Source organism: Pipistrellus kuhlii, unplaced genomic scaffold (genome assembly GCF_014108245.1).
Source record: "Pipistrellus kuhlii isolate mPipKuh1 unplaced genomic scaffold, mPipKuh1.p scaffold_m20_p_135, whole genome shotgun sequence".
NCBI lineage: Eukaryota > Metazoa > Chordata > Mammalia > Chiroptera > Vespertilionidae > Pipistrellus > Pipistrellus kuhlii.
Window position 1 is genome coordinate 1 of NW_023425444.1, and position 128,806 is coordinate 128,806.

Consider the following 128,806-nt stretch of genomic DNA (forward strand, 5'->3'; position numbering starts at 1 on the left):
AGATCGAACGGGAGGCGGCGGTCCCCTAAAAATCGCCGCCAGCCGCCCGGAGCAGGAGCCGGATCAGCCCCCTTTCCTCTCCTCTCCTTTCCGGTTAGGCCCGCAGCGTCCGGACGACGAGCGGCAGGGAGGGGGCTGCAGCCTGAAAACCCGATTTCCCAAGCCCGGGTCCGAGGGCAGCGGTGTGGAGACCCACGTACACACGTCCCTGCGCCGGCACATCCGTGTGCGGGCAGCACAGCTCCCCGGGGTGCGCGGGCCCGGGCGTGCTGGGCCGGGGCAGGCGGCTGGGCTGGCGAGGGGGAGAGGGCCCACCTGCCAGCGATTCCTAGCTTCGGCACAGAAACCTCCGAGACAGTTTTCTTCTGAACTCAGAGGGGAGTTTTCTTTAAAAAACGCCCGTTAGCCGAAACCGGTGTGGCTCAGTGGATGGAGCGTTGGCCTGCGGACTGAAGGGTCCCGGGTTCGATTCCGGTCAAGGGCATGGACCTTGGTGGCGGGCACATCCCCAGTGGGGGCTGTGCAAGAGGCAGCTGATGGATGTTTCTCTCTCGTCGATGTTTCTGGCTCTCTGTCCCTCTCCCTTCCTCTCTGTAAAAAATCAACAAAATATATTTTTAAAAAAGAAGAAGAAATAGATGAGATGAAGTTTCTTTTTAAAAAAAATAAAAATTTATAAAATAGATTTTTAAAAGATATAACAACTCGCCCTTCTCTCGGAACACGGGGCCAGCCCAGCAGAGGCGTGCGGGGGGCGAGCTGAGCCCAGGAGCCTGTGAACTTGGACTGTCGTCTGCTGGCGGGCGAGGCTGTGTCCAGACGGGGCCGCGGTCATCTGGATCGGTTTAGGGTAAAACTCAAGTTGGAGAGGGTTTTTTTTTTGTTTGTTTTTTTAAGAACAGATGGGAACAGAACACAAAGGCGTGCAGTGTGCAAACACCAGCAGAATTTCAAACGGTCCTGGGCAAAGGATGGAAAATAAACACACGCCTAGGACGTCGCTGAAACTGGGGCCTCGGAAGGCGGGTTCCCGGGAGGGAGGGAGGGGTCCCCTGTCCTGGTTTCCGCCAACAAATCTGACTCGGGGTCTGCTTGGGGCGCCGGCAGCGGGGGGCTGGGCCAGCTAGAGGGGGAGCCTCAGTCCAGAGGGGGACTCGTGGGAGCCCTCCAGACAGACAGACACTGAAGGGGTCCCGGCTGGTGGCTCAGTGGTTACACATCGACCCAGGAACCAGGAGGTCCCGGTTCGATTCCCGGCCGGGGCACAGGCCCGGGGTGCAGGCTCCGTCCCCAGTGTGGGGCGTGCGGGAGGCAGCCGATCCGTGATTCTCTCTCATCAGGGATGTTCCACTCTCGGTGTGTCTCCCTTCCTCTCTGGAATCAATTCCCAGCCGGGGTACAGGCCGGGTTGCAGGCTCCGTCCCCAGTGTGAGGCGTGCAGGAGGCAGCCGGTCCATGATGCTCTCTCCCCATGGATGCTTCTCTCTTTCCCTCTCCCGTCCTCTCTGACATCAATTTAAAAAATGTTTTTTAAAGGACAGTGTCCTTGTGTTAAGGCAGCCACAGGGCTCTCCCTGTGCCCGGCTCACCCGTGGGTAACCCCCACAGAGGCCTGCGATGCACGTCCCTGAACAAGCAGCAGAGACGGGAGATCCGTTCCGCCCCGGACACAGCACCAGCCACGCGGCGGGAGAGCAGAAGTGCTGACGGCGGGAACGGGGAACATCTGCCGGCGCTGCCTCCCTCCCTCCAGCTCCAGGAGGAGGCCTCCTGCCCGCACCTCCTGCCGCCCCCGCCCCCGGGCATGGCGGGCAGCCGGCTAATTAAAAGCGTCTCTAGCCTGACGCCGCACTCAGCTCCTCCGGGCCCCTCGGAGCACCTGGGCACCCGCAGCGGGACCGCCCGGTAATTACTCCTCCCCCCCTGCCAGGCGGCGCTCTGCTGCCCCCCGCAGGCGCCACGGAGCCTGCCCGGAGCAGCCCCGGCTCATCCCCGCTGCCTCCTTCCTCCCCTCCGAAGCAGAAGAGGGTTATTCCGGGAATAGACCTGTACTTAAAGCACACACATAGACAGACATATAAATAGATAGATATATAGAGATAGAGATAGAGATAGAGATAGAGATAGAGATAGAGATAGAGATAGAGATAGAGATAGAGATAGATAGAGATAGAGATAGAGATAGAGATAGAGATAGAGATAGAGATAGACATAGACATATAGAGATAGAGATAGAGATAGAGATAGAGATAGATATGGATATGGATATGGATATGGATATGGATATAGATATAGATATAGATATAGAGATGGAGATGGAGATGGAGATGGAGATGGAGATGGAGATGGAGATGGAGATGGAGATGGAGATGGAGATGGATATAGATATAGATATAGATATAGAGATAGAGATAGATATAGAGATAGAGATAGAGATAGAGATAGAGATAGAGATAGATATAGAGATGGATATGGATATAGATATAGATATAGATATAGATATAGATATAGATTAGATATAGATATAGATATAGATATAGGTATAGGTATAGATATAGATATAGATATAGATATAGATATAGATATAGATATAGATTAGATATAGATATAGATATAGATATAGGTATAGGTATAGGTATAGGTATAGATATAGATATAGATATAGATATAGATATAGATATAGAGATAGATATAGAGATAGAGATAGATATGGATATAGATATAGATATAGATATAGATATGCATATGGATATATAGACATAGACAGATATAGAGATAGAGATAGACATAGATATATAAACATAGATAGATATAGATATAGACATAGACATATAGACATAGAGAGATATAGATATAGATATAGATGTAGACATAGAGATATAGATATAGAGATAGATATATAGAGATAGATATATAGACATAGACATGACATAGACAGATACAGATATAGATAGATGTAGACATAGAGATATAGACATAGACATATAGACATAGACAGACATAGATATATAGATATAAACAGAGACATATAGACATAGATAGATGTAGATATATAGATATAGACATAGACATATAGACATAGACATAGATATAGATATAGACATAGACATAGACATAGACAGATTTAGGTATAGATATAGATATATAGATATAGATATAGCTATAGATATAGAGATAGAGATAGATATAGAGATAGAGATAGATATAGAGATAGATATATAGACATAGACAGACATAGATATAGATATAGATATAGACAGAGACATAGACATAGATAGATATAGATATATAGATATAGACATAGACATATAGACATAGATATAGATATACATATAGACATAAACAGATATAGATGTATATATATATTTACATATAGATTTACATATAGGTATACATATAGATATATCTAGATATACATATAGATATACATATAGATATAGATAGATATATTATCCAGTAGGGGATGTGCAAGAAGCAGCCAATTCATGATTCTCTCTCATCATGGATGTTTCTCTCTCCCTCTCCCTCTCCCTCTCCCTCTCCCTCTCCCTCTAAAATCAATCGAAAACCTCAGAAGTCAAACGCACCCCACACGAGGGTGTCTCGGCGGGAGGGCTCTCTCGGTGGGAAACATGTGGCGGCTTCAAAGAGGAGGAAGTCCGGGGGGGGGGGGGGGGGCGGCAGGAAGCCATGGCTCACGGCCGTGCCCTCGGGGAAAACACGCCGATCCTGACGGAATTAATCACCAGCCAGGCTGACGGCGGCCGGAGGGCACGGTGGTCCCCTCCGGGGAGAGGACGCTGCAGAGCCGCCCAGAACTGGACTCCGTTCCTAAACACCCATCGGCGTTCTTCCAAGCCCTAAATGTCAGAATATTTTATTTTATTTAAAAATATATAGTTTATTGATTTTTTTTTATTTGATTTTTTTTACAGAGAGGAAGGGAGAGGGATAGAGAGCTAGAAACATCGATGAGAGAGAAACATCCATCAGCTGCCTCCTGCACACCCCCCACTGGGGATGTGCCGACAACCAAGGTACAGGCCCTTGACCGGAATCAAACCTGGGGCCCTTCAGTCCGCAGGCCGACACTCTGTCCACTGAGCCACACCGGTTAGGGCTAGCCCAGTGGTCGGCAAACTCATCAGTCCTCAGAGCCAAATATCAAGAGAACGGCTGAAATGTCTTTGGAGAGCCACATTTTTTAAACATAAACTTCTTCTAACGCCACTTCTTCCGGGACAGATTTACCAGCATCGCTCGCGGAGATTTTAAATCTGAATCTGCTTCCTAGGATCCTGATCTGCCTGTTAGAAACGGGATCATCGCACACGCTTTCCTTGTTTTTTTCCTTGAAGAGGTGAGATTGTTACTTCACCCACTTGGACCGAACTGGAGTCCCCCGAGACCGTCCCTCGGGGAGCCGACCCCAAGGTGACCTCGGCCAGGCTCCGCCAGGGGCCTGGGAAAGGAGCCCAAACGCTAACTCCTCGCGGGGGCCTCTCGTTACCAGCCAGCAGCCATCCGCCATCATCGAGCCAGAAACCAGAGCCGTCCAACGGGCACACTCTCAGGCCGCGGGCCAGGAGGCCGCTGGCTCTCCATCACCCGTGACCGGTCCTCCCTCCCTCCCTCCCCTGATGGACGTTCGTAAACCCCGCCGGCGGCCGGACATTCCTGAGCTCTGAACCGCCCACCAGCACCTGCCAGACACCCTGAGCCCCGATTCCTAAGTCCCTGGGTCCCTCGTCACCCATCAGCGTGTGCTGAGTGCCCCAGGCCCCGTCCCCTCGCTTTCCTCCCCGTAAAAAGGGCATGGACCCCGGCCCTCGACAGCAAAAGGGAGGACCACATAGAACCACAGAGCAAAAGCTGCCAAGTCCCTCTTCCCCGTCCGCCCAGGCTCCTGGCCAGCACTCCTCCCGGGAGGTGTGTGTGTGTGTGTGTGTGTGTGTGTGTATGACTGTGTGGTGTATGTACGTGTGTGTGTGTGTGTGTACGTGTGTGTGTGAGTGTGTGGTGCATGTACGTGTGTGTGTGTGTGTGTGTGTGTGGTGTATGTACGTGTGTGTGTACGTGTGTGTGGTGTATGTACGTGTGTGTGTGAGTGTGTGGTGTATGTACATGTGTGTGTGAGTGTGTGTGTGTACGTGTGTGTGGTGTGTGTACGTGTGTGTGTGTGAGTGTGGTGTGTGTACGTGTGTACGTGTGTGTGTGTGGTGTATGTACGTGTGTGTGTACGTGTGTGTGGTGTATGTACGTGTGTGTGTGTGTACGTGTGTGTGTGTGTGTGTGTGTGAGATCCAGGCCACGCTTCGGGGACCTCCCCTGGGCGCCCGGCCCGGCCTGCCTGGCCCGGGGACACGGTCGAGCTCGGGGGTATCTCACGGCGACGGCGGAGGCGCTTACCGTGCGCAGCCTCCTGCGGCCCAGCTCCCGCTGCAGCCGGCGCCGCCCGCGAGGCGAGGGCCCGGGCGCCCCCCAGCCCTCCCCCTGCCAGGCCAGCCCCCGGGCCAGGCGCCCCCCAGCCCTCCCGCCGCTCCCAGTGCCACCCCCGGGCCAGGCGCCCCCCAGCCCTCCCCCTGCCAGGCCAGCCCTCGGCCAGGCGCCCCCCAGCCCTCCCGCCGCCCCCGGGCCAGGCGCCCCCCAGCCCTCCCCCTGCCAGGCCAGCCCCCGGGCCAGGCGCCCCCCAGCCCTCCCGCTGCCAGGCCAGCCCCCCGGCCAGGCGCCCCCCAGCCCTCCCGCTGCCAGGCCAGCCCCCAGGCCAGGCGCCCCCCAGCCCTCCCGCTGCCAGGCCAGCCCCCGGGCCAGGCGCCCCCCAGCCCTCCCGCTGCCAGGCCAGCCCCCCCAGCCCTCCCCCTGCCAGGCCAGCCCCCGGGCCAGGCGCCCCCCAGCCCTCCCGCCGCTCCCAGTGCCACCCCGGGCCAGGCGCCCCCCAGCCCCCCCCCCGCCAGGCCAGCCCCCGGCCAGGCGCCCCCCAGCCCTCCCGCCGCCCCCGGGCCAGGCGCCCCCCAGCCCTCCCCCTGCCAGGCCAGCCCCCGGGCCAGGCGCCCCCCAGCCCTCCCCCTGCCAGGCCAGTGCCCCCCAGCCCTCCCCCTGCCAGGCCAGCCCCCGGGCCAGGCGCCCCCCAGCCCTCCCCCTGCCAGGCCAGCCCCCGGCCAGGCGCCCCCCAGCCCTCCCGCCGCCCCCGGGCCAGGCGCCCCCCAGCCCTCCCGCTGCCAGGCCAGCCCCCAGGCCAGGCGCCCCCCAGCCCTCCCCCTGCCAGGCCAGCCCCCGGGCCAGGCGCCCCCCAGCCCTCCCGCCGCTCCCAGTGCCACCCCCGGGCCAGGCGCCCCCCAGCCCTCCCCCTACCAGGCCAGCCCCCGGCCAGGCGCCCCCCCAGCCCTCCCGCCGCCCCCGGGCCAGGCGCCCCCCAGCCCTCCCCCTGCCAGGCCAGCCCCCGGGCCAGGCGCCCCCCAGCCCTCCCCCTGCCAGGCCAGCCCCCGGGCCAGGCGCCCCCCAGCCCTCCCGCTGCCAGGCCAGCCCCCAGGCCAGGCGCCCCCCAGCCCTCCCCCTGCCAGGCCAGCCCCCGGGCCAGGCGCCCCCCAGCCCTCCCGCTGCCAGGCCAGCCCCCGGGCCAGGCGCCCCCCAGCCCTCCCCCTGCCAGGCCAGCCCCCGGCCAGGCGCCCCCCAGCCCTCCCGCCGCCCCCCGGCCAGGCGCCCCCCAGCCCTCCCGCCTCGGCCAGCGCCTTGGCCGCCCGGGAGCGGTTTGCTGCAGCGGGGCATGGAGAGACGGGGACGTCAGCCTCCCGCATCCCCAGCGGGAAGGAGCTGTTGCTGTTTTTGTTTTTGTGTTTTCCCTTTTAAAAAAAATATATTTTATTGATTTTTTTTTTTACAGAGAGGAAGGGAGAGGGATAGAGAGTTAGAAACGTCGATGAGAGAGAATCGTCGACCAGCTGCCTCCTGCACGCCCCCCACCGGGGATGTGCCCGCCACCAAGGTCCATGCCCTTGACCGGAATCGAACCCGGGACCCCTCAGTCTGCAGGCCGACGCTCTATCCACTGAGCCAAACCGGTTTCAGCAGTTTTGTGGGGGTTTTTTAATATATTTTTTTTAGTGATGTCAGAGAGGAAGGGAGAGGGAGAGAGAGAAACCGGGGCTTGTGCCCTTGGCCGGAATCTAACCCGACTCTCTACCCACTGGGCCACACCAGCCGGGGCTCAGGTGGTTTTTTTTTTTTTTAAGCCCCTGTCCAGACAGGGGGTCCGTCACCGGTGCCCCCGGCCGCCTCGCCGAGCCCCTACGGGCACCTCACGCGGCAGAACCCTCGGCCAGAAGGACACCGAGCCCGTGGTGCCCTCGACTCTTAAAGCAACGGCGACCGCGGTCCCCGGAGCCGGTTACCTGCCACAGCGAGCGCCTTGGCCTCCAGCAGCGCCGGGAGCGGGGCCTCGATCTCCCGCAGGCTCCTGCGCAGGGAGCCGCACAGCCTCTGGGAGCCGCACACCTGGGGGGGGGGGGGGAGACACACACTGAGGCCCCGTCGGGGACGGCGGGAGGGCAGCCCAGCGCGGTCTCTTTGGGAAGCGGGCATCGGGGGGCCTCACCTTGGCACTGAGCTCCTTCAGGGACCGGCTGAGGGCTTCCAGCTTTCCCTGGAGGCTGGGAGAGAGCGAGAGAGAGCGAGAGAGAGCGAGAGAGAGAGAGAGGGAGGGAGTTTGGTGGGGATATGCACTGCACCGTGCTTAACGGCGCCTCATTCTATGTTCTCATGAGCACGAGGGAGACTCGGCGTCACGGAAATTATAGAAGGGGGACACGTATGCCAGAAGTTTGGGAAACACTGCCTCCCTCGGAGACGCGGGAGAGCAGGGAGGCGGCGGGGCGAATAATTGACGGCGGTGTTTTCCGTGTGACCTGATTTGTGTCTAATTTATGTAATTTATGCCGCATTACGTCTCGCGGTAGATTTACCTGCCTAATTATGTCTTGCTCCGGCTAATGCTCACATTCGCAGCATCCCTGGGGTAGGCACAGAACGAGCCCGGGGGGGTGGGGGGGGGGGCAGGCGGCGGGCAGGGGAACCAGAATCATCCGTGCCCCCTGCCAGGGGCTCGCAGGCTATTTTTAGCAGAACGCTATTCAACAGAATGTACTAAACAGCCGAAACTGGTGTGGCTCAGTGGCGGAGCGTCGGTTTGCAGACTGAGGGGTCCCAGGTTCGATTCCGGTCAAGGGCATGGACCTTGGTTGTGGGCACATCCCCGGTGGGGGCTGTGCAGGAGGCAGCTGATGGATGTTTCTCTCTCATCGATGTTTCTAACTCTCTATCCCTCTCCCTTCCTCTCTGTAAAAAAAAAAAAAAAAAAAAAAATCAATAAGATATATTTTTAAAAACAATAAAATAAATAAATATATACTTTTACAAAACTAAGACCTTCAGCTCCGTTTGGAAAATACTGTACAATACACAAGGAGTACAGCAGACAAAGCCCACACACACACACGGGCTCAGGGGAGCGATGGAAGTGTCGGGGCGTCACTGTACCTCCTTGTGGTCTCAGGAGGCCCTGCAGGGAGGGGGGTCTGCCCGGCCGGGGCCAGCGCGTCCCTGGCCGCCTGGCGGACCTCCTGCAGCTCGCCCGGGGTCAGCCCGTCCAGCAGGGGCCGCAGGTCACAGTCCGGCCACCGGAGGCGCTGCTGCTGCTGCTGCTGCAGGGCCAGCTCCCTGCTCAGCTGCCGGTCCCTCGCTGCCAGCATGGACATCCGGGCCTGCAGGGCCGCCATCTCCTCCTGCGGGGGACGAGGGGGCGTTCGCGGTGAGCCTGTGCGTGCTTCGGACGGAGCTGGGTGCTCAGTCCAAGGCTCCTGCCCACAGCTGCCCACAGTCCCGCCCGAGAGGAATCTCCTAAGCGGTTTCCTCCGGCCTGGGAGGACACAGCGGCCCGGCAGGCGGGGAGGCGCTGGCCAAGGTGACAAGCGCCATCGGACACGCTCCTGCCGGCCCAGCCATCACCTCCCCCGTGTCTGCCCTTTGCTCTCTCGGGAACAGCCGATTGCCAATCACCACCCACGCCGAGAACCGCTCTCTGCCTTCAGCCTAAACGGGTAAGGAAAAGCCTTCCTAGTTCTTTTGTTAAAGTATATTTTTCTTGCCGAGACCGGTGTGGCTCAGTGGATAGAGCGTCGGCTTGGGGACTGAAGGGTCCCGGGTTCGATTCCGGTCAAGGGCATGTACCTTGGTTGCGGGCACATCCCCGGTAGGGGGTGTGCAAGAGGCAGCTGATCGATGACTCTCTCTCATCGATGTTTCTAGCTCTCTCCCTTCTTCTCTGCACAAAATCAATAAAAATATATTTTAAAATATATATATATTTTTAATTTCTTTCTTGATTTCAGAGAGGAAGGGGATGGGAGAGGGATGGAAACATCCATGATGAGAGAGACTCATGAACCGGCCGCCTCCTGCACGCCCCCCACTGGGGATGGAGCCCGCCACCCGGGCCTGTGCCCTGACCGGGAATCGAACCCTGACCTCCTGGTTCCTAGGTCGACGCTCCATCACGGAGCCACGCCGCCGCCAGGCAGGCCTGCCTCCCATTTCTGGAACATTCTTCACCTGCTTACCTGCAGCTGCTGCTTCTCTTGAAGAAGCCGGTCTCGTCTGGCGACGGACACATCCGGGAGGTCCTCGGCGGGGGGCTCCTCGCAAAGGGGGTTGTGGGGGTCCTGGCCGCCCGGCCTTAAAAATTAAACGGGCGTGTCGGCACGGGTATGGGGAAGCTGGGACGCTCAGGTCGACAAGCGTGTGAGGAGCCTCCTAACCGGTGTGGCTCAGTGGGGAGAGCGTCGGCCTGCGGACTCAAGGGTCTCAGGTTCAATTCCGGTCAAGGGTGTGGACCTGGGTTGTGGGCTCGGTGGTCCCCAGTGGGGGGCATGCAGGAGGCAGCCGGTCCATGATTCTCTCTCATCATGGATGTTTCTCTCTCTCCTTCTCCCTTCCTCTCTGACATCAATAAAAATTTATTTTTAAAATATATTTCATTGATTTTTTTTTTTACAGGGAGGAAGGGAGAGGGATAGCGAGTTAGAAACGTCGATGAGAGAGAAGCATCGATCACCTGCCTCCTGCACACCCCCCACTGGGGATGTGCCTGCAACCAAGTCCATACCCTTGACCGGGAATCGAACCTGGGACCCTTTGGTCCACAGGCCGGCGCTCTATCCACTGAGCCACACCGGCCAGCAGGTCTCCCCAGCTCACCCCCCTCCCAGCGCCTCCCTCCCTGGGCTGAGAGAAGGAGATGAGGGGGCGAGGAGAGGTGGTGCCCCCCCCACACACACTTACTGCTGAGCCGCCCGGTGCAGGGCGGCCTCGGCCTGGGCTCCCAGGTGGACCAGGAGGCTGCGGAGGGCCGGCTGCCTGGAGGGGAGCTGGAAGGGCAGACTGAGCTCCTCCTCCTCCTCCTCCTCCTCCTCCTCCTCCTCCTCCTCCTCCAGGGCCTCCAATCTGTGCTGGAGCACCTCCACTAGAAACACAAAAACGATGAGAGAGCAGCGAAGGTCCACGCCACTCAGCGCAGCCAACCCGGGGCCTCCCAGCTGCACGCCCAGGGTCTGTCCTCCGGGCCAGGGGTGGGCAAACTCATCCGTCCACAGAGCCCGCTATCCACAGCACCACGATGGACATGTCTTTGGCGAGCCACGTTTTTTAAACTTGAACTTCTCCTAACGCCACTTCTTCCACACACACTCGCCCAGGCCGTGGTGTTTTGTGGAAGAGCCGCCCTCCAGGGGCCAGAGAGCCGCGGTTTGCCGACCAGGGCCTTAGCAGGAAGCGGGGCCTGGGTGTTTGCGGCCGCAGGCATGGCGGCGCCAGAGCAATGGGTCCCGGAGCAGCTCCTGGTGGGACGGACGGACACAGGAGAGCCTTGACCGTGAAGCGCGCTGCTGTTGGCGCTGGAAAACCCACGGGGAGCACCTGGGCCGTGTGGAGGGGGGGAAGGAGGGCTCAGCAGAAAGGAGAACAGCCGAAACAGCTGGTCAATGTTCCTCTCTCATCGATGTTTCTGACTCTCTATCCCTCTCCCTTCCTCTCTGTAAAAAAAAATCAATAAAATATATTTTTCTTAAAAAAGGAGCCCATGGTCCCTGGCCAGTTTGGCTCAGTGGATAGAGCGTCGGCCTGCAGACTGAAGGGTCCCGGGTTCCATTCCAGTCAAGGCCATGCACCTTGGTTGGGGGCACCTCCCCAGTAGGGGGTGTGCAGGAGGCAGCTGGTCGGTGTTTCTGACTCTCTATCCCTCTCCTTTCCTCTCTGTAAAAAAATCAATAAAATATTTTTTTAAGTATATTTTTTATTGATTTTGAACAGAGAGGAAGGGAGAGAGATAGAGAGTTAGAAACATCGATGAGAGAGAAACATCGACCAGCTGCCTCTTGCACACTCCCCACTGGGGATGTACCCACAACCAAGGTATCATACATGCCCTTGACCGGAGTCAAACCCGGGACCCGCAGTCCCCAAGCCGACGCCCTATCCATTGAGCCAAACCGGTTTCGGCAATAAAATATTTTTTTTTAAAAAAAGAAAAGAAAAACATCCTTGGGTGAGGATGAACAAAACAAAACAAAAAAAGGACAAGCCCCCGGGAAACGAATTCTGCACGTGAGCCGGCAGCGATGGACGGGGCAGTGGCCATTCCCAAGCCGCCCTGGGGATGGGACAGCCGCCTCCTTCCGGAGCCCAGGGGCGGCTCGGTCCCCCCCAAACCGCTCGGCGGTCACTCACTTCCCTGGGAGACAGGAGGACGCACGCTGAAAAGGTCAAGCGGAAAACGGTCCCTCCGCTCCCTCCCTGTCGCAGCCGGGAAAGGTCACGGAGCCCCACAGGCCGCCCGCCGTGTCTGCGGGGGGATGTCACCGCATCCCTCTGCCCGGGGCCCGCCCGTCCCTGTCGCCTCTCCCGGGCGTCAGGCGAGGCGCTCGGGGGGTGCCAGCTGCTGCTGGGAGCCCGGGGACCTGATGTTATCGCCCTGTCACCCCCACACGTTTTTGTTTTTTATTGATTTTTGCTGATGTCAGAGGGGAAGGCAGAGGGAGGGAGAGAGAGAGACATGCATGAAGAGGGAGAATCCTGGATGGGCTGCCTCCTGCACACACACACACACACACACACCCCCCACTGGGGATGTGCCCACAACCAAGGTCCATGCCCTTGACTGGAGTTGAACCTGGGACCTTTCAGTCTGCAGGCCGACGCTCTATCCTCTGAGCCAATCCAGTCTCGGCTTTATTATTATTTTTTAAGTTGATTTAAGGAAGGAAGGCAGAGGGAGGGAGAGAGAGAAACATGCATGAAGAGGGAGAATCCTGGACCGGCTGCCTCCTGCACGCCCCACACTGGGGATGGAGCCCACCACCCGGGCCTGTGCTCAGCAGCTGAGCGTCGACCTAGGAACCAGGAGGTCACGGTCCGATTCCCGGTCAGGGCACAGGCCTGGGATTGCGGGCTCCATCCCCAGTGAGGGGCGTGCAGGAGGCAGCCGATCCATGATTCTCTCTCATCACTGCTGTTTCTCTCCCTCGCCCTCTCCCTTCCTCCCGTAAATCAATAAAATATATATAAATAAATAAAAAGAACGAGCCTATTGTCGCCGAGCAGAATGTCTAGAGGAAGTGGATGCCCAGTTCAGCTGGGGGGCAGGCAGCCAATCCAGGCGGGAAGGGAGTGAGACACGGAACATTCTGGAAAAGAGGGAACAGCCGATCCACAAGCCGAACTCACCCTTATCGTAATCCTCCTCCTCCATGGCCTTTTCCTGGAGCTTCTGGAGCTCCCGTCGTACAGCGCTCACCTGGTTGTTTTCGGGGAAGAGAGAAGGAAAAAAGCAAATGACAACGGCACTCAAGCCAACTTGCTCTCCTAAACTACTGCACAACGCACCCTCCTTATCCTCCTGGAAAAAGGGAGCCACGATGCACATTTTTCCCAATTGATGTCTCCCTCTCTCCCTCCCCCTTCCTCTCGGAAATCAATAAAAATATATTTTAAAAAATTGTCACTGGGCGTGGCGAGAGCTGTCACAGGGACGTGTTCAAAGTGCTTTGGGGCCGAAACCGGTGTGGCTCAGTGGATAGAGCGTCGGCCTGCGGACTGGAAGGTCCCGGGTTCGATTCCAGTCAAGGGCATGTACCTTGGTTGTGGGCACATGCCCGGTGGGGGGGTGTGCAGGAGGCGACTGATGGATGTTTCTCTCTCATCGATGTTTCTAACTCTCTGTCCCTCTCCCTTCCTCTCTGTAAAAAAAAAATTAATTAATCAATTTAATTAAATAGATTTTAAAAATAAATAAACAAAAAATAAAATAAAATAGAAAAGTGCTTCGGGAACAGAATGGAAGGGGGGACTCGCTGGGGGCAGAGGGGCAGGAAATGTCGCACAGGGAAGTGGCTTCAGCGCGCCCCCCCCTCCGCCCCCAGCAGGGACACACAGGGCGGGCAGGTGGGCAGGGGAGGAAGGAAATTCCAGGCGGAGGCAGAGCTGTGAGCAGAGGCCGGAGGCGCAGCTGCCCGGGTCTGCGGACAGGAAGCGGGTCTCCAGATGGCCCCGCGGGAGGAAGGCACCCCGAGGCGGGCGGGCTGGGGGGGTAGGGGGGAAAGACCGCAACGATCAGGATAAGGAACTGGGGTGCCGCCCCCCAGGAGCAAGGAGCCCCCAAGGCTCTGAACTAAGGATGAGCCCTCTCCCGCCATCGTCAGGTACACAGCTCTGCTGGCCGTGACGAAACGGAGGAAGGTAATATGTCAGGAATCTCTGGCCAGCCGAAACCAGTGTGGCTCAGTGGATAGAGCGTCCGCCTGCGGACTGAAGGGTCCCGGGTTCGATTCCTGTCCAGGGCATGTGCCTTGGTTGCGGGCACATCCCCAGTGGGGGGTGTGCAGGAGGCAGCTGAAGGATGTTTCTCTCTCATCGATGTTTCTGGCTCTCTCTTCCTCTCCCTTCCTCTCTGTAAAAAAAAAAAATTGATAATATATGTATATTTTCTTTTACAAAATAAAAATAAATAAATAAATAAGAAGAACAAGGAAGCTGAGGGCCTCAGGGTGCTGCTGACATTGGGCTCTGTGGACTAAAGTGTTTGCCGACCACGGCCCTAGGCCTGGATGGGAAGGGGAGCCCTCGGCCCCAACAGACAGCAAATCTGAGCTCCTCGGAGGCGGAGAAGCAGAAAGCAGAACAGAGGTGGTTCGGAGGGGAAAGGAGAAGCAGGAGGCAGGTGTGCAGCCGCTGCAGGGGTGGGGGTGGGGGAGTCGGTCACCCCCAGAACCCCCCACCCCGCTTCCCGCCCTCTGCCCGCCCGGAGCTCATCGGAGCCTGTGGCCGGGGGCCCGGGCGGGGACACCCACCTCCAGCCGCCGGCGGAGGCCGAGCAGACAGCCCTGCAGCAGGGGCTCGCACTCCCGGAGCAGCGGGTCCCAGCGGCCGGCGGCCCCCTCGCCCCCGGGGCGATCCGGGGGAGGGAGACGTCCAGGGTCCTGGGGGGGCCCCTCAGGGCTGGCGGCTCTGGCCCCCGCGCCCTCGGCCCTCCTGGCAGGCGGGCAGCCCTCTGCCTCTCCCGGTTCCCCGGGGGCCGAACAGAGCGAGCTCCGGATGAAGCTGAAGCTGGAGGTGAAGGCAGGGGGAGGGCCGGCGTCGGGGGCCGAGGGGACACGCGCCTCCTCTGGGGCCGGCTGGCCTTCTGTCGGGGTGCCCCTGGCTCCTTCTTTGCAGGCGGCATCTGGGCTAGGACCTGGGGCCTCAGGACCATCCATGGGTGGGCGCTGCCCCCCCCCGACACCCAGTGTCCCCAGAGAAGCCTGGGGTCCCCCCTCTCGCCACCAGGCTGTGCGTTGGGCCTCGGGGGGCCCCCAGGGGCGAGGGGCGAGGGGCGAGGCTGCCGTGCTCCCGGGAAGCGGGCTCCCAGCCTCGGGGCTGCTCCTCAGACCTCCAGGGTCAAGGCCGCGCTTTCTGGCCCCGGAGGCAGGCGGCTGGGGCTCCTCCCCGCCAGGGCCTGGAAGAGGAACCTGAGCCGGGCCGGCCTCCCGTCTCATGTAGCCGGTCGGTGTCCGTGCCAGCCGCCGCTGACACGGGAAAGATGCAGCCGCCGCGGGTGGCAAGCAAGCCTGGTGGCCTGGGAAGAGAGGAAACAGTGCCTGAAACCTCAGATCTCGCCCGGCCGGCCGGCGTGGCTCAGGGATTGAGCGTCGACCTAGGAACCAGGAGGCCAGGGTTCGATTCCCGGTCAGGGCACAGGCCCAGGTGGCAGGCTCCATCCCCCAGTGTGGGGCGTGCAGGAGGCAGCCGGTCCAGGATTCCCTCTCATCAAGGAAGCTTCTATCCCTCTCTCCCTCTCCCTTCCTCTCTGACATCAATAAAAATATGCTTAAAATAAATATAATAAACCTCAGCCGAAACCGGTGCGGCTCAGTGGATGGAACGTCGGCCTGCGGACTGGAGGGGTCCCGGGTTCGATTCCGGTCAAGGGCATGGGCCTTGGTGGCGGGCACATCCCCAGTGGAGGGTGTGCAGGAGGCAGCTGATGGATGTTTCTCCCTCATCGATGTTTCTGACTCTCTGTCCCGCTCCCTTCCGCTCTGTAAAAACATCAATAAAATATATTTTTGAAAATAAAATAAAAATAAATGAGCCTCAGGTCCTGCGGGGCCTGGGACCTGGGTTGGAGGACGCCACGAGTTCTGGAGGCCAGCTCAGCGCCGGGTCGCCCCGTTCGGAGGTTCTGACGATCCGGGGAAGGTACCGCGCTCCTGCCCCAGAGCAGCTGGCCCGGCGGGGGGAGGCCCGCCCGCCAGCTGGCACACGGAGCCACCCCGGCAGGCGGCTCCCGGACCGCGGCATCAGCACTCTCCGCCCGCTCGGCGAGGTGGACCCAGCGGATCCTCCCGCCCCTCGGAGGGCAGAGGGCGCTGTCACTGTCTGAGCTGCCCGGTCCCCCCCATGCCGTCCTGAACCCCAGCACCCGGACCGGCCCAGAGGTCACGGCCCAGAGGTCACGGCCACCGGGAGCCAGAGCAGCCTCAGCCGAGACTCGACGCAGCTTCTGTCCTGAGGGGGCTCCCGGAGCCCACAGGGATCCACACACACACACGCGCACACACCACATGTGTATACATGCATGTATGCAACTGTTCGTACATACCACACACGTGTGTCTCTCTTATGTATATGTGTGCGCATATACATCTTGTGTGTGCATATACATCGTGCGTGTGATTACATGTATGCATATGCCACATGATCGCACGTGTGTGCATCGTGTGTGTGCATGTGTGTGCATACAATGTGCATGTGTGCGTCTGCATGCACCATATGTGTGTATCATGTGTGCACACCACATGCACACATGGCATCCAGTGCCATGTCACATGACCCACAACCCATGCCCCCTGTTGGCCAATCCCTGACCAGCTCCCCACCGACGCCTGTTCCCTCGGGGTGCCCGGCCTGGGCGCTCCTCCGGGGGGAGTCTGACGCCCAAGGAGTCGCTCCCAGACTCCACGCAGCCCCTCCCCGGCGCCGCTCCTGCTCACAGACCACTGTCTGTCTCCACAGAAGGGGCTGCACACAAACCTGACCGCCCTCTGAGCGCCCCCCAGCACCCCGGGGTGGGGGTGCGGGGGCCGCTGAGGGCTGGGCCCCGGCCGAGTGGCTCACGCATCTTTCAGCGGCCGCCCCGGTGAGCGATGGGTGACCCAGAGGAGCCGGCTCCAGGCTGATCTTTCCAAACAGCGGAGCCCCCGACGGGTCTGCCCTCATTTTCACTGCGGAGAGCGGCCCCTCAGCTTCCTCTGCCCAGGGGGGTGGGGGTCCCCGAGACTCTGGGGCCTAGAGAGCCTGTGCTCTGAGCCCCCCATCGCGCCTCCTCTCTCACATCCCCCATCGCACAGCTCTGACAGGCTGACACCAAACGTCCCCACCATGTGGAGCCCCTCCCTGCCAGCAGACGGAAGAGACCCTCCCCACCCCCACCCCCAGCTCCAGCCGCTCCCCCTTTCCTGGGCCAAGGCGGGCGGACGTAACACCATCTCCGTCCGCTCCTCTCTGAGCCAGGCCTTTATCAGGTGAGACCAAGCGAGGTGTCAGCTGTCAGCCTCCCGGTCGCCCTCCCTCCCGCCTCCCTGAGCTGCTGACACCCAAGTCGCCCTGGCCATGGGGTGTTTGCGGGGCAGCCCCGGAGCTACTGCAAAGATGGACTGATCTCACCCAGCCCCTGGGAGATGGGCCAGCTCGGCACGCAGGGGCCAGGGGCTGGCCACGCAAAGGAGGGCTGGGTCCGTCTTGATTCTGTCCATCCCGCCTGGGCGATCCGGAGCACATTACGATTGATCATTAAAAAAAAATCAATAAAATTATACTATGAAATAAAATAAAATAAAATAAAATAATTAAATAAAATAAATAAATAAATAAGATAAATAGCCGAAACCGGTTTGGCTCAGTGGATAGAGCATTGGCCTGCAGACTGAAAGGTCCCAGGTTCGATTCCGGTCAAGGGCATGTACCTTGGTTGCAGGCACATCCCCATTGGGGGGTGTGCAGGAGGCAGCTGATGGATGATTCTCTCTCATCGATGTTTCTAACTCTCTATCCCTCTCTCTTCCTCTCTGTAAAAAAAAAAATCAATAAAATATATTTTAAAAAAGGAAGGAGCATTTCTGTGGAACGCTGACGGAAATGATGAGATTAGATAGCTGCTAAGCGCTCGCAGACACGGATCGTCATGTTTCATGCATGCAGCCGTGAAAAGGTCACACAGCCCTTCCACTGCATTAGCTCCAGAAGCTGCCATCTTCCCCTCAGAACTCCATCTGCCTCGCCTGGTGAGCCCAGTCCTTGAATCTGTCCCTGGAGGGATGCATCCAGCACATTTTATTTTTTCTCCTCTTGGAGCCAAAAGCTACACGATTCAAGACGGCAGACGTCCGTCCTCCGAAGATTTCAGTCGTCTGTTGTGGACGAATCCTAGGGCCTCGTTTTGAGGCTCATTGGATATTCCTAGTCAAAAAGTATTCCTGGTAACTTTGTCCTCTGAAAAAAATTCATGAGTTGCCAATGAACAGAGAGAGAGCAGACATAATTGTTAAAACTTTGATTATTAAGGACTCAACATGTTTTTATTTCATGGGTGGGCGGGGGCCCGCAGGGAGGGAGGCGCAGGGGGGGCGCGCAGGGGAGGGGGGCGCGCAGGGGAGGGGGGCGCGCAGGGGAGGGGGGCGCGCAGGGAGGGGGCGCATAGGGGGGCACGCAGGAGGAGGGGCACAGGGAGGGGGGCGCACAGGGGAGGGGGGCACGCAGGAGGGGGGCGCACAGGGGGGCGCGCAGGGGAGGGGGACGCACGGGGGGGGGCGCGCAAGGGAGGGGGGCGCGCAGGGGAGGGGGTCCCTCGGCTACGAAGATGGACTGAGGTGCGACGCCCGCTGTTTGGACAACTGCCGCCTCCCCCCCCCCAACCCGGGTCCCGCACGGTCCTCGGACCCGACCCCTCCCCGCACCCCGCGCGCCAAGCGCCCTGACTCAGTTTCCCCGCCCGGGAGGGTGCCCAGAACCCCACACCCCGGGCCCCGCGGCCGCGGACGGCGCCCCTCCCTGCGCCCCGGGGACCCCCGGCCGCGCCCCGGCTCCTCCAGCTGCTCCTGGCCGGGCGGCGCTCCTTCTGGCTCGGCTTCCGGGCGGCTTCCTCTCCGCCGGGCCCGCTCCCCGCTGACCGCCCTCCGACAGCCGCTTTCCTCCGCACCGTCTGCTTTTCCGCACAGTTTTGGAGGCGGGCCTTGACCTTTGACCCAGGAGATAACGGTCCCATCCCGGCCAGCGCACAGGCCCGTCCATGAGTCTCTCTCACCGTGGATGTTGCTCTCTCGCCCTCGCCCTTCCTCTCTGAAGTCAATTTTTAAAAATGTTTTAAACATATTTTACTGATTTTTATTTTTATTTTTATTTTTTACAGAGAGGAAGGGAGAGGGATAGAGAGTCAGAAACATCGAAGGGAGAAAAACATCGATCAGCCCCCTCCGGCATGCCTCCTACGGGATGTGCCCGCAACCAAGGCGCATGCCCTTGACCGGAATCGAACCTGGGACCCTTGAGTCCGCAGGCCGATGCTCTGTCCACTGAGCACACCGGTTAGGGCCGTGGTCGGCAAACCGCAGCTCTCGAGCCGCATGCGGCTCTTTGGCCCCTTGAGGTTGGCTCTTCCTCTAAATACCGCGGCCCCGGGCGAGTCTGTGTGGAAGAGGTGGTGTGGGAAGACGTTTACGTTTAAAAAAAAATGTGGCTCTCCATAGACATGTCCATCGTGGTGCTGTTGGTATTTGGCTCTGTGGACTCCTGAGTTTGCCCACCACGTTTTTATTTATTCATTTATTTATTAAATATGTTTTATTGATTTTTTACAGAGACGAAGGGAGAGGGAGAGAGAGTTAGAAACGTCGATGAGAGAGAAACATCGACCAGCTGCCTCTTGCACACCCTCTATCAGGAATGTGCCCGCAACCAAGGTCCATGCCCTTGAGCGGAGTCGAACCCGGGACCTTTCAGTCCGCAGACCGACGCTCTATCCACTGAGCCACACCGGTTTCGGCCCACGACGTTTTTAAAGAAAGGAAGAGGTGAACTAGTAACCGCTAATGCTTATCGGGCACTTACGACAATGCCAGCCATCCTGCTGCACCCGTGGTCGGTGCAGCCCAGATCCTGGCATCTGACAGGAGTGCTGATCCGTGTCCCGATTCTCCCGCAAAATCCCTGGACACAGGATAGATGCTCCCGAGACTCCCCACCAGGCGACGGAGCTGGAGTTAGAGAGGAAACATCCTCCCTGAGAACAATAGCGAGGCCCAAACAATCCTGGGAAATTTCACTGTCTGGAGATCGTTTCTTTCAAAAAGAAAACACACACACACACACACACACACAAACAAAATAAACTTGAATGAATTGGGGGGGGGAGACCTGCCTTCAGCCCAGGAAGTGACATCTGTGCGCACCTGCAGAGAGGAAGTGGGGCCGGGTTCAAATCCCATCAGATAACGGCATGCCAGCGATGTGATCGTGGTTTTTGGCTAAATACACGGTCTGAACAGCCTTTAGACTCATCTTTCTCTGCCGACAGTTTGTGTCTACCCAAGACTTGGCCCTCAGAATGCTTTTTTTTTTTAATATATTTTATTGATTTTTGTACAGAGAGGAAGGGAGAGAGACACAGAGTTAGAAACATCGATGAGAGAGAGTCATCGATCAGCTGCCTCCTGCACACCCCCCACTGGGGATATGCCCGCAACCAAGGCACATGCCCTTGACCGGAATCGAACCCGGGACCCTTCAGTCCCCAAGCCGATGCTCTATCCATTGAGCCAAACCGAGCTTGGCTGGAATGCTTTTTTTTAAATATATATTTTTTGTTGTTTTTTTACAGAGAGGAAGGGAGAGGGATAGAGAGTTGGAAACATGGATGAGAGAGCAACATCCGTCAGCTGCCTCCTGCACACCCCCCACTGTGGATGTGCCCGCAACCAAGGTCCGTGCCCTTGACCGGAATCGAACCCGGGACCTTTCAGTGGGAGGGCCGACGCTCTATCCACTGAGCCACACTGGTTGTGGCTACGTCAGCTCTTTCAATGAGTACAGCAACTCTATGAGAAAGCAGGAAGGAATCCTTCCAACTTTATTTTTAAAAATAATAATGGCCCTAGCCGGTGCGGCTCCATGGGCAGGCGTCGGTCTGCAGACCAAAAGGTTCTGGGTTCGATTCCGGTCAAGGGCACGTACCTTGGTTGTGGGCACACCCCCAGTGGGGAGTGTGCAGAAGGCATCTGACCGATATTCCTCTCTCATTGATATGTTTAACCCTCTCTCCCTTCCTCTCTGTAAAAAAAGAATATCAATGAAAAATATATTTTTTTTTAAAGAAAGAGAGAGGGAGAAAAGACAAGAAAGCATGGATTGACAGGTAAAAATGTCTTTGCGTGTCAAAATGCTTCCACAGATGAAGTGTAAAAAGCGCTTCTTCAAAACGACCACTGGGTGGCAGGCCTGCACTAGAAATTCCCTCCCAGGACCTGGGAAAAGGGATTCTGCCTGGTCCTGTCCCGCTGTACCCAGCACCCCTCCCACCACCCCTGGCTCCGCTGTGCTTGGGACTGACCACACGGAGATGGGGGACCAGGCCATGGACCTGCCAGACCTCCGGGACCCCTGAGTCCCCATCGGGGTGTCCCCGGTCCACCTCCGATCCTGCATCCCACCCCCAGTCACTCCACTGGGAAGGTGCCGTCTGTAAAACTAGCTTGCTTTCTCCTTTTTTTAAAAATATATTTTTATGTCGAAACCGGTTTGGCTCAGTGGATAGAGTGTCGGCTTGGGGACTGAAGGGTCCCAGGTTCGATTCCGGTCAAGGGCATGTACCTTGGTTGCGGGCACATCCCCAGTAGGGGGTGTGCAAGAGGCAGCTGATCGATGACTCTCTCATGGATATTTCTAACTCTCTATCTCTCTCCCTTCCTCTCTGTACAAAATCAATAAAAATATATTTATATATTTTAAAATATATATACACTATATATTTTTATGATATACGCCTAACCAATGGACACAGCAGGGGGGTGAGGGCATGAGTGGGGGGATGAGGGAGGGGGTGTTAATGCGGGAATAAGGACACATATGTAACGGCTTAATCAATAAATAAATTAAAAATATGTATATTTAAATATATATATATATTTTTTTAATGTACATATATATTTTTTCTCTCTCTCTCCCCTTCCCTTCCACTCTGAAATCCATATGGATTTCAGAGTGGAAGGGAAGGGGAGAGAGAGAGAAACATCAATGATGAGAGAGAATCATGGATCGGCTGCCTCCTGCATGCCTCCTACTGGGGACCAGGCAAGAGAGAGAGAGAGAGAGAGAGAGAGAGAGAGAGAGAGAGAGAGAGAGAGAGAGAGAGAGAGAGACATCGATGATGAGAGAGAATCATGGACCAGCTGCCTCCTGCACGTTTCCTACTGGGGACCGAGCCTGCACCCCGGGCCTGTGCCCCGACCGGGAATCGGAACGTGACCTCCTGGTTCCTAGGCCGACGCTCAATCCCTGAGCCACGCCGGCCCCGCTGCGACCACACTTTGCTTCAGAGTTACAGCCTGCAGTGAAGTGTCTCCGTGTCCTTCCTGGGTGTGCGTGGAGCTGGGTGACCCAGGAGGAGGCCGGGGCCCTGCAGGCAGCCACAGGCGACGGCCCACGCCCCCCTCCTCCCCCTCCTCCCCCTTCTTTCCCTCTTTCCCCCCTCCTCCCCCCAGTAGAAAATAAGCGATGGATGCCAATGTTTACACCAGGGAACGTGTGACTTATTAAATCCAATTCTTACTTAAAAAAAAGGGGGGGGGTGGGGTGGGGGGAGCGGTCCTCCTCTGGTTGTTGTGCACTTGGACTTGGCCAGGAAACGGCTCCCTGGCCGTGCTCCCGGCCCGCCGGCCCAGGCACTCCGCGGAGCCCAGAGGGCAGAGGGGTTGATTTGGCCCAGCAGAGCTCGGTTTCCTGGCGTTCACAGGCTCCCAGCCTGGCCCCGGGTCCCACAGGGAGGGCGGACGGGAGGAGAGCTCAGCACCGCGCCCGGGGCCTCTGCGTGTTCCCGACGGGCAGAGGGCGGGCCCGGCTCCGCAGTAGCTCAGGAGCCTAAAAGGGCCGCGGAGCCCCCCAGCCGCAGGGGGACCTGTGAACCTTGACCTGTGGACCAGGAGGGAGATGGGCCCGACCCCCAGGGTGGGGCATGCAGGAGGCAGCTGGTCCGTGATTCTCTCTCATCATGGATGTTGCTCTCTCTCTCCCCCTCTTTAAGATCAATAAAAAATATATATATTTTTAAATATATTTTATTGATTTTTTACAGAGAGGAAGACAGAGGGATAGAGAGCTAGAAACGTCAATGAGAGAGAAACATCGACCAGCTGCCTCTTGCACACCCCCTACCGGGGATGTGCCCGCAACCAAGGTCCATGCCCTTGACCGGAATCGAACCTGGGACCTTTCAGTTCACAGACCGACGCTCTACCACTGAGCCAAACCGGTTTAGGCAATAAAAAATATATTTTTTTAAAAAAAATACATGTAGCCAAAACCAGTTTGGCTCAGTGGATAGCAGGTTCGATTTCCAGTCAAGGGCATATACCTTGGTTGTGGGCACATCCCCAGAGGCAGCTTGATCAATGATTTGCTCTCTCATTGATGTTTCTAACTCTCTATCCCTCTCTCTTCCTCTCTGTAAAATATCAATAAAATATATTTTAAAAATAATAAAATAATAAAAAATACATATAATCATAGCACACTTCCTTCTTATATTGCCTAGAAATGTAATAAAGGAAATATACATGGAGTGGCCGGAAGATGATGATCTCTGAACGCATCGTAATCTGGCCACTCAGTGTCTATCCTATAGAATAAAAGGCTAATATGCAAATTGTCCCCTCCACCAGGAGTTCGACCAGCAGGCAGGCTGGCCAACCGCCCATGTCCCCTCCCCCTGGCCAGGCTGGCTGGACCCCACCCATGCACGCATTCATGCACCGGGCCTCTAATATATATACACACACACACACACACACACATACCCAAGAGGCCAGATTATTATGCATCCAGATTATAATAATCTGGCCACTCAGTGTATATCATATTTCAAATATTTTTATTACACATACAGTGTATACATTATTGAAAGAGAGATTTTTGTACAATATTTTCTTTCTTTTTCATTATATTTTATTGACTTCAAAGAGGGAAGGAGAGCGAGATACCGTAGAAACATCAATGATGAGAGAGAATCATTGATCGGCTGCCTCCTGCACGCCCCACACAAGGGGCGGAGCCCACAACCCGGGCATGTGCCCTTGACCGGGAATCGAACCCCAGACCCCTCCGTCCACAGTCCGACGCTCTACCCACTGAGCCACACCAGCCAGGGCTGTCCACTGTTTTCAACGCTTCTCGGAGACTGCAAATTTCTTTGCAAACAGGGAGCCAGAAGCCAGGTGCCTGTTCCGGGAAAGAGATTTCTGAATTCGCAAGAAAAAAAACCAAGGCTCTGCTCGCAAATAACATAGCCACGCATGTTCGGCGGAGGGGTCAGAGGCCCGTTTGGCAGCTCCAACAAAGAAAAGCTTGTCATCAAGCTTCTTTGGCCCTTCTGGCCTAAAGTAAATTTGGAGCTAATTAGCTTTCAAGCCTTTTCCGTTTTTGGCTATTTTGTGTGGGTTTTTTTTTTTTGTTTTTTTTTTTCCACCGTGACAAGACAAAGAGGCAGAGCTTAAGAGAAAAACCAGATGCGGACGGTTTCTGGTCATCGCGGACGTTATATATTTATTTGTCCGCGTGGAAGCTGGGGTCTGGCCGGGGCCCAGCGGGATGGGTGGAGGAACGGCTTTGGCGGGCGTTGTTCTGGGGGGTCTGACGGAGCATGTAGGGGGCCTGGCTGCATCCTTCCCGGGGGTTAGAGGTGCCTGGGAACGTGGTCGTGGGGGCCCGGGGAAGATTTCCAAAAATCACAGGGACGGGAGAAACGGCATCAGGTGTGCGCGTTGGCTGGGGCCTTCCCACATCTTCTCTTCCCTGTCCGGGCATGAATTTCGGTTACTCCGTCTTTGGCTAGGGGAGTAAAAGAAGAGAGAGGATAAGGCGGTGCTTTCTCCCAGAGCGATGTCTGTGAAAAGCCAGCCCAAGACGAGATAAGAATATGGCTCAGCGGACAGAGCGTCGTCGACCGGTTTGGCTTCAGTGGATAGAGCGTCGGCCTGCGGACTGAAGGGTCCCGGGTTCGATTCCTGTCAAGGACGTGCATGTACCTTGGTTGCGGGCACATCCCCAGTAGGGGGGGGTGTGCAAGAGGCGGCTGATCGATGATTCTCTCTCGTCGATGTTTCTCACTCTCTATCCCTCTCTCTTCCTTCTCTGTGAAAAATCAACAAAATATATTGATTAATAAATAAATAACGTGGCTCTCCAGGGAAATCTGAATCGTCGTGCTGTTGTATTATTTGGCTCCGTTGACTAATGAGTTTGCCGGCCGCGGGTCCGTCCCATCCCGGTTCCAGGAACGCCAGCCCGGGCCAGCTCGCTGATGGAGATGGAAGACACAGCGCACCTGGTGGCCTCGTTAAGCTCCGGGCGGCAGGATGGGGCCGGGCGGGGGCCCTCGGTGCGGATGCACTTTCTTCTTCACGTTGAAAAGCGATCACGGGCACGTCCTCCTCGGGCGCACGTACCGCTGTCCGGGGCGCGTGTGACACGTGGAATCCCGATGAGCGGCCACGGGTGGGGTGGGGCGGGCCGGGGAGCCGGGCCAGGGCCGCCCCCGGGGGCCTGGGAAGGAAATGGGCCCGCGAGGCCCACAGCGCTGCGCAGAGACACAGAAATAAACGGACGGCTGTGTCACTCACCGAGACCTTGGGAAACAGGACTTGAAGAAGGGAGTTTTCAGCCATGCGAGGACTGTGCTCGAAGGAAACAATTCGGCTTGTCCATAAATAAGGCCATTCCTATTCCCCAGCGACTCTCCCTTCAGCAATGTGCCCCAGAGAAAGTAGCAAAGATGCAGGACACGCAGTCAGTCATTTGGCCATTTGTGTCCGGTTTTTGTTTGCTTTATTTGTATTTGATCACAGAGAGGAAAGGAGAGTGGGAGAGAGAGAGAAACATCCATGATGAGAGAGGATCATGGCCCGGCTGCCTCCTGCACGCCCCCTACTGGGGACCGAGCCAACAACCCGGGCCTGTGCCCTGACTGGGAATCGAACCCTCACCTCCTGGTTCATAGGTTGATGCTCAACCACCAAGCCATGCTGGCCGGGCCATTTTGCATTGGTTTTATTTACAATCACAAGCATTTAAACATAACCCTTAAGCTGAAACCGGTTTGGCTCAGTGGATGGAGCGTCGGCCCGCGGACTGATGGATCCCAGGTTCGATTCCGGTCGAGGGCACGGACCTTAGTGGCAGGCCCATCCCCAGTGTGGGGTGTGCAAGCAGCAGCTGATGGATGATTCTCTCTCATCGATGTTTCTAACTCTCTATCCCTCTCTCTAAAAAATCAGTAAGATATATTAAAAAATAAAAATTAAAATAAAATACCCGTGTGTTTCCTATCTGCCATTGACTCTACGCGCCGGCATGCAGCCAGGAAAGCAGAGAGCTCTGCCGGTGCCCCACGCAGGAAAGACTTAATCCAGGTGCTTCCAAAACCTGGGAGCGGCCGGGCCCACTGCCAGCAACCTCGGGGAGTCACGGAGCCACGGGAAGGACAGGAAACGGGGCTGATGACGGGGCGGGTGGCCGCCCTGACGCAGGTGAAGGCCCTGCAGAAGCTCACGTCTGCCACCCACACGCCCTCGCACCTGCCCCCGGAGGCCCCAGGGCAGGGGCGGCCTCTGTCCTCATTTTTCCATCAGGACCTGGACCTTCATTGTTTTATTTTTTCCATTTTTTTAATTAAGGTATTATCTGTGTACATATCTTACCATTGCCCTCTCCCCACCCATCCATGCCCTCCCTCCCCAGAGTTTTGTGTCCGTTGGTTATGCTTCTAGGCATGCATACAAGTCCTTCTTATCTCCCCCATATCTCCCTCCCCTCCCCGCTGTAATTTGACAGTCTGTTTGTTGCTTTACTGCCTCTGCATCTATCTTTTTGTTCATCAGTTTATAATGTTCTTTATATATGAGTGAGGTCATGTGGTGTTTCTCTTTCATTGACAGGGTTATTTCACTCAGCATGATGTTCTCCAATTCCATCCAGGTTGCTGCAAATGATAAGAATCCCTTCTTTTTGCCGGGACCGCTTTGGCTCAGTGGACAGAGCATCAGCCTGCGGACTGAAAGGTCCCGGGTTCGATTCCCGGCAAGGGCATGTACCTTGGTTGCAGGCACATCCCCAGTAGGGGGTGTGCAAGAGGCAGCTGATTCTCTTTCATCGGTTTCTAGCTCTCTATCCCTCTCTCTTCCTCTGTGAAAAATCAATAAAATATGTTTTTTAAAAAAAAAAATCCTTTTTTATGGCAGCATAGTATTCCATTGTGTAGATGTACCATAGTTTTTTGATCCAATCATCTGCTGACGGGCACCTAGGCTGTTTCCAAATCTGAGCTATGGTGAATTGTGCTGCTATGAACATAGGGGTGCATATATCCTTTCTGATTGGTGTTTCTAGTTTCTTGGGATATATTCCTAGGAGTGGGATCACTGGGTCACATGGGAGTTCCATTTTCAGTTTTTTGATTAAGTATTTCTCAACATAATAAAAAATAAGATTGCCCTAACCAGTTTGGCTCAGTGGATAGAATGTCGGCCTTCGGACTGAAGGGTCCCGGGTTCGATTCCGGTCAAGGGCATGTACCTTGGTTGCGGGCACATCCCCAGTAGGGGGTGTGCAGGAGGTGGCTGATGGATGTTTCTCTCTCATCGATGTTTCTAACTCTCTATCCCTCTCCTTTCCTCTCTGTAAAAATCAATAAAATATATTTTTAAAAATATATTTTAAAAAAAGATTAACTTTGTTTTAATATTTTATTCAAAGACTTCAGTTTTAAACATCTGTAAAATATTTTGCTTTGAACATAAATTTAACCTCAAGTGGCAGAAGAAACAAAAATATGTCATGAGACTACATTTCAGCGATATATCTTTGAACAGGGAAACAAAAAAACTCACTACCACCAAAACAAGCTATCCAACAAACCTAATTTATTAGACATGCCTGTGTTTTATTTTCCTCTAGGTCATTTGTTGGAAGGAAATTACACTTTCAAAGAATCAGCCCTTACAAACAGAGCCGTTAATCTTTCAAAAAATAACATCCAGTTGCTAGATTTTCAAAACGTACAAAACCCAGTGGAAGCGTCTGGTTGCCGGCCAACAGCGTCATGCTCCGGTCGGTTTCACAACACAGGGGACAACTACAGCTAATTCCTGTAGGCAAATGCCAACCCTACATGGAACCGGAAACTACTGCCGTGGTTCCCAACGTGCTGACAATTGTCTTATTGCTGAATTGTACAGGATAAGTTTTCTTTGGCAACTTTTTATACTATCGATTAACACAACTCGACAACTAGACAACTATAAAGGTTTGGGTTAACTTAGTATTTCAAAAATGTCAAAATTTCATTATAATCACTTAAATAGAATGTCTTATAGATGCCAGAATAGGGAAGTCTCCAAACACGCCTAATTCAATATAATTGACAAAAAAAAACAAACAAACAAAAACATAAACACTGCTAACTGATCACTACTAAAAGCTGTACAGTTGTATGTACAAGTATATAACTCAACTCAAACACCAGTAAAAATATTACAGTATGAATTCCAATCCTCTATCAGATTTTCTGTGATAAAAGCACGAAAAGTTAAATGTAGAAACTAACATCTGGGTACCTGTCGATTTTTCTGGAAGGCGATTCCATCGTATGGATACAAAGTGGCCTAACTCAGCCAGAACATGCTGTGAATTCTTACCAGGATGCCACAGAAAATTATCAAGTATATTGATAACTTAGTCATTTTCATTCTGTTCTACGGAATAAGCCTATTTTGGAGGCTTGGCACACTACCACCAAGAAATTTAAACAAAAACCTCAAGTCCGGGTATCTAACTAGAAAGTCTTCTCTATGTATCACGTCGCCTTAAGTATGATTAGATTCCACTAACTACTAGCACTCAGAACCCACACCTCGTGAAGCGAAACGGTGCAGAAAGTGCACTCAGACACATTCACGTGACAGAGAACAGGGATGGAATTCAGCCCGCAAAAATTCAGCGGCCTCCAGGCAAACATTTGTACGCAAGCTTCCATGAGTAAGACATAGAAAAGGATTCCTTTTGATGATGTTATGTACAGCTTGTTTGTAATTCCGAAAAGGGAAACTGAAAATCTAGGTAAAAGCCACGATAAAGTCAAACACAACGCCAAGTGCTACAGTCTGCCAAGCTGGTCTCTCTCGGGAGACGCTGTTCTAAGAAATGCCCTCCTCCTGATCCATCATCTCCGTCTTCGCAGAGAACACGTCGGCCAGCATGTGCTTGGGGATCTCTGAGCCGCGCACTCGGAGGGCGTAGCAGGCGTTCTCCACCTTGGCCAGGCTCTGCTTCAGGGTGTAGAGCTTCTTGGACACCTCGTAGGGGCCGGTGTTGCCGATGAACGAGAAGCCGTCGTACACCTGGCGCAGGAACTGGCTCACCTCGAAGGGCGTGTCGATGTCGCCGTTGCCCACGCTGTTGATGCACATGCGCATCAGCTCGCCCGTCAGGTCCGCCACGCCTAGGAGGTAGTCCACGGGCGTGATCCTCAGCCTCCAGGGACCCGGCTCTTTATCCTGAGCGTCGGGAGAGGGCTGGGGAGAGCACACACACACAGACAGAGAGAAAACACCCGGTGAGAAGGAGAGGGCATGCATGTGCCGTGCTTACTCTAAGGTACAAAACCAAGAGCCGATCAGCCATGCTCATCTTCTCTAAATAGGACCTGCCAGGAGCTCCTTTGTCTAAAGACTCTTTGTGATGTTCCAAGAGGAATTCATGCCTGGTAGGGAGTTTAATGAAATTAGTTCACGATAACTTCGAAATCTAACACTGTGTCATTATAAAGTCGACTATTTCCAACCTCACTAGACACACAAAATGAAGTTAAAGCATTCTCAAACAAGGTCCAACTACTTTACTGCATGACAATCGTACTTATTTAAATGACAGATCTCCAAGCCCTCCACGTTTGTGATTATTCCCTTCCTCATAAGCCACTCAGCCTTCTCTCTCCTATCCCTACTCAGCACCGACCATCCTCATTGATTACTCTCTTGCTACATCCTCCTCAGTTGCTTTAGGCTCCTATTTTTCTACCGCACCCAGAAAAAACACAGCCTGAATCAATGTTAAAACCTACTTTTGTTAGTATTTTATTCAAGTCGAGTCCCACTGAGCTGAAAAATAATAATTACATCTGCATCTGTCGTTTGTCCCACTACAAATGACTCACTAATCCTTTCACTTTATTTTAAATGATTCTCTCTCCTGACTCCTTAGACATTATTCCAAACCATCATCACCTCCTCAGCCCCCTTCTCAATCCCAGACCTACTGCCAATGGCCAGGGTGTGGCCAGGTCACCTGGCACAAGCTCTCAATGGCCTCATGCCTACAAAAGCACACTCCGCTCCACACCCATCTTTACCTTCTACCCTCGTCTCAGGTGGTGAGCTGTCCCTTCTCTGGTTTGAGGTTAACTCTTCCAAATGACCTTGACCCATCTCCCCCCACCTCTTCCAGCACCTTGCTTCATAAGGTGTATGCCCTGGGGCAAGTTATGTCATCTCTCTAACCCTCAGTTTCCTCATCTGTAAAATGTGATAACAGTGCCTACCTCAAAGGTTTATTTAAAGGAAGAAATAATATTTACCAAGTTCCTGGCATTGTGCCCAACACAAAGTAAATACTCAATAAATGTTAGCTGCTATCAATCACCACTGCTGAGAAGCAAGCAAGGAAATGGCAGTCAAATGGAGGAATTACTAAGATCACTCCATATGATGGAAAAGTAGTCCCAGACCAGCTGGTCCAGTCCTCATAGTGTAAAGGATGAGATGAGATGAGGTCCAAGAAACAGAGAGGGGCCGAAACCGGTGTGGCTCAGTGGGTAGAGCATCAGCCTTCGGACTGAAAGGTCCCAGGTTCGATTGCGGTCAAGGGCATGTACCTTGGTTGCGGGCACATCCCCAGTCGGGGGTGTGCAGGAGGCAGCTGATCGATGATTCTCTCTCATCAATGTTTCTAACTCTCTATCCTTCTGTCTTCCTCTCTGTAAAAAATCAATAAAATATATTTAAAAAGAAGAGAAAAAAAAAGAAACAGAGGGAATACAGCTAGTTACTGACAGAAATGAGTAAGTGTCCAAATTCCTGATTCCCTGGCGCCTGTAAACTACAGCATGACAGAGTGTCCGCTATGCTTCGTTTCTAATACTGTTAGAGGAAGGGCATCTTTTTAGGAAGGGCAGGTAAACTGCAGAAAACCATCATTGCACAGTCATTTACAAAAATAACTTTTGCCTAAGAAAATATTAATGTTCTTGTCCCATCCACTAACTAACTAGTCAGAAAGGCATTTCCCTGCGGGGCGATCCATGAACCCACACTTTAGAAAGAACACCACCATCTCAATATTCCTACCACTGTCAGCCAGTGTACACCGCCTACAATCATCATACTCTTCTATGAATGACGCCATAAAACGTGAAAGATGGTTTTAAATGCTTACAGTCTGATTTTCTTTCCCATTCTCTTCGGGTGTAAATACCAACTGCTTATTAATTTCATCCATACTGATAAGTGATCGTGTTTTGATGAAGTGCTGAAAAGAGACGGCCTCCACATATTCCTGTAGTCCTGAAAAACCAACCAAGAAAGTTACTGAAGAAAACAACTAAATGAATAAGAATGTCATAGCCCTAGCCCATTTGGCTCGGCAGATAGAGTTTGGCAGCCCATCAATGATTCTCTCTCATCATTGATGTTTCTCTCTCTCTCCCTCTCCCTTCCTCTCTAAAATAAAATATATATATATTAAGAAAAAAATGTCAAAAAGACTTCAAGTGGCGCATCACCTGGCTCAACAAAAGCTCAGTGCATGCCCACCAGCTGAGAGTCAGCGCCATTTGCACTGCATGGATGGACCCTGAGGACACGGTGCCAAGTGAAATGAGTCAGACAGAGAAAGCCGGGAACCACGTGATTCCCCTCATAAAACTGGAACTTGTGAATACAAACAGCAGAGTGGCGGCTGCCAGAGGGAAAGGGGTGGGGAGAAAAAGGAGTCATAATATGAGGTGACAGAAGATCTGACTTTGGGTGTGGGCACATGGTGCAATGGACAGATCTTGTAACATAGAAACCCACACGTGAAGCCTGATTGTTCATGTTGACCGATGTCACCACAATCTGATAAATAAAATATTTTTAATTCATCTCTTAATGGGGGTGGTTATTAAATATTACATTTCCAAGCATACCTAAGTCATTATTTAAGTTGTCTTTGGGGTGTGTTTGGTTCAAGTTACTGCAGAGATGGGGTGGCCATTTCCACTCCATGTTAAGTTTTGGGCTATAGCGTGGAGAAAGTTCAAGGCCACCTGGCCCCAAGCACTGGAAAGCATTTCTGGGTCACATGTGGGTTAAAGGATGTTTAAACAAGTTATGTTTCAAGCTGATGAAAAGAACATCCGCTATTTTCAGCGACTAATTCCCAAGGTGAAGAATTTCAACCTCCTGCCATATCCCACCAAACAATGCCTTCCCCTCTGCTTGTGCCTTGGCCCGAGTCCAACTGGAATTATTTACAGAAACAGCTGCCAGTGAGAGAGAGGTTTGTAGGCCGCTTTTTGGTCATTTGTTGTTTTTCTCCTCGTTCTTCTATTAGGATATATACGAGGAAACCCAATGAAAGGCTTCTGGTTATTTTTACTTGTTCTTATAAAGGTGAACGGACAAGAGGTCCCATTATAAATTCCGATTTCATGTCTGCACTTTCTTTCCAGGCATTTAGTCGTTCAAAAAACCGTTTGCCATATGCCCCCGGCTCTTGGATACCCAACAGAACTGAAAGTATTTATGTTCCCACAATGACTTGCAGGTCAATGTTCGTTCATAGCAGCAGCTTCATTGAACTCCGATATCCTCATTTGTCAAGTACAAACACCAACCCACACGGTGGGGATGACGCAGAATGACAGATCGGTACACTTGAATCACACTGAGAATAATTAAAATAAGAACGACAGGCAGTAATTTTTGTTAGAAATATAACTTAGAATACAGTGGGGCTTTTTTGTTTTTGTTACAATGTATTAACTCACAATTAAAAGAGGCCGTTATTATTCCAATAGGTTAGTCCAATATGCACTATAATAGTAAAAAGTAATAGGTAAGTTATGTTAATGGATCGCTATTCTTTATCCAATGAAGGCAGTTTGTCAAGGAATAAGGACTTCTTTGGCTTAGGCATATGTTAAGTGCTAACATCAGCGCTATAATGTGGGTGGGTTTATAAGGAACAGCTTAATATTGGGGGGAGGAAAGTTTAAGCAAGACACAAGCCTTTACCTGGGGTTAGGTTCTCAACATGCAAATTGCACCCATGTGGTATGAAATCCATGGCTCTCCCTACTAGCTTATGGCCTTGGGCAAGTTGCTCAACTCGTGTGAGTCTGAATCCCCCACTTAAGAAGTGGTAAAAATTATACCTTCGACTTAGGGATATAATAAAGGCCATGAACATAAAGAACAGTAGCTACGAAATATCTCTAACTGGCCCAAAACGTCCACTTGAACCATCATTCGCACGCTTGGGTAAGAGAATGAAAATATCAGTTAGAGTATGAACTTAGCTTCGCGTATGAAAATGAAATGACAATTTTTATCCTCGTAACATTAACTAAATATGTGTGTGTGTGTGTGTGTGTGTGTGTGTGTGTGTAAACATAATTTATTTTCTTTGACACATAGGACATTTTCTCCAACTGTTAATTTTTCAACATGAGAGAAAAACAAAAGATTGACAGGGCACACACACACAAAAAAACTGTTAAGTGGCTTATTTCAAGCAACTCAGGATTCGCTCATTTGTTCCGCCATCCCCTGGGACAATCCGTAATCGACTCCGATAAGAAGCGTGCAGAAAACAGACCTAACCTTTTGTTGTTGTTCAGTTATGAGTAGGATGCTCGGGGTTTGAGCTCGCACAAGGGCCCCGCAGGGAACAGCTCTGCGTGCCATTAGCACTATTCTTAATGAGGAAAAGCAGAGAGCTCCTTTAGTTCGCTGCCAGAATTGTTTTATCTCCAAGTCAAAGAGAACAACTATTTGGAGCAACACCAAAACAAGCATTGAACAATCACAAACAGCAAGCTATTCATAAGCATCGTATCGTTAATGCTACGCTAATGGTAAGTAACCTGGGTTTTATCAAATAAAATATCTGTCAGCAAATTTTTTTTTAAGTCCTAGATACCTCTTCATTTGACTGATTACTTAAACTTTAAGAAAAAAAAAATATGCTTATTGCTTCAACTTGAAGAACCTAGCTGTATTTTAAAGGCTTATTATGAGCCCTAGCTGGTTTGGCTCAGTGGATAGAGCATCTGCCTGGGGACTGAAGGGTCCCAGATTGGTCCACAGGTTGACACTCTATCCACTGAGCCAAACTGGCCAGGGGTACACATGGACTTTTGATGGCCAGGGGTGGGGGTGTTGGTTGGCACCCCAACCCGCGTGTTCAAGGATCAATTAAAATTTGCAAATGGTGATAACCACCAAGATCCAGTATCACCTGGAACTTCTGCCCCCCTGCTGGAGATCAGTGCCCCTTGTCTGAGTCCACTCCTCACACTCAAGAATCAAGTCATGGAGAAGAGTTACTAGGAAACAGACATTATTAAAACCGATCAATGATTGTCACTGGACTTTGAGAAAAATAAAGCCAATGAAATGTTTTGGGTTGCCTTTCCATTACTACTCAGCAGTCCCAATTTTTAGAAGCCAATGGTATGTTACCAAGCAGCCATTAAAACTCATGCAGCGCACACATACGTCATGTGACACGCCAGCGCTGAAGGCCTCACCCGCCGTGATGGCTCTGTGGAACTGATGCATCTCCTCCCCCAGCAGCTCCCGGGCCACCTGCAGGATCTTCTGTCTGACCGCGTCCAGCTTCACTTCTGACTCCGCCAGTACCTCCTCCATGTCAGGGGCACTGTGACCGAGACATTGGAACTTTTAGAACTCCAGCCAGATGCTTTACAGAGGAAGGCTGAAATGATCCAATTACCACTTAGCATGGGCCTACCTAAATATTGTCTGTATTTGGATACCAAGTCAAAACTACAACTGACTTTATTAAAACTATGTAAACACATGGAAAATGATGTGACATACTATTAAGTGGAGGGGAAAAAAAGTACACAAAGCTCTATGTATAATCATAACTGTAAGAAAAATTACATGGGGGTGGGAGCAGCCAGGGAGAGGTCAATGTGGGGCGGGGGGGGGGGACATATGTAATACTTTCAACAATAAGGAATTTAAATTTAAAAAATACGTTCATAACAATATAACATCTGGATATGTCTGCTTTTAGTCAGGATGGAGTAACGTGGGCAGAAATTAGCCTCCCATCGAAAACAACTAAAAAGAGAAAAACAAGACATACAAACTATGGTTCAGACGTTGGACAACAGGCAGCAGGGGACTGCGATCCCCGAGAGAGGTGAGGAAAAGGACAGGAGCCCTCGGACTGTCCTGTCTCAGCGCCTGGGCACTTTCCAAGGGACAGTGCGGGAATGAGAAACCCACATGGAGCCGAGAAGTCTCCCGGAGAAAGTATTTTGAATGGAATGAAAATGAAAAACAGTGTATCAAAGTTCATGGAAGGCAGTTAGCTGGTACTTAGAGACCAAAAGAGAAAGTTACAGCACTCAGTGTCTATGTTAGAGAGGAGCGTTCGTCTTTGATCTCAGCTTCCACCTTGGGAAACTAGAACAAAAGAAACAAGTTGGGGCACCTTAAGTAGGAAAATGGAAAATGCCATAAAACCCAGATCCTTTAAGATCAGTGACACGGAGCCAGACAGATCAGGAAAAAGAACACAAATCACCAACCTCAGAAATGAGATGTCACTACGGAGCCTACAGAGATGAAAGGATAAAGGAAAAAATTCCTTGAGAGTCACACGCTACCGACACTCACTGCTAGATGTGCCTGCTGCTAACGCCCTCTGACCCATGCTCAAAAGACAAGTCACGGAATATTCCAGCAGTGAGTTAGAACTGCATCCAACTGCAAGAAAAGCTAGAGGATGCACTCACCTTGTAATCCTATGGAGCAGAAAGATTATCCTTTTACTCTCCACGGTGATATCCCGGCTCAGCTTCACAAGTCTCTCGTATTTGTCATGTCTGGCATCAAGTTCCTGCTGAAATGCTAAGAATACATTATTATGACCGTCAGCGTGATTATTCTGGGAGTAAAGCCTATCACACAGTATTGTTACTATTCATGGCAAAGCGACTCTCATTTACTCTATAAAGAACACAACGTCACCTTATTTATTTATATATTTTTTTAATATATTTTATTGATTTTTTACAGAGAGGAAGACAGAAGGATAGAGAGTTAGATCAGCTGCCTCCTGCACACCCCCTACTGGGGATGTGCCCGCAACCCAGTACGTGCCCTTGACCGGAATCTAATCCGGGACCCTTCAGTCCGCAGGCCAACGCTCTATCCACTGAGCCACACCGGTTTTGGCATCTTACTTATTTTTAAAGAACGTGGAAATTAAAGACTCTGCTGGTAACTAAAATATCCTTTCTTTGCACAGAGATATGGTTAACTAGGTTTTACCACGCAGAGCCTCATAACGAAACTGTGAACACACATCTATCCATCCAAGATTTACTGACAGACAGGAGTTCCCACTCTGGGCAAAGTGCTGCAGTCAAAGCCAAAATAGTCTGTCTTCAGAAGTCTAGAGGTTAGAGCGACAGCACTGGGGCCAACGGGTCACAGGTTCAATTCCCTGTCAAGGGCATGTACCTCAGCTGCAGGTTTGATTCCTGGCTCTGGTTGGGGATCATGTGGAAGGCAACCAATCCATGTCTCTCTCTCTCTCTAAAATAAAATCAAATAAATAAATAAGTAAATAAATGGGGGGAAAAAATATTCTCAGGTGAGGATTTTAAAAAAACCATACACTTATAAAATTAACTAACTAGATGTATATATACAGCGTATATATGTATATATGTGTGTGTCTCCCTGGTACACATACACACCTGATATATAGGGATGTGGCACATAATATCCTGGTCACCAATGGACCACACCTACACGGGTGGTCCCATCCCATCCTATTTAATAAAAGCCTAACATGCTAAGTGTCTGACTGCTCAACCAGCCACTATAATGTGCTCTGACCACCAGGGGACAGACGCTCCAACCAGGTTAGCTTACTGCTGGGGTCCAGCTTCTCTAGCCCAGGATATGCCCTGGAGCCCCCCACTCCCTCCGCAGCCTCTAAAAATATTTCTTCTAATTAATTTCCTGCATAGATGTGCACAAATCCGTGCACCGGGCCTCCAGGAAGATTAGAATGGAGATGAAAAATGCCTCTTGCCTAGCGACACCATAGCCATTCTACTTAGTAACATAGCCCACAATGTAAACAAGCCTACAGCCTGCACAGCCGTCCAGCACATGGGATTACAGAGTGGGCACACATGGCCGTGCATGGCACACCCATGGAACCACCTGGTGATGCGCCTCTCGGGTGGCCAAGCAGCACAGGTGAGAGTGTGTGTAGGTGCTGACGTACATGGGACACGCGATGATTTTTGGCCAGATGGCACTGTCTCATGTCAATTCACCAACGTTTACCTGTGGGCCCATAATGGAGGGAAGGGGGTAGAAAACCAAGATTTTTGTCATCCTGACCTTCCTAGCAGACCCCGCACCACCCAACCCCAGGAAAAGGAATCGACCTACACAGGCGCCTCTTAAAACTCTCCTTCTGTGCACAACGGACAAGATTATTATGCATTCAGAGATCATCATCATATGGCCACTCACTGTATATCAGGTGTGTATGTGTTCATCTATTTAGTTAACTTTTAAAGTGTGTGTGGTTTAAAAACAAAAACCCAATCACAAAACAAACATCCACACTCGGACCTCTCTCGCTCTCTGCCTCGGCCAGCGGGCGCTCCAGGGAACTCACCTTTGAAGGCCACCATCACGGGTGACGACGAGTTCACGTCCTTCCCGTCCCTCCGCTGGCTGTGGGGGAAAGTGTCGTGCTTCCTCTTCCTGAAGCCTCCGTGTCCTGACACGGGGAAGGAGAGAACATTCAGACAGGCCCTTCCCATCACCGGGAGGCGACCGCTCGGGATCTGTGTCTTCCCTTATCTCCCCGCTCCCCTCCCTCCCCCCCACCTTCCTGCCTGGAGAGCCGGACGCCCACGGGGCCCGGGCCTCGGACGCTTTCCCGGCCCCAAACCTTAAAACTCGCTCGGCCAGGCCACCGCCCGCCCCCCCACCCCCCATAGGTTCCTTCATCTGGCACGAGGTGGACCATCACCCCACTGAAGTGTTTAAAAACAGCTCGTGCATTTAAAGGAAGTGAAGCTGTTCAATGGTGGAAGGGGGGGGGGAGAGAGAATAACGGGGAGTCGGGGGAGTCACCAGGACCGCCGCCCCCCGGCCCGCACAGGACGAGGGCATCCCTCGGGAGCGGAGGGGAAATTCTACAAAAAAAAAACCGGAGACCCACCCCCTTGGGGTAAATAACGCCCAGGGATGCGCAAGACGCCACCTTCTTTGTTGCTCATGTCGTCACGGGGTCCCTCTCGGACCCGGGGAGAGCGCGCGAGGCGGCAGTGGGAGAGCCTGCCGGGGGTCCTTTGACGTCGCCACGCGCGAGCCGGAAGCGCGCGGCCGCAGACACTCAAATCCCGCCTTCTCCCTCGCACGCACACTTCCGGCCTGCGTGCAAGTCGCCCGGCCACTAGCTCCGCCGCGCGTGCCCCGTCCCGGAGGACCTCGCCTCCGCGTGCCCTCCGCCGTGCCCGACGACAGAAGCGACTCGACGCGCTTCCCAGCGTGCGCTGCTAATAAATAAGACGATCTGTGCTCCCGAAGGGGAGGTCTGTGTGAAGGTGGAAAAGCGGGGGGAAATGTGCGTGATTTTTTTTTTTTTTTTTTTTTTTGCTTAAGGCGCCTTTGGAACACCCTGGCGAGGACCCAGCCTCCAGCGCGGTGCATCGTAGGAGTTGTAGTTCGCCAACTGCCCATGTCCCCTCCCTCTCGCCAGGTTGGCTGGAACTCATCCATTCACGAATTCATGCACCGGGCCTCTAACACACACACACACACACACACACACACACACACACGCACGCACGCACACACACACACACACACACTCTCTCTCTCTCTCTCTCTCTCTCTCTCTCTCTCTCTCTCTCTCACACACACACACACACACTCTCTGAGTGGCCAGATTATTATGCGTTCAGAGATCATAATAATCTGGCTACTCTAGATCTAACTCTCGTTAGGACAGGTTTCCAATGAACTGATTAAACTATCTGTAAAGGAAAGTGTTGCCTTTTTTGTCTTCATTTTAAATCTGAGGAACTAAGTTCTGAGAAAGGGTGTGTATCAATGCAGAGCAAATTCCTTATGTGATTAGTCAAGCTACCTGACTACAGACAAGTTTTATTCCTGTCTCTCTGTTCTGACAAACTGCACGGCCTATTTCTGAGTGGCCCAGATCAGGTTGGATCAACATGCTTGGCCAGGGAAAATGAGTAAATCCCAAATTAAAGTGACTTGTTTGGGCAAAACAAATTAATATATTATGGCATGAGCCAAGCAGGAACTTCCCCTGCAACTTTCCTGTTAATATGACACACGTTCCATGTCTAAAGGTTCCTCCCACGACCGCAGGGAGCCGAGTGGTACCTGCCAGGGTGCAAGTCAAAGGTTACACAAGTTTAGGAGCCTGTGATGTGCTGATGATTTGACTCAGAACTGAATGATGGACAGAGTAATGCTACGTGAAGAGCATCGGCCTTTTTAAAAATATATATATTTTATTGATTTTTTTACAGAGAGGAAGGGAGAGGGATAGAGAGTTAGAAACCTCAATGAGAAAGAAACATCAATCAGCTGCCTCCTGCACACTCCCTACTGGGAAAGTGCCTGCAACCAAGGTACATGCCCTTGACCTGAATCGACTTAGGATCCCTCAGTCTGCAGGGCCAGCCGAAGCTCTATCCACTGAGCCAAATCGGTTAGGGCAGGATGGCATAGTTTTGCCTTGACTGTATAGAGTTGTAAATCAATTGATGAATAGTGTAGCATTCCAACCTACCCTAACTGTTCATTTATGCTCTCTCCTTAGGGATAGTGTATGTCCTAGGCATTTCAATGTTGAAAAGTACTTTTATTTTTTTCTTTCTTTCTTCCTTTCTTTCTTTCTTTCTTTCTTTTTTTCTTTCAAAAAGCATAGAAATCTTTAATGAAACAGTAAATGGTGATGGGTTCATTTCCTGGTCAGGGCACATACCTAGGCAGCAGAAATTTCTCATCATCTTCACACTGTACACATTCAAGTGAGAAATGTTCATTTGTCTCTTCCTTTATTTTATTTTATTCTTTTGCATGTTCATTTTGAAATCTGAACGCAATTCATTCAGTAAAGAAAACAATTTCATTTTCATTAAGACTCTTTCAGACTGGGTACAGTTGCAAAAGCATCAAAGAAATGATCCAGACCTCCCACAAATGCCAAAGAAGGATTTTTGTTGTTGTTGTTGAAAACGTGAAAAAAGAAAGCATCGAAATAAAATGAAGTTACATTTTAAAACCCTGGGGGAAATACAGCAAGCATTGCTCAAACTCCGAAAAGTAACTGGAGAAAAAAAGACACGGTTCTAAAAAGTGAAGAATAAACTACAAGGAAAAAGGAATTCAAATAAAAATCTACTAACAATCATGGAAGAAAGCTAGTAAACGGGCAAAAGAATGAAACTGAGATAAAGACATTTTAAAAGGGATCAGGGAGGATGTGATAGGAATAGAAAACAGACACGCACATAAATTAAACATACACATACTTGGAATTTTTTAGTTAGAGAAATAAAACAATGGCACAAAACTAGTGTTTAAGTTTTTAAAAGGAACTTTCCAGAAGCAAGAAAACTTACGTATTGAAGGAACTCACCACATTTATGGAGAAAATTATCGATTATGAATTCTGAGACATTTTTTTGGGGGGGAAAATCACTAGATTCTAAAGACAAAAGAAAAAGCTTCAGAGTCTCCAGGCAAAAAGATAATATACTTACAAACTAGGCAAGAACATTAAATTGGCATTAGACTTCTCAAGAGCAACATACAAAGCTTTTTAAATATTTGTTGTTTATTCATATGATACATGAGGCTAGCACAGCCCTGCCCACATTAGCTGGTGTTCAGCCAAGTTTTAGAAAATCCAAAATCATAGCCCTTTTTATTATTTTTAAAAATACATATTTTGTTGATCTTAGAGAGGAAAGGAGAGGGAGAGAGTGACAGAAACGCCAACGATGAAGAGAGAATTATTGATGGGCCGCCTCCAGCACACTCCCCACTGGGGGATCATGCCCGAAACCCAGGCCTGTGCCCCTGGCCGCAATCGAACCCGGGACCCTTCAGTCTCCAGGCCAACTGCCCCATCCACTGAGCCAAACCAGCCAGGGTGAGCCCTTTTTATTCTTAAAATAAAGGGCAGGTGGAAAGAAACACCCTTGGCTTATTTTGGTAAGGTTTTCAGGTTCTGTAAAATAAAAATAAAAAAAAATTACACCCATCAACATGGTACATATTCTATTAAGTGATTAATTTTTTTTAATTGTTAAGGTAGTGATGCTTGCTCATTTATCACCCAAATCCAACCCGCAGGAGTGGTTCCACCAGATTTAATTTAAGTGCCTGATGCATGTGGATATTGGAATAAGCATTGATTACCTTCAGTCGATAGCTAAATATTATTTCGCGAGGTTTCAAACTTGGCAAGATTTTGACAGGGTTTGAAATGGTAAAAATAAATAAATAAATAAATAAATAAAAAATAAAATAAAAATAATCAAATGTCAATACCTTCACAGGACCAAACCCGGCACGAGGGCTTCGGAGAACAGCGCAGCCATACTCATGTGTGTTGCCTGTCCTGTCAGACCTTGTTGAGAGGCAGAGGCTGCCCGGTGTCATGGAGAAAACAGCTTTGGAATCTTGACAGTCGGGTGCCTGGAGCCGGCCCCAGTCCTGCCTGGACCTCTCTGAACTCCCGTTTCCCCCGGCGCCCACCGAGGGCCGCGGCAGACCCCGTGCACACTGAGCCCAGAGAACGCCCCCAGCACGCCGGAGGGCTGCACAAATCAGCAGCCATTTCGCGGCCGGCCCTCCGGGTCAGCGCGGGCCCAGCAGGTGGACCGTCCATCCGGGTGGGTCGCGGGCCCCGCAGCTGCGCAGTGACCCCGCCCTCTCACGGCCCGCCCCGCCCCCTCGGTGTCACTGCGCATGCCCGGGGAGTAGCCCCGCCCCTAGGTGTCTCTGCGCATGCCCGGGGCGTAGCCGGCGAGGGGCGGGGCTACGCGCGGGACCGCACGCAGGCTCAGCGCGTGCGCGTGACTCCGCCCCCAGACATGCCCCCGGCTACGCCCCGTCCCCGCCCCCACGCACCGCCCGCCCGGGTCGCGGCGGGGCCGTGGTGTACGTGCCGAGCGCGCAGAGCGAGTGGCGCCCGCACGCCCTGCGCTCCTCCACAGGCCGGCCGGGCGCCCGGGAGGCGGAGGCGGCGGCGGCGGCGGCGGCGGCCCAGGAGGCCGGGCCCGCGCGCCCGAGCGGAGATCGCCGTTCGCTCACGCAGGCCGCGTTCCCTCCACCCGCCATCCCGCCCGCGGGGCGATGCGGCGCTGAGACCGGACCCGAGGACGGACGCGAGGTCGGATCCGAGGACGCGAGGAAGCCAGCGGGGCCGGGCCGAGGGCGGGGAGCCGGCCTGCGTGAGGCGAGGGGCGGCGGCGGCGGCGGCGGCGGCGGGTGCATGGCGCAGTGACGGGGCCCCTGCCGCTCCTCCGCCCGCTCTCCGGCCTCGGGCGAGGCCGTCCGGCCGCCACCCCGCCTGCTCGGCCGCCGCCGCCGCCGCCGCCGCCATGGCCAATGACAGCGGCGGGCCCGGCGGGCTGAGCCAGAGCGAGCGCGACCGGCAGTACTGCGAGCTGTGCGGGAAGATGGAGAACCTGCTGCGCTGCAGCCGCTGCCGCAGCTCCTTCTACTGCAGCAAGGAGCACCAGCGCCAGGACTGGAAGAAGCACAAGCTGGTGTGCCAGAGCGGGGAGGGCGCCCCGGGCCCCGGCCCCGGCCCCGCGGCGGCGGCCCCGGCCCCGGCCCCGCTCCCGCCCCCCGGCCCCGCGCCGGCCCCCGCCGCGCCGCCGCCGAAGGCCGCTGGGGCCCGGCGGGCCAGGAAGGCGGCGCCGCGCAGGAACAGCGCCGCCGGGGACGCGGCCAAGGCGAAGGCCCAGCCCGCGGCGGCGCCCGGCGGCCAGGGCCGGGCGGCGGCCGAGGCCGAGGCCGCGGAGTCCGCCCCGGAGGAGCCGCTGGTCCGCGCGAAGTCGCTGCTGCGGGAGAAGGCGAACCTGTACCCGCCGGGCAGCGCGCCGGGCGGCGAGGGGCTGAGCCACGCCGGCGGCCTGCGGCCCAACGGGCAGACCAAGCCGCTGCCCGCGCTCAAGCTGGCGCTGGCGCTCGAGTACATCGTGCCCTGCATGAACAAGCACGGCATCTGCGTGGTGGACGACTTCCTGGGCCCGGAGACGGGCCTGCGGATCGGCGAGGAGGTGCGCGCCCTGCACGACACGGGCAGGTTCACGGACGGCCAGCTGGTGAGCCAGAAGAGCGACTCGTCCAAGGACATCCGGGGCGACCAGATCACCTGGATCGAGGGCAAGGAGCCCGGCTGCGAGACCATCGGGCTGCTCATGAGCCGCATGGACGACCTGATCCGCCACTGTAACGGCAAGCTGGGCAACTACAAGATCAATGGCCGGACGAAAGTAAGTGTCCTCGCCCCTGGCCTGCCCGGCCCGGCACGGCCCACGGCGGGCAAGGGGGCCGCGCGTCTAAGCGAGGAGCATGGAGTCTCTGATCTCAAGGGATCTCCCGGTGCAGGAACCCCCCACACCCCCATACACACCCCATAAGAGAAAGGCTAGGACCCCTCTTTTCTCTGGTGTGTCCCTCCCCCCGGGGTTCCACCCTCTGCCCGCTGGCGGACTTCCCGTCCAGTTGCCTAGTTTTCTGGCTGAAGGTATAGACTGGCCGATTCCCTTTAACTGGTGCCTTCTCTCCCGCATCGCACTGGGATAAAGTGCATGCAATCCGCTCCTCTATTCTCTGGGTTTTGTGCCAGCCACTCGCCGGATCCCGACCTGCAGAGTCAGGTGCAGTGCTGAGTTGGGGATCTGCCCGCTGACCGCAGGAAGATAAATGTGGAATAAGAGCGCAGTCAGACTCCCGCGGGAAGAGTTAGGCTGCTCTCTTCCCCCTCTCCCTCCTCCTCCCCGCATCCCTCCTGTATTGGATCCCACTGCATGGGGGAAAGAAGGGGCTCCGTTTGCAGACCTCCCCTGTAGGTAGGTCACAATTTTAGCGCAGGTTTCCTTTACTTGCTTTGTTGGAAAAGAACTGTTTTTGTATCTTGGGGGGGTTGGGGGAGAGACAAAACAAAACAGAAACAGCCCACATGTAGAATTGGAGCAGGAGTGAGGGTTCATGCTACCATCTCAGTTTGGTGACATTTGTTTGCTTTCTTCTCTTTGCTATTTCAATCCTTCTCTCCCCCTGCCCCCCCCCCCCCCCCCCCAGATTCCTCAGTTCCCACCTCCTGATCCCGCCTGCCTCCGCACAGTGGCACACAGTGGGTTCAGCCCTCCTTAAGAGTGTCTCGCAGTCCTTCTGCATTCTCCTTCCCAGGTCTCAGAGTTTTCTTTGAATCCAGGTTCACCCCGGGCCACCCCGCTCCACCCTCCTCCATCCATCTCTGTCTGATTCTGGGAGTCCCAGCTTATCTCCGGACCATCACACCCGGGAGGTGTTTGTGGGAACACGCTGCTCTTCCTGGTCGTTAGTTCTTTGTGTGGGCCCTGCCATCTATTGTGATCATCCGCGTGGATGACTCTGGGGCTGAGCGAGGAAGTTCTGAGCATGGACCTTTGGCTGCGGGAAGTCTGGCTCACGTGTTGGTGCTCCATTGCCGGGTGAAGGCACGTCTATAGGTTGTCTCAAGAAAAGGAAAAAAGAACAGTTGCTTAATATGAAGCTGCAAGAAAAAAGGGGGCTATTCAACCTTAACCTCGTGGTTGTTAACCAGGTTTCCATTGATATGTTTTTAAATGTCTTTGTCATGGGTTAAATGTGAGTGTGGGCATGAACCCTAGACAGGAAAGGTTGGGGGAATATTAATATTAATATTAATCCAGCTCTGGGAAGACGACTGACCAAGGAAGTTGTTGAGGCTTAAGCTTCAGGGGAAGCCGTGACGAAGAGGGAGTCTACAATCTTCTCTTCTTCTTCCCTCTTCGCTTCTGTCCTCGCAGTCAGCCTCTCGGGCAGTAGCTGTTAGAAAATACCTCCTTCCTACACGTCCCAGTGCGAAGGCAGCAGTAGCTTAGGCTTTCAATTATTTGACTATACATGTGAGAAAGGAAGGATGGACTTCAAACTCTTTAGATTTGACCTTGCACTCAGGATCTAGAAATGATTTTAGGGAATCCCTTTCATTGATCTTGTTGGTTTAGAGACTTTTCGCTAAATACCCATGTTTAATTATGTGATTAACTATTCCTAAAAATTCCAAAGATATTAGAGAATGGGAAGGCAGTCAGAATACCAGCCGTCATACTGTTGTGAGCAAACAGTGTGCTAGGCACCAGATTAATTTTAATACAGGCAGGATGATGATCATCCTAATCCTGTAGGTAGTATCATTCCTAATTTACATCTGAGGGTATTTCAGCTCCCACGTGTCCAAAGCCTACACTTGCTTTTTTTTTTTTTTAACTACACTGCACATGGGTAGGGTATGAGATAGAAAAGTGTAGATTACTTAGCATACTACTGAAACTAAAATTTTATACACATTTTGATGATGGCGTGTAAATGAATAGCCTGTATGTGACTAACTGCTATATAAACTTTTGACTAGGTGACTATACAATGTTTACTTTGGAGAGTGGCGACAAAACCACTTTGTAGTTAGCCACTTGAGTCATGTTCACTTAGTATAGTAACTTGAGAGAGGCAGGACTTTATCATCTTTACAACATTGTAGCGATCTGAAAAGTTACTTGCCCCAGCTGTGTAGATTTTTCTCAAATATTTCCCAGCCACTCTCTAAAACAGGCAGGTCACGGCTGTGTCATTTCTGTTCCTAGATCAAAAAAGTGAGCCCCAGGAAATTCGGTCACGTGTTACAAGAAATTCACGCAGCATACCAGGACATGAATTCCGATTTCTGAACGAGACGCTGATGTTTTTCCTCACTGGCGTGATTCTGTATGGTCTTTGTGTGTATCAGGGTGTGATAGTCACGTGACGTGATTGGCTGTGGCTCCTTCAGTGCGGGCTTTGATTTCCCCCAAGTTTCTACTTCGGACATGCTTATCTGGCCACAGTTTGTCCAGCTGCTTTGAAAGAGGAACCACCAGGGAAGGCTGAAGTAATACAGGAAAACGGGAGCACAGATGTAACAGCTCTGTTTGTATGTCCTCTGGCCCTTTTGGGGGGGTTTCACCCTCCCCTCCCCACGCCCTTACATTGCCCTTTGACCCCTGATCCCATCTCGACCCCTTTCTTCCATCAGGGAGGCTTGTGATGATGTCCAGTCAGGTGTAGTCAGGGTCTGCTCATTGGGAAGAGGAGGGACTGTCAGAAATCAGGTGCCTTCACCTGGCGGCTAAGGATCATGGGAAAGTGTCAAACTGTTATCCAGGTGGAGATTCTTAGCCACTCTAACAGGAAAAGTTTTTCCGTGAAGATAAAAATGCTAACATCATATACATACTGTTAGAATTTTATCCAAAATTACTCTGTTCAGTTCAACTATACATTAAGAGGAGTGAGATTTTAAAAAAGGAGTAGGTTAGATTGGGACCAGCAAGGAGCCGATTATATCCCTAAGGTTTTTCCACTTAGTGCTGCAGTTAGTTACTTAGCTTTGGCTGGTTATACTTTTAGAGCCAAGCATAGGATGAGGAAAATTCTGTTACTGTCACTAATGTGGGGGTGGTGGCAGTCCTCTTAGATGTCACCAACAGAACTTCTCCCTCTACTTCTGCTGCTTTTTCAATTCTCTTAGCATCCAGCACTTGCCAATTGAAGCAGTTTGTTTAATGACTTGACAGCTATCTCAGAATTCAAGATCAAAGTCAGTTATTCTGTGTGCAGAAAGGCTGAAAACATCGATACTTCAGTGGTTTTTATTTAGTGCTTTAAAATTGAAGACACACATGTAGACCGAAAGAGCTGCCCTGATAGTTAGTTGGCTGTGCCTGAACCAAGTTCAACGGTAAAAGAAAACTTGTCGTGTGGTGAGTTGGTTCACATGTAGTTTATGTGTAAGGTAACTCCTTTCATTCTGAAGACTTTCCCTTTAAACTGAAAGGGTGTTTTTGTGAGATGTGCTTTAGGAGCGTGCTTATAACTCACCCCTTACCTATTACCTAATAGGCCACAAAAATACCCTGAAAACCTTAGTCATCGGAGGGCATCGAAACGTGGATGGAGAGTAGACTTTGTGCTATCAGGTCTGGGCTGAACCTGGACCTGCCACTACTTCTGTCCTTGAACCCGTTGCTTAATCTTCCTGTGACTCAGTGACCCCGTGTGGAATGGCATTGCGTGGTACTGTCTGCCTCTCAGCTTGCTGGGAGTACTCACTACATGGAAAAGCACTTTTAAAAGCTGTTAGCGATTACTCTTCCCATTTAACTTTTTTTTTTTTTTCTGATTCTTTAAGACTCTGTGCTTTTCCTATCTTTCTCCCTTTTATAAACTAGAGGGGAAAAGACTTAGAATCATCACCCATTTTTTACCTAACCACTTCTCTCTCTCCCCCTTCCTCCTTCTCTCTCTCCCTCTCTCTCTCTCCCTCCTTCTCTCTCTCTCCCTCCCTCCCTCTCTCTCCCTCCTTCTTTCTCTCTTTCCCTCCCTCCCTCCCTCTCTCTCCCTCCTTCTTTCTCTCTTTCTCTCTCTCTCTCCCTTTCTCCTTCTCTCTCTCTCTCTCTCCCTCCCTCCTTCTCTCTCTCTCTCTCTCTCTCTCTCTCTCTCTCTCTCTCTCTGTCTCTCTCTCTCTCTCTCTCTCTCACACACACACACACACACACACACACAAACACTGTCTTTAAACAGAGGAAATAATCCCCAGAGGGGTTAAAGTGACTTACTTGTTCAAGGTCATGGCCGCTGGTTAGTGACAAAACTGACTGACGTTTATTTAGTTCATGCTCTTATCTAACTTTATGCCGCATCTCATGTAAAAATTATGGATTTCCACAACTCATTTGCATGTATTTTATGTCTTTTTTTTTTTTTTTTTTTTTTTTGAGGATTCCTGAACATTTACGACTTCCTTTTCCTTCCATTTACCCTTGTCATCCTACACTTTGGTGGATTTGACATTCTTCCTAGTTTAACTATTCTTCCTTTAGATAATTACCCCCTAATCTCCCTAGATGTTCTTCGCTCACTCTTTCCTTTCCTCCGACTTAAAAGCCCTTTTCCCTGAGCAGGCCTGGCCTCCCTGTTTCCTGCGCAGGAACTGATTTCTGATCAGCTTCGTTTTTAACTTCTTGCTTGAGGCCTCGCACATGCCACCAGATGTTTCCGTCTCCCTTTCATTTGTGCACATGCTTAGACAGTTGTCATGGGTGCATTTTGCTGCCTCCTTTCCCTCTCTGCCCTTGCTTCTGCACTTGAAACATTGTTCGCTCCAGGAGGGCATTCAGATCATTTACTGAGTCATGGTCAGAGCTTATCTTTGATTCTGAGTCCAGCTAAAATCTTCCTGTCCTAAAAGAAAATGAAAGGAACAAACAGAAAACTGATAGATGGTTGGTTCACCAGAGTCTTCCCTCACAATACTTGATTTATTGCCTGTGTTTTCTGGTCCAAACTCTGAACTGTTCTGCCACCTTTATTGGCATATTGGACACTTCATTATCACATGTTCCCTGAACCAAGTCAGAGCTTTATTTCTGAACTACTTGGATAATAGCTGTAGTCTCTGCTTGCTTAGTAAAATGTTCAAGTATTTGAAATTCTTATTTTCCATATTCATTGTCCCAAATACTATTTCTTTACCAAAAGAAAATACTTGTCCTTTTGGTCGCTGCTTACTCTGTCCTCTGAGTCCTGTTTTGATAAGCTTCTCATTCGTTTGCTTATTCAACAACCACGAAGTGAATACCTGCTATGTATGAACACTGTTTTGGGAGCTAGGAATAACTGAATAGCGGAACACAACGCCTCCTGTTCTCAAGGAGCTTAAAATCTACTGGAGGTAGGTGAGGGGTGGGGGTAAGGGTAGGGGTGGGTGTGGGGGGTGGTCAGTGAACATACATTTAAGTAAATACAGTTCTGATTGGGCGGTTAATGTTAAGACAAAAATAAACAAGCTAAGGGCTGGCGCTCTGAGCAATACCTGCAGGTTTGTAGCCAGTTAGTCGGATCCGGGATGGATGTTGAAAGTGGAGTCTGGGCTTTGCTGACGGCCTGGCTGTGAGGAAGGGGGAGGAGGCAGGAAGGACACCAGGTGTTGGGAGGAAACGGTTGCTCCTTTATCTCGCCCTGACCCCTCTGCTCCTGCCCCACTTCTTCAGGCTCCATTTTTAGCAGCTGGTCGATCCTCCTCCTCAGCCAGAGCGAACAAAACAGTTCTGTGCTCCCTTCTCCCACATTCCTTCACGGTGGCTGTGCTTGCTGCTGCTGCCATTGACCTTCCAGCCCATCCTTTCTCCTCCAGAGGCACATGGCTTCTTGGCGCAGCGTGCTCCCGGCAGCCCTGCCACGGGGCCGCCTGGGGATGACAGCAGGAAATCTCACACTCCTCCTGCTGACCACAAGAACTCTTTCCCCTTCTCCCCTTTTCTTCTCTCCCCCCTCTTTCTTTTTAATACATTTTGTTAAAGTTTTACTCCGTTGATTGCAGAGAGGAAGGGAGGGAGAGAACATCAGTGATGAGAGAGAAGCACTGACAGCTGCCTCCTGCACGCCCCCAGTGGGTGGTGGTCTGTGCTAATTGTGAACCACTTGGGGGTAGGACCCTCCTCCAGTTGTGAATCTTTCCTCCTCCCGTAGGGCCTGCCTCCTCTGTTGTCTTTTTTCCGTTTGTTACGTCTCAATGGCTCCCTTCAAGCCCTAGCTACCTCTCCTCGCTCATCTCTACCCAGCTGCATATTCTGACAGCTCGATTCCTGTTTAACACTCTCAGCTGCTTAGGCCCGCTGTGCTCCATTCCTTCTCTTTGAAATACAAGCACTGTTTCAGCCAGACTCTTTCTTCCCTGGTGTCCTCTCCTCACTCCTGCCCACTACCCTGGGAATTATTTGACCCCCACACCCTTGCCCCAGCCATGCAGACCTCATATATTCTTTAAGATCGTGCCCGAGTCCCATTCCCACCATCTCCCTCAACTTCGGGCCTCCATCGAGCTCCCTTTTTGCAGACTTTATATGTCTTTGACCCTGAAGTAGCTCCTGGCGCCGTTTCATCAATTCCGTCTCAGCATGCCAAACACCTCTGGTTGTTCTTGTTACTTGTGTTGATGCTAGTGAATGCCTCGCACCTGCCCTGTCCCTCACCTCTGCTCCCCTTCTTTCAGCCCCATTTCTAAAACCCCGCTGAGACTCTGTGACAGTCCACGAGGCTTTTTGTCCTATTGTGGTCAACTGGACGGTGCTGTTTCTAGTCCCTATTTTCCTGATAAAAATAACCCAGGCCAACGTGGCCCAAACTATTTTTAACTCCAGATACTGGGAGAAAGGTCTGCTCTGAAGGTGAAATGAAGTTTTACACCATTGCCTAGGCCAATCTCAGCTGATCAGGTTACAGCTTGTGGTAGAATCCTGCCTGTCGGTGAATCTCGAAGGGCTAGGACCTGCATATCTCACCGCCCTTACCCCCACCAGTGGTGTGGGAACACGTCACTTCACAACAAAGAAGCACATGGTTGACCTGGGAGGGAGACGCTTGTGGCCAGCAAGCTGACACAGAGCGCAGGGTCGGTACCACGTGACGGATGGGCAGGGGGAAACATTGCAGACACAAAATCCTAAGCTTCTAAAGTGATCACAGAATTATCATAGTTTCGATTTGGCTGTAGAACAAGAACTTCTTCAACTTTCCAAATAATATTAAAGGCGGTTTAAGAGTTCTGTGAAACCAAAGAGCGCGTGGGTTAATCAGGACCAGAACTCTTACGATCAGGAAACCTTTGGCTTTAACCACATTCAGGCATTGAATCAGCTTTGTGGAAACAGCGGACTTAACTGTTTACGAGGGCAGCACCTTTTCAAAGTATTCAGCCTTGGCCTTGGCTGCCTTAATTCTAAACCTTTGCTCGCATTCATTGTGTTGGTTGAAGTTCAGTATAGACTCAGAATTCTTGTCTTGTTTTTAACGAACCTTATTTTTAATGAAAACCAATCTGGTTTACCTGAATTGGCACTTAACCTTGGCTCTGTGAGAAAAGAGACTGGTCAGTGTATAAGGGTCTTGGATAATGAAGTAATTCAAACTGAGGGACCCTTCATCAAAGCATCTTTCTCTCTTCACTCCTTCCCCTTAGCAGAATGCAGTCAAACGGCAATCAATATTTTGTTAATAATCAATTATTTAAGGTACATTTTAAGAATGAAAACCCTTAGATGTTAATTTTATTTATTTATTTATTCTTTAAAAAATTTAAAGAGTTTATTTGAGCTAAATTGATGACATTTGCCAAGATCTCAAGTGCTCCTAGATGTTAATTTTAAAAAGCTAGTTATATGTACAAATAAGTTAGTATCTATGTGAAAGATTGGATCAAATCACATACAAAGGATCTTATACTCATTTTATAGTTTTATTGATGTAAACGGATTAGATTGTTTTGTACTTTGTTGCTATTATTTTAAAAAATATATAGGAAGGGAGAGGGAGAGGGAGATGGAAACATCAGTGATGAGAGAGAATCATCAATTGGCTGTCTTCTGCATACTCCCTCCTACTGGGGTCAGGCCTGCAACCTGGGCAAGTGCCCTGACCAGGAATTGAACTGTGACCTGGTTCATAGGTTGATGCTCAACCACTGAGCCATAAAAGAGATATCTATTACATATTTGATATCTCTTCGATCTACCATATAGTCTATAATGGGAGGCTTTTAAAACAAAATCCTAAAAGTTAATTTTCTTCCCTGAAATAATAAATAATATAGGATGTTTGGGGGCTAGCTATTTTTCATTCATGCTTTGTAGCTTCTTTACTTTTCAGCAATATCAGCTTGTGGATATTATCAACTCCTAGAATAACATAGTGTCATCACTATTGAATTTGATTCATTTAATAATCCTATATGATTCATTTAATCCTATAGGATAAAAGGCTAATAGGGAAATCCAATTCATGGTGGAATGAGGAGCTGCCCATTTGGCAGGGGGGGGAGGGTCCCTGACTGTGAGAGGACGCAAGCTGGGCTGAGGGACCCCTCCGAACCCCCAGTGCATGAACGTCGTGCACCGGGCCTCTGGTAAGCTAATATAACCAGAGAACATTTTGGCAATAAAAATTTGTAAGCCTCATCATTTCACTCCCAGGGATTTCATTTCAGGAAGGCATCAAGGATACAAGGATATACGTACAATGGTAGAGCTTCAAAACTGTTTACAATATTGTTTATAATAGCAAAACATTTTATAAAAAACATGTTAAGGAAAAATCCTAATGATGAGTCCTGTTGTATATGTTTATCACTTACAATGAGTCAAAAATCATTGACGATGAGTCACCTGCTGGCCAGTGCCTGGCCGTTTTCCTGTGTGCCGGGAAAGCAGCCAAGCTAGTGAGCCCTCACTCTCACGACTTACTCCATGCGAACCTGTGCTTTGTTCTTTCTTCTCTCCCCACACTCTCTTCTTGGCACTCTCTGGCAGCCACATGCTTCAGCTAGCCTCTGTGAAGATGGCTCCTAACTCTGCACCTCCAGCCATGGCCTCTCTTTGGAGTTCCAGACTCACATTGCCAACCGCGCTCTGAACACCTCCACCGGGATGGTCACCAGCCTGGCAGACTCAGTATGTCCAAGAACCAAACTCCTCTCCCAAACCCGTCCTCCCTGCTTCCATGGTGGTCTGCTGGCCTCAGCCACACACAGCCCGCTCACCACCTCCGATCCAGCCTGCCCCTTGCGCTGCCTGTGAGAGTGTTTGCCCCGTCCGTTCACTTCTCTCCCCGTCCCTCTGCCTGAGGCCCCTCTTTACCAGAATGCCACTGCTTTGTCCCTGACGGTTTGTTCTCCCTCGTCTTCTCCGCGGCATGTGGTTCCTGCCCCTACCCCATTGCCTTCCTCTTGCTGTGTGCTCACGGTGCACCCCGGCCCGGAAAGCAGGGGCTCCCCTCCGCCTGCAGAAGGTCCTTCTCCTCTGCGGGCACTCCGTGTCTCCATAAGGCGGCCCTTCTCACTTTCCTGCTTTCCTCCTTTTCCCCAAGAACTCTGTGCTTTACAAGCCCGAGTGCTCCTCATCGCCAGCTGTGCTCTGTGTTGTGCATTTGAAACCTCCTTGGTGTGACCTACTCTGTAGGAAATGTTCTCTTCTCCAATTTTTATGTTCCCTTAAGCACAGCTCAGATACTGCTTCCCCTGTATGGTCAGCCCTGAGCTGCCCAGTGCTCTTGGGGTGCTCCCTGCGCTGGTGTTGCTCCCTTCGTGGGTGCTGCTCCCTTCGCGGGTGCTGCTCCCTTCGCGGGTGCTGCTCCCTTCGCCGGTGCTGTGCTGCGTGGCGGGAGCGGAGCAGGCCTGAGCCCTGGTCTCCAAATGGCCCTGCTGGCCCTGCATGGACAGAGGCCCACGGGAGAGATGCCTTTTCTTGCCGTTGGGCCTTCTTCCCAGCGCCCGTTTCCTTGTTGCCAGGATACAGGTTTGAAAGTTTTACTTCTCAAAACATAGTCTTGAGTTTATTTACGGTATAACATTATGTATAACATTAAATTCGGCAAAAAAGCCAGGAGGTTTAAGTGCACATAGATGGCCCTTCCCCATTGCCCCATGCAGTATGCTAATTAACTCAGTGAACAGAATGCATAACTTTCAGTAAAGCTCTTAATTGTACCTTTAGGAAGTGAGATTTACATAAGCTGCACAGGCTTCATTGGGATCAGAAGTTAATCTTATAGCGAATACCTGCTTGCTCTCAGTCCAGTTCTGTCAATGACCTGGTCTCCCCCTTTTGAGCTGGTTTATGTAAACTGTACGGGGAAGGGGGGTGAATGGGGACAGGTGTGAGGGAGAGCTGGAAAAGGCCTTACACAGGATTCTGTCACATCTGTCCGCGGGACCCCCTGAGCGTCATGCCTGACGTGTGTGTCACTGAGGAGCCAGCTTCATCTGAACTAAAGCACAGCCTCTCTGAGCCAGCACAGCCTCTCTGAGCCGGAACAGCCCGGACACGGGAGCGAACCCGCTCTGGACTGTCCCCTCTGGGGTGGCTCTGACACGATGATTATTCTCCTGCAGTCCCCTCCTCTGCGGTCTCAGATGGCGAGGTTGTGTCCACCCAGATCTGGTGTGAACTTCTTACTAAATGTCAGCTCTCAGCATTCCAAAGGGCAGCGTGTAAGCCCCAGGCGATATATTTTCACAGAATTTTCAGCTGGGAAAGCATTTCCTCTTGTTCAGGGCAAACAGAGCCCCCTGCCAGCTCATAAAACGCTAGCTCTCTTAGCTTTGAATCAGGGCTTTAAAACCATTTAGTTCAAAAGGGAAAAATTTTTTTTTAAGTTTCCTGGTTCAGCTTCATATGGAAAGCACGCCTTCCAGGGCCAGAAAGGGGTGTCTTCAGTTTCCAGAGAAGCATCGCAAACCTCTTCCTTCCTTTCATTCTCAGGGGGAAAAACACATTTAGGGTGTAAGAATGTCTCCAATCATGTATATTTTCATATCAAAAAGGGGAAAGACGGTATTTCATTGTTTCGCTCATGTTTAAATAGGCTTTTCCCAATGGGAAGCGGAAATATTTAAAGCTGGTGTCTCAGAGATGGCAGGTAAGGGCCGACCTCGGGATTCTACAGGGCGGGGGGTGTTTCCTCAGCAAAGGTCTGGCCCTTCTGCGGCCTCCACCCAGGCGGGAGGACAGGACCCCCAGGGCGGCCCCGGCCCCGGCCCTCTCAGGGTGGGGAGCCTTTCCTTCTTGATGGACTCCTCCCGAGGACTAGTGCATCTGATGGACATCTCTTGGGATAACGTATCCTTTATAGGGTGCCCTAGGAGTCCATTCGGCTAACATACCGCAGGCCGGGACCTGGGAACCAGCATTACGGTGTCACTGCGCACAGTCCTGGGGCCGGGAGGGCCGAGATCAGGGCAGCGCTGCTGGCCTCCCGGGAGGACGGCCTTCCTGGGGAGGAGCTCTGCTGAGTCCTCTGAGGATGGGGCAGGGCTCCCTCCAGAGCCCACAGACACGAGTCCCGTTCCCGAGTGCTTCCCAGAGGCCTCTGCGAACACGATCGGCGGGGCCACAGCAGCCACTCGGTCTGTAATGACCATCTCTGTGTACATCCTAGGGTAGGGACGCTGCCTCCTTCAAACCTCAGGGCTGTCCCCCCTCAAGGCCCCCAGGGGCTCACTGTTGGTTACCTCTTCCGTCCTGTTTCCTCTGCTTAATTTTCAAGATTCTATCCTGTTTCTACCAAATCCATGTTACCGCTGAGGTATGTTATGTATAGCATTACATTTAGGTCCCATGAAAGGACCTCGCTGCCATTAACTGTTTCCTGTCTTTGTTGTGCTCACACTGTTTGCTTTTCTTCCTTAGTTTTTCAAATCATGTCTGTCCCTTAGAGATAAGCTAGGTGTGCGCGGCCCGGCCTGGCCCCGTGGCTTTGTCCCGCACAGGAGTTCCTCTTCCAGAGTCTTGTTCTCTTTGTGATTGGCTGGGCGTCCGTACCGTGCGTGCCGGTGCCTTCTTCCTGTCAGAGGGACCCGTGCTGACCCTCTGCCGTGTGCTGTGTGGGCGCCCAGTGAACATTTTAACGCCGCTAATGGCTTTAGGTGCTGCAGCCGGCGAAAGCACAGTTAGAAGGAGTTACTAATCGCTTTACCAAGAGTAAAGAGAAAAGAAACTGAGTTTACTAAAAATATTGTGAATAAGAGTGTGTGAGGGTCTTTTGCATATGCAACACAAACTAAGCAAAAACAGCAACATCAGTCTCTTTTCTTAAAATATATTTTATTGATTTTTTTATACAGAGGAAGGGAGAGGGACAGAGAGTGAGAAACATCGACGAGAGAGAAACGTCGACCAGCTGCCTCCTGCACACCCCTCACCGGGGATGTGCCTGCAACCAAAGTACATGCCCTTGACCGGAATCGAACCTGGGACCCTTTAGTCCACCGACGCTCTATCCACTGAGCCACACCTGCTAGGGCATCATCAGCGTCTTTTTTACCCAAGTCTATATAAAGCACATCAGAACACAAAATTATCAATTAAGAAGTCGAGCATGAGCATTATTTCAAAGCTGGAAAAGCTATGCTACATTGAAGGACCTTTAAATGTTGGTAATCCAACCATAGCTGAGGGTAACTTCGCTGCACAACTGTGCAGGGTCATGAATCCACCCAGACGGTCGTGTGGCCAAGCAGTGATCTGTGGACCGTCCCTTAGTAATCCCAGGACAGTCCACAGGTCACTGCTTGGCCACACGACCGTCTGGATGGGTTCATGACCCTGCACAGTTGTGCAGGTTTCCTACGGAATCCCTCCTCGCTGGAGCCTCCGGGAGTCTGGCTCTCTCAGGTCTCCAGTTTTTCCTGACCGTCTGGTTTTTCCGGTGAGCTGGGCTCTCCCTGTCCCGGGGGCCTGGGGCTGCTCCAGGGCCTGGGGCTGCGGGCCTGGGGGCTCCTGCGGTCTGGGACTCTTCTCCCTGCCGGGCAGAACCGTGATGAAGAGGAAGGGCTTTTGTTGGCGGTCGCCAGCACGGAGCCGGGTCCCTGGTGGGCTTCCCGGTTCGCCTGGAGGTTTCCATTCCATCCCTTGTCCGTCTGGAGCGATGTGCTGCTGGCCCTGCGAGCGTCACCCCTTCTTCCTTCCTTCCTTCTCCTCTGGCAGAACTGAGGGGGCCGGGAGCTCCAGATAAGGCTAACGTGGTAATGGCCACCTCACATAGTTGGTACATTTAGATGGGGGTAATTGAGTCAGCACAGGGATTATAAAACTTAATTAGCACAGTTGTGTAAAACTTCTCTTTTATGGCTCTCTTATTTCTTTTCAAAAAGTCTCAGTTGGCATTTAAGGAAACAGATAAAGGCAGCCCCCAGTCAAAGGTCCTTTCATTGCGTCGCCCATGGCCCTCCCAGTCGCCACCCCAGTACCTCCATGTGGCCCTCGGGCTCCAGGGATAGCTGCTCAGAAGCGAGTAGTACTTCTGGTTTAGTAAGCAGTTAGCTCTGTTCATTCGGTGACATGGCCTGGTGCTGAGAAGCAGGGGCCACCGGCCACCACTGCTCACCAGCGGACATGCTGTTCTCTAAAATACGTCAACAGAGTATCTTAGCCTCCCCTTGTCTGCAAAATGTGATTTTTTTCTTTAATTAAAGAGAAGGATCCATATATATATATATAAAAGCCGACGTGACCTTTAGGACTGGCCAACCGAACAACCAGTTGACTGGTCGCTATGATATACACCGACCACCAGGGGGCAGATGCTTAATGCAGGAGCTGCCCTCTGGTGGTCAGTGGGCTCCCACAGTCAGCCTCCCACTGCCGGCCAAACTCACGTGGTCCCCCCCCCCCGCCCACCCCACATCCCTTCTCCCTGGCCGGCTGTGATTGGTTGGGACAGGGCGAGGCAGCCCTATCAGCCCAATCGCCAGCCAGGCCAAAGGATCCCACTGGTGCACAAATGCGTGCACCGGGCCTCTAGATTAAGAGCAGTAGAAAAGCAGAGATCTCTTTTATAAGCTATTTTCTCTCTCAATGCATACATGGACTTATAAAACCATCTTTATTACCATGCAGGCCATGGTTGCTTGTTACCCAGGCAATGGGACAGGATACGTACGTCACGTTGATAATCCAAATGGAGACGGAAGATGTGTGACATGTATATATTATCTTAATAAAGACTGGGATGCCAAGGTATGCAGCTTAATTGAACTTAATATTAATACCTCTTTTTCTCACAGGTATTTATACTGCTTGGAGGTAAGACCGTCTTTAACACATGTAACAGTCAAAAATTTCTTAGATTGGTTTCAGTCTGAGGTATTAGGCGTAGGTCTTTGTAAAATGAAACAAATGCTAATAATAGATCTCAAAAAGTGCGTTCCTTTATTTTCAGATATTGAAGTGTTCACCTAAAATTTAACTTTTACAAAAGTGTTTTGTTGGCCCTCGTTTGGAAGGTCTTCGCCCGGAAGTTTATTTGGCGGTCTGGTCTAATTAGCATACTTTATTATTAGAAATTTTCCATAGGAATAACTAAGTCTAGTTGTGCCCCACCCTCTAAAAAAGAAATGTTTACTAACTAAATTCTTCATTTTAAAACTTTTGGATTCAGATAATACTCATCTGTTTTACCCAGTATTTTCAAAGACCCTAACACAGGGAATGATTTTTTTCTTGTGTCAGTGCATTTACTTAGAATTTCAGCTCGCCTCCAGACCTTGTTAATTGAGATATATCTGAGGTGAACCCAGTTAAGAATTTGAGTCTCTCCCATTAAAATAGTGGTTGTTCACACTCCGATATTTGCGTCTTTTCCTAGGTAAGTGGAGGTATACTGCGAATTTTCCCAGAAGGCAAAGCCCAGTTTGCTGACATTGAACCCAAATTTGATAGACTGCTGTTTTTCTGGTCCGACCGCCGCAACCCTCACGAAGTACAACCAGCATATGCTACAAGGTAGTATTCCTTTAAGAAACGATGGCTAACGGTGACGGCAGGACAGAGCGGGTAGATAAGATAAACTTACGTTTCCTAATGGGTGTTTTCGTGTTCTTCAGTGACTCGTATCATCATGCTTCAGTCATAGCTTTGCATGGGAGTAATTTTACAGGATTTATTCACATCAGGACTACATGTGACTCTGCACAGTGTTCCTTGTTTGGGGGAAAAGGGGATGCACGGGCCCTGTCACTTCCCAGCCCCATCTCCTTGTTTGTCCATCTCTTAACTCCTCACCCTCCTGTGAGCTGCGGAGAGTTGAGCTGGCCCTTGACCATGTGTGGATAAAGGGGTACAGCCTCCCATGCAGTCAGAAACCCGTGTGTGACTTTTGATCCCCAAAACCATGTCTGCTAATAGCTTACTGTTAACCAGAAGCCTTAGTGATGACAGAGTTGATGAGCACACATTTTGTATGTAGTATGTATTACATTCTGTATTCTTACAAAACAAGGCTGAAGGAAATAAAATGTTAAGAAAAATGACAAGGAAGATAAACATCACAGTACATTTGGAAAGAAAACCTGCGTGTCTGCGATGCATTCAAACCCGGGATCAGCTGCGTTCACTAGAAAGAAGAGACAGAGAAGGAAAAGGCAGATTTTCAGAAAGTGGGGAGGAGGGAAGAGAGATGATGTAGGAAAATACACCAAGTAGAGAAATCAGGGAGCAGAAGGGAAGAGAAAAAAGAACAGAGGAGAGAAAAGGCGTCACGTGTGGGAGCCAAGGTTAGAAAAGTAACATCTAGCTTTAATGAGAGCATCTCTTTCCACAGTACCTATTCTGTGTAATGTGTTTCTTAAAGTCTTCTTTAGCATTTATTGTGGCTCAATTAAAATGTTAAGACTGCTAAAATGGAAGGTGATATAGACATTGTTTAAAAATAAATACTTGTAGAAAAATAGCACCATGTAGTAAGTACCTATTTTTTGTTAACAAAAGGACTTGGAACATCATGATAGTGAATTACTGTCATGCAATTATTTGATATGATGAGAAGAGGCATACTCTCAGACACCGAGTAGGCTTTTTAAAATATGCATATTTTTACTGATTTCAGAGAAGTGATGAGAGAATCATTAATGGGCTGCCTCCTGCACGCCCTCTCCTGGGGATCAAGCCTGCAACCCAGACATGTGCCCTGACTGGGAATTGAATCGTGACCTCCTGGTTCATAGGTCGATGCTCAACCCCTGAGCCACGCTGGCCAGGCGAGTCAGCTTTGAATAATGCTAGGGTCTGTCCCTCACCGTGTTTCAGCTCCCCGGGCCTCAGTTTCCCCAGCTGTCCGAACTCTCAGACTCTGCTCTGCCTTTGCCTCTTCACTTAGATATTTCACACGATTTAGTTCTGTCACACGTGCTGGCTCTTCATCCGATCGGTACTGCTGTCCCCAGCGGGTTCTGGCAGAATCTGCGAGGTGCCTTCCCCGCCCCTGTGCTCCCCTGAGGAGGGGACTGAGCACTCGGCCACTCCCTAAATGTGTACATTTCCCCCTTTACAGTGTGCTGGATAGTATTGGATAAAGCAGACGTTCCTCATTCATTTGTGGGATGATGTATCCCGAACAAGTGAAATTTTCAGGAAGTTGAAGTTCAGCTAACCTGTGTATCTAAAGACAGCACAGCTGTTTCGATAAAATTCCTAGACAATTCCTGGCATGTTTTAAATCTCTCCTGGTGATGCGAGGTGATAAACCGTGAGCACCCATCCTGACTCCTCAGGGACCTGCCAGGCCGTCCTTCCGGGCCTCTGCCTTCTCCGCCCGCAGAGCTCCTGCCGGGGCGGGCAGGGCCGTTCTCCACCCGAGTGCCTGCGTGTGGGCTGTGGGCATCACGTAGCTCAGGGGCACCCAGGAAGCCACCCCTGGGTGCCACCCCTCAGCGGCTCCCGCTTCCCCGCTGTGCTCTGGGCATCGAGGCTGGAGGAGCGGGAGGTACCGGCTCACTGATGCCGGGAACTTGCCGCTGAGACGTGACGTGACGTGACAGTTTATAGACCGTTGTCAGCATGCCGCCTTCCCCGGTGCGACCATTCTTACCCTATTCTAAATTTTCTTTTAGGTACGCAATAACTGTTTGGTATTTTGATGCAGATGAGAGAGCCCGAGCTAAAGTAAAATATCAAACAGGTAAACAGCACTGGGGGCCAGGGGGCACTGGACGGACGATGCCCACAGTCCTGGTGGTGGTCAGAGTCCTCGGTTCCCGCATTTCACAGAGGACGCCTCTGAAGTCAGCGGCAGGGTCACCTTTAACCAGGGAACTGTCCAAAGCGTAGGGAAGCGGGAGACCCAGTCTGCGGACGTGACAACCCGGGCTGCGTCTCTGTGACCATCCTTCCCGGTCGCAAGCTGCTGAGCCCTGAGAACTGCCGTCGGGCTTGCTCTCACGATGCTCACAGAAGGAGGCTCATGTCTTTCCTTTTTAAACGTACATGCTCCCCCGAGTCCTCCAGGCCTTCCACGTCTGCTGTGGGCGTGGAGGAGAGGAATGGAAGCGCCAGCGTCAGATGCCCAGGCGTGGGGAGTGTGTGTGCTGTGGAGGGTCTTAGTTCCCACCTGACGGACCTCACCTGTCCTCACTCTGACCTTCACTCTCAGTCTGCTCAGTGTGCACGCTGCTGATGCACTAGCTGTGTTTTCCCAAGCCTTAGATCATCCCAGATTCTCCTTTTATGAAACTATACAAACGGGATGCTCATAGCTTCTAAAGTCATCATTTTTGGCAAAGCCCAGTGTGTGTGCTTTTAGTGATGCAGAACACACTGCTTCTACAATATAACAAGTTAAATCACTTTTTAGATTAAAAGACAGATCTCTGTAGAGAATGTCTTTTCCCTCCGAAGGTTGGCTAGCTCAGTGACGCACCATCAGAGCGCAGTGCCGGGGAAGCTGGTGGAAGGAAGTGCAGGTGTGAGCGGTCAGATGACGTATGTTGGCCAAGTTGAGACCTGCGCGTACTGCCAGGACCCTCAGTGGGAAGCAGGAACGGCAGCTGCTGGCGCCTGGTGAATGACTTTTCGTTGTTGCTTTTTGTCTTACCTTGCAGGTGAAAAAGGTGTGAGGATGGAACTAAATAAACCTTCTGATTCCATCAGTAAAGACGTCTTATAGACTCTGATCCAGCAATACCCTCCTCCACCTCCGACAATGTTGACGCTGTCTGTCAACGTGTGACCACACGCAAGTGGGATAAAGAAAAAGAGCCAACCCGTTGGCATTTCAGTAAGGAAACAGAAACGACCTTTTCGTGTTGCATCAGAAGGAAGATTGGACCGTGTGGCTTTGTCCTGCATGACTGACTGCAAACCTGTGATTGCTTCCGGAGAATAGAAGCTGCCGGCTGAGACTGGTCTCCACATCCGGAGTGCCCCTGGTAGTGCTGTTTCATTCTTACATTCTGTCACCTCTGCCATCTAGCCGAGTTCATGTCATCTCTCCCTTTTTTATAGTCACGTTTGGATTTGAAGTAATTTTTGTATGATCAGGTACAATTTATCAAAACTGAATTGAGAAAAAAAATTACAGCATTGTCCCCCAAAATAGCATCAATCTATTTTTGTAAGCCTCTTCGTACTATTAAATTTTGCCCTAAAAGACCTCTTATAATGATTGCTGCCAGTGACTGACAATTAATTTTCTTTTTACTTACAAGAAGGAGCACTTTAATTAGCAGCTGAGAAACCGGATTTTTTGTAATCCTGTCTGACACTAATTTGAACTCTTAAAAATGGCTTCTGTTGTTTTTGTTGACATTGTTAATAATGAAACATAACAGTAAAACCATCACCATTTACTACCAATAACTCTTAGTTCCGAATGTTTTATAAGAAAAAACGCACAGCAAAAAAAAAAAAAAAATGCAGTTTTATATATTAAGTTAAATTATTTTTAAAAGCCACAGGGACTGGCACTGCATGAACTTGAGGCAAGACCTTCAGCATCAAGTTCCGGGATAAAGGGCTTTCCCCGGCCTCAGGTGTGCCCTCAGAGCAGCGGTCGCCAGCCTCCCGGACCTCACGGGGCACCCGGGTCCCGGGCCCCCCGTTGGCGCCCGCTGCTCTGAGCGGAAGAGCCCGCCCTCGGGCTGGGCACTCGAGCTTTGCCGTTACGTTTTCCTGCTCCTGTGACCCCCCCTGATCTGCGGGTCAGAACCTGGTTCCCATTGGGCAGCCTCTAGGGGAGACTGTGCTTCGAAACTGACCTGTGTTGTCCGAGACGGAATGTTGGTGACCCTCAGGCCGCCACGGAGGGGGTCCCCACCCGGGTGCTGGCCTCTTGATAAGCACCAAAGGGTGTGCCGTTAGCTTGGAAAATCAAAAGTGAACCAGCAAGGTAACCTCATGTGGTAGGAGTTTTCCTGTTTACGTTTCAGAAGAAGAGGGAATGTTCCAGAATCACACCCAGGGCCTCCCAGACGTGGTCGCCCAGTGTATGAACCAGAACAGATGTGCAGACTCCAGGGTCCCAGGCAAAGCGCCCAGGGTGGCATCTGTGTTCTGCATGCATGACGGGTGGAGTGCCCACTTCCGTTTTCTATCTCTGTCCTTGATCTTGTCTGCCAAAAGAATGTGAGTGTACAGAAACATTTCTGTATATTTCAACTTACAACAGTTTTAAGCATTTGTATCGTTTGTACTCAATTAGAGACTTTTTCTATGGAAAGCTCCGTAATTTTTATTAAAAGATCCATGTTGTTCATGTAAAACATGAAAAAAAAAAACTTAGTGAAACCAACAGTGTGGGCGTAGGGCGGGACGGACGCTCAGTGTTGCTGCCTCGCTGAGGAGAAGTGCAGGACAAAGCTGCAGTTGGAGTCTTTTTCGTAGCCCGTGCTCAGTCCTGTCCCACTTCCTCTCCTCGTTCCGATAACGCAGTGTAACATCTCCACAGCAGGTGCCTCTGCAGCCTGTCCCGGGGGCGTCCCAGCCAGCTGGTCTCTGTGTGCGCTGCCACGTGAGGTGTGGAGCAGACTGTGCTGTGTGGGCGGGAGGTCCATCTGTCTGTCAGGGTGTTCGCAACAGTCTCCCAGCCTGGGAGCCCCGAGTCACGGTCCGATGTCCGCCCTCAGCTCTGCAGGTGGGCTGTGCTGCCGGGCAGGGCTGAGGCTCTGTGGTTTGGGAAAGTTGATGTAATCCCTTGGAGGTCATTGTGAAAGGATCAGGAACCAGAGTAGCCATTTCCTGACTGTCCATTTAAAATCTGTTCATGTGAGTGGGGTCGGTACGTTGTCACCAAGCAGGACACTTGTTTAAAACAAAATTTGAAATTATTTGTGGTCTCTGTGTGTCTAATCCTGGTTAAAGACAAAGCTTCTAATGCTGTTTTTATTCAACACGTTAACCAGCTGTCAAACACGGACCTTTAACCACAGGCAAAGGGTTTCAGGATTCATGTGTAAACCACACAGAGTCGTGTGATTTGAAAAGCAGTGTTGCATTATGAGAGCTCCCGAGCTGCTTGTGAAGCTAATTAATTAAAGCGATGTATGATTGTTCTTGACAAATACGATGCTGGTTCTTTCCATCTGTCTTTTCCTGTTTTTAATATCCTTTCTCAGAGACTGACTTCCTTTGTTTCGGGTACTGTGCTCTGCTGTCCCCACCTCTGGCGTGGCTCACAACGTTCGCTGTTCCTTTTAGTAAGTGGCGAGGGAGAGAGGAAACCAGTCAGCACGGGGCCCAGCGTGAGAGAGACATCCTGGGGCCATCGGACTGCCCTTGGGATCCCTGGGCTGAGATTCTCAAATTTGGGTCCTGCCCCTTTACATAGGATGTTTAGAACGACTCTAACACGCATGCTCTTGATCACATCCGTGTCACCCTGTGCAGTGACAGGACCTGAGTGCCATGGTGTCCTATTGGGTGGGAACAGTTACTGACGTGTGTGGTCACTGACTAAAACACATGGGCTCTTACAAAATGAGATCAATGTCCGTGTTCACCGATCTCGCCTTTAAATATTTAAATGATCTCTACCTTCCCACCACGGAAGACACGCACAGGCCCCTCCTCAGCCCCAGCTGCTCGCACAGGCTCCTGCCACATCCCCACGTTCCTCACGTGACCACGTTGTAACTTGGGTCAATGCCAGGTTGGCAGACTGCGTGCTCACCTGAAGCTGAGACCAGAGGAGGCCGGGGTGACTTGTCTTCCACGATGGCCGGCTCTCCTTCCTGTCCCAGCTCTCCCCTCCTTCCCGTGGTTCTGGGGAGCGATTGCCCTTGAGGGGGCTGAGCAGCCGTCTTCCTCGCTGCCCGCTCCCCATGGTTCCGGGGGCCCCTTCCCCGCTCCGTGGATCTTGGGCTTCCTGGACCCCACACTTCCTCTCCCTCGGTTTGCCTCCTCGGTCTGGCGCAGCGTGCCCCAGCGCTTCCTGTGCGGGGCGTGTGCGTGGTGCGTGTTCCAGGCCGGCGCCTGCTGTCCTCCTCGTGGGTCATGTGTCTGCGTTCCCAACTGCAACTTGGCTGTGGTGTCGGTGGCCAGTGGGTGCTGAGCCGTCGCTGACTGTGTGTAACCTGATTTTCTCTGCGGATGGACGCCCGTGCACCGCCTCCATCAGGCTCTTAGGCTTCCCGTGTGCCTTGGCGTGGGCCTGAGTGCCTGCCCTGCCTTTGGGGACATTTTCTTTTGAATTATTGTTTAAAGTATTACCTAGGTCTCCTTCCTCTGCCCCCCTTCCCCCCATTGACCTCTCCCTGGCTGCCCCCCCCCCCCCAGCATAACGCAGGGACAGCAGAGAACGCGCATCTGAAGAGCCAGCATCAGGACCCCGGGAGGGGACAGTCAGGCGGAAACGCCTTGGGGGCCAGCATGCCGTTCCTGGGGAAAGCGGGGCCCCCACCTCGAGGGAAGGAAGCGCTGATAAATCCGACACCAGCTGCATGAGAAGCGGATGCTGGGAAGTTCCTGAGATCACAGGTCGCCTGTTGGGAGCTTCCATGTCTGCGAGAGGGGAAGGTGCCTCCCGGAGGCCTGACGCCGACAAGAAAAGCCAGACTCAGAAGAGACCCCAGGCGCGCCCACCTCACAAAGAGACGCTGTATGGCCGAGAAGCCGCACGCCCCTGACCTTGGCTCCCGAGAGCCAGCTGCAGTGCCTTTCACAGGGAACGGTCGTGTTAACACCGAGGAGGAGAGGGCAGGATCCATATCGCTCAGAGCATTCTCTGAGAACGGGAACAGTGCGCGGCCTGAAGGAAATACCTCCACCGGGACCGACTGCAGACACCAGACTTCACTCTGAAACCGAGAAATGAGAAAATCTCCCCCGGAAACGGACCCAAAGAGGAAACGGAGACCTCAGGAAGCCGTGAAACAGGAGTTGATGTAACTCGGCAAAGAACTAGAAAAAGACATTATCTCAGATGAACATTAAGTTATAAAGGACCCAGCAGAGAATAGCGGCCGCTGAGAACGCAGTGGAAGAGAATAGAGGGGAGCAGCCACGAGTTCAGAACGGAAGGCTGGACACACGTGCCCTGGCGGGTCACACGGTGAGGCCTACACGGCCGGAGGAGCAGTCTGCAGGAGCGGCCTTGCGGTGAGTGCCAGGCATGCTGGGAAGCGCATGTATGTGTGTGTATATAAGCACATTTATGTGTGTGTGTGTGCACATTTATACTTACCTATTGGTTATCATCAATGTATACAGATACACAGAGGCTCCTGTGAGGACTCTTGTAGAACAAGTAGGCTCTCCGTTTTTTTAACGCTGATGCTGAATTTCATACGTTGTTGGCCCTTGAACAGTGCAGGGGGCAGGGGTGCCAATCCCCAGTCAGAAATGACAGGTAACTTCGACTCCCCCAAAACGTGACTCATAGCTCCTTGACTGGAACCCTTGCCAATAAATAGTTTATATATATATATATATTTTTTTTTAATACATTTTATTGATTTTTTACAGAAAGGAAGAGAGAGGGATAGGGAGTTAGAAACATCAATGAGAGAGTAACACGGATCAGCTGCCTCCTGCACAACCCCCTACTGGGGATGTGCCCCGCAACCAAGGTACATGCCCTTGACTGGACCCGCACTGTCCAAACCCACGTTCAGGGGTCAGCTGTGTGTGGTTGGCAGGAATGCTGACAACTGGGATGGCTGATGTCTTAGAGGAGTAATCTAGCTTGGAAATACACCAATTCTGATTTTTTGGAGAACTGTGGGGAAGGGTAGTGCTCCTTGGTGGTTTTGAGAAGCAGATAGTGATGGAATTTGAGAAATGCCCAGCCATCGCACTGGCTCGCACCAACCTTAAGAGGCTCCTCTTTGTCCTCTTAGACCTGGAATGCAGGGCAAAGGGCATGCCCGGTGGAAGCTTCCAGGCTGGTTCAGATGACACAGCCGTGGCGGACACGCTGAGAGGAAGGGGAGGATTTCGGAAACGGGGAACGCCTGGCTTTCCTCGTCTGGCAGACCTGATGGGCACGACCTCGTGTTTTTTAAACATTTGCTTAATTTTCAGGATTACCTTGATTTTCATTCTAGTTTTTTTTATAGTTTATATTTTAAAATGTTTTTATTGATTTGAGAGAGAGGGATAGAAACATCAATGAGGAGAATCATTGACTGCACGCCCCTCACTGGGGATGGAGCCCACAACCCAGGCAGGTGCCCTGACCGGGAATCAAACTGCGACTTCCTGGTTCAGGGATTGGTGCTCAGCCACTGAGCCGCACCGGCCGGGCATGCCCATGTTTTGCTCAGTGTGAGTGCTGGTTTCTCTCTTGCAGGAGACTGTCGTGTGGAGGGAAAGGGGAAGTAAGTGGGGGGGGGGAGCTGCCCTGTAGATGAGTTCTTGTTTGTTTGAACAAGCGCACACTCCTGGCTTGCTGTGTTCCCTCTCCTGGGACGTTGAGATCATAAGCTATCCTCGCCTTCCCATGAATCAGAACTGGCAGTGACTGTTACCGCTCTTGGCAAGTTTCTCTCTGGTCCTTGAGGTTTACTTAGCCCTGGGGCATTTCAGAGAAATTTCACTTACCCAGAGCGCCCCCTGGTGTTCAGCAAACAAGAGGGTACAGATTGTGGTAGGTTTAGCACCAGCAGGATTCTGCATCACAACACACAGGCTGTAAACTTTAGTTCCAGGGTCATTTAAAGTCTTTTACTTTTTATTTGATGTGATGATGAAGTATGTAGATATATAACTTATAAGAAAAAATAGAAGCTAATCTCCACATCCCATCCTTTTCTGTTAATTTCCACTCCCGAGGCAGTCGGACCTGTAATGATTGTACATGAGATCTCTCGACATTCGGAGGGCAGGCTGCTGTCAGTCCATGTGTAATGGGGCGGCACTGACACACGGACACGAACCTGCTGTGCCCCCCCACCACCACCACCGCAGGCTGAAAAGCTGCTTGAAGACATGGACCGTCTGATTTACTTCGTGGCCTCAGCACCTTGTTCAGTTTTGGTTCAAAATGTGTAACTACATATCGTTGACATAAAACACACATTTTAAGTAATTTCTATTTATTAAATACTATTTTTCAACTTCACACTTGAGAAATATCAAAACTTGTGAACTGTCAACCAGATAGGCTAAAATGACAAGGATTGATGATAGAGTTAGTAACTAGATAACTGAGACCCTCATACATGGCTGGTAAGAGCATAAACTGGCAACATTTCCTATAGCTAACCATAAATACACCCCGAGAGCCTGCAATCCACTCCTGAGTACAAGCCCAAGAAAGTGACAAGGCTGTTCTTAGCAGCATCATTCACTATCGCCAGCTCCGCCCGGAAGTAATTCAAACGCCCATTAATGTAGAATGGATGTGTACCTTTTGGCATATTCACATATATACTACAGGGCAATTTAAAAAAAGAATGAACTTTTGCTCCCCAGAACAAAGTGCTACTTTATGAAGTTCAGAACGAGCTAAGCGAACCTGTGGTGACAGAGAAGAAAAGTGGGTGTTCGCTGGGTAACACCAGGAGGATCCCAGGTTCGCCCTGAGCACTCTGCACCTCGTGAACACACGTCATGTTGCACTGAAGTTAAGAAGAAAGAAAACGTGCGAACTCGAGTCTTGGGAATATGCCAACATGCTGAGACAGAAGCGAACGGATGAAAGTAGGTTCCTTCGCTAAAATATTCTTATGAAAATGGTTTCAACTTTGGCTTACAGGGTCATCCTACTTCCAGATAAGCTGAGCATAAGCTAGGCAACTCTGCTGTGTGGTAGGCATTAGGTACTTAGCACCGAGTTTTAGCCACTCATGTTGCTCAATTTTGAGAAAAACTAACTCTGGCCTAGAAAAGTTAAGTGGCCATTTGTTACCAGGAATATTCCAAAAGAAATCTGTTTTACCACACTCTGTCTACTTTTACCTAAAACCGGCTAAGACAAAATTCTTTCAAGTATATAAAATGTATTTCCTGTTAAGATTTGGGAGGAAAAATCTAAAAAGCATTTTAAATAACCTTGAGTACCCTAACAGCTAACTTTGTATTCTAGATTGTGTTTTGGGTCAGTATGCCTGACCGTATACACATTAACAGTACTAGGAATGAGTTTTAATATTAATAAATACTCAATTTAACCAAACAGTTAATTCTTCACTAAATATTGTGAGGGAAGTACACAAAAAGATTAAAGTATTTAAAACCTTTAAGAGCAAGAAAGAGATTCTGAAAACTATGCATGTAAACATGCAGAACTGGGCTGCAGCATACGTAAGGCACGAGTGAACATAAATATAAATATAGCACCTTAGACAAATATTTAAAATCACAGTGTCATAGGTATACATAAATAGGACATCTGTCAGTTACAAGTCTTAGTATTTACCCGGACTCCCTGAGAGACTGACACGGTGGTATGTGTGTGAGACCTTGTTTTCAAAGATTTCTGCTTTTGACTTGGCTGCCATCACCTTCAAGGCACAGGTCGAGGTGCTCGTTGACCAGAGACTCCAGCACTTGGTCCTGACACACGGGGCAGGCCACCGTTGTGCTCCGGCTGCCGGGGCTTCCGGGAGTCGGCGCTGCAGCCGCGGGACAGGGATCGCCGCCACCGCTCGGCACCTTCTCTGTCTTGATGAAGAACTTGTCGAAGACAGTCTTGCCCTCCAGCCTGCGCTGTTTGCTGGGGGGCCCCGTGTCTGCCCAGCCCCTGCCCTGGGCGGCGGCCGCAGAGGTGGAGGGCACGCTCCTGAGGGCGGCCTTGGAGGAGGAGGAGGGCCGCCTCCGGGCGGCGGAAGGGGCCGGGCTCTCCGCGGGGGCCCCGCTGGCGCTGGCGCGGAAAGCCTGGGCGGCCGCCGCCCGCGGGAAGTAGCTGCTCACCGTGCTTTGGCGGCTGGCGTTCGGCGCCGGGGAGCCGGTCTTTTTCCTCGAACCGTCCTGCTCGAATTCCGCCTGGGTTTTAGGCTTCCGTCTTCCGGCCCCGGCTGGGTGGTCCTGACCTAGCGGCTCCTGGGTCTTGTTAACGGCACTCTGCGTGGGGGACTTCCCTGATGACGGTAAGTTGTTGGTTTCTCCCAGGACGTGTCCCCTCCCGCTAAACGGGACCACGCCGTTCGTCTTGTCTGCAACAGAGCAAATAACGGTTTTTCCCGACCCCAAATTAACAGCAACCAATACTGAGCCAAAGGCAGTTTTCCACAATGAAACATCTCATTCTAACTCAGATCCATATAACTCCCTATTCATGAGAGGAAGACCGTCTTCAGCGGCTCGTACTCAGAACATAACGGATAAGGAGGAACGTGCTCTCATTTTACCATACAATGACCTGCAGCATAGCTTTCCTCTCCTGGGACGAAGCTTTCTGAATTCTAAGCGATGTGCAGGGTGAACCCACGGATGTGATCTGCATGTAATTCTTCTCGGGCTCCTCGACCAGCGTTGCAGATTGGGGAGAGGCGGCCCACAGGCCTGAGTCCCAGGAGGGCCGTGAACTCTGGTAACCAGGCCACCGCTTCAAAGGCAGGGCCGGCTGCTCAGGAAAGGGAGAGCCTGACGAGGCCCCTCAGGCACATGTCACATCCTGCCCGCGCTCCCCCCCAGGAGGCACATCAATAGGAGAAGCAGCTGGACAGGACCCAGCTGATCGGAAGGGGTGTAGTGACGGCTCATGTTCCGGGCATTGTTGTTGGAATTAGTGTTTTTGTTTTGACAATCCTTTTGCCTTCTGTTTCCTAATGAGTCACTGAGTCAAGGTGGGGAAGGGGGACCCTCAGATATTATCATGGGAACGATTTCTACTTTTACTTCCCCCTACATAGAGCGCACATATTCTCCTGCCATCATTCTGGGATTGTAAGAGTTTATAAGTGCACTCTGGAAACTTCGAGAACCATTCCTTAAGCTTCTCTTACTACCGCGTGCCAGCTTTCTAAAAGGCAGCGCCGTCTACCCCGTAGCTGCCGCCGCGGAGGAGCTGGCAGGTAGTTACCTTTGTTCTCCGCTGCTGCCGGCTTGGTCTTCCCTTTGCCTTTCCTGGAGTAGTTCTCTGGCTCCTTGATCTTGATGAAGGTGCCCCCGCAGGAGTGCTGGTGCTCCGCCCACCAGTAGTCGTTGGCGGAGGGCGCGCGGTTGGTGGCGCGCTTCACGTAGCCGAGGTAGGGCTTCCGGAAGCGGCAGGGCCCGTCGCAGCGCCACCAGTGGCGCCGGTACTCGTCCACCTCGCTGTGGAAGGTGTGGTACACCTGGGCCGGAGACAGGGCAGCTCAGGGGCAGCTTAACCACTTTAAGGAAATGCAGGAGCTTTTTTTGGTCTGTTTTGTTTTTTAAAAGCTTTGCGGTTTCTTATAACTTTCTGAAGTTTTATTTGGGGAAAGACAGCAGCTAGACTTAGCTCTGTTCCAAGTTCACATTAATGGCCAAGAGCAGTAGTCCAGTGTGGATTAGGAGACAGAAAGAAACCCCTTAGAGAAATGCAAAGCCTCTACACTTGCTCAAGTTTTAGAAAACGAATTTAATATAAAACCTTAGGATAAAAAACAAGAGCCTGTGCATCCGTAACAAATAAGGACTGTTTCCCTGCAAGGATCAGCGCCAAAGGGTTCCGAGGGCCCCTCTCCCTGGGAGCTCCCTAAACACGACCTGGCCGTGCCAGTTCAGGAAGGGGGTTTGGAGGAAAGAACGGGAGGTGGAAGGTTCAGTCAGCAACCCAAGACCTATCTGAGCAGGAGAATGTGGGAGGTAAGGAAAAAAGGAACTGAGAGGTTATCTGATAAGACCAATTGATAGCAATAAAACTAAGATTGAATTAGTACTCAAACTGTGCTGAAATGTGCTGCATGTATTTCCTCCTTCAGTCCTCATCAGGGCCCAAGCCAAGTTCCTGTGCTCATCTCCATTTTACATTCCAGAAAGAGGAGGTGCAGAAGTTACATAGGCCGCCCGTTCAGATAAAAAACCGAACCCATGCTCTCCGGGCCCCAGGCTCTGCACCTCCTACAACATTATGTCGCAATAGAAACCCAAGACGACTTGGAAGAGGGAAGGATGCGAAACAGCGCAGAATGCAGGGTGGACTGTAGGAGGAGCCCACCGTAACCATCCCAGAGAGACTGCGGCCTGATGGGCCGCACGGAAGGTGCCCTGGACGTGACCAGAGGCCTCCGCAAGGCCGGCTCTGCTGCCACCGAGGCAGCGTCCCGGCCTCTGGCAAAATCCTCAAGACAGGATTTGTCTGTACCCAGTTCTCCATCTTTAACCCCGGGAGTCGCTGGGTGAACCCGCCGAGTACCGCCGTGTGTGGCTCATACCGTGATGTTGGCTCCGGTCAGGCCGTTGATGCGGTGCATGTGCTTACAGAACTCGGGGCCGTGCCCCTCCCGGTCTTTGTCGTTGTTGGTGATGAACAGATAGGCGTGTATCATCTCATGCAAGAGGGTCTGAAACGGAACACAATCACATTAGTTTATGGTGCTTTAGACATAAAAATGGAAGTTCTTTCTCTCCCTAGGATCTTAACCTTCTTTGGCTCACGGCTCCTCTCAGATGCTGATAAGTTTCTCTCTCCCTCTCCCTTCCTCTCTATAAAAAGTCAATAAAATACATATTTTAAAAATTGTGTCTTGATGGGAAGCTATGGATCCTAAGTTTCTAAATATGCAACTTAAATCAGTTATTTAACCTCTCTGAACCTTAATTTCCTCACTTATAAAAACAAGTATAACACACATTGAAATTTGTAAATTAGTGTTATACACATCAAATTAGATACTATACCTGAAAGCATTTAACTTTGAGGCACTAGAAAACAGGAGGTAATCATTATTTGCTCCACAATTGAAGTCTGCAGTGAGGGAAAACTGATTATTTTTACATTCATGAGTCCTCAGCCATCTAAATACCGTATTTTCCGGCGTATAAGACGACCCCCCAATTTTACAGTTAAAACATAGGTTTAGGCCTATATTCGCTGTATAAGATTACCCCCCACTTCAAAGAAAAGACTTTGCCGTCAAGATCTGCAGGTAATTTTTGTGCAGTTTTGGGTCTTTTGCCCCCGATTTTCGGTTGACTTTTTTTCGGTTCAAAAGTCGTCTTATACGCCAGAAAATACGGGTAAGTAAGCCTTTCTAAGTTAGGGAGCGAGGGATGAGGTTTATGCAAAGAATAATACCTCCACAAGCCGAAATCGGTTTGGCTCAGTGGCTAGAGCTTCCGCCAGTGGACTGAAGGGTCCCAGGTTCGAGTCCCGCAAGGGCATGTACCTTGGTTGCAGGCACATCCCCAGTGGGCGGGAGGGTGTGTGTGTGCAAGAGGCAGCTGATCGATGTTTCTCTATCATTGATGTTTCTAACTATCCCTCTCCCTTCCTCTCTGTAAAAAATCAAATATATATATATATATACACACATATATATATATATATATGCACACACACACACACACATATTTATATATATATAAAAGAATACCTCCACAAGATCCTTCCGCGGTCTCAACTTCAGGAGCGGCTCGCTGAGGCGGATGGAACACATGCCGCCCTTCCCTTCGTACGTGCAGACCCCCGCGCACCTGCAAGACAGCCGCCGCCAAGCGTTACCGACCCACACGCACACGCACACGCACACGCACGGGACACGTGGCAAGTCAAACCCCACACGTTCGCGGGGTCCCTCCCCTCGGGGAGCTCGGGGCACGGGGCTCTCTCGGCCGGGTGCCCTCGGTGCCCAGCGGCCCCGCCCCCGGCCGGCCGGCCAGCTCCATCCTCCGCCGCCGCCCCGCCCCTCCCCGCAGCCCAGCCTCCGGCCACACACACCTCCGGCGCAGCAACGTCTCCCGTTTTTGGTTTTTGGTTTGTCTGTCTCCTTTGAATTGTGTGCAACCCACGGGCTAGGCGTCAACAACCCCATCACCTTCGGGACGGGACTCCGGGAGGAAAGGGGCCGGTCCCTGGGGCCCCCCGCCACCTCCCCGCCCTCCCGCCGCGCTCACGGCCGATGGGGGTTCCTAACGGCCCGGGGGGACCAGGGGCACGCAGCCCGGGCCCTCGGGCACCCCAAGGCCAGAAGGAAGCGGGCAGGTTTATTTTCCCGGGAGGCGCGATGCCAACACACCCCGTCTGCCCTCGGCGGGGCCGGGGCCGGCGGCGGCTCTCTAAGCCGTTTGGGCGCAGGAGGGAGGGGAGAGGGGAGAGGGATACGCCGCCGGGCCTCGGTTAACGGCCCCCGAGGCCGTCGCCGGAGGGGAGGGGGCGGGGCGGAGAGCCACCAACCGCCCGCCCGGCCGCCCGGCCCTCACCCCCGCGGGCGCGGCACTCACAGGGTCATCCTCTTGCTCCACTTGACCTCCACGGCCTCCAGCTGGCCCCAGAAGAAGCGGTCGTTGAACTGCACGAACAGGGCCTGCAGGTCCGGCGTGGGGTCCACCAGCTCCCACGTCTCGTCCACCAGCGACAGGGGCTCCTGGGCCTCCAGGGCCCGCTCGCGCTCCGTCATCAGGTTCCACTCGTCCTGGAGCCGCAGCGCCAGCACCAGGTCCTCGTCCATCGCTGCCAGGGTCCCCGGGCGGTCGTCTCCGCGGGGGGCGTCGGGCTCGCTCGCGGGCGCGGCAGATCCGTTGGCGGATCCCGGGCTGAGCTCCGCCGAGAAACCGGCTGTTGGGCTGCTCTCGGCTCAGCCCGCAGCTCTCGCGAGAACTCGGGGCAAACGGGCTCGAGGATGAGGAAAGCTGAGGTTGGCCCCCAAGGCCGAAGCCAAGTTCTGAGGCTTAAGAAAAAGAACTCGGCATGGCACCTCCTCAGGGTGCCAAGAATTCGGACGCCAGGAGTTTCAGGAAACTGCCGTCGCCGCCGCCGTCTCGACACGCCTACATCTTCAAGCTACGCGCAAGCGCACTGCCTACTTCCCGCTCGGTCTCGCCCCCATACTCACTTCCGCGATAGCTCCTCCGGCGCAGGCGCGCTGTGGGCGTGCGGTCCCTCGCGCAGGCGCAATACCTGACGCTCGATCGGAGGCGCAGGCGCACTCGCCTGTCTTCCTCAGCCCCCGGAGCTCCTGCCGGGCTTGGGTGGGCCCCTACCTACCGCGGAGGAGGCACCGGCGGCGGCGGCGGGAGTGACAGCGCCCGCGCGCGAGGCCCGGACGGAAATGGCGATGGCGATGATGTCGGACAGCGGGGCGAGCCGCCTGCGGCGGCAGCTGGAATCGGGCAGCTTCGAGGCGCGGCTGTACGTGAAGCAGCTGTCGCAGCAGTCGGACGGGGACCGGGACCTGCAGGAGCACCGGCAGCGCATCCAGGCGCTGGCCGAGGAGACGGCGCAGAACCTGAAGCGCAACGTCTACCAGAACTACCGGCAGTTCATCGAGACGGCGCGCGAGATCTCCTACCTGGAGAGCGAGATGTACCAGCTGAGCCACCTGCTCACCGAGCAGAAGAGCAGCCTGGAGACCATCCCGCTGACCCTGCTGCCGGCCGGGGCCGCCGCCGCCGCCGCGGGAGGGGAGGAGGGAGGCGGCGCGGCGGGCGGCCGGGACCACCACCACCACCACCACCTGCGGGGCCAGGCCGGCCTGTTCCCGGCCCCCGGGGGCGGCCCCCGCGACGGCGCGGGCCCCGGCGAGGACGGGAAGCAGCGCACGCTCACCACGCTGCTGGAGAAGGTGGAGGGCTGCCGGCACCTGCTGGAGAAGCCCGGCCAGTACCTGGTGTACAACGGGGACCTGGTGGAGTACGAGGCGGACCACATGGCGCAGCTGCAGCGCGTGCACGGCTTCCTGATGAACGACTGCCTGCTGGTGGCCACCTGGCTGCCGCAGCGGCGCGGCATGTACCGCTACAACGCCCTCTACCCCCTGGACGGCCTGGCCGTGGTCAACGTCAAGGACAACCCGCCCATGAAGGACATGTTCAAGCTGCTCATGTTCCCGGAGAGCCGCATTTTCCAGGCGGAGAACGCCAAGATCAAGCGCGAGTGGCTGGAGGTGCTGGAGGAGACCAAGCGGGCCCTGGGCGAGAAGAAGCGGCGGGAGCAGGAGGAGGCCGCCGCCGCCGCCCCGCGGGGGATGCCCCCGGCGGCCGCCAAGGCCGGCAACCCGTTCGAGGAGGAAGAGGAGGAGGAGGAGGAGGAGGACGAGCCGGCCGCCCCCGAGGCGGAGGAGGAGAAGGTGGACCTGTCCATGGAGTGGATCCAGGAGCTGCCGGAGGACCTGGACGTGTGCATCGCGCAGAGGGACTTCGAGGGCGCCGTGGACCTGCTGGACAAGCTGAACCGTTACCTGGAGGACAAGCCCAGCCCGCCGCCCGTGAAGGAGCTGCGGGCCAAGGTGGACGAGCGGGTGCGGCAGCTGACGGACGTGCTGGTGTTCGAGCTGTCCCCCGGCCGGTCCCTGCGCGGAGGCCCCAAGGCCACCCGGCGGGCCGTGTCCCAGCTCATCCGGCTGGGCCAGTGCACGCGGGCCTGCGAGCTGTTCCTGCGCAACCGGGCGGCCGCGGTGCACACGGCCATCCGCCAGCTGCGCATCGAGGGCGCCACGCTGCTGTACATCCACAAGCTCTGCCACGTCTTCTTCACCAGCCTCCTGGAGACCGCCCGGGAGTTCGAGACCGACTTCGCCGGCACGGACAGCGGCTGCTACTCGGCCTTCGTGGTCTGGGCCAGGTCGGCCATGGGCATGTTCGTGGACGCCTTCAGCAAGCAGGTGTTCGACAGCAAGGAGAGCCTGTCCACCGCCGCCGAGTGCGTGAAGGTGGCCAAGGAGCACTGCCGGCAGCTGGAGGACATCGGCCTGGACCTCACCTTCATCATCCACACCCTGCTGGTCAAGGACATCCAGGGCGCCCTGCACAGCTACAAGGAGATCATCATCGAGGCCACCAAGCACCGCAACTCGGAGGAGATGTGGAGGCGGATGAACCTGATGACGCCCGAGGCCCTGAGCAAGCTCAAGGAGGAGATGCGGGCCTGCGGGGTGGGCAGCTTCGAGCAGTACACGGGCGACGACTGCTGGGTGAACCTGAGCTACACGGTGGTGGCCTTCACCAAGCAGACCATGGGCTTCCTGGAGGAGGCGCTGCGGCTGTACTTCCCCGAGCTGCACATGGTGCTGCTGGAGAGTCTGGTGGAGATCATCCTGGTGGCCGTGCAGCACGTGGACTACAGCCTCCGCTGGGAGCAGGACCCGGAGAAGAAGGCCTTCATCCGCCAGAACGCGTCCTTCCTCTATGAGACCGTGCTGCCCGTGGTGGAGAAGCGGTTCGAGGAGGGCGTGGGCAAGCCCGCCAGGCAGCTCCAGGACCTGCGCAGTGCGTCCCGGCTCCTCCGCGTCAACCCCGAGAGCACCACGTCCGTGGTCTGACGCCCGCCCGCCCGCCCGGGCCCGTGCGTGGGAGCGCGTGCGTGTGGCTCCCGTATTATTTATATTTATGTCAGACCCCGTGAGCTTTGTCTCTGTAGTCTCCCTCAGCTTAGCGATAAAAGAGGCCCTCTCGGATAGAAAGAGGAAAGAATGTTCCGTGAAGCCCACATGACAAAAACATGGCAATTAATAAAGTATAGAATATGCTTTCCTTTTATATCATGCTAACTCTCTAATGGATGTATTATCAGTTATCATTTCAGTTTATCCTCTGAGTCCAGACATCCTTTCTCACAGTATCTACTATGCAGCCACAGGGAAATAATGTCTGTAAGCGTTTTATGCAGAGTTTTCCAGTTCATCAAAATGCTAGGTTTCTAAAGGGGCAAGTGCCATAGATACTTCCCCCCTCCCCCCCCCCCCCTTAAAATGTGATGGAACAATCTGGGGGAAAGAAAGGAGTTGAGAAAATTGGTTTTAAGGGTAAATCTTGTTCAAAAGAATTCTTACGTGAGAATAGCTAGTTTGTGCAAATATTCTGATCCTTATACAAGAGGAAGCCTTCATAAACCAGTTCAGCAGCTATTTCCAATGTGATTCTAATGGCTATTTTCAGCTGCTAATTGGTGGTTTTATAATGGGTTCGGAGCATTTACTTGAAAATCTTAGGGACTATGATAAATTCCCTCCCCCCCCCCCCCCCCCAGCATATTTCTGAACTGTGGGAATGCTCAGCTGGAGCAGTTGTCTTTATCGTTAGGAAAATAAGAATCAGGACACACTGAGGAACTGGCAGTACCAGTGAGTTTTAGCTGGCCCTCCCCCTCCTATAGTGGCTCAGCCTTCACGCACATGGGAGAAAAGTTTTCACTGAAATACTTGTTTAGATTTCAGGGTCTGGTGGATGGGAAATTAGAAAAATCATATGCAAACCCCACGGTGTTCTCAAGTATAACTGGTTTTCTTTATTGTTAAAAGTCTTCCATGTCTCTTTTCCCCTGATTGATAACAGGTTTTTAAAAACAAAACAAAACATGTTTTTGTTGATTTTAGAGAGAAAGGGAGAGGGATAGATTAAAAACATCATGAGAGAGAGAGATCGATCATCTGCCTCCTGCACACCCCCTGCAACCCGGGCCTGCGCCCTGACGGGGAATCGAACCAGTGACCTGGTTCACAGGTCAGCATTCAACCACTAACCACACCAGGCGAGCTCAGGGATAACTGCTTTGAGTAGAGAACTGTTTTTGCTTTTTTTGTAACAAAGCGGAAGAACAGAAAGATGAGAAGAGGGTGACTCCTTCAATGCTGCAGGCTGCGTTTTTGTGGCAGTTTTATCTTTTGTTTTACTTGCTTTGTTTTTTAAAGTGAACAGAATGCTTACCTCAGATTCTTTCTGGAAAACAAGAATAACCGTAGGAATTTGAATTTCCCAAGGCCTCTAACCTGTTGCTTCTAGTGTATAATATGTTGATTGTATACAATGCCTCACACTTTGGAGACTTTGTGCCAGCTGAGATCCATTTCCCCCTGGCTTGTAGTGATTTTTCTCCGTAAGTGCCATTCCTAATGCCAGTTCCTTAAAAAGGTCATTTCTCTTATCTAGATAAAAATAGTGGTATGAAGACTGTGGAAATTACATAAAACCACAAATAGGGTCCCGAATGCTGGCTCAGCATTGTAACGTTTCTTGAGTTAATTTGACTCATGCCAAAGGATCCTTTATGGTTAGCTAGGCCTACTGAAAAGGTTGAAAATAATCAAAGTTACAAATTTTCCTTGACTAACTCTTTTTTTACATATCTAGGGTATGTTTCAGCTAAACAAAAAGTTATAATTTGTCTTTTAAGATCACTGGAAACTTGGATTTGATTTTTTTAAAAATTGTAATAAATTTGTGCCACTTACAGTTTCTAAAATATTGTTTGTGGCACATCCTGTGTGACTGTTTGAGGCTGGGTAGGTAAAAAACGATCCTTCTGAAATCAAAACTTCTTTTTTAAGGAGTGAAGCTGTCAAAACTTAAGTGTGTACACTCCGATATGCAGATGGTTGCTTCTTCTTAGGGCCGTCTGCTCTATAGAACCGGAAGTGGGAATTTTCTTCTGTTCAAACTTATGTGCTCAATCAAAGCTGTAGCTGAAGGAAGTGTGCTGGCCGTCAGCTCCTGTGGGGGACTGGGTGAGGACCACCAATCTTAAGAGTGTACCACTGTGCCAGGAGAGCAGTTATGGCCGCTCTTCCAGGTGGGGGCAAAGCTCCTCTCATTCTTGTCTCATTGGACTCCAAGTCAAGTTCAGAACTTGAACGCGCTTAGTAGCACGTGCTGCCACATACCACTCACGGCTGATTGCCCCGTTTGCTGTCACCTGTGCTTTGAGTCGCAGACTTGATCGAACTCATTACTGGTGAGAAAAGACATCCTGTGGAATGAAGTCTCTCTAATGAGAGTCTCTTGTTTTTGTTTAAAATACTACCTAGAGTTCAATGACCCGCGTTTGTATTTTGCAACTTGCTTACCTGGGACTGGGAATTGGGGCCTGACATGCAGTATGACGTCAGACTATGTACGTTTCGCCTGTTGGTATGCTGTGATAGGAGGCAATCTGAAATATGTATCAAAATAAAGCTGACAACGTTTCTTACACTGGATAAACTTCGTTGCTATGACCGTGTTCTGCTAAGTCTCTTGTTTAATCACGATTTATGTTCTTGTTATTGAAATATGGTTTTAAAAAACATAGGTTTAAAAAAGAACATTTTAAAAATGTTTTATTGATTCAGAGAGAGGAAGGGAGAGGGAGAGAAACATCAATGAGAGAGTAAGGAAATAAAAGTTGGTTCTGGCCAGTTTGGCTCAGTGGATACAGCATCAGCCTGTGGACTGAAGGGTCCTGGGTTCAATTCTGATCAGGGTCACATGTTCAGATTGCAGACTTGATCCCCAGTGGGGGTGCATGCAGGAAGCAGCCAACCAATGATTCTCTCTCATCATTGATGTTTCCACCTCTCCCTCTCCTTTCCTCTCTGAAATTGAAAAAAAAAAAAAAATGGACGTTATAGTCTTGTTAGCCTGGGATTCTTTCACAAAAAGCATTTGTGAAATGAGAACAGAAACTAATTGACTTGATCATGTCACCGAACCCGTGCAGCCCACCTGGCTTGTCCCTGGAGGGCCATCCCAGCTGAGCAGCGTGCGCGTTCTCGTGTCTGGATTTTCTCCGGGGACCCCGATGCCTCCCACACCCCAGAGATGTGCACGGAGGTGAACCGCGTGCTGCGCTGTCCCAACCTAGTGTGCATGCTCCTGTGATGGGCGGGCAACGCCCCTGAACTGAAATCAGTGGGTTAAGAAATAACCATCTTTTTATTCAACTAAAGTATTTCAATGATTAACACCAGAAGTGTTTTGGGTTTTTTAAGAATATATATATGTATTTTATTGATCTCAGAGCAGAGACAATGGGAGAGGGAGAGTCATGGATTGGCTGCCTCCTGCATGCCCCCTCCTGGGGATCAAGCCCTCAATCCAGGCATGCTCAACCACTGAGCCGCACTGGGTTGTTATTTGGGAGTTTGGTGGTGGTTATCTGACCAGAAATATGCCACCGGAACCTAACCCTTGTTTACATCAACTAGCCTGTGGTGACGCTGGTTTCGTTAAATGTTTCACGTGAAGCCGCCATTTCCAGGAACCTCCTGACGCCATCTGGTGGGGACTCACCGTGTCTCCGGGGTCCGGGTCCTTGTTTGAGGCGAGAGATGCCAACGGCAGGCGTCCCGGCCGCAGCCATTGGTGTGATGTCGCGCTAAGTCAGACGTCAGTGTAGGAGTTAGCACGGGTGCAGGTTAGTTAGTGACAGGAGCTGGACTTCGTTTTCCAACAAGTTTCCAAAAGGTTATTTTATTTTAAAACACACAGTTATACAAATGCCCTCGAAGTCCTATGGTGGGCGGAGACATCGCCGAGGCTGTAGGCGGTGCCCTTCCTCTCGGAGGAGCCTGGTCTGGGTCCCGGGAGGAGAGAAAGGCTCTTGCTTCCCGCCATCGGCTCCAAGAGTCTTTGGATGATAGTAATTGTACGACCACAGTCCCACAGCTGCATGGCAGTCATTAAAGTTTAGCAGTTGCTGGTTTTCCTACTGGCACCTTACCATCTGAGGAAGAAAGAGACAGCTCATGATGTGACGCTTGAGTTTACGCTCATGCGATGTTTCAGCCACAGGCAGAGAGAAACAGCTGCCACTGTGCAGTTTACAGGCAGGGGTGGGGCCCCGGCCAGATGGGATTAGTGCCCTTCTGAGAAGAGGCACCGTAGAGCTTGCTGTTCCATGCACAGAAGAGGCCTCATGAGCACACAGGCCCATGCAGAAGCAGCGCCATCGCAGAGGGAGTGGGCACGGCCAGCGCGGAGGTGAGCCCAGTCACGTGCCCTGAACTTCCAGTCCACTGCGGTCTCACCGCAGTGACACGGCTTCCGTCACTAAGAAACCAATCCCATCACCTCGCAACCTGAGGTTTGTGTGTTATTTGCCCCTCTTACCAAATTCCAAACCGAGTTCCCAGGCCCCACATCGCGAGATTTCTCCTCTCCCTCTGCCCTCTCCTGCCCCCTCTCCTTTCACCACATGCCATCCTGCCTTCCCCTCATCCCAACAGACGCCACCGAAAGCTCCTCCGTGCAGGTTCCACAAAGGCACTCGATGGGCTCAGGTACAAAACCACAACCGGAAGCATCCTACTCCACGACCAGAGCTCCAGTCAACGTAGTCAGTTTTTTCAACTGCTGACATCGCCCTCCAGAAATCACCCGTCGGTCCTGTGAGCAGTGTCCGCTCCCTCCCCTGGCCTTTCTCTCTGCTTAGGCCCCTCCGGACTCTTCCCGGAGCCCCCACACGCCCGCCTTCCTGGTGGGATACTTCTGTGAGCCGATAGGCCCTGCAGGAGGGCAATGGCCTCCAGCTCTGACTCAGAGAGTAAGTGATGAAGGAACGGGCAGGTGCCCAGGGAGAGGACTCCCAGGACCAGAGAGGTGTGTGCTTGGTGCCCAGTGCCAGTGCCTGACCGAGCGGGCAGGCGGGGGGTGACCCCTCTGCGTCCGAGCTGCCTCATTCCCGCTTGTGGTGTTTTCGCCATTTTCCTTGCCCTTTCTCCTTGGTCTCCGTGAGAAAGTTCTAGATGGCAGAACAGTTCTCTGTTTGCATTAGACCTGGACTGTGCGTTTTGGTAAGTGCTGGTGCCGTACACACTCCCGTTTCACTCTCTGTGGACAAACATCACGTGGAAACCAAACAGTACTCACCAAGCATCTCGTCTAGCTTCACTGCCGCGGGCTCGTTCACAATATACACATAGTTGTTCTCTCTAGGAGAAAAGGCAACATAAACTGGGGGACGACAACTGTCCCTGGTCACACAGCAGGCCTAGCTTCACTCTTTACATAGTAGGACTATATTTTTTTTTTTAATATATTTTTTATTGTGGCTGGTGTTACGGATGTCTCCCATTTTCTCCCTTTCCCCCTGCTCCCAGCCCCTCCCAGGCCCCAGGTCTCACCACCCCATGCCCGTGTCCACAGCTGAGCACATCTATATATATAAAAGCCAAGCGACTGGAATAACTGGGAAGAGCAGTCGCTTGTTGTGCACTGCGGCCAGCCAGCCAACCAGCCTGATTGGGGGCGGGGCCGGCCGGCCAACCTCCCATAGCCCCTCCCCATGGCCAGCTGAACCCCACCAGTGCACGAATTCAGGCACTGGGCTTCTGTAAGTGTATAAGGTCTTTGCTTTAGCTCTTCTCGCCCAGGAAGGCGGCCTTTACAGCTTCCTGAAGGTCAATGTTAAACTCTGCTCCTTCCTGTCCTCCATGGCGTCTGCTTCCTCCTCTGGCCACGTGAGAGACACGCCGGGAGAGCTGACCCCTCAGCGTTATCATTCATACGTTCGTTCACTCAGAAGAGTGCACATCTACCTTTACACGCTCACGCGTGCTGATGTACTGTACATGTATGTGCACGTAAACCTTTCCTGTAAGTTATACATGTCAGTGGTGGGCCAGGCCAAACGCTGGCCTGCAGCACCCCCCGCTGGGCTGCACATCCCTCTGCTCTGCCCGAGGCGAGCACGGCCACTCCTCCAGGCGTGCTAACAGGGGTGTGTGTGTGTGTGTGTGTGTGTGTGCGCGCGCGCTCGGCACATGCGGCTCGATCACACATCCCTGCGTCTGCTCCCGCCGAGTCCCCGGACTTACACCTTCCTCTTCTCCACCACGCCCAGCCGCACCAGGGCCGCCAAGGCGTTCTTCTGCAGGTCGGCGGACAGGACGTCGTAACACTGCGAGGCGCCTGGAAGGGAGGGGAGGCGTGAGGGGCCGCCCTGCTCCCGGCGGAGGGAGGAGCGGCCGCCGGAGGCACTGACCTTGGTCGAGAAGCTGGCCGGTGAACGCCCTGACCCGGACCAGGTACTCCTTCTCCAGGAAGCCGTCTTTCTCCTCCTCCAGGAAGAATTTGCAGATGATCTGAGTTGGAGAGGGCGAGAGGCTCAGGCAGGGGCAAGGGGCAGCCGGCACGCGGCGCGGGGGACGGCCGCACGCCCCCTCGGCAGCGCGAGGGGCACCCCGAGGCGGCCCCCCGGGCAGGCCCGCCGCCCGGAGAGGCCTGCGCACACACAGGCTTCGGGCTCTCCCCCTTCCGTTCACTCTTTTCTTTTTAGGCTGCGGTTCTCGGGAGCGCCACGGAGCTCCGCCACTGCTCACGACTAGGAAACGAGGTGCAGCAGTGCGGACACAGCGGAAAACACGCTTTCTCACTTCAGTGGTCGCAGTTGAGTGAATTACAGGGAGCAGGGTCTCACCGGGCAGGTGCAGCCCTGGTCCCAGGACCAGGCTCCCTGCCCACCTGGCACCTGGGGAGCCTCCCGCCCCTCGGGCTGAAGGAAGTCCCGGTGGTAAGTCTTAGTTAGACGCGAGCTTCTGCGCGATGGCTGTACCTGGTAACCCTCCACGAAAGGCTTAAAGAGTCCGACTAAGAACTCGCACACAGCCTTCCCCTCCTCCGTAACCTGGATGTCCCGCGTTGTCACCTGAATGGCCTCGATTTTACTGAGCAGGTAGCAGCCTTCTTCAAAGTCCTGGACGGGGGAAGACAGAAGGACCCGCTGAGAGAGCAGCCAATCAGCCGCAGCCCTTCCCAGAGCGCGGTTGTTACGCGGTAACCAAGGAAGCGCGGGTTCTGACACTGGGTGACGGCTTTTCCCTCCCTCTGCACAGACACACTCCTTAGAGAGTTCTAGAACACGTAGACCGGCCCCTTCTCCTGAGCAGTGCCCACAAAGCCGCCCTGTCTGCCCCGGGCGCTCCCCACCCTGCACTCCAGCTCCAGCCTGGTTCTCACCAGCTGTTGCCCTGCCACTCTCTACTCTTAAAGCAAAAGGCGCACTCGTTCCAACAGCTGGACCGGGAACGTGCATGCCGGCTGGCAAACTTTTAGCAAGATAGAGTTGATTTATTTGCAGTAGCTGCACTAACAGTTCAAAGAATGACCCTCTTCTTACCAAACTTGAGATCTGATGCATGAATTCATACATGGGTGGGGTTCGGCCAGTGGGGCGGGGGGAGGGAACCCACAGGCAGTTGGCCAGCTGGGGTGTTAGGGTCCAATTGGGGGTGGGACCAGCCAGAAGGGGGGCAATTGGGGCCTGGAACAGGCACGTCATAGCCACCTGTCATTCGGTCATTCTGGCCATTCCACTGGGCCTTATATATATCCCTAAGTTATTGATAAATTTAACCAGGAACCAAACTGGAGTTTGCTGACTCGTGAGCGTCCCCGTTCCCCTTTAAGCAAAGGGAGGGCAGACCCATCTGTGACAGCGCCCACCGCCCCTGGACTTGCCCTGTCCCGCGCCTGCTCCTTGGCTGCAGACGTACCTTCACTTGGTTTCCCGGAAGGAAGATGAACTCATCCGACAAGACGTCGAGCAGGAAGCGGAAGCAGGAGTAGACATGCTCTGGAAAGGAAGTGGCAGCAGGAAATCACAGCCTGGTTTCTAACCCCGGGAGCGGCAAGAGGTCCATGACACCCCGAAACCGGCACTGGAGGCCGCCACCGTCTCAGCGATGAGACGGAGGCCCAGTGAGCTGCAGCAGTCCCCATGGTGCCTGAGAGCCAGCTGCGGCCCAGCCCCTCCAGTGGTCAGCTCTCCATGAGAGCCAAGCCCCCAGCCCGGCGCTGGGCGCCTCTTCCTGCCAAGGCCGCTGGAGACGGATAACATCACTCAGGCCACACGCAATGGTCCGCTGAAGCCGGCCTGTCCTATCTGGTCAGACATGTAATCAACTCGCCTGTGCGGCCATGGCGGGGCCAGACCAGACGATCTCACCGGCCTGGCACAGCCACAGCGGGACGGCCCCACCCCTGCTCCAGGCAGTTCTCCTGACACTAGTGCTACCTGCCCGCTACCCAGAGACTTCCTGCCCCCGTGCCGTGAGCGTGCTCAGGTCCCGCCCAGCCGCCGGCTCCAGGCGGGCGGCATGTATCCAGGGACGAACCTAGCTCCGTGTGCACGGGCCGCGCGTGGGCTGCACACGCGGGAGGAGGAGTACGAGGCCCCGCGCTGCTCCCCGCGCAGGCCGAGGGCCGGGCCTCCCCCACGGCTGCAGCCCGCGTCCCCCGTTACCTTTCTTGCCCCCGTCAGCCGCCTGCAGCGCCAGGGCCACCAGGGCGGGCCGGGCGAAGACGTTGAGCAGCTGGTTCCTGTAGGTGGCGCAGGTGAGGAGCGTGACGTACTGGTAGAGGAGGCCGTCCACCGTCTGCGAGTCTCCGGAGTCCACTCTCAGGGCCACGCGGTCCCGGTCGAGGCTGACGATGTTGGAGTGCAGGTGGATGCTGGCCTGGACCACCTCGTCCACGGGTTCACCGTCTGCACAGGGGACAGCGCGTTCAGGCCGAGGGCACAGGGCGGGCGGGGCCCTCGGGGGCGGGGCCCCGGCCCGCGGGACACACGCCCTGCGTACCGGGCCACCGGAGGAAGCCGCCGAGGGCCTGGGCCAGGCCCCTCAGCCACAGCGTCTTCTCCACCAGGGCGTCGAAGTCCATGGCCGGCCCGAACCGCAGCAGAGCCGTGGCGATCAGGACCCACGGGCTCAGCACCAGGTTCTCGATCTGCAGGAGCTCCATCTTGTGGGCCACCTCGGTGACGAAGGCCGTCATTTCCTCCGGCTGCTTCTGAGGGATGTACCTACGAGGCAGGGGCAGAGGCGGCTGCAGGAGACACGGTGCTTCCTGGGACCCGCCATCACCCTGAGCGCACGCTGTGCTGGCCACCGGGGCCAGGCGCTCGCTGGCCGGCACCGCTGTCGCTCTCCCCACTTTTAAGTCATTCCGGGGCCTGCTCCCGAGAGGAGCGAACAGTCTCCTGTGTTTGACATCTACACCCTACAGCTAGCGGTTCCTGCCAAATACAGAATTCTTCTTTAATTGAGGCTTTCACTGCCCCGATGTGTGACCTCAAGTCACCAAGTTTCAGTCCGAGAAGTAGTCAGGAATCACGATTCAGCCCCGCCGCCGGTGTGACTCAGCGGTGGAATGTTGACTCAGGAACCAAGAGGTCGCCGGTTCACTTCCCGGAAAGGGCACACGCCCAGGCTGCTGGCTCCATCCCCAGGAGGGGGCGTGCAGGAGGCAGCCGATCCATGATGTCCTTCTCTTAGTGACATTTCTCCCTCTCTATCCCTCTCCCCCCTTCCCTCTCTCTCTCAAAAAAATCCATAAAAAGGTATTTTTTTAAAGTCTATGTTCACACTTCCAGATTTCCATCCCTGTCTCTAACTCGGTTATGAAAACACCAGTCTCGCACCTGGGGACCAGGTTATAGGGGCTTCGGCTCAGCCTCCCAGCGGCCAGAGACCGCAGCGACACGGGGTCCCCGAAGTACACGTGGATGCTGCCGAAGTTTTCCGAGAGAATCCTCCTGGCCTTCAGCAATCCCTACCGGAGTGGCAGCATCAGGGGAAGAAGCAAAAGCAGCAGATCAGAACATGGGTTGGTCTGTAAAGAGCATTTCCTCTAAGTCCCAGTAAACCCAGGCGCGGTGCCCTTTACGTACGGTCGTAGATTCCTTTGGCTTGGGCACCCCTAAAAGCTCATGCACATACAGGGTTTCTTCCAGTATCTTATCGTAACTGATGCTAATCGGAACAAGGTAGGTGTCAAAGACTTCTCTTTTGAAAAAGGGTTCCATCACAACATTCAGGAGACCTGGAGACAAAGGGAGGAATGGTTTGCACGCATATCCCAGCGTTTGAAAACAGGGCACATACACAGGAAGACACTGCAAGTGGACAGGACACACTGAGCCCGTACATATGAGCAGTTACGCTTAAAGAGTTACACTCATAAAAAAAAAAAAAAGAACATCTTGCAAAAAAAAGTGTCAAGGCCCGGCCGGCGTGGCTCAGTGGCTGAGCGCTGACCTAGGAACCAGGTCACGGCTGGATTCCGGGTCTGGGCACGTACCTAGATCAAGCATGGGCTTGATCCCCAGAGTGGGGCGTGCCGGAGGCAGCCGAGCCACAATTCTCTCTCATCACAGATGTTTCTCTCTCCCCCCCTCTCCCTTCCTCTCTGAGATAAACAACGTTTTTTTTTAAAGTGTCAAGTTCTCCTTCGCAGCTGCACGGACACCCCCACCCCCAGCCCAGAGCCCCCGGGTGCGTCCTCCTCCTCCGCCCCCCCACGACCTACCAAACCGAGGAGGCAGGGTCTTGGCGGAGCGGCTTCTTTTCCCTTCGAGGAAAAATTCAACAGGAGCATAACCATTCTTTAAAGAGAAAACACAAACACACACAACAAAACACAAAACCCATTGCCTACGCTCAGAGGACCGAGGCTTTGCTGCTTCCTCCCCCAGCTCCCGCCCCCGCCTCTGCACACACCCGGCCCCTGCACACACCCGGCCTCTGCACACACCCGGCCCCTGCACACACCCGGCCCCTGCACACACCCGGCCTCTGCACACACCCGGCCCCTGCACACACCCGGCCTCTGCACACACCCGGCCCCTGCACACACCCGGCCCCTGCACACACCCGGCCTCTGCACACACCCGGCCTCTGCACACACCCGGCCCCTGCACACACCCGGCCTCTGCACACACCCGGCCCCTGCACACACCCGGCCCCTGCACACACCCGGCCTCTGCACACAGCTCGGACCCAGAGCCCCGGGAGCAGCCAGGCTGCGGGGCCCCCACCCCCGTCCGGGGGGAACACAGCTCCGCGGCCCTCACCGGGGCGTTAAATGAGAAGGGAACGCCGGGAGCGCCGGGGACGGCCTGCTCTTACCCGCAGCATGGTTTTGACGTATTCGGCGAACACGGCCCAGTAGAGTCTGTTGCCGCCGAAGGTGCGTCGGATGAAGAAGGCTCCGGACATGCGCAGCAGCTCCCCAACCATCTTCATCCCCAGGAAGTCTGGAGGGAGAGGGAGCACCGGCGTCAGAGCCGGGACTGCCACAGACGTGAACACACGCTCCGTCAGGAGGCTTCCGTGGATGTAAGGCACTCCTGGGACCTTCTGAGATGACAGTCCCCGAGAAGAGACGTCTCATGGGATTATGGGAAGGAGGGACTGTGTGGGCAGGTGCTCGCTGGGAGGTAACCTTGAACCCTCCACGCACCTGCTGCTCACAACCAGACCAGCTGGATCGGGAGAGAGTAGGGAGGGGAGGGACATGACTTTCCTGCCAAGGGCCAGGTGGATATTTATAACAACATTCTCGGCCATACACAACTCTCCTCTCAGGGGCTGAGCGTCGACCTATGAACCGGTACACAAGCTGTGTTTGGGCTCATTCCCGCGCCCGCGGCGGAGGGAGGGGGGCACACGCACCCATGCCCGCTGCGATGACCGGCACCGGCAGGTCGTAGCTGTACAGGAGGAAGGACAGCATCAGGAAGTCGATGTAGCTCCGGTGGCTGGGCAGCAGGACCACGGGGTGCTCCTGGATGGCTCGCTGCAGCTTTAAAACAAGTAAACGAGACGCTTTTAACCACTTCACGTTCCACTGGTCCCGATGTGTTATCTGTCTCCTCTCTGAACCCCAGCGTGACCACCTGAGGGAGGGAGACTGCAATCAGGGAAGACGTGGCCAGCCAGCACGCCCTGGCCCAAGCACAGTGCCGGCCGTTCTTGGGCAGAGACCTGGCAGCGAGTGAGTAAACAGAGCCTTCAGAGGCGGCCGATGGAGGTTTCTCTCTCATCGATGTTTCTCTCTCCCTCTCACTCTCTCAAATCAATAAAAACATATTTAAAAAGCAAATTAAAAAAATGTAGTCTTTGTAAGAAAGTGCTTCCTTACAGGAAAACACAAATTACTAAGGAACGGAAGTGACGGGATTAGAAAACTCACCATCTGGCAATCACCAAACACCACCGTGCCAAGGGGCCGCCCTGTGCCGGCGGCCTCCTGCGGCCGGGCTGCCCGCTGAGTGCAGGTGAGAGCAGGCGGGGCTGCCCACACAGTGAGGGGCGAGGCTGCCGTGTAACCAGCATACTCACTTTCTGAATGCCTTCTTCGTTGACACACACTTTGGAGTAGATTTGTTTAAATATTTTGCTCAGGGCAAAGGCGAAAAACCGGATGGCTCCCAGGCGCAGCTTGTGGCACATTTCGTCCAAGATCTGGCACACTTCCTCGCGCAGGGCCTCCTGGGACTGGTGGGTCTCCTTGGAGATCTGGGAGGGGAGAGAAGCGGGGATGTGTTTCTCAAAGCGGCAGCCATGGCTCTTTCACTCAGTCCAGGTCCACACGGGCCCACACTGCAGAACTCCGTCATGGAAGTGCACGTTGTGTGACTTCCGCCAGCCACAAGGGGATGAATGATCCTCCTTAGACCACTTCAAAGACCAGGCCCTCGAAGAGAACCGGCTTTCCGGGGTGACACGTGGGGCCAGGAGGGCGTCTCCCCCCCCATCGGGTGTGCTATCAGCTCCCCTGGGAGTCGAGGCCCCAAACACAGCGCAGGAGGCCTCTCAGGGACCGCTCACCGCCATGACCGGGTCCTGAGCCAGATAGACACCCAAGACTACCCTGAACCCCATTCGCACCACATCACACACATGGGGCACTGCCACAGAATCCCCAACTCTCAAAGACGGTCAGCGGGCTCCAGGCTGTCACAGGGAAACTCCTTTAATCCTATGGAGAGTTATCTTTTTTTATGTGTGTGTGTGTGTGTAACGTATATGTATATGTATGTGTATGTATGTGTATATATTTATACATATATATCTTTTTATATATGTGTATATATGTATACACACACACACACACCTGTCCCAAACAGAACGCAGCTTCTCTCCACACCTGTTCCCTCACTCCCCTGGCTCCGTGAAGGCTTTTTCCCTCCCCTTAATCACGTCTACTTTACCTCTCGAATGTCTTTGCTGTTTAAAAGCCTTTACGCATTTTTGGTCATGTCAACTTGTCACCTAATCATAAACTTGAACTTACACGACTCACTTCCCTACAGATGCTGCGCCTACCGACTGGGACGACGTAACTTACAATGCAAGCATCGCTTCTGTTCGCTGGGGCTGTGTGTAAAGAATAAACAGAATCCCTTGCCACAGCCAACACTGGCACGTGGCCAAGGTCAAGATCGCAAAACGGGGGCAAAACAAGGCCGAGCGCGTTGCCACTTAGTGGCGCAAGCGTCACTGCGAGAAAGTCGCCGGCACCAAATAAAAGGCGGCAGGTGCATGGGCTCAGGGTGCCTGCACTGCAAGCATCATAAGCAGGTTTCTTATCTCTATGTTTAGCAAGATACGTTTCTAAAGTGTAAACGAATCGCACCAACTCCACGTGGAGATCCTTCAATGGCTCTGCACAGCTTCTAATTCCGCTCCCAGGCTCACAGAGGCCCCGTGCCAGAGGCCCCGCTTACCGCTCCGGTCTCAATCCTGCCCACGACCCCTCTCTGCTCTGTGGTCTGGTCATAGCAAACTGCCTTCAGCGTTGCAAACGTGCGTGTTTTCTGGTCCTTAACACAAGCGTGTGATTCCCAAACTTTGGTGATGTGTGCCATACTTTGGAATGGGCCAGGCTTCCTTAAAGACTACTGGTGGCTGGCTTCTGGCCGACCTCCTGGTGTAACTGGTACGGAGTGGGACTGACGCACAGGGACTGTCAGAGCTCCCGAGCGGGGTGCGAAGACCACTGCTCTGTTAAAAACACTCCTTCCACCACGTCCACCTGGAAAACTCCTCATCCTCGTTCAGGGCTCATTTTTAAAATCTCTCTTTAGCTCCCTACACAAAACTAGCTTCCCTCTCATGAGTGGCCCTGCAGTGGCGCCCACTAGCGGGTCTTGTATTAAAGTTGATGAGTAAGAGGCAGCAGCTCAGCTCGAGTTGCTCACTGCCAGACCCCCGAGTCCAGGACAGAGGCTCACACACGTCTGGCTATGGTACGCATTCGATGGGTGTGCCGAATATACCTAAACCTAAAAGGACACCTGAAGCCCAGCCCAGACAGCGTGGCTCAGTGGTTAGTGTGGCCTAGGAACCAGAAGGTCGCAGTTCGATTCCCGGTCAGGGCACAGGCCCGGGTGCGGGCTGGATCCCCAGTGGGGGGCGCGCAGGAGGCAGCCGATCCATGATTCTCTTTCATCATTGATGTTTCTCTCTCTCCCTCTCCCTTCCTCTCTGAAATCAATAAAAATATATATTTTTAAAAGAGATACATTAAAGAGAGCGAAATAAATTCACAGCATCGGGAAGAGAAGGGACTTGCTGGCCAGGAGCAGACCTGGCTGAGCGGAAGAGGGGCCAGCTCACCTCCTTGATGACGTAGTACACCTCTTCGGAGTTGAGAACGCTGCACTTAATGTCGCTGGGCGAGCACGGGATGAGGCCCTTGTACAGGAGAGGGGTGTAGCACTTCATCGCAAACTTCAAGTCGCTGACATGCCTCCTTTCCTCTAACATATCTTCAAACTCGTCCCACTTTTTGGGCTCCTTCTGTGGACAGGAAATGAAAGAAAGTCATACACATACTGTAATACAAGGTAGGACAGATTGGGGACGATACCTGAAAAGCTTTATTTCTGCCCAATTTGTTTTCTGTGACATATGACAAGAGCAGAGCGATCGAATGTTAGATTTTCACATTCAAAAAAAAAAAAAAATGTACATAGGACCAATAAATTGATATTGAATTATCATCCTGTTTTATTTTTTAAATGTGTGTTGTTGTTGTTGTTTTTTTAATTGATTTTAGGGAGAAGGAGGGAGAGGGGGAAAGAGAGAGAGAGAAACAAGATGTCAGAGAGAATCATCGATTGGCTCCTCCTGCATGCTCCCCAGGGGGGATGGAGCCCACAACCCGGGCCTGTGCCCTGACTGGGAATCCAACTGTGACCTCCTGGTTCCTAGATCAACGCTCCACTGAGCCACACTGGCCGGGCTATTTTTTTAACAGGATTTCTTTAATTGTAAGTTTATAACTTAATCTTTAATATTTTTTGAGTCATCACCTGAGACTATGTTTGTTGATTTTTATAGAGAGAGGAAGGAGAAGGTGGGGAGGGAGAGAGAGGGGCAAGCATCAACTGGACGCCTCTCATACATGCCGGATGAAGGATCGAACCCGCGAACCAGGTGAGTACCCTGATGGGAAACAAGCCCGCAGACTACGCGGCCAAGGCTCACTCTTTAATTTTTAATGATGGCTGCGCTTTAACAGTGGGCTTGCAAGCTCCATGAAAATTTCACAATCAGCTCTGACAGCAAGTACAAGACTACGAACTCCGGCTGCCAACACTGGAAATGAAATCCTCTGAGGACAATGGGGTAGAGTGGCTGATGAGAGAGCGGGTGTGTGTGTGTGTGTGTGTGTGTGTGTGTGTGTGAGAGAGAGAGAGAGAGAGAGAGAGAGAGAGAGAGAGAGAGAGAGACTGAATGGCTGGCTAAGTCCCCTCTGGGGACGAGCTCTCTGTGCTGGGACCTCGCTAATAAATAGCAGCGGCTGCCCGCCTGAGGACGGGCTGTCCTGTGGTACACTGTAAGGAGCCGAGATTTTTCATTCATTTCCAGCAGGAAGCCAGCGATTCCCATTGACAGTCTCCATCAGACCAGTGTTTAGGACACAGCCTACCTGTGAGGGCTGCCACGCTTATATATTGAGACCAGAGCTTCCTCTCTGCTCTGCTACCATACTCCTAACTCCATTTGGATGTCATCCAAGCCCCTTGTGACGTGTCTGGTCCATAACACAATAATCCACAAATTAGAAACCATTAGCTCAGCCCTGACTGGTCTGGCTCGGTAGACAGAGCATCGGCCTGCGGACTGAAGGGTCCCAGGTTCAAATTCAGCCAAGGGCACAGGCCTGGGTTGCAGACTCGATCCGCAGTAGGGGGCGTGCAAGAGGCAGCCGATCGATGATTCTCTCTCATCACTGATGTTTCTACCTCTCCCTTTCTCTCTGAAATATATATATATATACATATTTTTAAATCATTAGCTTTGCCTCCCCCATCTCAAACTGAGCACAACCTCAGTTGCACCCTGACCAAACCTGCTCTGTCCGCATCTCCTATCTGCGAAAGGCATCTCATCCACCCAGTTGCCCAACCACAGAAACCAGGAGTCAACCCCAGACTGCCTCCTCTTCCTCACCCACCCTTCCAGCTGCCAAACATCACCCTTCTCCCCACACTCACGGCCCCTGCCCACTCAGGCTGCCTTCCCTTATCTGTCCTGATGCACGTCCAGCAGCCTGGCATCACATTCTCTCCCCGGCCGGCCTCTCGTCCCACAGTCTCCACTTAAGTAGGAGAGAGTATTCATCATCCAGGTGACCATGGCAGAAACCAAGCAGTTCTCTCAGACCTTCAACGTACAACTGTGAACCCCTGAAGTGGTGCTGAGTAAAGTTCCGACGTTAGCGGTGAGGATGGGGAAACGTGACACAGAAGATCCCGTTAGGAAATGGGACCCGCCTGCCTCCTGGCCTTCATCCTCGGGTCCCCTCTAGTCCAGCCTCCCTGACCATGTGGTCCCCCGATGTGCGTGTTCTTCATGGATGCCCAGAGCAGGCTTCCTCTCCCTCATCCCCCCTCACATCTCAAGAACTCAGCGCAGGTGTCACCTTCTCTAACCTCCAAACAGGCCAGGGGCTCCTCCTCCTCCTCCCTCCCACAATGCACTGCCCGTGTTTCCACCACTGCCCTTATCTCACTTCATTGCAACGAGCTGTTTACTTTCGTGATTTCCTTTGAAGTGCGGAGAGGGGAGGGCTAGCTCTTTAGCTTGCGTCCTGAGCTGAGGAGAATGACTAAGGGCTCTGCAGGCACTCGTGCTGCGATGTTTGCTGCAATCAGCAATGTCTCAAATACCTCGAATGTCGCTCTCAGATGAGACAGAGCATTGTACAAGCGCAGGGCAGGCCCGAATCAGTAATAGTAAGAACAAGTTCAGGACATCATGAGAGTCCAACTATGAAATCACGAGACATGTGCAGCATCCGAGGAGAAAAAGCTCACATGCAACTGCCTTGCTGTTCGCATGAAACGTTGACAAAAGTCTTATCAGTAAAGAACCCCTGGTGAATGGGGAACTAAAGGATCAGCTCGCTCCTATACTGTAGGAACCAGAGGCCCAGTGCACGAATTCAGCCAATCGGGGTGGGGGGTGGCGATCAAGGGAGGGGCTGGCCAGGGGCTGGGGCTGCCGGCGGTTGGCCAATTGGCTCTGCCCCAGGTCGAACACCCAGTTGAACTCCGGGTAGAGGGGACAATTTGCATATTAGGCTTAAATAGGAGGATTAAATTTATTAAATAGGAGGATTGTATTCCAGTCACAAGCCACTTAGGACGGAAAAAGAGACCTACACATGTCAGAGCCACACCACAACCCTCTTTCTACGTTCGTTACAGACTCCCCCAGGAGCAGCAGTTGGGGGTCAAATATTCCCAAGACACACCTGTCGGGTGGGAAGGCCGAGGGGAGGGCAGGAGAGTGACGGGCCTGCAAGAAGTGGACAGCCAACAGCAATTAAGAGCTCCTAGCTCTGCCAGGAAATGGGCATTTCCTCTTGTTCCTAATGTCCCAATAGGAAGGCAGCCACATACACTTTTGAGTTTTGGGGGTTTTTTTTTGTTTATCTTGCTTTTTTCTGATTTCCCTTCTCAAACAAATTGTTATATTTAAGTCAGACTGACAGTAACTGCTAGGACAAGCATGGTGGCAAAGCTTTGAAATGCCCTCTTCTATGTCCTCCTAAAGTAGGTAAAAGTTAATCTATTGTTTAAAAAACACACAAAAATCAACCATGAGTTAAGCCAGGATTATGCAACCCTGAGAGCTACAAAGCTCTCGTGACAATGGTAAGTGACCGGTAAGTAAAAGTTTTGTTGACATAAAAAACCTGTTAATGCCCTAACCCGTTTGGCTCGGTGGATAGAGCGTCAGCCTGCGGACTGAAAGGTCCCAGGTTCGATTCCGGTCAAGGGCATGTACTTTGGTTTCGGGCACATCGCCCGTAGGGAGTGTGCAGGAGGCAGCTGATGGATGTTTCCAACTCTCTATCCCTCTCTCTTCCTCTCTGCAAAAGACATATTTTTAAAAATGTAAACACACACACACAAATATGTGTATATTTTTTTAAAAATGACTTGAGTCATAAAAACTCTCTGCCTACTGTTGAGCCAAACAGTCTTCCGGCCAGGAACACGGGCCCGGCAGAAGGGCGGGGTGGGTGCCAGGGGCCTGCCAACTCGGAGTGGGCCCGCAGGTTCCTCGGGTTCGCCCAAAAGGGCGCCCGCCACGCCCTCGCTCCGGCTCCCACGCCTCCTGCCCCGGGCCAGGCGGGGGCTTTCGGGAGGCCCCGCGCCCGGTGGAGGGACAGGGAAGGCGCGAGAGGGAAGGAACCGGGCGGGCGGGGAACCGTCGCCGGGAGAAACTTGGGAAAAGCGCGCACGCCGGGATGCAGGGATGCTCCGTTGCCTTGGAAACCAAGTCAACCAACCAGGCCCTCCTCGCGCCGGGGCAGTCGGGGACCCACGCTCTTCGGGGCTCTGGGAGCGCCGGCCCGGAGGCAGCCGAGGCCGGGAGGGGAGGGTCCTCGCTCGGGCCCGCCCGGGGCCTCCTTCCCCGGGGCGCCTACCGAGTACTGGAGCGCGGCGGCGCTGGGACCGGGGGAGCCGACGGCCAGGCGGGAGCTGGAGGAGCTGGAAGGGTCCATGGCGCGGCTGCCGTCCGTCCCGGGCGGGGCCTGGGCTGCGGTGCTAGGCGGTGGCGGTGGCGGGGTGGCGGCTGGGGGCGGTTCTTCCGCGCGGGGCGGCCCGACCTCGCCGAGGGCGGTGGCACCCTCTGCGACCGCTGCTCGGGACCCCGGGCGCCGCCATCTTGGCCAGGACGGAAGCCGCGCGGGGCCCTGCGGCGCGCGCGTGCGGGTGCGCGTGCGCGCGCGGCCGGCGGAACCCGGAAGTGAGTGCGCCGCGCACTCGCACGCGCGCAACCTGCACCCCGGTGGGCGCCGGGCGGCCGCGCGGAGCGGGACCATCGCGATGGCGCAGGGGCAGGGGCCGGGGCGGGAGCAGGGGCCCTCCTCGCCGCCCTCCCCGCCTCCCCCGCCCCAGCTGCTGGACGCGGTGCTCCAGAACCTCTACGACTTCGGTGAGTGGGAGCCTCGGAGGCCGCGTGGGGAGCACTCCCGTGAGCCAGCACCCCTCGGCCGGGACGGGGTTCAGCACACACCGTCCCCGGCCTGTCATCTTCCTCCGAACCCCCTTGGTCGAGTTCCTGTCTGTCCCAAGGAGATCCCTGGAAAGGATCTGGGGTGTTGATCCAAGGCAATAGGGTGGTGAAGACCTGGCGTCGGGAGGGGGGAAGGGGGAGGAGGCTGGGAGGACACAGGACAAGAGGGATGAAGGGGGAATGAGAGATGTCTGTAATACTAGCAACAATAAAAAATATTTAGAAGCCCAGCTGGCACGGCTCAGTGGTTGAGTGTCGTCGACCTATGACCCAGGAGGTCAGGGCACATGCCTGGGTTGTGGGCTCCAGGGATAGAGAGTTAGAAACATCGGTGAGAGAGAAACATCCATCAGCTGCCTCCTGCACCCCCCCCCCCACTGGGGATGTGCCCGCAACCAAGGTACATGCCCTTGACCGGAATCGACACTGGGACCCTTCAGTCCGCAGGCCGACGCTCTATCCACTGAGCCACACCTGTCAGGGCCCAGTGTGGGACTATTGCTGTGATGACCTAGGAACAGCCAAGGTGAAGATAAAATGACTTATGCTAATAAGAGTCAGAGACAAATCCAGTTACCCAGGTTAAGCATCGTCCCATGTGGCATTTGGATTCTATAAATTGTGCAAAAGCAACCCTCTTTGAAGAAAAACAAAACCCTCTTTGTAGGTAGATCTGGGTGTTTGTGTTTGAGGTGACGTGTACATGCCTTCACGTGATTTGATATGTGAATCGCGTGATTCAAATAAAAATGGTGGCTAAAAATAAAAATATTTCTTTTTCCTTCTTGTGGTTGAGCAAACAGGAGAGACAGAAGATGGAGCAGAACGGAAGCGGACCAGAAAGAAAAAGGAAAACAAGAAGAGAGAGGCGGGGGCCCCAGTGGCATTGGGAGCCGAGCCCGCTCCCCCGCCTGGTTCTCTCGTAAGAGGCCCGAGGAAAAGGGCTGCGACCTTCTTCTCGGAGCTCCGAGCAGAGCTGCAGGGTGCCCCCTCCGTGACCTCCCCAGAGGCCCCCTCGGGGCCGCCAGCCCCTCCGGCTGCAGCCTCGCCCTGTCCCCGGAGCAAGAGGGAGCCCGTGGAAGTGGTGGAATTTCACAGCAGGAATAAGAAGAGGAAACAGACGCCGGACCAAGATGAGAACACCAAGGTAGCGAGCTGGATAGTTTGTGTGTCTGGGATGGAAACCCTGATGTTGTAGAACTGGGCAAACATCTTTCTAGACCACATGTGTCAAAGACAAGGCCCGCGGGCCAAATCCGTCCCGCCAGGCCTTGCAATGTGGCCCTCACGGCGCTGTCATCACTGCACTCCGCTGCGTTTCCATCACAATGACAGTTTATGACTGTTCAGTAAACCATTCGGCCCGCGATTTAGGCTGGATTTTAGATTTTGGCCCCTTCTCTGATTGAGTTCGACACCCCTATTCTAGACTGTCAGGGGCCCCCAGGACCACACCCTCGCCTGGGGGGATTTGCCCAAAGCACTAGTAGGACTCAGCATGCAGTCACCATCCCAGTTATGTTTTGTTTTTGTTTTTTAAGAGAAAGAGGAAGGGGGAGAGAGAGAGAGAAATGTGAATGAGATAGAAACATTGATCAGCTGCCTCCTGCACGCCCCACTCTGGGGATCAAGCCCACATCCTGGGCATGTGCCCCTGACCTGGGATTGAAACAGCAACCTCTTAGTTCATGGGATGACGCTCAACCCACTGAGCCACACTGGCCGGGCATATCACAGTTATGATTTATTGCAGCAAAAGGATACAGGGTAGAGTACCAGCTCAGGTTTGATTCCGGTCAAGGGCATGTACCTCGGTTGCAAGCACATCCCCAGTGGGGGGTGTGCAGGAGGCAGCTGATGGATGTTTCTCTCTCATTGATGTTTCTGACTCTCTATCCCTCTCTCTTCCTCTCTGTAAAAAATCAACAAAATATATATTTTTTTTAAAAAAAAATTAGAACGTGTCCACTCCATAGGGGACAGAGGCTAGAATGATGTGGTAACAGATGATCTTAATAGAATTTTTTTTTTCCCCCTTTTCAGACCAAAACTAACATTGTTGAGAAAGATGTGACTCTACAAGAATTCAACTTGGAAAGGGTACGTGTTTCGGAATGGTTCACGTTCCCATCTTTCTGCTGCCAAAAAAGACAGCTGTGCTAACACGTCCGGGGCGGGGGGGCGGGGGCGAGCTCATGGGGACACCCCGTCTCTTGGAAAGCGCCTGTTGGTCTGAAACGTGGTAGCTTTCTGCCCCCGTCCCTCCTGCGTGCGGAGAGCATGCTTTGCCTCCGCTGTTTTGAGTGAGCACGGGCGGTGCTGGGAGGGGGCTCTCACACCGCGGGAGGCCTCACGCAGCTCCCTGAACCATCACAGTGTCTTGCTCATGGTCTCCAGACGGGCGTGGGTGTGTCCTCCGGGGGAGGTTTTGGGGAGCACCCGGGTCTGATCCGGCTTTGTCTCCAGGCCCGGCTGGAGGTGCACCGGTTCGGGATCACGGGTTACGGCAAAGGGAAGGCGAGGCTCCTGGAGCGGGAGCGCGCCATCATGCTGGGCGCGCAGGTGAGCGGCCGCGCGGCCTCCTGTCCCCGGGCGGGGCGCGGCCAGCCGGGGCAAGGGACGCTGGGAAACGGGCGCAGAACGCAACGTGATGGCGTGTCCCTCTCCCTTCACTGCAGCCGCCCAAAAAGAGCTACGTGAACTACAAGGTTTTGCAGGAGCAGATCAGAGAGAAGAAGGCAGCCAAGGAAGAGGAAAGGAGGATGGTGGGTGTCACGGCCTTGACCTTATTAAACCCGTTTGTCACCGTGGGAGGCTGGGCTCGGCTGCTCAGGAAGGTCCACACTCTTTTTTTTTTTTAATAGCTTTTGCATTTACTCTCTTTTTAAAAAATATATTTTTTATTGATTTCAGAGAGGAAAGGAGAGGGGGGGAGAGAGAGAGACATCCATGATGAGAGAGAATTCTGGATCGCTGCCTCCTGCACGCCCCCTGCCAGGGATCAAGCCTGCAACTGGGCCATGTGCCCTTGACCGGACTCGAACCTTCAGTCCGCAGGCTGACGCTCTTTCCACTGAGCCAGACCGGCGAGGGCGGAATAGTGGACGTTTCTACCGTCTGTCTCCTCTGGAACGGCCTTCCACGGCCTCAGAAGTGTTTTAGGAAGGGACTTTGTGTTGTTTTAACCTGTCTCCTCAAAAAGCATGAAGATAAATAGCATCTCGGTGGCTTTGGATCACAGGCCTCTTGCTATTTCTGATCATATATTGTCTTACATTCTGCAACCAGGCCCGGGACACAGAGCTTTTCAAGAAGAAGAAGAGGAAAGGGCCGGAGGAGGGGTGAGTGGCACCACAGGACGTGAGGGCGGACGGCGGGGGGAAGCCGTGGCTGAGGGTTGAGGATAATGCCGTCGGGGGTCCCGGGATCTGGCCTGCCCCATGCTTCCCTGTGAGGGCCATCCAGGCCTGTAGGGGAGACAGGATGTAGTCAACTGCCCACCCCGAGCAGCGACCTCAGGAGGGTCCGAGGACTGTCTCCCGTTTCCAAAGACCCACACCTGCACGGGGCCAGGGGAAGCGCTGAGGTTGACATTTCCAGCAAGATCTCTGTCCCCTGTCCCCTCGCATGTGACCATGTCCCATCCCACGTCCCATCCTGTGGGGAGGGCCTGGCCTGCAGGCAGAGCGCCAGGATTTGAATAGCAGATACTGATTGTGTTGCTTATGGGTGTTTCTTAGCTTTTGTTCTAGCTCCTTCCCTTCCCGCCCCCCTCGTCCCCTTTACTATTTCAAAACGGGCTCCTGGTATCTTGGCCTCTTTCTTGGGCTCCAGTGATCTTGCCCTCGCCTCCGGCTGGCATGTGTCCTGGCCGTGCCAGGCATGTAGGCGGCGTAGGGGATGCAGCCATGAGCACCTGGAGTGCATCCCTGCCCTCGAGGCCCTGACACTGTGGTGAGGCAAACACACCCAGACAGACAGACAGACAGACAGCGCAGGTGCCCGGGTGGGCGGGATGTCCGGCCCAGGAGGTGACAGCGAGGCGGCACCTGGGGAAGGAACCAGGACGACCCTGGGCAGGTGGCGGGTCTGAGGGACCAGAAAAGACATGGAGGGCGGGGCTCAGCGGGAATACCACGTGGTCTGGCCATCGGCGCGGCTACCCTCACTCTGAACCCTTCTCTCTCTCCATGTAGGAAGTCCAGGAAGAAGAAGGCGGCGCCCAGCATTCTGTCCAATGGGCGGGTCGGCCAGGTGGGAAAATTCAGAAACGGGACGTTGATTCTGAGCCACGTGGACATCAGGAAGATCAACTCCTCCCGAACGGCCAAGTGAGCTGCCGTCCGCGCGAGGGGAGGGGACGCCGTGCGCTGAGCCCGGGCCGCGGGCTCCAGACGGTTCTGCACTTCCTGGTTCATGACGGTTCCCCGAGGAAAACATCCAGCAGGACCAGTGAGGCTGCTGGGCTACGGTGTCCGAGGGGCAGCGCCGTGGGAATGCGAAGAAAACCTGGGAGAGAGCTTCACATTCCCAGCCCGTCACCCGAGTCCCAGTCACGGGTGCTTCATGCATTTGCTCCGAATAAGATTTTCCAGAACGGACTGGTTTATAAGGGCTAACGATGAGCTTTAAGTCGCCGTTTGACTTTCTAAAACAACGATTCGATGTCACTCATCGTGAAAGAGCTACGAATGTGATCGTCTGTCATGTTACTCTGTGGGGAAAAGCAACTTCCATGTTCAGTGTCAAGTATATGAAGTCTACTTCATAGGAAGCGACATAAATAAAATTCACCCTTTGGGGGGGTGTGGCCGTGACTATGAAATAGCAGGTGCATTCGACTCGTGTCCTAGAACCCACGTGTAAGGGGCTGCCAGTTCCTTAAAGCAAAACCCGGGCAGCTGGACATGTTCCTTAGTGCGCTCGCCCTTGCTGAGAGCATTTCTGGAGCTTCTCAGAGCTTGTGGCACATCTAAGCTAAGTCCTCAGCCCAGCCAGTGTGGCCCAGTGGTTGAGCGTCAACCTATGAACCAGAAGGTCATGGTTCGATTCCTGGTCAGGGCACACGCCCCAGTTACAGTCTCAATTCAATGGTTCCCTCTCACCATTGATGTTTCTCTTTCCCTCTCCCTCTCTGAAGTCATTTATTTTCATAGCAGAGGCCCGATGCACGAAATCGGTGCAAGATGAGGTCTGCCTTCCCCCGTTTGCTTCTGGCACCGGCTTCTCTCTGGCACCCGGGACCCGGGCTTCCCTCGCAGCCGCAGCATCGTGCAGAAGGATGCCCGGCCTAATGACGCTTTTATTATACAGGCTATTCGGTAAAGAGCAGACCCGCGCCCAGCAGTCAACACAGACCACACCTCGCCTTTCCGCCGCTGGCAGTGTCAAAAGAATTTATTTCAAATCCGCTTGAGACCGTGGTCAAACTGAGGTTTTTCCAAAAGGCAATACACAAAAGTTCCACCAACCCCAAAGACCAGAAAACACAGTGTCTGCAATCCAAAAAATACAAAGGTTGTGGGCACCGATACAAAAATTAGAAAAAGCACCACCACCCCCCCCCCACTCCGGGCTTCCTGTGGAACTCAACACCTAAGGGACCGGGGGCTGCCACCAAACACCACCAACCAGTGACCACGGGGATGCGATGGGCGGGGAGGGGGGGAGGGAAGGGGCGGGTAAAGAGAGGCAGGGAAATGGAAGTTCTGTCGTTTACTCTTTAAATCCCTCTGCCCACGGTCAACAAACATCGCTCATGCTTAATACAACAGTTGAGTGCGAAAAGCAGCCATTCCGGGTCATGCATTGAACGTTTTCTGCTCTGCCCAGCCTGTCCGCCTCTGGGTGCCGAGGTGGTCTGGGCTGGGGAGGACCCCAGCTGTCAAGGCCCCGAACCTGAGCCCCAGGTGGGCTCTCAGAGCCTTCCTGAGGGCCTGGCCTGGTGAGTGTGCCCACCTCGCTGCCCAGGAGCTCCCAGGGTCCACCCCAGGACCAGTGCCCCAGGTCTCCCACGTCACCTCCTCCTCCTCCTCCTCCAGACGAGGTCAGTGTCGCTCACTGAGAAAGCCGGGTGTTGCATCTGGAAGGGTGTCTGCTGGTTCCCGGCCGGAAGGGCTGTTTCCTGCCAGTCTCTGCAGGGGACACTGGTCATGACCTCCGGCTCCAGCTGGCAATCCCCGCGCCTGTTCACAGAATCAGGACATTCATGTGGAGCCCGCAGGCGTCTCGCGCTGGTTTCCGGCAGTCCCTGCCTCCTCCTTCAGAACCGGTGGCCACTGATGACAGAGACGGGGAATGGCCACGCTCCAGCTAGAGTGATGGAGGTGCTTCACGAACCAGGATCAAATGGACGCCTCGCCAAAGGAGGGACGGACAGATGCCACCTCGGACGATCTTAATTTAAACCTGGATGCCACTGGGCCTCTGCAAAGTCTCTCGAGCATGTTTATATAGAAATAAACTCAGGCTTCGCAGAAAAAAGAAAAGAAAAAGGAAAAGCCGGGGACCCACTTGGTGACAGAATCCCACGCTGTACCCCTCACTCTGAGACCCCGGTGTCCAGTGCCCCCTCCGCCGAGATCTTTGGAGACAAAGGAGCCAGACTCTGGGTGGGGGACCCCTCAGATACCAGAACTTAAGGCAACCAGGGAGCCAGGAAAAGGGGGCGGTGCTTCCCGGCCTCAGAGGAAGGTTGCTGCGCATGCCAGCGTTGCCCCCAGAGGCCAGGCAGCTGTGCAATGTATGCGGCCTCAGACCCCAGCTGGGTGGCTCAGTGGACAGAGCATCGGCCTGCAGGTTGAAGCGTCCCGGGTTCGATTCCGGTCAAGGGCATGTATCTTGGTTGCAGGCACATCCCTGGTGAGAGGTGTGCAGGAAGCAGCTGATGGATATTTCTCTCTCATCGATGTTTCTAACTCTCTATCCCTCTCCTTTCCTCTCTGCAAAAAAATCAATAAAATAGCCAAAACTGGTTTGGCTCAGCGGATAGAGCGTCAGTCTGAGGACTGAAAGGTCCCAGATTCCATTCCGGTCAAAAACATGTACCTTGGTTGCGGGCACATCCCCAGTGGGGGGGGTGCAGGAGGCAGCTGGTAGATGATTCTCTCTCATCGATGTTTCCAACTCTCTATGCTTCTCCCTTCCTCTCGGTAAAAAAATCAATAAAATATATATATATTTTAAAAATCAATAAAATATTTTAAAAATCAATAAAATAAAAGCAAAGCCCGCTCTTGCTCTCCAGCCTTGGGCAAACGGCAGGGGGACTCGGTAGGAAACAGAGGCATTATCGGCAAGTCATGTCTGACCTTGGACGTGACTCTGAATCCCCTTCTCACAGACTCTGCTGGGCACAGGGACCAGGCGACTCCCCCGCCGGCCCAACAAAGCATCCTCTGGATAAATAATTTCTGAACGAGAATGTCACTGCGGGGTGAAGGTCAGGGGACTCGATGGCCGATGGATGAGATGCCCCCGCCCAGCCCGTGGCGTCCGGGAGGGGGACGCAAGGCCACGAGCTGCTGACCGCAAACACACTGTGGGTGGCAGGAACCTGGCTTCCCTCCCAGGCCCGTCCTTGTCCCTGAAAGGTGTCCTGTGCTGAGACAGGAGAGTTGGCTGTGCCCCGGTCCCTGGCGTCAGGCGTATGGCTGTGCTCCTGGCAGAGTCGGGAAGGGATGGATGCTGACCATCCGGGCGGGTGCGCTGGGGACCTCCCGGGCTCCTGGCCGCGGTGGGAGGGGGAGGCAGGGTGTGTTGGTGGCTTCTTCCTGAATTTCAGGAAGTGTTCTGCCCCAAAGAGGCACCTGGAATTGTGGGAAATGTCCCTTCTCCCCGGGACCTCGGGACTGGCTCTCCGAGGCGACAGCACGTCCGGGCTGAGCGTGAGCATCTTCGCTCCAAAGACGTGGAGCTTCGGCGATGCCGGGAGCTCCCGGCCTCGCTTCTGGGTTTAAAAGCCCCCTCCGCCAGGCAGCCCTCCCTGGTTTCCCGGCTGCAAGGCTATCCCCGGGGCAGCACTGGCTGCGTCGTTTCCCAGAAGACGTTTCCCGAAGCCGGTGCCGCCGAGCCTGCCGGCCACGGCTCTGCGGGCCCAGCAGGAAGCCGTGGGGCCTCTGTGTCCCCCCATCTTCAGGAATTTCCCGCCCCCCCAAGCCGAGTCCACCCAGAGCCCTGGCGAAGGAGAGAAACAGAGGACCGTGGCCGGTGTGCTCAATGGTTAGAGCACCAGCCTGCAGACCGAAGGGTCACAGGTTCGATGCCCGGCAGAGCAGAGAGGCGGCTGCACAGCTGAGGACCTGTGGCCGCTCGGGGTGCCCTGGTGGCCGGGCCCTTGGTGGGCGAGGCGTGGGCACAGCACCAGGCAGCTCCTGAGGCCACGGGGCAGCTGTGGCCACAGCAGGAGCGGGGACTCGAGGTAGGATCGGCGTGGTCGGATCTGCTGGGCGGCGGGCAGGGCTGCGGGGCGTGAGGTCCCTCGGAAAGCGAGGGTCGTGCCTGACCAGCGGCCGGAGCCGAGGGGGCACCGAGGGTGCCTGCGTCCCGGCCGAGTTGTAGAAAAATCCAGTCCGGCCAAGAGGCCAGTCCCTCTCCGGCCTCAGGAGGAAGATGCTCGTCAGATAGATTCTGGCGAGAAGGAGAGGGGTGTGCGTCCAGCTGCAGAGGGGGGTGCAGGGGACCGGAAAGGGTTGAGGGAGGAGCGAGCGCTTTTTCTGAGAGATGGACCTGACTCAGATGGGTCTCCAGGCAGAAGGTCAGTGCTCCCAGCTGGGAGGGGAGGGGAGGGATGGGTGATCCCAGCGGGGAGGAGAGTTAGGGGTGGGTGCTCCCAGCAGGGAGGGGAGGGGAGGGATGGGTGCTCCCAGCAGGGAGGGGAGGGGGGGATGGGTGCTCCCAACAGGGAGGGGAGGGGGCGATGGGTGATCCCAGCGGGGAGGAGAGTTAGGGGTGGGTGCTCCCAGCAGGGAGGGGAGGGGAGGGATGGGTGCTCCCAGCAGGGAGGGGAGGGGAGGGATGGGTGCTCCCAGCAAGGAGGGAAAGGAGGAGATGGGTGCTCCCAGCAGGGAGGGGAGGGGGGGATGGGTGATCCCAGCGGGGAGGAGAGAGCTCACCCAGAGCCCCCCCGGGCCCTGTGGCCTCAGTACCCCCAGGCCCGCCGGGAAGCTGGGGGACAAGGACCAGCACTGCTGTCCGCTCCTGCCTCTCAGGGTCCCGCCCGCCCGGGTGCCCTGTGGCCGCGTCTCGCTCGGGATGCTCTCCTGACGGCGGACAGCGGGGTCTCCAGGCAGCAGCGGGCCGGCTCTGAGGGGCTCCCCGTGGGGAGTCTGACGGGGCTCAGCGGGGACAGCCGGGGGTCACGGGGGAGCCGTCCCAGAGCGGCCACCGCCAGGTGGAGACGCCTCCCCTGGTCACTGCAACCCGGCTGCAGGGTCTCCTGGGCTTAAGGACTAAGGACTGAGGGTGTTCACTGCAGCCGACGAGTGTGTGTGTGTGTGTGTGTGTGTGTCTGTCTGTGTGTGTGTGTGTGTGTGTGTGTGTGTGTGTGTGTGAGAGAGAGAGAGAGAGAGAGAGAGAGAGAGAGAGAGGGAAGGAGAGAGGGGGGGGAGAGAGGGGGGGGAGAGAGGGGGAAAGAGAGGGGGAGAGAGGGAGAGAGAGGGGGGAGAGAGGCGGAGAGAGAGGGGGAGAGAGGGGGGAGAGAGGGGAAGACAGGGGGGAGAGAGGGAGTGAGAGAGGGGGAGACAGGGGGGAAAGAGAAAAGGAGGGGGACGAGAGATAAGCAGATACAGAGATCTAAGAGCAGGGGAGGGACAGGAGAGAGGGGGAGAGAGGGAGTGAGAGAGTGGGAGAGACGAGAGAGTGGAGAGAGGGAGTAGAGAGAGGGAGAAAAGAGAGAGAGGGAGAGTGGATAGAGAGGAGAGGAGAGAGAGAGAGGGAGAGTGAGAGGATAGAGGACGATGAGAGAGATAGAGAAGATGGGAGAGAGCGAGAGAGAGGGAGACGGAAGAGGATTGAGAGAGGGGAGATTTAGTGAGAGAGAGAGATGGAGAGAGAGAGAGGAAGAAGCGAGGGGGAGAGGAGGGAGGCGGGAGAGGGAGAGAGAGAGAGAGAGAGAGAGGAGAGCGAGAGAGATAAGGAGAGAGAGAGAGACGAGAAAGCGACGCTAAGGAGAGAGAGAGAAGGGAGAGAGAGAATGAAGACGAGAGAGAAGAAGAGAGAGGGGAAGAGGGGGAGGGGGGCGGGAGAGGAGAGGGAGGGTGGTTGATGGAGGACCTAGGAAACTCGAAGGCTGCTAACAGTCCGGTGAGAGGCGGAGGATCACTGGGTAGCCTTTGCTGCGGATCCCGGGCTCGCCTGCAGCGGCAGAGCTCCCTGAAGCTCCAGATCGCCTCCTGGCAGAGCCGGGCTCCGGGCTCCGGGCAGCGGGCAGCGGGCAGCGGGCTCCGGGCAGCGGGCAGCGGGCAGCGGGCGGCGGGCAGCGGGCAGGCGGGGCGGCGGGCAGCGGGCTCCGGGCATCCGGGCAGCGGGGATCCGGGCAGGGGCGGCGGCAGCGGGGCAGCGGGCCTCCGGGCTCCGGGCAGCGGGGCAGCGGGCAGCGGGCAGGCGGGCAGCGGGCAGCGGGCAGCGGGCGGCGGGCAGCGGGCTCCGGGCAGCGGGCAGCGGGAGCGGGCAGCGGGGAGCGGGCAGCGGGCAGCGGGCATCAGGGAGCGGGCAGCGGGCAGCGGGCAGCGGGGCAGCGGGCAGCGGGCAGCGGGCAGCGGTCCGGGCAGCGGGCTCCGGGCAGCGGGCGGCGGGCAGCGGGCTCCGGGCAGCGGGCAGCGGGCAGCGGGCAGCGGGGAGCGGGCAGCGGGCAGCGGGCTCCGGGCTCCGGGCAGCGGGCAGCGGGCACCGGGCGGCGGGCAGGCCCCGAGGGCCTCCCGCCTCCTGCTCTCGGGATGACAGTCCCACGTCTGCCTTTCTCTCCACCTCCGCCCTCCTCCGCAGAAGACAAGCTTTGGGGCCTGACGCCAGGAAACAGCCACGGCCCCGATCCTTCTCCCTCCCCGGAGCGAGGTCCTCGGTGAGTATGGAGCCGTCAGGGGGGACCGAGGAGGGCACACCTCCATGCTCCCTGCCGCCAGCGGCCAGGCAGGCCCAGCCTGCCACCCAGCCTCCGTCCCCCATCGGAAACGCTGCGTCTCTAAGATACTCAGGGGCCTCCGGGGGGCACTGCGATGGCGGGGTCATCGGCCGGCGTGGCTGTGACCTCCCAGATGCCCTTGCTGGGCGGGAGCGGGGGCTAGTTGCCTGCCAGCTTGGGCCGCCCCAGGTTGGTGGGCACATCCAGTCCCGTGTGCAGGGTGACCTGGAAAGGGAACGCAGGACGGGTGAGGGGGGTGAGGCCGCCCCTCGAACCCTGAGCACCTGGTGGCCACAGGCAGCCACATCTCTGCATGGCGGGGCTGTGGGCTCAGGTCACTCAGGCTGGGCCCACGCGTGTGCCCCCAGGAGTGGGGACCTCCGGCTGCCCCGGTGCCCTGAGGATGCCCCCCCTCCCCACCCGAGCCCCAGGCGGTACCTGCACATTGCGGTTGAGGCTCAGGGCCGGCATGAAGACGCCGTCCACGTGGCTGAAGGCCGTGGGGCCCTGCTGCTGGCCGTTGATGAAGAAGGTCAGGGTGTGCTGGGTCAGGTCCAGCAGCACGCCCACCGTGGCCCCCTTGCACACGCCGCCTTCCGTCCTGCGGAGAGAAGCACCCCCCGTGGGCCGTCACACACCCAGCCCGGGGCGTCCGGGTGTCTCAGGACAGCCGCCTAGCGGGTGCTCGGATGCCAAGACCCATGTGGGTCAAGTGTCAGCCTGCGGCACGTCCCCAGAGGGGGGCGTGCAGGAGGCAGCTGATGGATGATTCCCTCTCATCTGTGTTTGTAACATTCTGTCCCTCTCCCTTCCTCTCTGTAAAAAAAAAATCAATAAAATATATTAAATAATAATAATAATAAATAAAAATGACTTAAAAAAAAAAAGAGAGAGCCGAAACCGGTTTGGCTCAGACTGACGGGTCCCGGGTTCGATTCCGGTCAAAGGCATGTACATTGGTTGCGGGCACATCCCCGGTAGGGGGTGTGGTGCAAGAAGAGGCTGGTTGATGTTACTCTCTCATTGACGTTTCTAGCTCTCTATATCTCCCCCTTCCTCTCTGTAAAAAATCAATAAAATATATTAAAAAACAAAAAAAAGAGAGAGTGCTCAGATGCCTGGCCGGCATATGTATGTATGTGTGTGTGTGCATGCTTTATTTTATTACTTTACTAGAGGCCCGATGCATGAAGATATTTTATTCCCACTGAATTCTAGAAGGAAGGGAGGAGGAAAGAGAGAGAGATAGAGAGAGAGAGAGAGAAAGAGAGAGAGAAACATTGACGTGAAAGAGACACCTCGATTGGTTGCCTCCCACCTGGTGGGAGACCTGCAACCAAGGTGCACGCCCTTGACCAGGCATCGAACCTGTGACCCCTTCCGGTCTGCAGGCTGATGCTCTAACCATTGAGCACACCAGCCAGGGGGCAAAAGAACACTCCAACTTCCTACGCTCCAACGGCCTAGGGAGGATGGCAAAAAGGTCCTCACGGCGCTATTGATTTTTCAAGTGTATCAGGTCTTGTGTTAAAAGTTTCCTGAGGCCCGGAGGAGGGCGGGGCAACGGGCCAAGGGCCAGGGCCCAGGGCCAGGGCCAGGGCGGGCGCACCTGTTGGTGTGGGAGTTGCAGTGCATGAACCAGCTGCGGTTGTTGTCCACGTACATGGCCCAGGCCTTGTCGTCCTTGCCCAGCATCATGTCCTTGACCACGCTGGCCCGGGCCACGCCAAAGGCGGGATCCGGATGGTTGTCGTAGCGATCCACGTGCAGCTCCCAGTAGTGCACGCCCTTGGAGAAGGCGGCCGTGCCCAGCACCACCCGGTCGTCGTAGCTGCTGCAGGTGGCCGTCTGGTTGTCGTTGGACAGGATGATGTCCCGGTGCCCCGAGTTGGGGTCGAAGGTGAACCAGGCCACTGGGAAGGCAGGAAGTGGGGGAGATGCCGGTCAGCGGGGGGGACGGGGGGGGGGGGGAGTTGCCAGCAGGCTTTCCCCGGGGTTCGGAGACAGAGCCCCCGGGGCTCACCGTCGGAGGTCTCCAGGACCACCGTCTTGCTGTAAGGCCCGACGCCGGACGCGTTGAAGGCCTTGACCCTGGCGTTGTAGGTGCTGTTGAAGTGGAGGCCGTCGATGGTGCACAGCGTCTCCTTGCCCACGTACACCTCCTGGAAGAGAGCCAAGGCCGGGCGGCCGGCACCCGTTACCTGGAGGACGTCTCTCAGCGGCGAGTTGGAGTGAAAAGGATAAGAGGGATGCCCAGCCGGCGTGGCTCAGTGGCTGAGCGTTGACCTATGAGCCAGGAGGTCATGGTTGACTTGATTCCCGGTCAGGGCACCTGCCCGGGTGGCAGGCTCCGTCCCCAGCGTGGGACGTGCAGGAGGCAGCCGATCCATGATTCTCTCTCCTCATGGATGTTTCTATCTCTCTCTCCCTCTCCCTTCCTCTCTGACATCAATAAAATACACCGAGAGGCACCAGATGATGATGATCTCTGAACTCATAATAGTCTGGCCACTCCGTGTACATTCTGTAGAATAAAAGGCTAGTATGCAAATTGTCCCCTCAACCAGGAGTTCGACCAGCAGGCAAGTCGGCCGACGGCCCATGTCCCCTCCTCCTGGCCAGGCTGGCTGGACCCCACCCATGCACGAATTCATGCACTGGGCCTCTAATATATGTATATATAAATATACATACACACTGAGTGGCCAGATTATTATGCATTCAGAGATCATTATCATCTGGCCACTCAGTGTATACCGTATTTTTCGGACCATAAGAGGCACTTTTTTTCCCCCAGAAGTGGGGGGAAAAAGTCCCTGCGTCTTATGGTCCAAATATAGCCTACACATATACTTTAAAAAAAAAAGTTTTTTTACTTGCCCGGCTCTGTGTGGTCTCTGTGTGCTTACCCGGCTCTAAAATGGTTCTAAATGCTGCTGTTTACTTTACAGGATTGATTACATGTGTTTATGACTGTGATGTTGGGTTTTAATGCACATAAAATATTTTAGGACACTATTTGTTTCAGAATCTTTTTTTCTTCATTTCCCTTCTCTAAAAACTGGTGCGTCTTATGGTCCGGAGCGTCTTATGGTCCGAAAAATACGGTGTATATATATTAGAGGCATAAATTCGTGCATGGGTGGGGTCCGGCCAGCCTGGCCAGGGGGAGGGGACATAAGCGGATGGCCGGCCTGCCTGCTGGTCGAACTCCTAGTCGAGGGGACCATTTGCATATGAGCCTTTTATTCTATAGGATACACACGGAGCGTCCAGATGATGATGTGTTCAGAGATCATCATCCTCTGGCCGCTCCGTGTGTTATTCCTGCCTCAGGGCCTTGGCACCCCATCCTTCTGTCCTTGGAGCCAATACCCTCTCCGGTGGCATCAGAGGGACGGGCGGCCTCTCAGGCTGGTCCAGAGCCACCCCCAGCCCAGCGCGGGCTCACCCGGAACTGCCCCCCGTCGCCGTCGTCCAGCTCCAGGATGTAGCCGTCCACGGGGCTGTGGGTGAAGGGCGGCAGCCTCCAGGCCAGTGTCACGCTGTTGTTGCGGGTGCAGCACTTCTCTAGCTGCAGCAGGGGGCCCGGCGGCACTGCCACGGGGACAGGGACCCTGGGTTAGGGCGCGACCCCTCCTCTCAGGGCACCCGGGCCCCTGCGGGCCCCCTCCGCCTCCCTCTCCCGGCCCGGCCCCCAGGAGGAATCCACCCTGCAGCCACTCCCAGCCTGTCCTGTGCACACCTCACCCCAGGGTCTAGGCTCCGGGTGGGCAGGGGAGGGCAGGCACAGGGCATCTGGGAACCTAAGGGGCCCCAGCAGGTGCCTCCCCCTCACCCCCACCCGCTGACAACCACTGGTTTGGACTGTTGGACTGGAGGGTCCTTGGGAATTCCAACAGAGCCTTGCTGAAACCAGTGTGGCTCAGTGGATAGAGCGTCCGCCTGCGGACTAAAAGGTCCCGCGTTCGATTCCGGTCAAGGGCAGGTGCCTTGGTTGCGGGCACATCCCCGGTAGGGGGTGTGCAAGAGGCAGCTGATCGATGTATCTCTCTCATTGATTTTTCTAACTCTCCCTCTCTCTTCTTCTCCGTTAAGAAATGAATAAACTATATTTTTTAAAAAATAAGAAAAGAAATGCCAGGGGAGCCTCCATCCGCTTGCCTCCTGGGCCCACAGGGCCCCTTACACCTGGGGCTGGGGTGGTGCTGGGGGAGGGGTGGGGATTGGGGCTGTAAAATGCAGGCATTTAAGCCTTGTGCTGGGAGCATAATATATTTTATTACCTTATTTTATTTTATTTCATAAGAGAACGTTTTTTTAGGGAGTCATAGAGGTAGGAGAAGTGAGCCAGCTCAGGAAACAAGCCACAGAGGCAGAAGAAGGGCCCCCGGAGCTTAGGAGGAAGAAGGGCAAAGGTCAGGGCCTGGGGAAGGACAGGAGGGCGGGAAAGGGTCTCTGAGTGAACAACGATGCTCTTTCACTGGTGGGAAAACTCGGGTTCCGGCCAGGGGGCCGCCTGGGACTTGCGCTCCCTCTGTGACGCAGGCATCTCTCCCCTCCCGCTCCGCCTCCCTCCCACGAGTGCAGGGGTGGGGAACCGTTTTCCTGCCAGGGGCCACTGAGATATTTATAACATCCTTCGCAGGCCGGACACAATCATTAGCCTGCTGCGCCCGCCCTGCTTGGCTCAGGGGTGGAGCGTTGACCGGTGAACGAGGAGGTCACAGTTTGAATCCCTGAGCAGGGCACATGCCCAGGGTTTGCAGGCTCCATCCCCGGTGAGGGGCGTGCAGGAGGCAGCCGGTCCATGATTCTCTTTCATCATGGATGTTTCTATCTCCCTCGCCCTCTCCCTTCCTCTCTGAAATAAATTTTTAAAAAGAAATTAGCCTGCACCCTAATCGGTTTGGCTCAGCGGATAGAGCATCGGCCTGCGGACTCAAGGGTCCCAGGTTCGATTCCGGTCAAGAGCATGTACCTTGGTGACGGGCACATCCCCAGTGGGGGGGGTGCAGGAGGCAGCTGATGGATGTTTCTCTCTCATCGATGTTTCTAGCTCTTTATCCCGCTCCTTTCCTCTCATTAAAAAAATCAATAAAATATCTATTTTTTTTAAAAAAAGAAAGAAAAATAGCCTGCTATGTTTGGTCAAGCATTTAATGAACTCACCCCTAATGCCTTGGCAGGGCCAGATCAAAGGATTTCTCAGGCCTTATATGGCCCGCGGGCCGGGGGTTCCCCACCCCTGTCAGCGGCCCCTCGAAGGGGCCACCCGTTCTGAAAGCAGCCCTGGCTGAACCGGCCAGTCCCGGCTCACCCCTACATTTCATCTGGATGAAGTCCAGCTGGTGGATGGCCTGCAGCAGCGGCTCGCTGTCCAACGTCAGGTCGAACTCCGCTGACACCTTGGGCTCCAGGGCGCCCTTCACCCACTGCTCCTGGGACACCTGCACCCGCTTGATCAGGGCGTCCGAGATCTTAAAAGGGAGCACGGAGGTCAGGGTTTGGGTTTGCGGAGGAGAGATCAGGAAGCAAAGGGATGAGGGAGGCGTTGGGCCTTGTCCCAGAGCTCGGGGGCAGGAAGGGGCTGCCCGTGGCTAGTGAGATGCCCTGGGCGAGAGGAAGTGAACCTCACACTGGTGAGCATGCAGACACACTGTGTGGTTTAAATCATATCTTAAGCTCGGCTGGTGTGGCTCAGTGGTTGAGGGTCGACCTAGGAACCAGGAGGTCACGGTTGGATTCCCAATCAGGGCACGTGCCCGGCTTGCGGGCTCCATCCCCAGGGTGGGGCGTGCAGGAGGCAGCCCATCAGGGATTCCCTCTGGTCATGGGTGCTTCCCTCTCTCTCCCTCTCCCTCCCTCTCTGAAATCAAGAAAAATAAATAATAAAAAATTGGGAAAAAAAAGATGAGGACTTGGGTCTTCTGGAGCAAAAGACTATGCAACTCGCCCTAGCTGATGCGGCTCAGTGAATGGGGTGTCCGCCTACGGACCGAAGGGTCCCAGGTTCGATTCCGGCCAAGGGCACGTGCCCAGGTTGTGGGCTCGGTCCTGTCCCCAGGAGGGAGTGTGCGGAAGGCAGCCAATCGATGATTCTCTCTCCTCATTGATGTTTCTATCTCCCTTTCCCTCTCCCTTCCTCTCTAAAATCAATAAAGATATAAAAAAATTTTTTTTAATATATTTTATTGATTGTTTACAGAGAGGGGGAGAAAGGGAGAGTTAGAAACATTGATGAAAGAGATACATCGACCAGCTGCCTCCTGCACGCCCCCTACTGGGGATATGCCCGCAACCAAGGTACATGCCCCTGACTGGAATCGAACCCGGGACCCTTCAGTCTGCAGGCCATCGCTCTATCCACTGAGCCACACCGGTTTTGGCAAAGTTATATATATATATATATATATATATATATATATATATATATATATATATATATATATATATATTTTTTTTTTTTTTTTAAATGGCTACACAACTCCAGGCCGAGGGAAGGGGCCTTGCTAGCGGGGTTCAGGGAGCAGCAGGGGGAGTGGGGCTGGGGGAAGGGAGCGGCTGACCTGCAGGAATCCTGCGGGGTCATTCTCCTTGATCACCTCCAGGCAGTACTCCATCAGCCCCGTGGACTGGCGCAGCTTCAGCGTGCAGTGGTTGATCTGGTCCCAGACCATCTGCGGGGAGAGAGGCCCTCGTCACCCGCCCCTCCGGGGGAAGAGCCGCCGGGCTGCGGCTCGAGTCCCAGAGAAGGTTCTGGAAGAGGTGGCAGATGTCTGTAAAACAGACCGGAGCCTTGGGACAAGGAAGTGGGGCTTGGGCGCCCTGGTCTCCGGGGACCCACCTTCAGCTTGTGCTCCCGCTCCTTCGTGACCTTGGTGAGCAGCTTGGCTTTCTGCCGGGTCAGCGCGTCAACCAGCGCGTCGCACTGAGCGACCAGGCAGGCCTCGTAGTCCAGTCCGTTCTCCTGGGGGCACAGAGAGGTCAGGGGGAGGCCTGGGGAGGTCAGGGGGTGCTAGACACACGGACGCAGGTCAGAGACGTGTGTCCTGGGGTTACCGAGACCGGATGAAACAGGACACCCGGTGCCCGTATGGACCGGGGGAGGGGGAGCGTGCATCGTGGCACATCTCTCTGGTTAGATAGCCCTTAGCCATTCAAACCTTGTTCCAGAGTTGTTGTTTTTTATTTTTTATTTTTATTTTATTTTATTGGTTTTTTTTTACAGAGAGGAAGGGAGAGGGATAGAGAGTTAGGAACATCGATGAGAGAGAGTCATCGATCAGCTGCCTCCTGCACACCCCCCACTGGAGATGTGCCCGCAACCAAGGTACATGCCCTTGACCGGAATTGAACCTGGAACCCCCTTAGTCCGCAGGCCGATGCTCTACCCACTGAGGCAAACTGGTTTCGGATCCTTCCAGAGTTTTTATTGTCACAGGATACCTCATGGCAGAGTGGAAGCAGGATGGGGGGGCGGGAGGCGGGAACAGGTCACAAGTTGCGTATTGCATACTCCCATCCTATTGCGTGCACACACGTGTCCCAAGCAGCCATCTCCGACTTCTCCCCTCCATCCCTTTCCTCCTCCATCCTGACACAGGTGCTGTCCAGGGTCCCCATGTGCACGTTCCTCCATGTGCACGTTCACACGGAGCACACGCGTGTGCACTCTCCCTCACACACCAAGCTCCTGAGGCCAGACACGGGGTCTGCATGTGGCTCAGGATGGGACATAGCATGAATGCTACAAATACACTTGTTTAGGCCCGGCCGGTGTGGCTCAGTGGCTGAGCGTCAACCTAAGAACCAGGAGGCCATGGTTCAATTCCCAGTCAGGGCACATGTCCGGGTTGTGGGCTCGGTCCCCAACAGAGGCGTGCAGGAGGCAGCCGATCCATGATTCTCCCTCATCACGGATGTCTCTCAACAACCCAGCTCTTGCCTCTCCCTTCCTCTCTGAAATCAATAAAAATGTTTTAAAAAAAAAATTTAGGCCGGGACCGGTTTGGCTCAATAGATAAAGCGTCGGCTTGGGGACTGAAGGGTCCCAGGTTCAATTCCAGTCAAGGGCATGTACCTTGGTTGCGGGCACATCCCCAGTAGGGGGTGTGCAAGAGGCAGCTGATCGATGACACTCTCTCATCGATGTTTCTAACTCTCTATCTCTCTCCCTTCCTCTCTGTATAAAATCAATAAAATATATTTTTAAAAAATTTAGTAAGTAGCCAAAACCAGTTTGGCTCAGTGGATAGAGAGCGTCGGCCTGCGGACTGAAAGGTCCCAGGTTCGATTCTGGCCAAGGGCATGTACCTTGGTTGCGGGCACATCCCCAGTAGGGGGTGTGCAAGAGGCAGCTGACCGATAATTCTCTCTCATCAATGTTTCTGACTCTCTATCTCTCTCCTTTCCTCTCTGTAAAAAAATCAATAAAATATATATATTTTTTAAAAATTTAGTAAGTAATGCATTTACATGTGGATGCCTGGCTGGCATGGGTACCAAACACCCCGGACAGGCTGGCACTGCGTAGGATGGCGTGGCCATGCAGGGGGCACGCCTTCTCTCCAGCTCCTTCTATGATCCCCTCTCTCCTGCATGTATCAGGAGCCGCGTGAGGGTGGGCAGACCGAGAGTGGCGGGCTGCAGCGTCCGGGGCTGCAGGATGAGCCAGCCTCCTCGCCAACATCCCTGAACACGTGCTCACCACCCGCTGTCCTTCTCTCCGGGCGCCCCTCCCCAGCTGGCTGCGCCCCCCGCCCTCCTGGCGCCGCGGCCGGCTCACCTGGATCTGCTGCAGGATGTTCTTCAGCTGCACCAGGAACTCCTTGGCCTCCTTGGCCTTGTCCGAAACGCCGTTCAAAGCCTGGGACAGCTGAGCCTGCACGGGAGTCACAGGAGGAGGAGGAGGAGGAGGAGGAGAAGGAGGGCTTAGAGGCACACAGCGTGCACTTCACTGTGAAGCCGTGTGTCTTAGCCCAGCCTGCCGGCGTAGCTCGGGGATTGAGCGTCCACCTAGGGACCAGGAGGTCACGGTTCGATTCCCGGTCAGGGCACATGTCTGGGTGGCGGGCTCCATCCATGCAGGAGGCAGCTGATCCATGGTTCTCTCTCACCATGGATGTTTCTATCTCTCCCTCCCCCTCTCCCTTCCTCTCTTCAATCAGAAAAATATATTTAAAATAAAGAAGTTATCAACCCTGACCAGTGTGGCTCAGTGGATAGAGCGTCGGCCTGCGGATTGAAGGGTCCCAAGTTCCATTCCAGTCAAGGGCATGTACCTTGTTTGCAGGCACATCCCCAGTAGGGTGTGTGCAGGAGGCAGCTGAGCAGTGTTTCTCTTTCATTGATATTTCTGACTCTCTGTCCCTCTCCCACTCTGTAAAAAAAATCAATAAAATATATATATATTTTTTTAAAAAAGGAGTTATCAGCGTATGTTTTTCTGTGGGAAACCGAGCCACTGAGGTTAAATGAGCATTCTGTGTACCCTTGTGCTTTCCCACAGGTCTAGTGGTTTGAAGTGTTAGAACTTGGAAAATAATAACACACATTGGTTACTGCGGGGCAGCTACCATGCTAGAAGCTAAACACACAGAATTACACGTCCCCCTCACAACAGTGATCAGAATGAGGGGTGATTATCCAGCGGGCTTTACACTGTGCCTGAGGCTTTCGAATTACAGGCGCCGAGACCCGGGTGTAGGTCTGTGTAACTACACAGCAGGGTGTCTCAGCAGAAACACTCTCCACATTTGGGGCTACATCATTGTTTTGGGGAGGTGTCCTGATTGCTATAAGAAGATGAGCCGGGCTGGCGTGGCTCAGTGGTTGAGTGTTGACCCTATGAACCGGGAAGTCGAGGTTCGATTCCCGGTCAGGCACAAGCCCGGGTGGCGGGCTCCATCCCCAGTGTGGGGCGTGCAGGAGGCAGTCGATCCATGATTCTCTCTGATCATGGATGTTTGTACCTCTCTTTCCCTCTCCCTTCTGCTCTGAAATCCACAAAAATAGACGTTTTTAAAAAGGTAACTCACTGGTCAACTTTCGGCGTGAAAAAAAAAATGTCCTTTCCCTAGAATCCTCTTTCCTACTACGTCATCTTTCCATGCCCTTCCCAACTCCAACACCCGGCTCAGAGCACCTGGAGCTCGTTACAGTGTTTGTCCAATGGCAGATGAGGGAACAAGTGAATGAATGAATGCATGCATGAGATCATCCCTGCATGCATGAATAAATGAGGTCAGTCCTGCGTGAATGAATGAATGAGTCATCCCTGCATGAATAGATGAATGAATGCATGAATAAATGAGGTCAGTCCTATGTGAATGAATGAATGAGATCCCTGCGTGAATGCATGCATGCATGAGATCATCCCTGCATGCATGCATGAATGAATGCATGAATAAATCAGGTCAGTCCCGCGTGAGTGAATGAATGAGATCATCCCTGCGTGAATGGATGAATGAATGAATGAATGAATGAACGAGGTCAGTCCGCTTGACCCTCTGGCCAGCCCTCTCCCAGTTCTCCATCACAGAGGCCACACCCCCTTCCCCCGGACACGCCCCCCCCTTCCTCACACACACACCCCGCCCCGCGGGGGCGCTCCCCCACCTTGTGCTGCTTCCACACGGCGCCCAGCGGCTTCACCTCGTGCTGCGCGTGGCGGCCGTCCTCCAGGCACAGGTAGCACACGGGCGCGCGGCAGCCGGCGCAGTACATGCTGTAGTGCTCCAGCTCGTGCTCGGGGCACGTGGGGGGCTTGCGGGCCGCGCCGCCGCCGCCGCCGGGGCTCCTGCAGCCGCCGCCGGGGGCGCCCTGGGCCGGGGCCGGGGCTGGAGGCGCCGCGGCGGCGGGCTCGGCGGGCGGCGGCGGCGGCTGCACCAGGCGGTGCTTGGCGAAGGGCCCGCGCGCCGGGTGGCACTTCTGCTGGCAGGCGGCGCAGTAGAGCACGTCGCACTGCTCGCACAGCGCGGCGGCGGGCGCGGGCGGGGTGCGGTCGCACAGCTGGCAGGTGGCCGGGCCCGGGGCGCCCCCCGCCGCCCCCGCCGCCGCCGCCGCCGCCTGCGCCCCGCGCGCCTGCAGGTGCCGCTGCACGATGGCCTCCAGCAGCCGGTTGCGCCGGAAGCCGCGCAGGCCGCGCTGGTCCAGGGAGGCGCTGCGGTGGCACTGCGGGCAGGTGATGGCGCTGGAGGCCGAGCAGGCCAGCGGGGAGGAGGAGGAGGAGGAGGAGGAGGAGGAGCCGGCGGCACCCCGCGCGGCGGCTGCGGCGGCCGCTGAGGAGGAGCCCGGCGGCGCGGGCACCAGGGGCAGCACCCGCACCCCGTTGGGCGACTTGAGGCTCGGGGTGTAGGAGCCGTAGCCGCTGTCCGTCTCGCTGTGCAGGCTCAGCTTGTCCGCGTGGTCCCCGCCGGGGCCGCCCGGGCCGCTGGCTGCGCCTCCGGCGCCCCCTCCGCCGCCGCCGCCGCCGCCGCCGCCGCAGGCCGGGCCGGGCGCGGCCTCAGGGTCCGGGGAAGGCGAGGCGGCGGTGGCGGCGGCGGCAGCGCCCCCTGCCGGCAGCCCGGAGCAGCCCCGCGAGTGCAGCAGCGGCGGCGGCAGGTGCGGCTCCCCGTCCGGCGTCTGCACGGCGATGGTGCGGGCGCAGGGCAGGCAGACGTTGTGGGAGCAGGGCAGGATGATGGGCTCCCGGAACAGGGAGCCGCACACGGGGCACTTCAGCTCCTCCTCCATCGCGGCCGCCCGGGGGGGGGGGGTCCCGGGGGGAGGGCCCCAGCGGTCAGCAGCACCGGGGCGGCTGGAGGCGGCGGGAGGGGGCGGCGGGCATCACCCCGGCAGGTCTGCCGGCCGCGCAGCGCGGGGGGCACGCCCCTCTCGGTCCTGGGGCCGCCGCCCTACGACGACACGACGGATAACGGGAGAAGGGAAGGGTCCTCACCTCCAGCCCGCGATGCGAGGCTCCTGCCCCCGAGTCCGGCTGCTGCTGCCCTCGCCGCCCCGGGGGTGGGGGGGCTGCGGGGCTTGAGGGGATGAATCAGCAGCCCCGGCGCCCTCTCCAAAGCCCCCAGCTCCAGCGGGCAGCTGCCCGGAGCCGCACCCCCGTTTACCCGCTGCCCCGCCCCCCAAAAGGGGCGATCTGCGGGGGAGAAGGCGGGCGGGCGAGCAGGAGGCCACTGCGCCGCGGGGCTGAGGTTCAGCACCACGAGCCGGCGGACAGCGCCCGGGAGCCTCCGGCCGAGCCCGCGTTCCAGGCGCGGGGACCGGAGCGGAGGGGCCGCCCCGCCGGTGAGGATCCGGGGGAGGGGGGGCCTCGGCGGCCCGGAGACCCCCGCGCGCCCGCCTCCCTTCTCCTCCCTTCCCCGCGGCGCGGCCAGATGCGCCCGGGGCGTTCCTCCGGCGGCCGGATGGGTGGACCCGCCTCTCTCTCTGCTGCTCCGCGGCGGCGGCTGCGGCGGCGCCTCTGTCCTTGGCCGCGGTGCGCAGTCGGGGGGATGGGGGGGAAGGGGAGGGATGGGGGGGCGGAGGGCGAGCGCGGGGCTGGCTCGGGGATCCCCTCCCCGCCTCCCGCCGGCGCCGCAGCCTCCTCCCCGAGCGGCGCGCCGGGGAGTTGTAATTTCCAGGGCAGAGAAGGGTGTCGGGGAGGGAGGGGATGGAGAGGGGGAAGGGGTGGCCGGGAGGAGGGAGGGGATGGGGAGGGGGGAGGCGTCAGCTCAGCGAATGAGGGAGGCTCAGCGCCTCTTGCAGCCACGGAAGCGAAGGGGCGATGCTCAGGGTTTCGCGGAGAGGATCATTGTTAATAAGAATCCAGGATCGAGCCGAAACCGGTTTGGAATAGAGCGTCGGTCTGCGGACTGGAAGGTCCCAGGTTCGATTCTGGTCAAGGGCATGGACCTGGGTGGCGGGCGCATCCCCAGTGGGGGGGGGGGGGGTGTGTGCACGAGGCAGCTGGTCCATGATTCTCTCTCATCGATGTTTCTAACTCTCTATCCCCCTCTCTTCCTCTCTGTAAAAAAATCAATAAAAAACATATATTTTTTAAAAAGAATCTAGGACCGGGTGTATCACATTTATTTATTTGCAAATATTGTAACAGTCTTGTAGTATAGTAATAAATTCCACTTGATCATGGTGTAAAAAAAATAAAATGAAATGAAAATAAAAATAAAAATAAAAAAATGAATCTAGGACCGGGATGGAGAGCCCCGCCCCACCTCGCCCACTCCCTCTCCCCGCCCCATCAGAAGGGGAATCTCGGGTTCCTAAAGGGCCAGTTGTTTGCCGATGGGGAGGGTGGGGTGGGAGTAGGGATCGGGGTTTGAGGCTCGCTTCCTAAATCTGGGCTGGAGCGGGAGGAGGAGGCGAGTCCCAAAATGCCAGACACCGACTCCAAAGGGCACGCGAGGTTGTGCGAAGATGGATCGAGCCACACGAGCCATGTGGACTCTCCGTGTCCGCCCATGGCAGCCTCCTGTGCGGCCCGAGGGAGGAAAGCCGGGCTGGGATTCCTAAAATTCCTAAAATCCCGCTTCCCGGCGGAGCGGGACCGCAGGAGCGCCGTAAGGCTGGGGCCCTGGGGAGCGCGCCCCCGGCGGCCCACCCGGCTGCGGGGCGGGGGGCGGGGAAGGGAAGGGTCAGGCCCCCCGGGCAGGGAAGGGGGTGGCTAGTTTTATGAATGGGAACCTCTGCACGGCGCAGGCACAGCCTCCCTCGGCCCCCAGGGGCCTGCGTCGCGGTTCTCTCCCCGCGGGCCCGGGGGTGGGGACCAGGCAGGAGGGAGCAGGGCTGGCGGCGCAGCCGGCGCAGCCCACGGAGCGGCGGGCTGGCGGGAAGCAGACACACATTAGGAGCCGTGTGTTGGGAAAACGATGGGGATGTGGGAGTCTCGCCTCCCCCTCTTCGGCAGGCAGGTCTCCGCGGCGCCAAACAAAGGCGGGACTGGCTCCGCGGCGCAGGGCCTGCGAGCTCCGCGTCTGCAGGCGCCGCCCGCCGGGGAGGGCGCAGAGCTGGCTGGATGGCGGGGCACCAGGAGGGAGCCCCAGCCCTGGGTGAGGCCGGGCCCAGGGCACAGGGGAGCAAGCTCATGAGCTTATGCACATCATTGATGTCTCCTCTCTCTTTCTCTCTCTCTATCTCTGAAATCAATAAAAATGTAAAAATGTATTTTAAAAATATATTTTATTGATTTTTTTTTTACAGACAGGAAGGGAGAGGGATAGTTAGAAACATCAATGAGAAAGAAACATCCATCAGCTGCCTCCTGCACACCCCCTCTCCCCCACTGGGGATGTGCCTGCAACGAAGGTACATGCCCTTGACTGGAATCAAACCTGGGACCTTTCAGTCTGCAGGCTGACGCTCTATTCACTGAGCCACACCGGTCAGGGCTTAAAATGTATTTTTTAAAATATATATATATAATCCTATGACTCTTCAGTTCAGCTTGTCCACGGCTGAGCAGTTTGGCTTCAGGTTGAAGAGCAGGCCCACCAGGGCCAGGGCAGAGCGCTCCAGCAGTAAAGACACCTGCCTGCCCTCACCCTCGGCTACAGGAAGCTCAGAGCAGTAACTTCACCCCCAGCAGAACACCGGGTGAAGATGGGGACAACCCTGTCCTCATTTGCCCTCTTTTTTTTTGTTTTTTGTAATATTTTTTTTGTAATATTTTTTTTTTTAGTGATTTTTTACAGAGAGGAAGAGAGGGAGATAGAGTTAGAATCGATGAGAGAGAATCATTGATTAGCTGCCTTTTGCACACCCCCAACTGGGGATGTGCCTGCAACCAAGGTCCATGCCCTTGACCGGAATCGAACCTGGGACCTTTCAGTCCGCAGGCCGATGCTCTATCCACTGAGCCACACCGGCTTTGGCAGTAATATTTTTATCGATGAGAAGGATAAATAGAAACATCTATCAGCTGCCTTCTGCACAACCCCCACTGGGGATTGAGCCTGCAACCAAGGGACATGCCCTTGACCTGAATCGAACCCAGGATCCTTCCGTTCTCAGGCTGACGCTCTATCCACTGAGCCACATTGGTTAGGGCATAATTTGCCACCTATAGATAGAGCCACCATAAGCGGAAACCTGCCTGCAATACCTGGATATACACGGAGCGGCCAAATGAGGATGATGATCTCTGATGGCAACACCATCTGGCCACCCAGAGTCTATCCTATAGAATAAAAGGCTAATATGCAAATTGTCCCCTCGGCCAGGAGTCAGACCAGCAGGCAGGCCGGCCAATGGCCCATGTCCCCTCTCCTTGGCCAGGCTGGCCGGACCCCATCCATGCACGCATTCATGCACCGGGGCCTCTGATATATTTATACACCGAGTGGCCAGATTATTATTCGTTCAGAGATCACCATCATCTGGCCCCTCTGTGTAAGTCTCCAGGTCTGGAAGGAAGGGAGGCCTGGCAGACGTGCGAGATTGGCAGGAAGCACCAGGGCTGTGAATGCCCATCCTTCAAGAGGACAGCCGAAACCGGTTTGACTCAGTGGATAGAGCGTCGGCCTGCAGACTCAAGGGTCCCAGGTTCAATTCCAGTCAAGTGCATGTACCTTGGTTGCAGGCACATCCCCAGTAGGGAGTGTGCAAGAGGCAGCTGATGGATGATTCTCTCTCATTGATGTTTCTAACTCTCTATTCCTCTCTCCTCCTCTCTGTAAAATATCAATAAAATATATTATTTAAAAAAAAAAGACAGGTCCGCCTGCCCCCCCCCCAACTCTCTCTGAGGGGGGAGCTGGCCAGAGGGGGGCCCCTCCATGCTAATCAGGCCCAGAGGCCGGACCAGCCAAGCAGCCTGGAGCCTCACACGTCATCGGGTGCACTGAGCAGCTCAGCCCAAGAATCTGCCTTTTGTCAGACATTCCAGTCCATTCCACTTCCCCTTCCCTCAGGGATCCATCGGCGGCAAACTCATAAAGACCTCTTTCACCAAACACACGCACTGTCCGTTCCGGCAGCTTCCGGCTGCTTAAACCGAGCCCGGGGCTGGCCGCGTGTTCTGGTAGTGACAGCTCTCCTGGGTGAGGGCCTTGGGCCTCTGGGGTGGGAAACGCCCCATCCATGTCAGCTCTCATGGTCTCTGTGACCTTCCTGCATCGAAAGTGCCTTGTCATCGCTGTTCCGGCCCAGCCCTTGTGGCTCAGTGGTTGAGCATCAACCCATGAACCAAGAGGTTTCCAGTTCGATTCCCGGTCTGGGCACATGCCCGGGGTTGCAGACTCCATCGCCAGGAGGGGGACGCAGGGGGCAGCCAATCAGTGATGTTTCTCTCTCAGCGATGTTTCTACCTCTCTCTCTCCCTCTCACTTTTTCTCTCTCGAAAGATCAATAAAAGCATTTATTTATTATTATTTTTTTAAATAGTTGTTCTAGCCCTAATTGGTTGGCCCATTGGATAGAGCGTCGGCCTGCGGACTCAAGGGTCCCGGGTTCAATTCCGGTCAAGACGTACCTTGGTTGGGGGCATATCCCCAGTAGACGGTGTGCAAGAGGCAGCTGATGGATGTTTCTCTCTCACTGATGTCTCTGACTCTCTATCCTCTCCCTTCCTCTCGGTAAAAAATCAATAAAATACATTTTAAAAAATGTATATATTTGTATTGAGTCCAGATAGGATGGGAGAGAGAGAAACATCAACGATGAGAGAGAGTCATTCCTCTCCTGTCTCCTGCACGCCCCACACTGGGGATCAAGCCTACAACATGGACATGTGCCCTGACCGGGAATCGAACCCTGACCTCCTGGATCGTAGGTCAATGCTCCACCACTGAGCCGCGCCAGCCGGGCCCAGCCAGGACATTTGAAGGGGAGAGAGGTAAAGAAGATCGTGTGATGCTCCAGTGATTCTATTTCTGCAGCTCTTTCCGGCCAGGACCAGGGAGCAGCCGAGTGAGAAATGGGCCCTCGGGGTTCTCCGGAGAGGCAGCGTGTCACACCTTGCTTTGAAGGTGACCAGGTGCCGGGACATTTCCATTTCCTGCCCTCTAGCAGCACTCAGCGTTCATCCACACATTGTGACCTAAATAGACTTTGGTCTGTTGTTTTTTTCATTTTAAAGAAACATGGCCAAGAAATGAAATGGTGTCCTCGCAGGTGTGGCTCAGAGGACAGAGCGTCGGCCTGAGGGCTGAAAGGTCCCAGGTTCAATTCCAGTCAAGGGCACGTACCTTGGTTGCTGGTACGTCCCCAGTAAGGGGTGTGCAAAAGGCAGCTGATGGATGATTCTCTCTCATCCATGTTTCTAACTCTCTATCCCTCTCCCTTTCTCTCTGTAAAAAATCAATAAAAATATATTTCAAAAAATATTTTTAAAAACCCTCCATATCCTTACAGCGGTTGAGCCGTAGCTGGGCGGCTTAACCCACAGGCGTTTGGGTTAAGAGGCTGGACGTTCAAGATCAAGGTTAGCTGCCCCCTGAGGCCTCTGTCCTCGGCTGGCCATCTGTCATGTCCTCACACGGCCTTTCCTCTGAGCATGTCTGTGTCCCACTTCCTTCTTTTTAAGGACACGGAGTCTTAGCTCGATCACTTCCTTCAAGCACGCAGTCATAAGCACTTGACTGGCATGGAACCTGGGACCCTTGAGTCCACAGGCCGATGCTCTAGCCACTGAGCAAAACCGGCCAGGGCCAGATATGTATTTTTTTTTTTTTTTTAAAGAATGCTGCCACCAGCTCCTGTTTCTGAGCCGGGGGGGGGGAGGGCTCTTCAAGACTCTCCTACCTGGTGTTCTGGCGTGTTCACCTGGCAAACACTGGAGCCACCTTGCTCTGCACCTGGCCTGTGGTGTTGGGTGTAACCCAGCTGTGCACGTGGGAGGAGGACTTCCCTGCAATGGCCCCCAGGGGGCGCTGTGTGGCCAGGCCAGGCCAGGTCCCACTTGACCCAGCTCCCTGGAGGTCCAGCACTCAAGGCACCCTTAGGTTGCCGTGTACGGACGCTGGTGCACACCGTGAAAAGAGGGTTTCGGACCCCATCCCCAGGGTGGGGCGTGCAGGAGGCAGCTGATGGATGAGTCTCTCTCATCATGGATGTGTGTCTCTCTCTCTCCCTCTTCCTCTCTCACATGAATAAAAATATATTTTAAAAATACATACATAGCCCTAACCGGTGTGGCTCAGTGGATAGAGCATCACCCTGCAGACTGAAAGGTCCCGGGGTCGATTCCGGTCAAGGGCATGTACCTTGGTTGTGGGCACATCCCCGGTGTCGGGTGTGCAGGAGGCAGCTGATCCATGTCTCTCTCTCTCATCGATGTTTCTAACTCTCCCTTCCTCTCTGTAAAAAAAAATCAATAAAATATATTTACCAATAAATAAATAAAATGAAGTAGCTTTCTGCTACTCCTGAGCGGGCATCCGTCGTACCAGGGCGAGACCCTACCCAGAGAGCCCTCTCAGCAAACTCTGATGAGAGCAGTTGTCACTTTCCCCACAGAGGCCTGTGGACACAGCCTGCAGTGAGCATCCTGGACCCTCCCCTGCCCCCCACCCCCCACCCCCGCCAGCTCCCCCATTGCCAGCATCATGCGTACAAATGGCACACAGAGACGGTGCCAAACCACTGAGTTCTGACCCCAGGAAACACGCCTGCTTTCATCCAAGGCCCCGAACAGAGGGAGCTCAGGTGTCGCTTCCGGCCTGCCGGCCTCTGAAAGCAGCTTTTGTCTTGCTCCGGGACCGGAGCGTCGCGTTTGTCCTGAGCGCACGCAGACGAGGGCAGCGGCTCCCGAGTTGGCACCGCTGGGCGGCTCACGGCGGAGACGGAAGGCCAGCCTGGTCCCCCGCCACCCCCCACCTTGAACCCAGCCGCTTGCTGGCTTCCAGTCACGGAGGGAGAGACAATATCGGTTGCCAACGCAAAGCAGGATGCAACAGAAATATATGTCCTTCCAGAGGCCAGAAGGTCATGGTCATGGTCACGGTGTGGGCAGGTTTGGCTGCTCCCGGGGGCCTTTCTTTGGCTGGACAGCTGTCTTCTCCCTGAGGTTCCCTGCTCTTGTCTATGTGGGTGCAAATCTGTGCTCTTTTTCCTCTTCTTCTTCTAAATATTTTTATTGATTTCAGAAAGACAGGGAGAGAGAGAGAGAGAAACATCCATGATAAGAGAGAATCATGGATCGGCTGCTTCCTGCACACACACACACCCCCACTGGGGATCAAGCCTGCAACCCAGGCACGTTCAACCCTGGCCAGAATGGAACCCGGGACCCTTTAGTCCGCAGGCCGACGCTCCATCCACTGAGCCACGCTGGCCAGGGCCCAGTTGTGTATTTTATTCCTACGGTGCCTCTCGGTTTGGGCTGGTCACCTGGTTAGTAGACCTTTGGGGCTCGTGGCTGTCACACTGGACTCTGAGCCCCTCCAATCCCACACAGCTGAGCAGCAGTCCAAGGTACACAGGGAATGGGAGTCAACAAATGGTTGCCACACGAGGGGGGTCACTGGCACAAGATTCTGTCCTTGACCCTGTTCTGTTTATCAACGAAATTGGTGGCTTTGGCCCTGACCGGTGTGGCTCAGTAGATAGAGCGTCGACCTGCCAACTGAAGGGTCCCAGGTTCGATTCCGGTCAAGGGCATGGACCTTGGTTGCAGGCACATCCCCAGTAGGGGGTGTGCAGGAGGCAGCTGATTGATGTTTCTAACTCTTTAATTCCTCTCCTTTCCTCTCTGTAAAAAAAATCAATAGAATATATTTTTGAAAAGAAAAGAAAAGGAAAGAAAAGCAATCAGTGCCTTGGATACTCTGGTGATTGAAGAAGCCACTCTGAAGAGCTCCAGGATGGCGGTGGCTGTGCCCTGACCGGGAATGGAACCGTGACCTCCTGGTTCCTAGGGTGACGCTCAGCCACTGAGCCCCGCCAGCCGGGCACAGTATGTGTTTTAAAATGACATCACTGCCCCGAGACTTTGAAAGGACGTCGTTCCTCCGGGCTCCATGGAGAGCCACGCCCCGTGTCACCAGCTTCCGGTGATCTTCAGGACCCACAGCGAGGTGACTCAGGGGTGAAAGGAATGCCGGCCAGGGTGGGGGACCAGAGATCAAACGCTTCCTCACTCCCACGCCAGCACAGGTGTCACCCTTCGGGAGACACCCGCCTATTAAGGAGGCGGATAAATAAACGCCTGGCATCCCGAGGTGTGACTTGATGTGACTCGGCGATTAGCGGAAGGCGAGGCTCGGGGTGAGGTGGAGGATTCTGGGCGGTAACAGGTGACCTCAAGTCACACTGCCTGAGCAGGGCCTTCTCCTGGCCCGTCTCACTCAGGGG

The 128,806-nt window shown here is 54.1% G+C and overlaps 8 protein-coding genes across 15 annotated transcripts; 3 read left to right on the forward strand and 5 right to left on the reverse strand.

The window, feature by feature from the left end:
• Positions 1-7,388: 7,388 nt before the first annotated feature.
• DISC1 (DISC1 scaffold protein) lies at positions 7,389-14,831 on the reverse strand (the record flags this gene model as incomplete). The annotated part of the gene is made up of 7 exons (XM_045581117.1): positions 14,394-14,831; positions 12,671-12,841; positions 10,333-10,454; positions 9,612-9,726; positions 8,533-8,777; positions 7,592-7,646; positions 7,389-7,491 (listed from the first exon to the last, which is right to left on the reverse strand). Coding segments are annotated over exons 1-7 (1,216 nt in total), but the record flags the coding sequence as incomplete, so codon positions are not given.
• Positions 14,832-27,787: 12,956 nt separating this feature from the next.
• TSNAX (translin associated factor X) lies at positions 27,788-38,708 on the reverse strand. Of its 2 annotated transcripts, none has more exons than XM_045581118.1 (6): positions 38,395-38,708; positions 37,843-37,947; positions 35,933-36,047; positions 34,691-34,821; positions 31,333-31,460; positions 27,788-29,414 (listed from the first exon to the last, which is right to left on the reverse strand). In XM_045581118.1, the coding sequence occupies exons 1-6, from the start codon at positions 38,450-38,452 to the stop codon at positions 29,037-29,039; spliced, it is 915 nt and encodes a 304-aa protein (XP_045437074.1). In that variant the 5' UTR covers positions 38,453-38,708; the 3' UTR covers positions 27,788-29,036. The 2 variants fall into 2 exon arrangements, with proteins under 2 accessions (XP_045437074.1, XP_036292218.1); XM_036436325.2 differs by having other exon boundaries at positions 38,437-38,629.
• Positions 38,709-42,350: 3,642 nt separating this feature from the next.
• Positions 42,351-62,677, forward strand: EGLN1 (egl-9 family hypoxia inducible factor 1). Of its 3 annotated transcripts, XM_036436329.2 has the most exons (5): positions 42,357-43,723; positions 57,944-58,063; positions 58,692-58,828; positions 60,934-61,001; positions 61,921-62,677. In XM_036436329.2, the coding sequence occupies exons 1-5, from the start codon at positions 42,824-42,826 to the stop codon at positions 61,983-61,985; spliced, it is 1,290 nt and encodes a 429-aa protein (XP_036292222.1). In that variant the 5' UTR covers positions 42,357-42,823; the 3' UTR covers positions 61,986-62,677. The 3 variants fall into 3 exon arrangements, with proteins under 3 accessions (XP_036292223.1, XP_036292224.1, XP_036292222.1); XM_036436330.2 differs by lacking the exon at positions 57,944-58,063 and having other exon boundaries at positions 42,351-43,723; XM_036436331.2 differs by lacking the exon at positions 60,934-61,001 and having other exon boundaries at positions 42,354-43,723.
• Positions 62,678-68,336: 5,659 nt separating this feature from the next.
• SPRTN (SprT-like N-terminal domain) lies at positions 68,337-75,226 on the reverse strand. 2 transcript variants are annotated; one of them, XM_045581124.1, is made up of 6 exons: positions 74,606-75,226; positions 73,759-73,858; positions 73,064-73,087; positions 72,598-72,726; positions 71,280-71,532; positions 68,337-70,410 (listed from the first exon to the last, which is right to left on the reverse strand). In XM_045581124.1, exons 1-6 carry the CDS (start codon positions 74,830-74,832, stop codon positions 69,725-69,727), a joined length of 1,419 nt encoding a protein of 472 aa, XP_045437080.1. In that variant the 5' UTR covers positions 74,833-75,226; the 3' UTR covers positions 68,337-69,724. The 2 variants fall into 2 exon arrangements, with proteins under 2 accessions (XP_045437080.1, XP_036292221.1); XM_036436328.2 differs by lacking the exon at positions 73,064-73,087.
• Positions 75,227-75,302: 76 nt separating this feature from the next.
• On the forward strand, positions 75,303-80,292 carry EXOC8 (exocyst complex component 8). Its single transcript, XM_036436327.2, has one exon. It carries the CDS (start codon positions 75,433-75,435, stop codon positions 77,638-77,640), a length of 2,208 nt encoding a protein of 735 aa, XP_036292220.1. The 5' UTR covers positions 75,303-75,432; the 3' UTR covers positions 77,641-80,292.
• A 1,224-nt stretch (positions 80,293-81,516) lies between these two features.
• On the reverse strand, positions 81,517-96,936 carry GNPAT (glyceronephosphate O-acyltransferase). Of its 2 annotated transcripts, none has more exons than XM_036436333.2 (16): positions 96,806-96,936; positions 92,476-92,658; positions 90,196-90,372; positions 89,527-89,656; positions 88,981-89,108; positions 88,382-88,457; positions 87,744-87,895; positions 87,495-87,625; positions 86,653-86,876; positions 86,316-86,558; positions 85,567-85,646; positions 84,627-84,767; positions 84,057-84,156; positions 83,890-83,983; positions 82,943-83,004; positions 81,517-81,797 (listed from the first exon to the last, which is right to left on the reverse strand). In XM_036436333.2, exons 1-16 carry the CDS (start codon positions 96,881-96,883, stop codon positions 81,754-81,756), a joined length of 2,043 nt encoding a protein of 680 aa, XP_036292226.1. In that variant the 5' UTR covers positions 96,884-96,936; the 3' UTR covers positions 81,517-81,753. The 2 variants fall into 2 exon arrangements, with proteins under 2 accessions (XP_036292226.1, XP_045437075.1); XM_045581119.1 differs by having other exon boundaries at positions 92,476-92,661; positions 96,806-96,885.
• Positions 96,882-102,381, forward strand: CUNH1orf131 (chromosome unknown C1orf131 homolog). 2 transcript variants are annotated; one of them, XM_036436332.2, is made up of 7 exons: positions 96,882-97,317; positions 98,202-98,545; positions 99,442-99,498; positions 99,865-99,960; positions 100,077-100,163; positions 100,687-100,739; positions 101,595-101,856. In XM_036436332.2, exons 1-7 carry the CDS (start codon positions 96,882-96,884, stop codon positions 101,731-101,733), a joined length of 1,212 nt encoding a protein of 403 aa, XP_036292225.2. In that variant the 3' UTR covers positions 101,734-101,856. The 2 variants fall into 2 exon arrangements, with proteins under 2 accessions (XP_036292225.2, XP_045437076.1); XM_045581120.1 differs by lacking the exon at positions 100,687-100,739 and having other exon boundaries at positions 101,595-102,381.
• A 5,862-nt stretch (positions 102,382-108,243) lies between these two features.
• Positions 108,244-120,292, reverse strand: TRIM67 (tripartite motif containing 67). Of its 2 annotated transcripts, none has more exons than XM_036436335.2 (10): positions 119,138-120,292; positions 117,306-117,401; positions 115,365-115,487; positions 115,087-115,197; positions 113,838-113,997; positions 111,969-112,114; positions 110,541-110,679; positions 110,127-110,430; positions 108,956-109,118; positions 108,244-108,742 (listed from the first exon to the last, which is right to left on the reverse strand). In XM_036436335.2, the coding sequence occupies exons 1-10, from the start codon at positions 120,251-120,253 to the stop codon at positions 108,677-108,679; spliced, it is 2,424 nt and encodes an 807-aa protein (XP_036292228.1). In that variant the 5' UTR covers positions 120,254-120,292; the 3' UTR covers positions 108,244-108,676. The 2 variants fall into 2 exon arrangements, with proteins under 2 accessions (XP_036292228.1, XP_036292229.1); XM_036436336.2 differs by having other exon boundaries at positions 108,245-108,742; positions 113,844-113,997.
• Between the last annotated feature and the right edge of the window lie 8,514 nt (positions 120,293-128,806).

Coding starts and splice junctions, on each gene's coding strand:
- TSNAX (XM_045581118.1), bottom strand. CDS start 38,452: ATGAGCAACAAAGAAGGTGGCGTCTTGCGCATCCCTGGGCGTTATTTA. Junction 34,822..35,932: donor CTGCTCCATAGGATTACAAG/GTGAGTGCATCC, acceptor TCTCGGTCACAG/TGCCCCTGACATGGAGGAGG. Junction 29,415..31,332: donor ATGGGAAAGAAAATCAGACT/GTAAGCATTTAA, acceptor TGCTCTCCCCAG/CCCTCTCCCGACGCTCAGGA.
- EGLN1 (XM_036436329.2), top strand. CDS start 42,824: ATGGCCAATGACAGCGGCGGGCCCGGCGGGCTGAGCCAGAGCGAGCGC. Junction 43,724..57,943: donor AGATCAATGGCCGGACGAAA/GTAAGTGTCCTC, acceptor ATTACCATGCAG/GCCATGGTTGCTTGTTACCC. Junction 61,002..61,920: donor TAAAGTAAAATATCAAACAG/GTAAACAGCACT, acceptor CTTACCTTGCAG/GTGAAAAAGGTGTGAGGATG.
- SPRTN (XM_045581124.1), bottom strand. CDS start 74,832: ATGGACGAGGACCTGGTGCTGGCGCTGCGGCTCCAGGACGAGTGGAAC. Junction 73,859..74,605: donor TGGAGCAAGAGGATGACCCT/GTGAGTGCCGCG, acceptor GCTGTCTTGCAG/GTGCGCGGGGGTCTGCACGT. Junction 70,411..71,279: donor GGCAGCAGCGGAGAACAAAG/GTAACTACCTGC, acceptor GCTCTGTTGCAG/ACAAGACGAACGGCGTGGTC.
- EXOC8 (XM_036436327.2), top strand. CDS start 75,433: ATGGCGATGGCGATGATGTCGGACAGCGGGGCGAGCCGCCTGCGGCGG.
- CUNH1orf131 (XM_045581120.1), top strand. CDS start 96,882: ATGGCGCGGCTGCCGTCCGTCCCGGGCGGGGCCTGGGCTGCGGTGCTA. Junction 97,318..98,201: donor CCAGAACCTCTACGACTTCG/GTGAGTGGGAGC, acceptor TTGAGCAAACAG/GAGAGACAGAAGATGGAGCA. Junction 99,499..99,864: donor AAGAATTCAACTTGGAAAGG/GTACGTGTTTCG, acceptor CTTTGTCTCCAG/GCCCGGCTGGAGGTGCACCG.
- GNPAT (XM_045581119.1), bottom strand. CDS start 96,883: ATGGACCCTTCCAGCTCCTCCAGCTCCCGCCTGGCCGTCGGCTCCCCC. Junction 92,662..96,805: donor CCGCCGCGCTCCAGTACTCG/GTAGGCGCCCCG, acceptor ATTTCCTGTCCA/CAGAAGGAGCCCAAAAAGTG. Junction 85,647..86,315: donor GGCTGACGGGGGCAAGAAAG/GTAACGGGGGAC, acceptor CTTCCTTTCCAG/AGCATGTCTACTCCTGCTTC.
- TRIM67 (XM_036436335.2), bottom strand. CDS start 120,253: ATGGAGGAGGAGCTGAAGTGCCCCGTGTGCGGCTCCCTGTTCCGGGAG. Junction 115,198..115,364: donor AGCGGGAGCACAAGCTGAAG/GTGGGTCCCCGG, acceptor CTCTCCCCGCAG/ATGGTCTGGGACCAGATCAA. Junction 112,115..113,837: donor CATCCAGATGAAATGTAGGG/GTGAGCCGGGAC, acceptor TCCCCGTGGCAG/TGCCGCCGGGCCCCCTGCTG.